Below are 139,606 nucleotides of genomic sequence, written 5' to 3' on the forward strand. Positions count from 1 at the left end.
TCGTTCCTCTTGTTTTCTCTGATCTGCTGACCCAGACTGTCCAGCTCCAGCTGGTGGACCTGCAGGTACGACCTGACAACAACAACAAAAAACCCCATCATTGTTACTTCTTCATTTTAAGACTCAAAAGCAGTCGTATCCTGTGTATCCACCTGGCAGTCATCCACTGGAATCAATGCAAACAGAGCCTGAGATGTGTTTACTCACTGTAAGCCTCTGCGTAAGGCAGCGTACACTTCATCCAGCCGCTCAGGCTGGGGGGTTTTAGTGGGTGGCAGTTTGGTGGAGCCTGTGAACATCCTGCTTCCTTACAAGGCACGTTTCTCTTGGATCAAACAGTGCTGAGGAAGGGAGAGTCAGGGAGAGATAGAACATGGGATCATTTCTGATAAGGCCTTTGTGATTAGTTCAGTTCATTCAAAATGGGCATCAAGGAAACTGGCAGAGAGACAGAAAGAGTTGTGCTCACCTGCTGAGTAGAGAGAGATAGTCACTACTGTAGCATGCCTGGAGAGTTGAGTGTAGCGCTGTGGCTTTAACAACCCGAAGGACATGTCCTGTAATTATACAAAAAGGAGACATTAGAGACAAAAATGTCCTTCTTCACTTCATACCTCACTGTACCTGACAGGATTTTTGCTCCTACTCTGCTTTGTGATTATGAAGCAGTCTGATAATTACAGAAGTCACTGGAGAAAAAAATGGCAGGGGGGAAAAAAAGAGGATAGAAACCACTCTTTCACTTCCTCGGTGTGGCCACATTGTTCTGCTGAAAGTCTGAGACGGCGAACGACATCATGCAGCAACCACAGTGGCCACCACTGACAACAGTGGGGAGCACAGTCTGCTTTTGGTTCTCTTCCCCTTCCCCTTCCTTCCCTACTTCTCCTCCCCCCTTCACATCCAACACCAGAGTACAGGAAGTCTCATGGCTGACTCCACACAGGAAATTCTACACAGACGCTTGGCCCAAGAATATAAAACCATCCGTCCACAGTGTGCGAGGGTGTAAAAATTGACCCTTTTTGTACTCCAAGCAATGCAACGAAACGTGCCGACTGGCGTGACGCCACACTCAAGAGAAACTATAGGAAGAGAGGGTCGTGCCTGAGCTGATCTAGTCACAAAAGAGATTACAGACTTAAACCACACTAAATCTGCCAAGCAGGAGCCAAACCCATATTAACACATGGGATGTGTGAATGAGCCGGCACAGGACAGAGCAAGTAGTGACATCTGCTCTCCATTGTCTTACACTAAACTCAAAACCAGGACAGAAATGTGCCTCGTTATAACAGAAGGGGATCAAATGTTTCCACCTGTTGGAGTCGCAGAGATGGAAAACACACAGATTAAGGTTTTATATGATCAAAGCCTTATTAGGAACAACACTTCTGACATGAGAATAAGCTGTATACACCCTGCTGTCTTTCTCCTGCCACACAGTGAGGACGTGGGCTCGAAGCGGAGGGGGTTGCACCAGGCTGGGGGTCCAGTTAAACCGCTAATCTTAGCTGCACACTGGGAGGATTAACTAGAGTTGGTCAGGGTCGGAACATGGCAAAAGAAAGGTGCCATACCAGAGGGCCTTTACGGATAAAACACCCTCACCCCCGGCCACCTTTCGGCCAAACGCGGCCCAGTAACAAGACTCGGACCTGCACCTTGAGGGACGGCTATGAAAGTGCAAAGTCATCATGATGATTCACACAAATACAGGGATCTCACACATGCCCACCAAGCCATAAATAGTCACACCTGAAGCCCATGCAAGTCTTCGGTGATATTGATAAATTAAGAGTGCCAGTCACCCCAGTTTCCTCTCTGCCTGATGAGCTTTTATCCCTTTCCTTACATTGGAGATCATTAGCTGGATTAATCCTCCCCACAGAGCAGCGGGAACAAAGAGGACACTGTTTTCAATCACCTCACAAGACTGGAGTTTTGTTTAAAAAAAGCCTTTCACACACACACACACACACACACACACACACACACACACACACACACTGAATGCACAAGCACATATAACCATGTTCAGGCAGCAGTTTGGGCCCTACGACAATCATTTACTATGTTAACTTAACAGGGCTAAAACTAACAGTTTCTTTTAATATAGGCTTCTTTTTAATAATTGTACAATGTAATAAAAAGATTGTTTAGTCTATAGATTGTGTAAAAATAGTTTATAAAAATCCCCATTTAAATAGATAAAGAAGAGGGTATTCAACCTCAAATAAAAGCAGCAAATCCTCAAGAAACTGTAATTACTGAATCCTTGATATAAATAACCTTAAACCATTAATCAATTATCAGAATAGTTGGTGGTTAATTTTCTGCTAATGGACTAATTGATTGAATATTTCAACACTAAAACTATATAATTGTTGTATAAAACAAAAATACAGTGTACCCCGGCCAAAAATGGGTATAATCTTTAATCTGCCTAGTGGAAAAGAAAATGGTGTATGTGCATTTTAGAGATGAATCATAATCATCACTGGAAGTGACACACGTCCAGATCACTTCATTCATTAATCGACTAATCATTTCTGCACATAAGACTGTTAATGTATCTCATAACTCGGTTTCAGGGAGTGTTATAAACAACCTACGCAGCTCCCACCCCATTAGACCAGTGTTCATCCACACTTGTGGGTTCAAGTGTGTGCTGGGAGGAGGAAGAGGAGGAGGATGATGAGGGGGTAATGGTGTTACAATACAATGCAACCACCTCTATTCCAGATTACTGGATTAGCCTAACCCGGCGGCAGCAGGCCACTGAGTCGGATAAACACGCTCACACATCACGGCCGTGCTCTTTGCTTCAAGCAGCAGCGATGGATGGAGTTTAACAGCGAAACTTAGGACGCGGTGTTGCGCCAGATTTGGTATTCCGAACATATCCCAACCCCAGCCCCCGGAGCTCATCACAGGCCACGAAAAAAGTCCACTCCCGTCCCCACCAGGACCCCCTCCCAACCCCAACTCCCCAACCACTACCCTGAAAGTGTCGCTCCACCAACTCATAATTAACACCAAAAACAGTTGAGGGGGGGAGGGAGAGAAAAAGGGGGTGAATTAACTCAATCCCTGCCAGCTGGCGGATATAATTTCGACAACATCACAGGAAAGCAACTTCACGTCGGACGGACTCATGCCCATGTAGAGAAACATTTTAACGGGCTTTCTTGTTGTGACCTTGGCGATAAAACAGCAGCCCCTACCTCTGTTTTAATGTCCGACAAGCCGGAGGGTATGACCGGAGTCTCATTTCCAACGCGATGCTCCACGCAGTTAGCAGAGGTTTACAGTTATTCTGGGCGCTGTCCCTCTCCTTGATTTCGCAGTTTTTTGTGTCCACAATCGAGCTAGCGGCAGTGAACACGACGGACTTCCGGTGAGAGGTTTTCATTATAAAAGCTCCCAACCAAGCTGATGATGGATGTGGAAGCACACATATGCATCGACAACGACAAAATACATGAAGTAAAAGTATTTCAGTTACTCAAAAAAATATGTTGTCAAAACGTGGAAATGAATCTAGGGAAGCATGCGGACAGAAAGTTGGAATGGTCCGAGTACTGACCCCTGGGGTGCACCTCAAATTAAAAGGAATCACAACAAAGCACAAAGAGGTTTTTAGTTAGTCAAGTAAAGTATCATTTTTAATAATATAACTCAAAACAAAAATTATAATAATAATTAATAATATAACTCATACAACTCAAATCACAAGTTTTTCTCCGAGGGCTATATCATTTATGGAAATACTACACTCTCTATTAGACCCTTAATTTGGATGAGAGAAAAGACTTTCATGCGAAAAAAAGGAGTAAAAAGAATCTCTGCAAGTGTGACAGTAAAGGGTATCCTTTTCCAGGACAGTCAGAACAGGTGTCATGCATACAGAGTCCCCAACATATATATATATATATATATATATATATATATATATATATATCACATCACACTATGGAGAAACAGTGTAATAATAATAATGAAGCAAAAGGATATAAAATGACACAAGTATTACAAAATGACACTTATGGAAAACAGGATTTTCTAATGATCCATCACAAAATAGACATAAATTTAAACTCTATGTGTAGTGATTCCAGATGGGGAAGAGCTGCACACTTCCACACTCCCATCAAGGCTATACACCTAAAGATAACTTATGTGGTGTATGTACATATTTCTGTAATATTATCATCATAGCTGTGACAAGAATGTGTTTATTTCTACCCTACTTAAGCTGTTTCCCCATATTAAGCTTGTAAATACTCTGGCAATTCATGGGAAACAGCCATATCTCAGTTTTATGTGTGGGGGACAGTGTGACAATTTTCCGACTTTAATTCTCATAAATGTTCACAACAAGCCGTATAAAAACAACACATATCACACAATCTTGGCTATAAGCTATCTAAAACAGTCTTTCTTGGACAGATTACCTATACTCGCTGTGCATTAGAAAACCTATGACTAAGCAACCTTACAGGCAGCAATGTTACAGACTCTGTAGGAGAAAACACAGTTTTGAGCGTTACACTTTGCTGTACATTTATTTTGAAATATCGCTGCTCCAACCGGAAACCATGTTTCGGCTAGTTGCTGTGGCAACAAGGATGTCCCTCAGTCTGTCACTGTTTTCTCCGTTGCTGCCTGTGCTTCGCTGGCGACGCCACGGTGAATCCGACGGTGGGAAAAAACGGACATGATGTTTCCGAAGGAGAGGAAGGAGAAAAAAGTAACCAACGTCTCCCACAACCACAGCAGTGAAAGGTGTAGGTTCAATTTATGGCAGTTTGAGTTGAATCCATCAGGTGCAGCGGCGTCGCAGCCGTTTGTCCACATTTGCCGGAGGAGGAGGGAGGAGGAGGAGGGAGGAGGACAGCATGTGGCGCTTTCTCTTCTTCATCCTCCAGATTTAACTCAAAACAGGACGTTGCATCTGGCAACACCGAGAGTGTCGCTGTCAGTCCAACAGATTAACTACAGTGAACTAACGGTCATTAACGGTCTATAACTGCCCACCGCCGGTTGAGACTACACTGCTCGTTTTATAGTAACGTTATTTATCCGACACAGAAGTTATATGGGAATACCTTTATCGACTAACACTTGTATCAGTTTAGTGTTGGTAAAGTCCTCCTTCCACTATCATTTGTTAGAGTTAACTTTACTAATATTACCGAACTTTTTAAAGTTTTGAAGTCAGCGGTCCATTTTAAAGCCGCGCACATCACCGACGTTAAGTCAGCTAACAAGTAGCTTTAGCACCGACTCATAACAATGGTTTCCAATCCCAACCTTTTCCCTCAAGGGACCCCTTTTACATCATTTAGTAGTGAACTGACGACCCCTGCTTAAGTTACATTTACTTTATTTCACATTATATTCAAAGCTGTACAGTTATACAATAATAGTGAACCCAGTAACTGTAAGAAGTTTGTGTAAAAGCAGTGATTAGGATGAATTTAACATTAAAGCAGATTGTTTCCTGTACAGGGAACTTTTTTATAAATTTCTGTCTGTATTATGTATTCTTTTGACCATTTTAATAATCATACATACTTAATAGGCTTCTTTTTTTTTTTTTTTTTTTTTACAAATTCAGTGTTTTCTTGTCCCTCACATTTTTTGTTCTTTCAGACAATTTACATTTCTTCACAGAAGTGAACCAAATGCTGAGATATAGTCCTACTGTGTGTATTTTTTATGTTTTCTAGCACGCAGTAAAATCAAGAAGGCCTTATGACCCACTGTGAAGCTTTGGCGACCCCAACTGGCAACTATTACATGACTAGGAGTTTCCCAAACCTCAGAAACCACTAGACTCAAAATGCCAGGATAAACAGAAAACACATGGAGCCAGCTACTTCACAGTGTTAACGCCTGATGATGGAGATCTTACCTTACAGAGAAAACACTGGAAATCCACATACATCTAGCCACGTGTAATGTGAGGATTCTCTGTAATGCCGATACCTTGTGTATAGTGTCATCCAAAGCAAATAATTAGGGCTGCTACAAGTGTGAAGCTGCTGTCTCTACTGCCTGATAGCCGATGCAAAGGGTTTTTTAAATCAACAAGCAACTTGTTCAACTAAATATGTCTTTAATAATGATTTGAGGCAGATAACCCATCTTCTCTCTACCCATTGAAGCACAGTGCAGCTGTTTTATTGCTGAGAACAGAAACAATAGAACAAGTATACTGGGATACCAGTGAGGGCATTTTTAATTGGCGTCAACATGCTCTCCTCACATGATGCAAATTCATGTGACATGTCACGTGAAAAGAAGTTGGTCAGTATTTTTACATCATACTGTTCATCATATTTTTACATTTCCTGTTGGTATCAGTCAAATTTGAGATAATTAATTTTTGAATGCAGAAAGTGTCAGTGGAGGTAGTTCGGCCTAGTTTGTACTTTGCATAAGAGTCTGATAAAGCTGGACTCTGACTCATGGACTTGAGGTGAAAGGTTTAATTTGTGAGTTTAGTCAAATCCCAGTTAAAGATCAATGAAAATAAATGGCTGAAAAAGTCATTCAAATAACACATACCTGAAGAATATCAGTGTGAAAAACAGTAGTTGAGACATCCAGTACAATGGTAGACAAGCCCAGCAGTGACATACAAATGAGTGAAGATCTTGATATCAAGTCGTCCATTTAATAAAATATATTTGCAAGCAAAATACACGGACATTTCTGTGTTAGCACTCAGGTGTTTCTCAGCTAAGTTTGATTACAATGATTCAAGTCATCATCTCTTTTGCTGCAACTGTACCACTAACACATGTTAACTTCTCAGCCAAACCTGACAGATTTTAAATATCCATGATTTAGATTATTACAGCTGCAGAAACCTAAAAAGTCAATCTCAATGTCTACTTTTTTTTTTATTGGTTGTACAGTCATACATCCGGTCTCGTCTGCCACATAGTTATTAAAATATAATTCAAGCTGCTACGTAGCATTGCATTGCCAATGGTACAAAAAGGAAAACATTAACCCAAAGTGGAATGGCTACACAAGGGAGCAAAACAACGTTCTTTCCTTGAACTCATCAGTGACAATGTTTAGTACATAAGCATTATCTATGGGGTGTTACAGTAGCAAGAAAGAAGCATAAGATAAGCAGTCTATTAATCTTTTTCAAAACTATTATAGGCTTAAAAAGGGATTCACTAACCACAGAAAAAGAAACCAAAAAATAAAAATATTCAAAATATTTCATTTTTCTTATCTTGAAGTGGCTGTGATTAATGGCAGTATCATCTTCCCTTAAAGTTGCCCCTTAGTTTCTGATGTGACCTTTAACTTGAGCCTAGCAGTTTTCTGTCCAGACTGAGAGGCACATGAAGCTCTTCAGTGAGGATATTGAACATTGATTGGAATAATGGCCACAAAAAACACAAACAAACCACATAATGAGTCCACTACTATCTACGTACAACTTTAACCCAATGACACACAGGTGTATAACAAGAAGTTAAACATAAAAACAAAAGGCTTAAGAAAAAGAGATCAAAAACGTTCGCCCACATGTCGTAAAATTACATACAGTCTTGATTTACGGAAGAGGTGCCCTATGATGTTATAAACATTTAGTGGACTATTTTCCAGAAGAGATTTTGTTGTGTAGATAATGTAATGATGCTGTTTTCTACCATATAAACAGAGCTACTGAACACTACAGGCAACAATGAAAAGGCTAAAGATGCTCCGGTCAATTACAGCCACCCCAACTCCAAAGTACTGAAATATGCATTTTTTTTGGTAGGCAAATTCTTATTAAAAATTGTTTTCACTCATCCAAGTCTTTATCAATACAGGATTAAAAAGCAAATCTTAAATTACAACAGTGATGTTTCTGTTTAGGATTTAAGTGTTTGTAATCCTAAACTCCAAGAATTAAAATGAAGGTGTGATTGCGTGTGTTTACAGGTTCAGCCCTCACATCCATCACCGGTCCATCATGCTGAGGATCATCTCAGGGGTCAGATCCCCGTTAGGCGGGGCCTCCTGTGCCGTCCCCTCTTCCTGGGACAACTCCTCCATCTGAATGGTCGACGTCCCTCCACCGACCACCACCTCCTCTGTTCCATCATCGTTGCCGTCCTCCTGGTCATCTTGTTCGGCTCCAACTTCCTTCTTCACAATTATGTCATCCACCTCTCCGGTCAACTCGTCCTCCACACGGATGATAGCAGCCGCTGCTAAGAGAGTTTCAGGTCAGATTCTGGTGCCATCAGACTGAAATATGCTTTTCACACAGTTAAAACCATTTTTAAAAAGGACTTGACGTTTTAGCTATGTAGTTGTGATCAGTTTAGCAATCCATTAGAGCTATTGAGTCTACTGACCCAGAAAGAGCCAAAAGATTTGTAGTCTGTCACTTACTGTCTGGTTTGCTCTTTGGAGGGCGTCCACGTTTCCTCTTGACTGGCGGCTCCACAGGGGCTGGGATAGGGATGACTGGTGGGGCCTGTTCTACCTCAATCTCACTTAACTCCTCTTCCTCCCCTGCCTCGTCCAGTTCAGCCTCTGCACATAAAGTAGGGACATAAAGCAGATATTGACACAGGCATATTTGCTGACAATCTGACTCAATATAATAACCACCACTACAATATGTACAATGTATATGACACACATAATGTAGATACTGTATTCTACAATACAAAATGTGTTCAACTACCAAGTGACAATTAAATTCTACAGGAAAAACTGATGAAAAAAATAAAGTACAGTGAATCTAGGTTTCAATCCCATACCGATTAAAATGAGCAGCATGTTATTTTTCAGTGTTGCTAGTTAAATGTCTGTCTGACTGCTGAATTGCTAAGAGGTTTGGTTTTATGTGCTAACCTCTAATGATCCTGTACAATCTTCAGTAACCATACTGAATTATGTCGTATGGGCTGTAAGGATTCCTGTAGACCAAGTCAATATCCTGCTGAACATATTGAGGCTGATTTGGAGCTGGAGCTAATAAATGCTGCTTTTACTAAAACTAATGAAAACACAGAAAAGAGAAGCCGTAGGAGGAGATGGTGTTTATGACTACGGAACCGATTGAGGCAGATGGAGGGAATTTTCTGTGCTTGTCTAACTCTGAGAAACACGGATGAGTATGCCTCCAAATGGACCAATCACAGTCTGTCACCTTGACCTGGTTACATTTTTACAGAAGTGCATATGGTACTATGGCATACTTACAGCGTACAGTGAACACAAAAGTATAAATTGTCCTTTAGAAGCTATTAGAACAAATTGGTTTCAACCCAAACTTTTTACAGATGGTTAAATGATAAATGGGCTCTTTTGACCCATTTTGATCAAATTGTATATTGTGGTGTCAAACAGATTTGAGTAAACACAGACATAAAGCGTATGTGCACAATACCTGTGTCCTCATCATCATTTCTGGCCTGCATCTTCCTCTTCCTGCCCCGGCGGCCCTTTTTGGGTGTGGGAGTTCCATTTTCTTCGTCATCCACAACTTCACCCGTGCAGTTATCGGTATGACGCAGCATAGTGTTCTGTGGAGCGCAGACATATTACAAACCAAGTTAATAACCATGTCTGGACAGACTAACATAAGCAGTGAAGACTGCAACCACTGTTACAGATGCAAAGTCATAAAAAATGATGTGTGTGGTAAAACTCAGTCCTACCCTGCGGGTGAAGGTCTTGTTACACTTGCTGCAGACAAAGGCAGTGGGGACAAAGTTGGGATCATGGTAGCGCTTGAAGTGCATGTCCAGAAGCTGCTTCTGCCGGAATGTTTTCTCACACTGGCTGCAGGCGAACGGCTTCTCCCCAGTGTGTGTACGCTTGTGCATTATCATGTGGCGTTCCTAGGTCAGACAAAAATATACAATTTAGCATGAAAATAAATAAATGAACACCACACGCATTCTTCATATTCCTCTGACACACACCTGTCTGCAGCAGTAGTCACACTGTTCACACTTGAAACGCTTCTCATTTTTGTGGGTCTTCTGGTGTTGGATCAGAGCATATCGCTCGTGAAACACAGCATCACAGTAACGACATTTCTTTCCCTTCTCAATAAACGAGTGCTGCTTCCTCAAGTGAACACCTGGAATAGAAAACAACAAAGACATGAACATCAGCTTGATAAATCAGATTTGGCCTAATGTATGGATAAAGATTTAAAAAACTGCCAAAGCCTTCCAATTCAATACATACAGATTATTCACTCTCTTTAATGATCATGTTTACATATAAAAATATACCAATAGCAGGGAATAGCAAGTGTACACAACGTTTACATGATGTGATGACACATGATTTCTCTTACAATCATCTACATGGACATACTTCAGGGTCTTGGGCTCTACACACCCACATTAAAACCAGCCTTCACAGCTCTTGTATCATAAAAAGGCTTCTTCTGCTCCCTCTGATCACTTTAATGACAAATTAAAAGTGGCAATAACCCAACTTACCAAGGTCACTCTTCCGTGCAATGACAGTATCACAGTGTGGGCAGTGGAACTTTGCCACGTTCTCTGTGTGTTTCTGCAGAATATGCATCTTCATGGTGCCGCTCTGTGTGAAACGGGCATGGCAGATGTAGCACTCGTACGGCTTTTCACCTGCATCAAAAAAGGAGGAGAGAATTTATCAAGGTACTGTTCTAAAAATTAGGGTTAACCATCTTTCGGCCAATAGATGATGCAAGTATGTTACCTGAATGTGTCCTCATGTGTCTCTTCAGCTTGTACGTGTCTCTGCTAGCATAGCTGCACAGACTGCACTGGAAGGGACGCTCCCCTGTATGAGACCGGATGTGTCTTTTCAGCTTGCTAACCTAGAAAAAGACAGACAGAGGCATTAAAATAAGAACATACCCCAAAGTGTGTATAGGGAGAATTACAGATTGTGAGATTTGATTACTTACCTCGACACTGCAGTAGTCGCACATGGAGCACTTGAAGGGCTTCTCGTGTGTGTGTTTGTAGCGACGGTGACGCACCAACTCACCACTGGTCACAAACGCCATGTCACAATCTGTGCATTTATGCGGCCGAGTGCCTAAAGAAATGGAAGGAAGTGACAATGGAGGATCACCACAGAGGTATAATATTCTGTGTCATATTACAAACTATACCAAAATGGTTTAAAATCATTAAGTATGAATTCTGCATTACCTGTGTGTGTATTGAGATGGTTTCTCAGCAGTGTGACTGTTCTAAAGGCCCGACCACACAAGTGACATTTATGTGGTCTCTCATCTGTGTGGCTCTTCATGTGTCGGTCCAGGTTGGAGCGCCTTGGGCAGGTGTAGCTACACAGCTCACACTGGAAAGTCTTCTTTACACCTAGACACAAAAAGGGGACATATGTATTCATTTAAAATCGCCTTTTAGGATTGTAAAGAGGAACTTCACATGGCCAAAAATGTGTCCCCTTCACCATCATGTCTAGGAGGCAGGAAAAAAGTCTAACCTTTTTTCTTGATCTTGGTGGGCTTTGGTGGCTTCATGTTGCCCACAACCTTCTCAGCATTAACCTCCGACAGCAGCCCCTCCTGTTGTTCTTCTTCAAAGTCGTACACAGAAACATCCATGTCACGATCGCCCTCCCCGTAGCGCAGGCGGCTCTTCTTTCCTCCTTTCTTTCCTTTGCGCAAAGCGGTGATGGGCTGGTAGTCTGGGTCCTTGGACCATTCTGGGTCTTCTTGCTGAGACACAGGGGGCTCCATGTCTGGTTCCTCTTCTTCCTCTGCCCTCGTCCCTTGTAGCTCTTCGTGGGCTGCCTGGAGCTCCTCCTGCTCTACAGTCTCTACCTCACCATTGGCGCCCACTTTTACCACCTAAAAAGAAAACATTACAAATCATCCTATTGTGATCAGACTCTTCTTGACAAAAGGAGCTAACAGAGTATGCCAAGTGGAGGACATGACTAAAAAAAGCCCAGAGTCGTTACTCACCTGAAAGCCTTCGGGTAAGGGAAGAGTGTGACAGATAACCGGCTCTGCATCCTTGTTAGCTGATGACGCATCAACATAGGTGGCCTGAAGCCCCTCTACAGTTGCTGTTGTGACAGGTACCTGCACCAGCTGAAGTTGACCAAGACCTAATGCAGCTCCTGTCTGCTCCTCCATATTCACCACCTACATGGAGGGAGAGGAAAAAAAAAACTTTTTCAACTTGATCTTAAAGTGAGAAAATGTTTTTTTTTTTTCCCTTTTCTTCAACACAGCCATTTTACTTCAAACATTTGCTCAACCCGTGTTTTAAACAAACCTGGAGTGTGATGATTTGACCCTCATCTCCACCAGTAACTGTCACTGTGCCACCACCCTCCAACACCTCCGTCTTCATTTGCAGCAGAGTCGGGTCGAGAGCGTCCATCACCATCATCTCCATGTTACCAGTCACCTCCCCCTGTTGGGCAATGGGTGCCCCTTGCATCAAGGCCTCTCCGCCTTCTGGCAGGAGCTTTCCATCAGCTGCAGTGGTCTCTATGGAAACAACCTCGCCCTCCATGGCGACAGGTCAACCAACGTCCTTAATAGAAAAGACATTTATCAAAAACTGAGAAGAACACACGTGGGGGAAAATTCAGTTTTAAGAACAAAAATACACAGCTGAAAATGTGTGTATGTATTAATTTTATTCACCGCCTCAAGATCACTTGCCAGGACATTTTTGCTTAACTCAATTATATATGAACTCATTTCTGAACCAGCTCTTGAAAATGTTTCACGCTGTGACAACATTTGGGTACAAATGTATCAATGATTCTAAACTGTCGATAGGCCTTAGCCTTTGTTTTACTGTAAACATGTTTATGGTGGACCTGCATGGGGCGTTTTCTTGCCCACGTTAAAAGTGGGGTATGGTAAACCAATGAATTATTAATCTTACAAACTCCCCTTGTTTGTCCTCACATGCCCCCTGTAGCATCAAGTCATTATTTGCTGTGTTTTTGAGACATCCTATGTTGAAACAGCTGCCACCCCAATACAACAGGGGTCAAGACAATTACCAAACTACCAAAAATGCTCAACACAAACATACATCTCCACAGACAATGTGGACTGCCTGCTGCAGGGGATGATCCTGATTAACCAGGAAATTGAGTAGTTGGGTTTTTAAAATGTAATGAGCTCAACAAATTAGACTGCACTTCCTTTCACCCCTGATGGGATGGTAGTAGTCCTATCCACTGTAGGTGTTTCTAAAATCCCAGAAAGGCCCAGGGTGTTTTTGTCATTTTGAGTGATTAGTTTTGCATTTATTGACCTAATCAACTATTTTTGCATCCCTTACAATTAGTGTGGATCTAATAAACCCTCCAACTACAAGTCCTTACAGTATGAATGATCAAATCTTTAATTTACCTGTCCGTATACGTAGTAGCATAAAAAGTTCAAACAAGTGATTGCTGGTTGCAGTAGTAGAAAACTGGGTCAAACTTTATTGTACTTTTTAATGTTATATTCAAGCCAAACAGATAATGTCGCTCCACCACAGCATTTATCTATAATATCTATGTCCCGCGATGCACCAACAGGAGTACAATTAGCCTGGTTTACAGTGAGTTTTATATAAAATATCTCGGTACACATCAGAGAAAGCCAGGGTAGCGCTGAGTACGAGTCAGATAAAGTAGTACCTGGAGATTAGTGTGTGAACAGTGTGCTGTGAAGAAGCAACCCGTGTGAGTTTATCATACATTATACCACTATAGTATATCCTGAAAGTGAGGGAAACTTTTGCAAAGTGGCCGTGAAGGGCTTCCTGTGCTGACTAGATATTGATGAGTTGCCTGTGTTTGCCATTTTTAGCTTTCACAATCAGTCGATCAATCAATAATATCGTCCGTCGGTCGACAGTTTTAAGAACACCTAATCTATAACATGTTGTTTGTAGTTCACAGTCTAGCAGTGCAATATTACACACGGTTAAAACGAAAACAAACTACTTAAAACATCCAACTCGTGTTAGTTAACTCGGGAGGCGCGAGTACGTCTGAAAACAGGAAACAAAGGGCACGATAAGATGGACGACAGGCCTGAACTAACTTAAAACAGAAATACTCAGAAATACCGCCATCCCTCTGCAAATACCACAAAATATCAGCCACATAGCACCAAAACGCTCAACTGTGACCGGTAGTTAGAGTTTATAGACGGATTTAGTGCATTTTGGACAACGATAGAGGGAGACAAACACCCCCCGCCAGCCGCCTGCCCGGTAAGCCCTACCGTGACACCTAGAGGCCGACGACGGCTCCTACAAAAACGTTTCCGTGTTTGGAGGCAAAGTAACAGCTTCACTTACTCCCGACTGCTTCTCTCCCTCGTTATATTCACTTGGATGCTCTGTGTCTGTGGTCGCTCCCTTCAATCCCGCTGTGGCCGTCCGTACGTGTTGAGCGCCGGACTAATAATTTTCTCCCGCTTTGGAAGAGTGGGCCTTACACAAAATGGCGGCCCTCAAGAGCTAACGCGCCTGCGCAACCCGAGCTCCCAGGGGAGTAAAGGGGAGTGGTCGAGCCGCGGCTGGGGGTGATGGGCGCCAGATTTGAATTCAGGCGTGGGCGTGGCGTCCTCAATCATGTCGAGGGTGATCGATAGAACTGAGTGATTATTGATTAGGTTTCTGATGAGAGGTGCAGATTACTTTGGCCCGAGATTGACTTCCGGTCCTCCAACCAGTTCTAGCCATTGTTGAAAAGAGGCTACAAGGAACATTTTGTGACTCAAAGTAGTTGATAAAAGCAGTCACAAGAGGGCAGTATGGGTGTTGTAGGTGTAGGGCGGGCCTCACTACACACAGATAGTCGTGATTGCATCAATTGTGTCACTGTGTAGATTGAAGGTGAGATTTTTATATCCAAATAATCAACTGTATTAGTGATGTTGGGTTGCCAAACTGCAGAAAACTGGAGTATAATCTGTCCAAACAGCCACATTAGACTTCTGGACACTTTTTTATGACACTTCCTGGTCCCAGATTTACTGTTTGGTAACATTGTTAAACATGTTTAATTAGGAAAAAGCTACACAAAACTGAAACAATGTGGGACACAGGTTTGTTTGTTTGTTTATTTGTTTGTTTATTAAGATCCCAATTAGCTTCTGTATAACATTCGCTATTCTTCCTGGGGTCCACACAGTTTACATGGTGACAATACTCATCACAATACACTGACATGACACATCGTAACGCACATATACTGTAGATAAAACAATAACAATTAAAGCACTGTACAGGCAAACAAAACAAAAAGACTGGCTCTGAATGAATTTATCATATATTAACAAAAATGTCCTCATGATCTAAAAGATAAGTATCAACATTTCACCAGATTGACCATGAACCACCACTGGTTCAAGTCTGGTTGGGCACTTTTGTTGCACATCATTCCCCTATCTTACAGTTTTATTTAACCTTTTGTCATCTTATCGGTCAACAAAAACACAATTCACTGGGATACATGAGCATCTTTACAAGCATAGGCAAGATTTAATTAACATAAAAGACAAGCTTCATAAAACCAGTGTGATCGAACTTGAGAATTACATTCATAACCATAAACATTTTTGCTTTTGGTATCAATAACCTACTGTGGATATATTCTTCTCCACCCTAGTGCTAAATTAGCTGATGTCATGTTACTCCACATGGAAAACCTGGGTTGTGTTCATAAGTGGAAAGTTTTGTAGGTTGTTATGTTGTGTTGAGAGTTAACCGCTCATAACAACCTCCTAACAGTCCTAACAGCGTTTCCTTGAAATATGTAAATACTACATAAAGAACTGAAAATAAAGTGCTTCGAACCATCAGCTTTCCTGGTTTGAATATCAAATATTTAACCAGGAAACACAATTCCCATAAACTTTGCAACAAAAGCCCTCAGAGAAAAGATACATAGAAATTGGTGCTTGGTTTGCCGGTGCCTGTGACTTATTTTTCAGTTTCTGAGCAGGTCATATGGTTCATTATCAAGGTCTCTGACAACCCTCTCAAGGCTATTTAGGACAGTCTCCTCTAGTATTGGTGAGACACGTTGCTTGGAAATTTATAGGAATACCAGGGTGTGTATTTGTACACTCAAAGAATATCAAAGAATCTACCAGCCCAGCCTGTCACTTTCAGCATTTCAGAGCATCTTTTCCGCATATAAAATAAATTATTAATTTATTACATAACCAATAGAACATTTTGTTCATTTCAGCTATTTCCATTGCAGTATATTCATATATATGCACTTGTCAAAGGCTGGGATGCATGGATGAAACAAATGTGAGCGTGGTCACTTTATTCCTCTCTCTCTCTCTGCCTCTTCTTATTTTATCATCATCTTTTTCTCATGGTTCTCCTCTCAGAGGGGAGGGGGGGGGAGCAGAGAAAGGCGAGGTTCTGTTGTCAAATCTGTCAGTCTCGCCAGCCTGGCCCCTCCTACCTCAGTGGAGGCATTACATACTGCTGGTGCTCGTGCTCTTAGCAACGGTGCCTCAGCAACAGAGCCACGGCAACAGAGCTCCACGGCAACAGCGTGCCGTGTCTCCCCAATGGAGCTGCCATTGGGCGGACCAGCGCTCAGGCACTACACCCAGAGCAGACCGAGACCTCACCGACAAAAACTGAACTATCGTCCCAACAGACCGCAGGTACTGTGAAGGAGGATCAGAGAGGTTTTGTAAAAATGGAGTGTGAGGGAAAAGGTGGTGTGTGTGTGTGTGTGTGTGTGTGTGAGGAGAGAAAATGGAAGGGAGGGAGAGAGGAGAGATGTAATAGGGTACAGAGGGGAGAGGCAGGGGGAAGGGAAGGACAGAGGGGGAGTGCTGTAAAAGATGCCTGGTCCCTGCTTGAATAAGGCAGTCCCATTGTACTGGTCACCGGCTGTTTGGAGAAGCCACACTTGGTATTAGACTGAATGTCTTCTCTTGCTCTCTCTTTTAAAAAAAAGCTTGTGGCATTTGTATTTTTTCCACAGGATTGTATCAACATCTAGTGATCATCTCCATTTTCCACTGAGCTGATCATGTTGTCACAGAGCTATTAGGCTGTAGGCATATAGTCACTCCCTTGGAGCCAATGGCCAGGGAGACAAAATTCACGAAATTCCCCTGACAGCAGATCATGTAACGGTGACTTCTGCTAAATTTGTGTTCTGCAGTCAACCTCCTGGCTTTTATTGCTACTTGTGGGCACAGATGTTAATATGATCAGGATGATGCAACGCTGTACAGCTGCAATTTCGATATCACATTACCTACATTGGCAAAATGAGTTATCCTGCTTTCATTCTGCATGTTAAATCCAGTGACGCCCCCCCATTGTACGTTACTGAGCAACTGACTCCCAGGAGACTGGTTTGTAGCATGACTGGATGAGAGATTCAAACCAAAATATACCTATAGAGGCAGAAGAAACACTAGTGCCAGAGTGTGTGGGTTTTTCCGAGGTGAGGCTTATGTAATGTAAAGTTACGTGTGATTCAAGTTTCTCTTCAACATCAGTTTGTTTGATCTTTGGTGTAAAATGTTTGTGCTTTCTGTGCATGTGTTTGGTAATTAGGAGACAATAATTGAAAGTGACAATGAAGTACTTGAGCTCATGGGGAGGGTGGATGAAGGAGTTGAAGAGTTCTTTACTAAGAGAGTACTTCCTACTGATACACTGTGAGTATCACCCGCTGCCAAATAAGCAACTTTATAGTTCCTTAATATTTGGATCTAGATCCTGACACACTGCTTTGATAAACTTATACTAAAGACACACTGTATTGATTTGATATATGATCCCTCATATAGAAAAAAGCAAGATGAGGAATCTATCACAGTGCACGAAGTGGCTCCTGCCAGCGCTGTCCCTTGTCCACCCCCGACAAAAACACTCAGGAGGAAGCTCGGTGATTTCTTTACTCTCAAAAAGAGACGAGGCCTGAAGTCAGAACCGAGCCAAGAGGGACGTCCCAAAAAGGCCTCTATCGCTGATTTCATCCGCCCGCTCAGGGAGGTCGCCAGAGCCGAGAAAGAAAAGGAAAAGGACCGAGTGAAGGAACATGACAAGGAAAATGAAAAGGAGAAAGCGAAGGAACATCCCAGCGCTCTTACTGGAGAGTCAGCTGTTCAGGAGACACCTGTTTCTGGTGCTCCGCCACTGAGGGGAGAAGCGGTGCCTCCCCGCCGAGCTCTCAGAGAGGGGAAGTCCCAGTCTCTCATTTTGCTGTCTGGATCAGCAGCAGGGACTACTAATGCCAGAAACACTGCAAAGGTCAGTGCTGGTAGAGTTTAATTCATACATACATTTAGATATCAGTAGATACGTTTTGAAGAGCCCTCATTAATCTGCTGTTCCTGATTTCAGAAGCAATTCGAAGGCCAACATAGCTTTGAACAGAAACTCCATCTCATGCTCCAACGCATTGGAGTTTCCAAAGCCCAGCCAGGAGAGACCCAGGTATGTGAATGTGGATGTCTGGTGAATTTAGTTACTGTAGGAGTCTTCACATGTGTTTAAATACCTGTTTTATTCTTGTAGAATCAGGAGGGAGAGATGAAAAAAGCAGAATCTGAAGGTATGTCCTTTTATCTATTTGATGTTTGATATGATCAAACTCTCTCTGCTCTAGCTTAGTGTTAATGAAGCAAAATTAATCTTTGAAGTTCAGGAATTTGTATCAGAAGAAGAGGCTTTTTGACATGGATCATTTTCTCCATTATAAGGATTTAATAGCTCTTTGGGCTGATAAGACTGTTCTCTATCCATTATAGGGACATAATAGTGAATTAATTCCTCTGGTAAAATAAGATGTAAATGATCTTTGTGCCTCAGGTACTATCATTGACAGTAAACCTGAGCCACCACCTACTTTCACAAAACCTCGAACGATGTCTGCGTCATCAGGTAAAACACACACACACACACATTCACTCTCTCATGTCCAGTATCACAGGCTAAATCATTTGCATCATTTTATTTTTCTTTTCATAGACACAAGGCATCAAATTCGCCCAAGTGTGTCAGCACATGAGTCAGCTGGGAAACCTGCTTTGCTTCCAAAGCCAGTTCTCAAGCCGGGTCCACCCCCGACAACATCTGGCCGCAACACACCTGAGAACGAGCTAGCCCAAATACAGGAAGGGGAGACAAACACGCCCACTAAATCGAGTCCAACTGCAGCTCCATCTACCCCGGCTGCTCCTGCCCTCACTGACACCACCACCCCTTCTGTACCAACAATCTCAAACTCAGTCCCTGACTCAACCGATTTTACAATTTCCCCTTCAAGTACTGTACTGCCCTCTGACACAGATATATGCACTGACTCTGTTAACCCCGCTGCAGCAGCTACAACACCCACGAATGTTACAGAGCTCGACAACACACCTTCTATCAGCGAAACTAACGCCACTACCACTGAACAACCCACCACTACCTTTCTGACAACCCTTACGAGCACCACTACACCCACAGAGCCCCCCGCCACTGTCTCAGTTACTTCCACTTCCATTACTCCAAGCCTCTCTGTCACTTCCAGCTCAACGATAACTACGCCTTCCATTACCATCTCAGAAACCGTTGCTGCTCCCAGCAATGAAAGCCCGGTTTCCACAACATCAACAAATCTGTCAACTTCATCGACTCTCCCAGAGCCGAATGGCATTCTCTCAGTTGATGCTGCTCCTGCTGCAGGTGGTGATGCAGCTATTTCTCTCACCACCGCAGCTTCTTTACCCTCCACCAGCGTATCAGATATGTCTACTACCACCAATTCAGTTACTGAAGCTAGTGATGATTCCACTTCAGTTACCTCTGCCAGTTCTCTAACCTTAGTTTCATCAGTCACTAAAACAACATCTCCACCCCCTGATGCCCCTGACGCCCCCATTACCTCTTCCTCCTCTCCGGCCTCTTCTGCCCTTCCTCCCACCAGCTCCACCTCTTCCACCACCACCGCCACTACAAGCCCAACATCCACCGACTGCATGGACTCTACTTCCATCATTACTCACTCAGCCATCCCTAGCCCTGCTGATATCTCTGTTCCCTCCACTTCTTCCAGTGAGACAAACCCTACAGACACCACTACCACCACCACCAGTTTAAACCGTGCAGACACCACTTCCACCCCCAGTTCAGCAAACGCAGCTGCAATTAGCTCCCCTCTCCCGACTGACTCAGACCCCCCCGACACTAACAATATCAGCACTACCCTCACACCAACTAGCTCTGGCCTCCCTGTTACCGATAACTCAAGTGCTGCTTCTCACCATTTGACCAGTCCAGCGCCCTACAATGATAGTCCAGGCCAAGATAACGATGTACAGACACCTCCCGAAGAAAGATCCAGCATAGAGCTTGCAGAGAAGAGCGCAGGTAAGTTTTAAGTAGTATGGAGTATGTAATGTGTGCTTGCATGAAGGCAAGTATTTGTAATTACTGTGATTTTCTTCTCTCAACAGCAGACGAGGAGCTTGATACGGTTCAAAAGAGCAAGCAGGCTGAGACAGATGAGAGCAAGAAAGTCATCGATGTCGGGAATGAGAGCGAGAATGAAAAGGGGAAACCAGCTCTGGTCAGCAGCGACTTGATGAGGAAAGAAGTGCAGGAGGAAAGTGTGAAACCTGAAGAAGACGCAGTGAAAACAGAAGGGGGAGTGGCTGAACCTGCATCAGGGAAAGAGGGTGAGCTGTATAGCGATGAGGGGGTGACAAGTCAAAAACCAGAAGAAACCAAGTCAGAGGGTGTGAAGTAATTCAAAAATCAACAAATTCATAAACACGGGACCAACTACTGTGACGGGGTAGGAGAGGCCACAGTAAAGGGTAAAGGGGGGCAGATGATCCATGGCACTTCCTACAGGGACCACCACATTAAAGCAGCACACCACAAAGGGTGGGCCACTGGACCAAAGAACTGAGATCCCCTTGGTGTGATGTAATCAACAAATCCAGCAGTGTCTTTGTCCTTTTTTAACTTATGTTTGAATTTTTGCATTGCACGTATGATTATGTACCATAAGACAACTACTGTGGTAAAATACACCATGTTTACAATAGATGGATAAGAGACATAGTTATGACTATTAAATGGAATATTGAATTGAATGAGTCATTCCTGCTGTTTGTGTGTGAATACATTATTTCTAACACATTTATGCTTTTTGACAAGAGAATCGTAACTCAAGGGACACTTACTAGTTGTTCCTAAAGTGTATGGGCTCTTCAGTTGCCATGGATATGCAGTTGTTATCACAGGGGCTCTTATATCATTGTCTCTGGCCTTTAGTGTCACATTTAGTCCATTGAGTCCATCTGCAGAGGAAGACTGTGAGATGTTTTTGAAAGACCTGGAGAAAAGTCAGCTAATAGTTGACCTTGAGACGATAAATGAGAGTTGGTATTTTTCATTTGTTTTTTTAAAATTTAGTTTTATTTCTTTAGTTTCCAGAGTTCGATCCTTTCAGTTTAGTTTTTTTTTAATTTCAAAATGTTTAGTTTTTATTAGTTTCAGTAATAAGTAGTGGTTTATTATTATTATTATTATTATTATTATTATATGTGGGGTATTTGTGAGGGGCAAGATTTAAGATTTTCAGAATAAGTATAATAATACAGACATTGACTCACAGTCATGTAGACGTCCCTCAATAAACATTCTCCAATGACTCCTCATTCTTGTGTTTGTGTTGACAAATTTGACCAAATTAAAAGACTACAACTAAAGACATTTTCTATATATTTTTATTTTATTTTTGTATGTACACAATATTGTTTCAGTTAGTTTTACTTTTATTTCTGTTGACTAAAATGTTTATAACACCTATTATGTTTTTAGTTTAGTTTTAGTTAGCTATAAAACCTTGATTCTTCCTTTATACCTCACAAAATAGGGCATCAGTCCTTCCTTAGAGGCAGACAGATCTTATAATATAGATAGATAGATAGACAGATAGAGAGAGATAGATAGATAGATAGATAGATAGATAGATAGATAGATAGATAGATAGATAGATAGATAGATAGATAGATACTTTATTTATCCAGAGGGAAATTCAAGTATCCAGTAGCATAATAGCACATTACATACATTAAACATACATTCAAATTAAAAATAAAATTGACTTATAACACAGTAGCCCCAGTAAACAGTGTAAAACAGTAAGCAGTGCAAATGGAGGTAGACTAAGAGTTGTTGTACAGTCTTATGGCCAGTCTGTTGGTGGAACTGGATTGAGAAAGCAGTCCGCCACTAAACACACACCCACACACACACACACACACACACACACACACACACACACACACACACACACACACACACACACACACACACACACTATAGGATAGTTTACAGTATCAGGTCTGGTTGATAAAAAAAAACAACAACCTTCATTTCCATGTACCACAGATAAACAGCAATAATTGTCTGTGTACAACAACATACAGTAAGAAGTACACCACTGCTGTTCATCCTCCACACCACCAGGGCTCGCTGTCGGGAATCTCGCCCAGAAAACCACCCTCACCCGGAAGAGAAGGCCCAAAGGAAACGACGGTAGAAAGAAATTGTTGTGGACTATCCACATAATTACTTTAGCAATTTATATAACCCAACTACCAGCTGAGGTAGATTTTTTGCAGGAGGATTTTAGCCTCGTCGTGCACACGGTAGAGATGTCGGTCGTGCCTCCCAGTCGCTCGTCTGCCGGCTGGCCGCGCGGTGGTGCCGTTCAGTTTGGGAACAAATACATGAGCGGGCCCGCTAAACCGCTCACTCTGGAGAGGACCATCAACCTGTGAGTTCACACCACGCTGCTGGTATCTGTGTCAAAAAATGTTCCGGTTAGTTAACGTACACCGACAATCAAATTTCCAAAAACTTTGTAGCTAACGTTGAGCTGAGTTAACATGTTGTGTTTGCTGCCTGCTGGATACTGATCTTATTATTATTATTATTATTATTATTATTGTGTGTGTGTGTAACAGTGTGTTTGACACAATGCCTCCACGTCTCTGCTGCTGTGGCCATGTTTTAGGCTTCAATGTGTTTGTGGTAGTTTTGAAGTAGGAGAGGGTTGTTTGATAGAAATATCATGTTGTTTATGTAAAGCTTGTAGTCAGTAAGACGCTTTCTTTGTTTTATTAACACTCACATTGTTTAAGAAAATTGTGTTGTTGGATTTTAGTTCCGGCTGCAACTAACCATTGTTCAAGTGTGGAGCTGAAACGGGTTGATCGACGGAAAAACTGTCCACTATTTTCATTGTTTATTCGTTTTTAAGCTAAAATGCCAACATTTTACTGGTTTCAGCTTCTCAAAGGAGAATATATCCGATTTCCTTTGTCCTCTGTAATGTTAAACTAATTATATTTGGCCTTTTCACTGTTGGCCGGACAAAACGAGCAAGTTTAGCTCAGGAAGTTGTGATATGCGTTTTTTATTGTTTGTATTATATTGCACTGATTAATCGAGTAAATAATGAACAGTTAATTTTTCTCTTGATTTTGAAACTTGCAGTGCAGCATTTAGATGTGCACTCAATTGATCTTCAGTAATTTTGATAATCAATTATTAATTAATAAATAAGTCATTAATTTTAGTCTCAAATGTGAGGATTTGCTTGTTTTCTCTTGTTTTTGTTGGACAACAGAAGCATTTTGAAGAAGTCACTTTGGGCTCTGGAAAAATCTATTTTAGATTAGATTCAACTTTATTGTCATTGCACATTTTATTCCATATTATAGGTTTTCTAAACAATAAGTTAATCCAAAGAAAAACAATAGATGGTTTAATCAATTTCATTTTCTGTTGCAGTCTTATAATTCTACTGATAATTACCACATCTTTAGTTTCTATAGCATGTAAGTATGTATTTAACAGTGTTTCATGTGCGTATTTTTACTTCAGATATCCTCTTACCAACTATACATTTGGCACCAAGGAGCCTCTGTATGAGAAGGACAGCTCAGTGGCCGCCCGCTTTCAGCGGATGCGGGAAGAGTTTGATAAGATGGGAATGCGGAGGACCGTGGAGGGCGTTCTAATTGTCCATGAACACAGGCTACCTCATGTGTTACTTCTGCAGCTGGGCACCACTTTCTTCAAACTGTAAGTAGTTAAAGCTCCGAGGGTATAAACGGTATAAACCAGTCCAACCTGTATGGACCTCAGAGGGTCCTGTATGAACAGTCGGCTGAATCCTTGCATCTCTCCTGCAGGCCTGGGGGGGAGTTGAGTCCTGGAGAAGATGAGGTGGAGGGCCTGAAACGCCTGATGACCGAGGTAGCTACGTCACAGCACAGTATAAGCTCCTTGGTGCTATGGTGATTGTGGACTTTATATGTATGTTAACTTTTATTTGGACTTTAGATCCTCGGACGGCAGGACGGCGTGAAGCAGGACTGGGTGATTGACGACTGTATCGGCAACTGGTGGCGCCCCAACTTTGAGCCTCCACAGGTTAGTTCACAAAGACCAGCGGGATAATAAGAGGGTCTGAAGATTGAATTAACTAAAGGAACATTTCTACTGGATATTTTTGTTCAGATATCTTATTTGAGATAAATATGGAAATTTTTTCCACAGTCTCTGGTTTGAAATATGTCCACAAACACACAAATAGTCAGTTTCTTTCTTTTGGTTATAATTTCCAAGATACTTTCACTTTGCTAACCTAACAACATTACTAATGCAGGGAAATGACTCACTGCTTGTCAATGGGAGGATGTTTATCCAGATTGAAACATGCACTCTGGATCCCAGGATGAAGTCTCTGTAGTCAATTAGTCATAATGTCGTTTATATCTGTGCATACTAATGTGAACTGATTCTAAGTCATTTGTTTTGCAGTATCCATATATTCCAGCTCACATCACCAAACCTAAGGAGCATAAGAAGCTATTCCTGGTTCAGTTGCAGGAAAAAGGTCAGCATATTGCAACTTGTGACATTATTGTATTTTAGCATTGAAGTTTAATAGAGAACAAATGGTAGACAGAGGTATAAATCCTGTTGAAAGAAGAGGAGGAGGAGTAACATTGCTTCTGGTTTTGAAACCTGTAATTCATGTCTCCACAGCGCTGTTTGCTGTCCCCAAAAACTATAAACTGGTGGCAGCACCGTTGTTTGAACTATATGACAACGCTCCTGGATATGGACCAATAATTTCCAGTCTACCACAACTATTGAGCAGGTATTGTCTTTCTCTATCTTTCATGTTTGTAATGTTACAAGCCAGTGATCAGCACCAGTTAACACAGTGAAAGCACTCAGTTGTTGGCATGTCTAAGCTTCAGCTGTGGGCTGCAGGGTCGCACAAAGAGTACAAAGACTACTGCTCGGGTTTGAAGAGCCGTTTTAGATATCCATCCTGTTGAAGTGTTTGACCAAAACACTGACGCAAATTCAGTACCTAAACCTGCACCACAGCCTGGTTATGCAAGCCAGGAACAAGGATGCATATGTGTGAATACTACAGTAGTTTGCAGATAAAGATTGAAGACAGAACTGGACTTAAATAAAAAAGAAAAAAACTCTGATATAAACCACCAATATGCAAGTCAGTGTTCAAGAGTTTTATTCAAGTTACGTTGCACCAGACGTGCAATCAGGTGTGCAGAGATTTTTTAAGTTAAGACTTTATTTATAGCAAAGAAATACATATACAAACATTCCTTTCTCATAAAAGTCAAAGTCAATATTTGGAATAGTTTAAATCTGGTATTGTTTACTTGCTTGCAGTCTTTTTCTTGCCTACCTTTTTTGGCACCAGCTGTAGATTAAATTGTCCACTAGTGTCTAGTTTACCATTTTAAAAGAACATTTAAAGTGTTTTTACATTTTAAAATTAAACTGGAAAAGACAAAAATTGCAACTGCATTGCTGTGAAACTTGTAAACTGAATTTGTAATAATGACTGTTTTTCTTTTATAGGTTCAACTTCATTTATAACTAACTTGAATGACCAGAAGTACATCTGGCTGTCTCTGTGAGTGCAGCCCCGTCTGAGTGAAGATGAGAGACAATGTGGGGGGAAAAAATACGTCTCATCTTCAGATCAACTTTCACAAAACAAAAATCTTGTCATGTCGTGTATATTGACAGTTCCACAGGGGTGTTTATACTGTTAGAAGAAAATGAAAATGTCATGTGTCTTTTTTTTAATCTTGAGAAACTGCTAGTTTTTGTAGTATACAAGTCTGTATTCCAGCGTGATAAGAATCTGGTTTTATGTCCTCTCAAAGGAGGCCAATGTTTGATTAAACAAAATACATCATTGAGTTTCCTGTGTTTTAACCTGTAACAATGCTGTGTGTTTTGTTTTTTTCTTTTTAATAAAGCAGTCCTTTTGAGTATGTTTTTATAAAATACAAAGAGCAAAGTGAGTGGCTGACTGATACTTATTAAGTTGTAGAGAGAAAACTCTTTGGGAAGTGATTTTAAATGTTTATTTGGCTTTTCTTCAGTTTACTGATGATTTAATTCAACACCGAGATACACCAATGTTTGGAACAGAAAGTACCAATGTTAAATGCTTCAGTTTTATAAGGTCACTGTTTTTATTTCTTGTTGTACATTTGGTAAAAGAAACCTAGAAGTTGCAGGCTGACATATTGCCTTAATCCGATCCAAACAAGGTGATCAAATATCCATCAAGTGAATGTGAAAACCAGAATATTTCAGCATGAATCAGTACTGGAGCTGATGAGGCTGAAATCTTAATAGATAATAGACTTGTTGTACAGCCAGCACTCAGGTGTTGGACAGAAGAATTGGTCTCACACAGTGAATGACTGACTGACTTTGCCCTGAAGCCTTACCTCATAAGCTTCATCAGTCTCTTGGTTATGTGTAGATTAAGGTTAGACGTGTGCTGTGTCGCGATCACATAGTAAGTACCTAATCAAAGACACTTGACCAACAACATACTTCAATTGTTACATCTATCATAGTGACAGGACAGAAGATTGATGGTCTCTTGCTACAACCATGTCACAACATCATTTTTCAGAAACATGCTGTTATAGGTGTTATCCATTCTCATTAAAGCTGCAGTAGGTCACTTTTATAAAAAAAAATAGCTTATTGTTGCTCTGATTGGTTGTTTTTATTTGTGCCAATAGAAGCACTACAATGAGCCAGAGGAGACTTAGTGTTATACTGACAATATGAAGTGAAAGTCTCAGCAAATATGACAAAAAGTTCATAAAAAAACACCTACTGGAGGAATTATATCTTTTATATCTTATATTTTATGACTTGGTTGCCTCAAAAACCAAGAAAATACATATGTAACGTCCCATTCCTCTTAAAGAGGGTTTTCTTCAAAATACTAAATTAAATGTACCCGTCCAGTCCAATCCAATCCTAAACCTTTAATTTCAACCCAGGAAGGAAGTTTCCGATGCTGCCTGACAGTCTCCACTCAGGGTAAAGTTATTAGACCCCTTCAGAGGACGTCATTTACCCGCGACACACGGGCCATTTCACACCAACTCACGTTACTAAAGTGAATAAAGCTCTTTATAAAACTGCACCTTCGTCCGGTTTCACCCCGGATCGTTTGTACAATGGCGTCAAAACGACGACCGGACGAGAGCAGAGTCACAGAGAAGAAGAGGAAGAAGAAGAATTGTGTAGAAACAGCTGAACTTACTTCAGTTGTAGAAGACGAGCAGCTGAAGAGAGCTGTGAGGGAGGCATGGAGCCAGAGGACTCACTACAGCCAGGGTTAGTGGACAGCACACACACACACACACACACACTCACACACTGATCCGTCACAGAGCAGGTCTGTAGGAACCAGCTCCAGGGTTTGTAAAACAGCATAATAATAATAATAATAATAATAACACATAAAAGGAAATATGAGACACATCACTGATTTCTTCTTGAAGAAGTAGAAAACCCGACTGATTATTATCTTATATCTATTAGTTTATTGATTATTGACAGCTTAGTGAGAGGATGTGTAAGAATGAAGGTTTCTACTCTATTAATCTGCCAATCTACAGTATAGATAGTTATTGATAGTAATTGAACAGTTAAATCTTATCAGACAGAGATTGTATGTGTATCACATTATAGAGTAACATCTATTAATAGTGACAGTTGTTCAGTCACTATTTTATCTATACAGTCCTCTCTTACAATGTGTGTAATTTTATATCACAATATTTATATCATGATGTAGTGATTCTTGTGAAAAATCAATTATGAATCTGTTTATGGACTTTCTGTTGTTTGGACCATTATTGTAATAAAGTTGTTGATTTGCAGCATCATGTACGATTATCTAACAGATTATCCTCTGATGGTTGACATTTTATATCCTCTCTCAGTAGAAATTGTCATATTGCCCAACCACTGGATATGAGTCGAACATATTATTATTATTATTATTGTTATTACATTTGAACCAGCCACTCTTGTTCATCAGGTCCAAATAATATTTCACGTTTGTTGTTCGGAGCTTGTTTCAGTTTTGTGGCTGTAGCAGCCCTGAAACTCTGGTGCTTGGTTTGTTCCGCAGAGCCTTTGCACAAGCTCTTTGTCAATATCTCATGCAGACACACAATCTTTTGCTGTTCGTGTGCAGGGGATCTGGAGCTGGACTGCCACCCTTTCCCTCACTGCATCATCAGGAACTTCCTCGGCAGCGAGACCTTCGTGGAGAACCTGCAGAGAGAGCTGCTGGGGCTCAACTTCCACGAGAAGTCCAACGATCTGTACAAATTTAAACAGGTTGTCTGATCAGACTGATCTTCTCACAGATTTATCCCAGTGGGTTTGTGCTGTTGTCTTGTTATTATCTTACTTTGTTATTGTTCCTATACAGTCAGATGACCTGAAGAAGAGAACGGAGCAACATATTGCAGGACTGAGGTAGAAAGCTAGCTTGTGTTCTTGTGTTTATGTGCTGAGTATACCAGACCCAATACACGTCGGTGTGAGTGTCTTTTGCAGCCGAGTTATTGAATAAAATAGGACAGATGTAGAGAGAGGTGAAGTGTGGATAATAGCCGGTGTTCTGACAATCTGAGCTGCTCACCCAGCATGAGTTACAAGTGGAATTAAAGTACTGTGAAGTGAGTTATCTCATTCTGTCCGGTGGGTAAAAAGTACGGATAAAAATCACATTACATTAATTTGGTAGACTCAATCCATCAATCTACACACACACAGTTTTACACACTCATCTGGAGCAAGTTGCTGACTTAAGAGCCAGTACTGAACCTCCAAAAACATAAACATAGAATATGTTATATTCGCGGCTATGGGGTCTCACTCATCAAAACAATTATAAAAGACAAAGTTAGACCTTTTGGAGTAGCGTGGGACCAGTGGAGTGAGATTCTCTGATAACTTAAGAATATTGTTGAAAACATTTAGAATAATGTTAGTACACAATTTAACAAAATAATATAACATAGTTGTAGTGTTTAATGCTGAAATGTTACATATTATAGCTTTAAAGCACATTTTTATTTTCTGGTAATCCTTTGTGATCAATATTTATTACCTGACAGAATGACCTTTTCTTTCTCTAAAGCCAGGTTATTCATTGTGATTTTGTTGCTCCTTTTTTTCACCTGACAAAATGAAATGCACAGATTTTAAGCACATTTGATGGTCCATTTTGAGATACAGTATTCTTACCTTTAAACCACTTTAACCTTACTGGTATCTCATCATGAGAGAAAAACTCAAAGACAGGACAACTACTATTTTTTAGTCACTGCTGATCTCAGCGCTATAAATCCAGCGATGGCATTCTGTGCTACTTGTGACGTCTAAGCTTAGTTTTCCCATCTAAAACCTTCTAAAGTTGCCACACACAGCATATTCTAAAAATATTCAACAAAGACACACTTAGACACATAGATTAATCAGTATTTATCCTCAACGTCTGCATTGTTAAGTTGGTTAAAATAAATGTTTTACGTCAGCAGTATGGAAATGGCAAGGCTTGAAATGCAGACGTGTCCCCAGTGGTAGTGAGACATTTTGGGGTTTAGTTATCAGCTCCACCAGGTGGAGCCAGAGATTATAGCTGCCTCCTAATTAGCATGTTTCCTTCATTTAGTGCTGTTGACTCTGAAAGGTAGCCTTAACATTTGGCACAGTGGGACTGTACAGCACTGGCTGTACTGGAAAATGGATCCAGCTGCAGTTAATCACCTGTGAGCAGAAGGTGAAAGTGGAAACTGTTTCTTATTCAGTCTGGTACTCACTGGTACACTGTGAGTCATTACAGCAGTGTAAATGTTGGGGCTTTCAAACAAATGACCTGAAACAATACTGTTACTGTAGAATTATTGAGCAGGGAGAGCTGCCAGACACTGCCAAGAGGTTCAGTGTTTGAACCAAGTCCAATAAAAATTCTGATGTCGATGTATAAAACCAGACCAAAACGAGCTTGATGTCAAATCTGAATCCAAGACGACACCTTTGAGACTCATACATTACCCAGATAGCAAAATAATGCACAAACCTTCTGCTTTATTTAGAAATAATGGACATTTTTTTGCAATTATGGAAAGCAGTATTTACAGTAACAAACATATAATTTCTTCTAAATACGTTTGTGATTATGCTGTGCTACACCTACTGAAGAAATACAGCCCAGGAGAATAAATACCATAATTAGATGCACCATACCGGCCTCCTCTTGTGATCATCTATTATTTATGTTGCAACAAAATGTCATGGTAGGTTTGAGCAGTCGAAACAATCTGTCTGCATGGTGAGGCTTATACAAGGTTAAAGGTCTAGCATTATTGTCATTGTCAGTAGTGAATGAAATGCATTTCACATTAATGTCGCTGTTTTCAGGGCAGCACTGTTTGGGCGTTTCCGTTCCTGGCTCGGGGGAGTGTTGGGAGTTGAACTGGAGCCCACAGTGGATATTTCTTGTGCCAGATATGAATACACAGGTAAGCTTTGTTTTAACGTCTTACAGGAAGTACTGTTATATTTTTAGGCTCTTTTGATCAGATATGCGATGACTACTCTGCTGTACATTTTTCCTTTTTTTAAATATATGTACTGTTCTCTCTTCTGTCTAGATGTTCTCTTGTGTCATGATGATGAATTGGAGGGGAGGCGCGTTGCTTTCATCCTGTATCTCGTGCCTCCCTGGCAAAGCAGCGATGGAGGAACCCTCGATCTTTACACAACTGACAGTGAGTATCCCAGTTTGTGTGTGTGTACTTCTCTTCGTTTAAACAACAGAAATCTTATATAATCTTTGTCTTTGTCATCAGGTAATTTCCAACCGCAGAGCATAGTGAAGTCACTCGTACCTTCTTTGAACACCCTTGTCCTCTTTGAAGTTTCTCCAGTCTCCTTTCACCAAGTAAGATGAACCGCTCCGGCCTTTTCATCGATGTTGTACCTGTGATTTCATATCGATAACATGTGTTATGTCCAGGTGTCCGAGGTTTTGACGGAGGACAAGTGTCGTCTGTCTCTGAGTGGCTGGTTTCACGGGCCGTCTCTGGAGCGTCCTCCTCGCCACACAGAGGCCCCCGTCCAACGGAGCCCACACTTACCAAGAGACGTGAGTTTGTTCAAACATGTACAAAAGGTTTTTCTAAGCATCACTAATTGACATGTTTATTTAATCTACAAAAACCAAAAGGAAAGAAACAACATATTTCTGGTTCACATGGTGGTATTGATCTTCTCATTAACTTTCAGCAAGTGCATTTCCAAAAATGTCAAACAATGGACAGCCTACGTTCCTGCTGATATGTGGTTGTTGTGTTTACCACAGGAAACGTTGCTTCTGGAGTGGGTCAATCCAGTCTACCTGGACATATCCTATCAAGAGCAGATCCAGGAGGAGTTTGAGGACAGCTCTGAAATTCAGCTCAAAGATTTTCTCAAGGTAACTTCTTTCCTCATTTTCTTCTTCCTGGCACGTTTCCACTGGTTCCTGTTGGCTGACTGTGTGTCTGTCCTCAGGAGGAGAAGTTCAGGGAGGTGAGTGAAGCCCTGCGACTCGCTCAGATTCAGTGGACAAAGAGGGGTCCGCCCAATAAGAGGTAGGACAGGTTTCACAGATCATTTAACACAAGAGTGATGTTATGTTTATATTTGCTGGAGATAATGTGATTACCTCCACTGTATTTTTGTGACTCAGGTGCTATGAAGTGGCTTCTCTGGACACTCTGCCTCAGTGTGTGAGTGCATGTTGGGAGCTCCTTCGTTCAGAGGCCTTCTTCCTGCTTCTCTCCAACTTCACCGGCCTTCGATTGCACTACCTGTGTCCTGCTGATGAGGATGATGAAGAGAAAGATGAAGAGAAGGAGGAGAAAAAGGAGCAAGAGGACGTAGTAGACGGAGAAGCCACGGGATCTTCAACCGAATCACAATCAGTGAATACAAGCAGAGAGAAAGGTGTTTGTCAGGTTCTTCAGTCTGCACAGCTGTGTGTGTGTGTGTGTGTGTGTGTGTGTGTGTGTGTGTGATTGACCTTTGTTTGTTTGTTTGTTTGTTGTTTAGAGCTGAGCACACCTGTATGTTGTGGTGAACTGCGTCGATGGTCTCATGGCTGCTACACTCTGTTGCATGATGGAGAAGCAGCGCGGGCAGAATATGCTCTGGACCTTGTTTTGCCTTTTTGCAGCCCTGGTGAGTCCACGCACACACACACACACACACACACACACACACACACACACACACACACACACACACACACACACACACACACAGTATGAACATCAATCAATATTGTGAATGTTTCAACACTTGAATTGTCTTTCATAGACTGGCAGTCAGATTTTGGAGGCTTCACGTGTTATGTTGCTAATGAGGAGGACGAGGAGGTGAGAGTTGATTACAGTATGAAGTGTAATTGTACATGTGTGAGCGATCAATCATTGATCATCATCATTACTGCTTTGGTTTCCTCGTCATCACAGCTGCTGACGGTGTATCCAGAGGACAATTCCCTCGCCCTCGTGTACAGAGACAAAGAAACTCTCAAATTTGTCAAACATGTCAACCACAAGAGCTCTTCGGATTCTACTAATAATTCTACCAGCAGAGCGTTGTATGACTTCTCTTTTGTGTACTATGAATAAATATACAGTATCTGTATGTATATATATCGGTTGTGTGGGTTTCTTGACATCTTTGGTTCATCTTCCAGTGTTGTGCACAGAGACATCGACATGGATCAGTGGTGTACACATTCATAGATGCTGACCTAAACTAGTTGGGGTTCTGTGTTTTGCTAACGGACACTTTGAATATGAACAGAAGGAACTAGGGATTGAACCACCAACCCTTTGGTTGTTAGACATTGTTACATTAGAAAGCTCCCTTTTTGTGCGTGTTCATTTCATGAAAATTACAAATTGTACAACTGGCTGTGTCATTTTTATTGAAGCCCTAAGTTTGTGATAAGACAGGAGAAAAGACAGGATGAGACCCCATCCCAGAATCCATTTTATTGAATATCTATTTATAATCAATTCTTCCAACAAATACAGGATACATTCATTATTCCAACATATTTTTAGAAGAGAAACCCCTCCATGGCAGCTTATTTGTAATTCTCTAAAGTTTGAAGAATGCATGCAGAAATGTAGCTACTATAACTGATCATTATTTATATTATTGATTAGTCTTTTACTCAGTTATATGTAGAAGAGTAAAAAATGTCGATCACTCAAGGTAAATTGCTTGTTTTGTCTGTCCTACAGTGCAGAACTCAGTGATATTTTACTTTATAATGATATAAAATGGAGGATAAATGAATGGTTCTGACCATCTGGAACCGCCAAAGGTTGTATCGATCGACTAATTGATCAATTGACTTCTCAATTTTCTTGTACACGGTCTGTCCATGCCTTATCTAGCAGTACATAAAACATAATGTTAGTAGACAGGATACTAACCTGCTTTGCCTTTTGGTGGGTTTTTGAGCAACTTTAACATCTGTTAACACGAACAGAAACCATTTATATAACCACAGTAACAGTACAGAAACACAGGGCTTGTAGGTCTCTCGCAGGAAATGAGAAATAATCGATGCAGGGGTTGACATTGACAGCTTAATGTCGCCATTATAGTACAACTGATTTAGTCCATTCCTGTTATAATGCGTGCTTTGGTCACTTCACCCAGACAGTTTGTCGCCAACAAACACTTCCTTGATTATTTTAACTCCCACCAGCTTCACCTCCCTTCATCGTAAGGAGTCATAACAGGGAAATGTTCATTTTAAAAGGTATGTAACTCATGCGTATGCCCTACATATGGATTCCTACATTTAAAAAAAAAAAAACACTTCCTTCCTGTCATATTTTTTTCCCCAGGCGGCGTGTTGATTTCCACCAATCAGAGCGCTCTTCGAGTTCTGCTCAGCCAATGGGAGGCCAGGAAGTTATTACCGTGTCAGTGGGTGTGATCCCGCAGGAGGAAGCGTCACCGAACAATATCACAAAGTTTTAAGGTAAGTTTGTACCGACTTTAACCAAGGATTACTTTACAGGGAATCAAAACAATGATGAGTTAGACACCGTGTCTTGCTGCTGCGGTGTTTCTTAGCTGTCCAGTAAACACTAAAGCAGTCTGTTTTGTCGCACCGGGGCCGAAGTTTTACGGCAGTTGTGTCTACTCTACGTGAGGTTCACTAACACGAACTTTATGTCTTTATGTTAGTCCTATAAAGCTGGTATCTATACAGCGGGCGGTTCCTGTCGCCGGCTGGTCGACTCACACTGTAAAGCTGCTGTAAAACACTGGTTCACACCTGTGGCAGGTAACTAACGTTATAGCTATCTTCATGTGGTCTAACCGAAAACCCCCCTGTACCTGTACGTCTGGGTCGCCTAGCAACCACTTCTTCTGCCAGGCCAGCGGATTAAAGTTTAAAAACCAAACATGTATCACAATTAAAATCAGAGGTGGAAGACAATATCAATCTCAATATATCACCCTGGTTATAGTATCTAAGATATCGCAATGTACACAGCCGTGATTAAAATAATGTGCAATTATAGTACTGTATTTTGTTCTCTGCTGTGTTACCATAAAAACTTCTGATCTCCAGAAATACTGCAAAATCTGTTTCAGTAATAATTGTATTGGTTTTTGGAAAGGTCGCTAGACACAGTGTCCTAATGCCAAAGTATGAGTCGTTTTACAAAAGCTGTTGTCCTTTAAAGTATAAGTTCACTTGTTTTCTGTATGTATAAAATCATTAATATTCACTGTAATTGTTCCTCTCGTTGGGTACTCATTCTTAGAGCTGCATGATGTGGTAAAAAACATTATATTGTGATTATTCTCACAGATATTTAAGTATGATTTATAATTAGTTGGAAATGATTGATGATGTGACATTGTTTGGGTTGCTGTACCAAACAGTAGGGCAACAAAAAACCTCACTACAGTACTTCTAGTTTACCGTACACATTTACCTTTATCAAATAAAATCAATTAATTGTGCGGCCCTACTCAGTCTATGTAAAAAAAAATCAGTCTAAAGTTAAACTAAAGCCAATAAGAGGCATCTGCAAATAAATTTTTGCAAAAACTTCCAACAAATGTTTGTAATTTTACATTTTTGTTGATAATTTTTCAGTTGGTTGATTAATTGATAAATTATTTCAGCACGCTACAATCACTAATACAAGTAATTTAGGCTCCTTATTATAATTCGTTGTCACTTCCCTTGTCCGTGAGTTGGTCAAATAACACTGTGATGCTTTCAATGGCCTTGAGGCAGATGTTTCTTGTAAGGAATGATAACACCAACCCACTCTTTATATGTAACCTGTGAACCTATCCTTTAAGGCCGTACACACCCATGGTGCTCCTACACAGGTGTTTTCAATAATTCTGCCTGATTAGACTCAGGACTGAGGGCATGTACTGTACAGACCATGCTTGACTGACCCGTCCCTCACAGGGTACAACAAACTTGCACCACTATCACTGCAGTACATGGAGTTTGCTGATGTCCTGTATTACCCAGAATAGCTTCATCCAACTAATCTGGCTCCCATGTTAATGACTGGCAAACGTTCACATTTACAGGACATCTCAAGACATTCACGTGATTACAGAGTTGGTATTGTGAGAGTTACATTACTGCGCACTGACAGTATAGCACTATATTCATTTAATGTATGTTTTAGTTACACTGAACGTTGGACGTGAAGCATCCGTGTTTGTTTGGTTTTCAGACAGTTTATATTATATACATTGGAGTTATATAATGAGCACGGCATGAGCTGAGATCTAATTACTCAGCATAACTGGTAATACCTGTGTGGGTGTGCAGTGCTTTTATATTTAGTACACGTACGGACAAGAAGTGTGTTAATTAAAAAAATGACATGTTTGACCTGTTTTGTTTCTTTGAGGTTTACTGTAAACACAACATATTTTGTTTCCCCCCCAAGATACGTCTGTATTTACCTTTCTCTAGATTGAATAGATATCATACGAAGGACAATACAAACAATTTTGATGACAGATGAATAATTTAGGTCGTTTATCAAGCAAAAGGGTTTTTGGGTTTTAGACTGGTGGTCGGACAAAACTGAATCGAAATTATGATGAAATTTTCAGACTAAAAGATAAAAAAAAAATCATCAACCGATTAATTGACACTCAAAACAATCACTAGTGGGAGCCTTACAATGTGTTACGTTTAGTGGCACATGGGTTTCAGGCCGTCATCTACGGGTCTGTTTAGTTTACATGTTGAGCTATAAAGCACTAAAGACAACAGAACAAAACAGACAGAAACTTTCCGTTACCAATTTGTGGAACCACATCGTGTGAATCAAATATTTCTTTCACCTAAATGCCAGATGAACTGTCCAGGGAATACTAGAGGTTGCCTTTTGGCAGCAAAAGCTAAATGATATATTTTAAGCTCCTGATGATCACTTAATCCTCGTACAGCTGGTACAACAAATCTCACAGTGTACTTCCAGAGTACCAGTAGATAGGATAGCATATAATTACATACAGGCTAAGTTGTGGAGATTCCTGTAGACCCACTAGCCAAGCATACTGTGTATTAGTGCAACATGAGGACATGCATATAATCCAGCTCAGAGGATGCTCTCTCTATGCAGAGCGCTCTGCATCCTCTGCATGGAGACAACACCAAGAGTGAGTTAGGGCTTCAGTGATTCATTCAGAGAACAGGAGTTAGGGGCTGGACTGGGGGAGGGGAGGACTGAGATTAAACATGTTTTTATGTAATGAGGGTTTCAAAAGGAGGTTGGGGTAAAAAAGGGTAGAGTGGAGTGAGGACACACAAACCAGGGCTGTCACTGGTCCAGGCAGTTAAATTAGAGAGGCAATTATTTGTTATGCTCAAGTGATTTTAAATTGTATTACCTGCCTCAGATGAAGGAAAGGTATATCAAACATTTCATTAAGTTTAGAGTCTGGTGAACAATTCAAAACAGTGTTTGTGTAACTGAGACAACATCAACACACATGCCTTTTTAAAATATTGTAGGGCTGCAGTGAAATGATGGGGGAATAAAATCAGTTTAACAGATCTAAATGTCTTGAAATAGATGGTTTGGTTCAACCAACAGACCAAAGATATTTTATTTACAATGATAGAAAACAGCAAATCCTCACATTTAAGAAGCCAAACCATTGAATATTTGGCAATTTTGATTGAAAACGACGAGTGTTTCCCATCCTATGTATGTTGTATGTATGCCCCATAGAAACCACTCTACCTGGGTCTGACACGTTAAACTACTTAAAGATCAACCGTAGTTGAATGGCATAATAACATTTACTACGTATTTGTGTTGTATTTGTCACACAACTGTATAAGTATTTAATGTAATTATTAATATAGTGAATTGCTACATCCCTAATCCTTTGGCAGTGTTGCTCTATGTGGGTTTTAATATTATTTAGGTCTCATGATATCATCATCTGAAATGGATGTAGTATTATGTAATAATGGCCTTTGTCAAAAAGCCTTTTCATTTATTTTACAGAGGTACACAAAAAGCAGTCACTTATATTAAGTCAGTTCTATTGATTAATCCCACTTTACAGAGGAGAAGTGCAGTTGGACTGTGCACCAGTCGCACAGATGTTACGAATATACACAGAGAAAAATAAATTAAATTTTCAGTCCACTCAGCGGTTCACTGACTGCTGGAAACAATCAAATAGAAACAAAAAAGAGACAAGGCTGAAGAAGCCAACTCCAGATATTCAAATACACACTGTGAATGATAATCCACAGACATCAATGTTTTGCCGATCTGACCTTTGAATGGAGGAACCCTTAAATCCCTGGTAGATTTAGGCTATTAGGGCATTTTATGGAGTGGAAAGCATCCTGATTTCTCTTTTAAGGCAACGAAATCTAGAAGATGTTTTTCTTTCAGTGTTTTTATGTTTTATGTTATGAAATAAAACATACCCAAAGAAAATGGAGCTATGATTCTCCCAGAATATTTTACAGCAACACAGAAACGCATCACTCTATCATTTCTTTATAAGTTTCTTTGTAGGCTCTGCACATCAGACCTTTTGATGTTGTCTGCTCATCAGTGAAACCATGTGCTGTATGTCTCATATATTTTTTTAGAGAATGGCAGACAAAACTCTGGATCGTGGGCCATGGACAGGATGTGCGGTCATGTTTCTGCAGTCGCTCTCGCCTGGTGTGAACCTGCTCTCTCTCTACAAAGACCAGCAGGAAGGAAAGTTCATTGTTTTCAAAGTCATCAAACTGACTCTCATAGGTGAGCGCTCTAGTTGGAATCTATAAGTCATGTGTGATTAAGATAAAAGACACATCTATCAAGACACTTATTTATTTTAATTCCTTATTTCCTTTTTTTATCTTATATTCTTGACTTCCCGTTTATTAATGAGTATTTTCCATGATCAGATTCTGCCGGAGGTCTGGGTGGTTATGAGATACTTAAGGTCCACGATGCCGATCCCTTTCTGGGGGTGGAGGTGAAGTTTGTGGACGTGGAAGCATGTCGGCAGTTCCTCGAGAGCTACAGCTCTGGAGCCGTGCGTCAGTCCCTCTCCCAACACGCCTGCCGGCTTCTTACTCTTCCCCAAGAGCTCACGGTGGAAACCCAACTCAAGGCCAGCACACACATCCTGGATCTCTATCTGGAGAAGCTGGAACTTTGCCTACAGCACATCCACCGGTCACAGGTATTATAGAAGTCTTTCCTGTGGCGATTTCAGGTGGAGCTTCAGCATTTAAAATTTTAAATAGTTGGTACTTGGGTGATTTCTTCACCCTAACCAATCTCTAGTGAGTGAGTGACAGTTAACCTTTTCAATTTGATCAAAGAAATAAGTTCATTGAGGAGTTGTTATCTCTCTCAGTCGATTTATTACGACCTGTGCAGCTGCATTAAGCTCTTTGCCAAGCAAGCAGTTTAAAAACCAATACCAGTTGTGAAAATAATATTTAGCATTAATATCCCAGTACCACAAAAATATATTTCAACAGAAATACTTTTATTGCTTTATTATTCCAGTTTGTTTGGCTGAATATTTTCCCTTCTTAACACAACACCAGTCACACAGCTCATACTGGCAAAATTAATAAAATAATTAATAGATGGTGATGCGACATCCCCAGAAAGATCTTAAAAACAAACAAAAAAAGTGTAACACTTTGCATCCTCTTTGTAAAGTGTAACTGGCAACTGAAGTTGCATTTTAATGACATCTGACACAGTATTATATTATTTACTGTTGGTTTAGAATGTTTTTTTGTATACTAACTATAATAACATAGTAGTTTATAGTACATATTGTAACAATTAATATGTAGTATGTAAGTAAGATCCAGAGTCAGTGTGTGAAATGATGAACAAAGTGCTCAGAAGGAGAATAACAGAGGAGGGAAGGAGCAGTATAACCACATAAAAACCGAAGTCCTGTGGGAGGCAGATGTACCCTCACACATTAAACAGTAATTATTGTTGCTCTCGGTGGGCGAGTTCATGTTCATTTTATTCAATTTAGGCAATCTTTGTCATTTTATGTCAGCCGGAGCGCCTCCGCGATGAGGAGATTGATGATCTGGAGCAGAAGCTGCAGACTCAGGCTCTCGGTCCTGCCCCACAGTCGACTACCATCACACAGGAGGAGTCTACTGTCCCCAGCAACTGCTTCAGGTTTCAGAACAGAGTGTTTGGTGAGTCCAGATGACCAATTCTACTTAAGTTGTGTGTCCTTTTCCAGATTTGGTGGCAGACTTATGGCCAAAAGAGGTCACAATGGAGATGAAAATAGCATTTATATTATATAGAGAGACTTATTTTCAGATTATTTCTGAATATATTCAGTTGTATTAGATTGGTGGTGAGAGCTTACCATAAGATTTTTAATTGATTTGCAATCTTCCAGGCAGCCATTCATTTCAGTTCAACCATGTGTTAAAGTGAAGTTGAGATAAGTAACTTGCTTGTATCAGCCTGCATTTATTTTTTACAATTGTGTCATTGCTGTATAGTTGTACTAGAGGTTGTATTGTTTTGAACGCTCTTTCTTGTTGGTGTATGTGAGCCCTGTTTAGAAGCCTCTGTATCTTAGATTTGTTGGTTTGCAGTCAAAAAACTACTTTTTTTTTAATGCGAAAAGCTGCCAGATTGATGTTATCTTTTTCACAATATCCAACTTTGCTGTTAGTGTTGGATTTTAACATGTGAATTCAGTACGGTTTGTCTGCTGTCTCTAATCCAACCTTTTATAAATTGATAGTCAGTCTATGGGGAGAGATTAGTGCTAGCAGATAATGTATTTGGATTGCACTGATTTAAATTTGTCAACCTCATATTGAACTGTTAAATAAACATTAACTGATGAGGCCCAACAATGTCTTGAAAGTTAATTTGATTTTCTAATTGAGTTAATTTAAGATTTGATTTCAGTTAATCTAAATTTAGATTCAGGCACACTGTATCTGGGTAATGGGGGACTACTGTTCCCAGAGTGCTTCCTCCAAACAGCCCAAGCTGCTCTGGTTTCAGGTTCAATCTGAAGTATGAAATCTAGTAGGTAAACCAAATTTGATATAAAGAAATTAATTTACCAATTGGACTATAATCTCTGTAAATGTATTCATTCAGTTTATACATGTCAAGTTCAAATCTATGCAATTTAAAATTAATTTTTAGGTGGCACTAATCTCTTTTAATATCAGACGCTCCATTGGTCACCTTACGTGTAAACTCTCTAGAGTCGAATGTAGCTGCTAGTATATAATAGCAACTGTCAGTAAAACCTGCTGATTTTACTTAAAGCAATTGCTTTAAGTGTCAAGCTATGATCAAGGACAGCTTTATTATCCCTACAGGGCAGTTTGTTGTGCAGCCAGCAGCATATGCACAACCTACATTTTCCAGTTGCTCAGTGTCAAGCAGGTGTTCACTTCACTTCAGAGCGATGCTGAAACAAAACAGAGCTGCCCAATAATTGAAATACTCAAGCTCACATTAACTTTCTCTCCTGAGAATTTTAAATTGATGTTGGTGCTTGTGGTGGGACAAGGGGAATTGGGAAAATATGCCACCAGTGATATTTACCGAAAGATTTAAGCAGATTTTTAAACAGCAAAGAGCAGACAAACACTTTGGTCATTATGTCTTTATTAAAAACACCACAACACCTGAGTGTTCAGTATTTATTCACACACATTAACAGCCAACCTGCACTAATCAATAATTTTGTACCAACGATAAATTAAATGACTACAGATAATGTGAAAAGTGCCGACTGTAGTGACAACCCCGACAGAGAATCATCACCCAGCTCTACATGTTTCATCTCTTCGCAGCATTTCAGCACGTTTCAGCTCATTGTTTTGGTCTTATGTCCCACAGATTTACTGTTTTAGTTCATTTCCACTGTTCTCATCAGCGTTGTTTTCAGCAATCCACTGTACCTTACCTCCCCAGCACCAAAACGGCAAACAGACAAAGCTAACAACTAGCTAGCATTTAGCAGCTAAAGAGCAAGATATTTCCCTCAGGAGTTGTTGGGGACCAAAACACCGCTAAAAGAAGAGTGAATGTTGGACTCAGGTGGAGTCTGGGTGTCTCAGGTGTCTGCTGGGTGTGTAAATAGCAACTGTTGCTAACATGTTCTCCATAACAACTTTATATGTGATAACATGTAAATGCTGTGTTTACAGCTTGTATCACTGTCCCCAAGTGGCCAAAGAAATTAATCAGTGCTGCTTTAATGCTTTAAAGGCCTAACGTAAAAACAATCCTGTTGATGTCCTGTAAGGTCACGGTGCACGACAAGTTGAAGTTATTCTGGGAAATGTTTACTGTTTACACATATATGTTTATAATAAAAGGTTTATGTAATCACCATTAAGTACACTTTACATTGTTTTTTTCCCCCTCATTCTTTATCCTTTGGCCCGTCAGAGGACCGAATGCTGACACAGGCAGATGTTCAGAGCTTTTCCAACGGAGTGGGCCGTCAGTGGAAGCATGTAGGGAGGGCCCTGGGGAAGAGCTGCCGGGCGCTGAAGGGTCCGGCCATAGACAACCTGGCCTACGAGTACGAGAGAGAAGGGCTGTATGAGCAAGCCTATCAGCTGCTCAGCCGCTTCATCCAGGCGGAGGGGAGAGCAGCCAAGCTGAGCCGGCTGGTCAAAGCACTGGAGGACTGCAAACTCACCAGCCTGGCTGAAAATATTCTGGACATACAGCCACGAGAGTAACTCTGTGTGCTTCTGTTCTGCATACGAGTCGTGAAAACTGAGGGGGACAGGTCCTCTCTACTTGAGGAGCAGTTGACTTTGTCCTGCCTGCTTTTATATACAGTATGTTTGTCCCTGATTGACGATCAAAATCATTCCTCTGTGTGAGTCTGTGTGTGTGTGTGTGTGTGTGTGTGTGTGTGTGTGTGTGTGTGTGTGCGTGAGTGTGTTTTTTTCTGACAGGTTGTGTGAACACATGCTAGCATGTGTGTGTGAATTGATTCATATCATATTTGCTTTTCAATTATTAGTGTTATTGATTGTTTTCATTTAGATGGAATTATCTGTCTTCACTGTTTTAAAAAAGTATGCTGTTTTGGGTTTGATGCACTGTTTAAACTGTTTCCATCATGTACCTCTTTTATTTCTGCTTTATAAGTCAATTTGCAGATGGAACCTGTTGTTGTTGCTAATGAGTGCACAACTGACGGTTTTTGATTTTTTTTTTATTCTATAAAATGGGTTCATACAAATTAAATTGTTGTAAAAAAAAAAATAGAAGTCCTCATGTTTTGTTTGATGCATTAGTGTAATTAAAACTGAAAACATAATTTTGTCAAAATTCCCTCAGGTATAATTTAGTGTTAATCCTCCCTCCCTCCCTCCCTACCATCACTGGCTGTCACTCACACACACACACACACACGTGCACATGCTCATATGATTAAACAGTGCTGATTACTGATGTTGTAGCTGAATGTGTATGTGCCTGCATGTGTCACGTTGTGGGAGCTTCGGGGCAGAGAGGTGGAGATTGCAGCTGAGACGTGTGCAGAGGTTTTATCTCAGCTTGGCTGTCAAAGAGGACATTTACTGATGGATGGACTCTCTTCAGGTTGAGCTCCTCTGCTGGTTTTCATTCAGGGTCCACTATAAAAGCCCCAACCCCCCTTTTTTACTCCACTTGACCATCCATCCAGATGTGATGTGTGGATTAGAAGCTTTTATCACACACATTTATTACTGCTATATGGTTTGGCCACATCCCCCAACGTTGACATACACAGTTTTATAAGTTATTATGATAAACACACATACATCCCTCTTTATGTCTGCCGTAGCCAGGCCCAGAACTATCACTGAAGAGGTTATGCCGTCTAATATCTCTGTAACTTGTTTATGACATAAAGAGGAGTTAGACACAAATACATGCACATGTTGGGTTTTTAAAGCTCATATTATTGAAGACTAAGACATATTGTGATTTTTAAAGAATTATTGTAGAGTTGGCCCATAATTTGTTGGTGGGTGGGGTTTTGCTGGGTGAATTTGGTGTGACCTCTGTGTCCTGTCTATGGCCCTGGCTGTAACTGTCTTGGATTACACATTTGTTTATAATCTGCACACGTGGAGAGTGATTAAGTACATTTATTTAAGTACTGCACTCCAGTGTTTCCATTTTCTCCTACTTTACTTGTCTATTTTACTACATTTCAGAAGGAAATATTGTACTTTTTACTCATTTACATTTATTTGACTGCTATAGTTCCTAGTTACTTTGCAGATTATAAGATTTTACACATAAAACATTTTTATAAAATATGATAACACTGGTACAGATTAAACTGCTCAGCAGTAAACAATTAAATTACTCTAACTGGGGCCAGTCTGCTGCACTTATAATACTTATACTTAATGTAATACTACTTATTGCGCTTGTAACACTTTTGTACTTATATTTCAATAAGATTTTGAATGCAGGACTTTTATTTGTACATTTTTGAGGCACTTATACTTTGGTATTTCCATTTTATTCCACTTTATCCTTTTACTCCACTACATGAATTTAACATCTAAAGTTAATTGTTTCTTTTCAGAACCTATGATGAGCTTATAAAACACAAATGTTGGCAGGTAATCTACCCAACAGTGAGTAGCCTACTTTTACTTTTGATACCTCCAGTACATTTGGACCTACTGCTCATACAGTTTTACTGAAGTTCCATTTTGAATGCTGGACCTTAACTTGTAATGGTGTTTATTAACACAGTAGCTTTTACTTAAGAATACCTCGCTGTTTTTTATTTGTTAAATAGACTCTTCCACAGCTGATTATATATTTTTTGTAGGCTAATTTAAAAACCGAAACCATGCATGTTCTCTTCGTCTACCACCGTGCCTCCTGTGTGTTTCAGGCCTATTTGTTGAAACCCTTGTAGATAAAAATAATACCGGTGGTGTTGCGGTGTTTTAATTTTCCCAACAACAGCACAATTTCCACTAATACCAAGAGACAAGAGGCCAACATTTGCCATTTAAACGGCTCTTTCATGTGAATAATCTTTTTCATAGGACGTGATTAAAGCTGCTCTGACGTAAGCGAGATTGTCCGCGTTAGGTGAGTCTCGCGCAGCCAGCCCTGCTTCCCTCCTCTTCCTCCTCTCGCGCCCCTCCTGCCTGCCTTAGTGAAAAGATACGATGAAATCGCTCGCGCTCGCTGTCATCATCACCACCAGCGCCGCCCTGTAGAGAGAGAGAGCGCGCGCGAGAGAGAGAGATAGAGAGAGCTCGAGGCCCCCCCTCTCCACCTAACAACAACCCCAACCCCGCAGGCTCGAGCACAACGACCCCACCCCCCAATCCCCTCTGAGAGAGGAGACGGAGCGAGAGAGGCGCATACAGAGTCACGGAGAAAAGACCGTTTCGGGATCCCGGCTCTGTTCTGCCCTCAATCCGGGCCTAATGCTGTAGCAGACCGCGCGGGAGGAGAGCTCGAGCGAGAGACAACGCACTGATTGAGAGTCGGTGAGAGGGGACAGGGCGGACCGGAGAGACGACGGGATTGCTCATTCGCCTGGAAACATGGGATGTACACTGAGCGCCGAGGAGCGCGCAGCTCTGGACCGGAGCAAGGCCATCGAGAAAAACCTGAAAGAGGACGGGATGACCGCCGCCAAGGACGTCAAACTGCTTCTGCTCGGTAAGAGAAGAGCCTCTCCGGCCGCGGGGCTGCTGCGCCTCGGCGCGGCACGGCTCGGTTTGCTTGTGGTTAAGGGAACTGCATGGGGCGGAGGTGCTCTCCGTGGTACTGATTTCACTGCCGGCTCTCACTCTGCCCTCCGTTCTTTACAGGCGGCGGAGAGTCCGGCAAAAGCACCATCGTCAAACAGATGAAGTAAGTGTCTCTTTTTTGTCTCGTTTTAACCCTCCTCGGCACAGCCAGAGCAAAAGGCCCGAGATTGCGCCTCCCCTATCTGTGCTAAGGCAGGTTGAGCCGCCATGTTTCGAGAGGCCGTAGCCCCGGAGGAGTGCCGGTGACTCGAGCACCTCCTGCAGACCGACAGTGAGGCTGCCGAGGCCGCACCGGTGCGTCCCAGGGTGCTGTTCACTGCCCGGGTGCTGAAATGTAGTTAACGAGGGTTGTACTTGACTACAGGGAGTGTGCGACTGGGGATATGTGGGTGTTGTTCTCTGTGCGTGTGCGCGCGCGTGTGCGGGTGTGTGTGCGCGCCCGCGCGGGCGTGTGTGTGTGTGTGTGAATTACATTGAGGTCACTACAGCTCCATTAGTGAATACCTCTGCTTTTAATCTTAATGGCTTTAAGTGCCCGATATCGCCGGGAGTACTTTGCCTATAAAGCGGATTTACGCAGAAATATGGCTTCTAAAACCGCATCTAAACCGTCCCCTGTCTAAGCTAAATCACTCTTTGATGTTTTAAATCACTGTTGTTGTTTTCTCTAACCCTCTTAGTTAAGTTTCTAGATGTTTCAGTCCGGAAAAAGGCACAGTCCATTGTATATTTTGTCTTGTGAAAACATCTCTACCAGTTTTTGTGGGTAGCACTCTCTCTCTCTCTCTCTCTCTCTCTCTCTCTCTCTCTCTCTCTCTGCCTCCGTCCTGCTCAGCGCATCCCGGCCTGCAATGCACTGACTGCACCCTCCCTCCCTCCCTTCCTTCCCTCTCTCTCCCTCCCTGCCTCCCTGCCCTGCTTCCTCTTCTTCCCTTCACCTCATTACCCTCCCTGTGGTTTTCTGCCTGTCCACAACTCGCTGCTCTGCCCTGAACACAAGACACTGGGGCCAAATAGTGTTTACAAACACTTTTCAGGGTTTGTTTTAGCCGGGGCAGGCAGGCAGCAGCCGGATGGGTTTTACTACACACACTGTGGGTCATAAAGTTTAGGTATCAGAGGGTACATTTAGCACGCACTGCTGTGATTTAGTCCACTTGAACATCATCACATGCTGTGCAGGTTAGTAAAATGATTTGAGAGTGTCTTTTATATTGTGTGATCCAGGGCCTGGCTGTGGTAGTTTCATGTTGACAATGAGAATCAAACTACAGCTGGAGTTTCAAGTGTGTGTGTGTGTGTGTGTGTGTGTGTGAGAGAGAGAGAGAGAGAGAAATCAAAAAACCTTTAAATGGTCAGAAAATGTAACCAATAATAAGTCCTATAAATAAGATGATGCACACAATGAAGTAGATTTGGATTATATGAATGAAACCTCATTAATGTGTAACATAAACTTAAGATCTTTAATCTGTTTTTGGTCAGTTAAGTTCTCATCAATCGCACACACTGTATATGGACCTCAAACAATTTTCCCCTATTTTTAAAGCAAAGGTGTCCAAAATGTATTAGTTCAGACTTAATTAAATGTGAATATTTACTGATGTTCTTTGTTCTCTGTGATATTATCTGCAGATTAATCAATAATGAAGGTAATTGTTATTTGCAGCCTAACCTGTATATTCATTTAAAACACCTCCCTGAGAAAATGCTTATCAGAGGTGGTAAAACACCAACATCCTGACACATCTCACACATGAACAGTATTATCTCAATTATTTTAGAGGTGAAAGGATTCATTCATCCAGTAGATTATTGACAGAAAATTGATCGGCAACTGATGATTGAATAATCACTTTAGTCATTTCTATTAGCAAAAATGTCAAACATTTGCTTCTTTAATGTGAGGATTGTGTTTGTTTCTTTGTCTTATATTTAATGATAGTAAATGTAATATCTGTTGGACCATCGACATATATAAATGTTTTATATGTTGATCAAACAAAACAAGACGTAGGAAGACGTCACTTTGTGCTATGGAGAATTAAAACATGTATTTGTCAGTATTTTCTGATTATTTGTAGATGATTAATCAGTAAATTCAATAATAATAAAAGAAATGATGTTAGTTGCACCTATAAATTATTTATTGGCCTTTGCTATGTGAAACTGCCCCTCTGTTCTTTTCCCCTAAAGGTTAATATTTTATTTCATAAAACTGTTTCTTTGGAGGTGGTCGCTCCGTTATAAAACATCTTTTCACAATGTGCACTGATGAGATGAATGTAGGTTAAAAACCATCATCCCTTATTAATTCTCCTCATCACACATCAATCATTGATCACAAAGGAGGCGAAGAAGCGGCAGAAATTTAAATGTGGACTGCAGGTCAGATTCAGGAAGTTATGAGTGGTATTTTATAGGTTCAGTGTATGTGAGGTCAGGGCGGATAATTTAATGTTGACCAGATTATGAGGAGTTTAACAGTGTCGTACTAAATGTAACAGTAGAGTCCTGTGTAGTGTGATTGATTAGTGCTCTGATTCCACTCCATTGCCCATTATAAATTATGAATGGCTTAGATATCACATTACTGACCAATTACAGATCACAGACTGAGAATGTGATCAATGCCCATCCCCATTATACACCGACACACTTAAAGACGCATTGTAGGCAGAGATGGTAGGAAGGAGGAAGAGAGGAATATAAGAATATAAGCCACACATACACAGTAGACCTTTTATTGTGAAAAGACATTGTGATTTCTTCTGTTTGGTCTATGCTTGTGTCTAATATCTGTGTGCGCATGCAGGATTATCCATGAAGATGGCTTTTCTGGGGATGACGTGAAGCAGTATAAGCCTGTGGTCTACAGCAACACCATCCAGAGCTTGGCAGCCATCCTCCGAGCCATGGACTCCCTGGGCATCGAGTTTGGAGACAAGGATAGAAAAGTTGGTCTTATATATCACCTACAGACTGCGGAGAAACTGATACACGCTTGAAATATATGGGGGTGAAACGTGACAGAGCCAAAGCAGGACTGGGTTGGACAGAAGAATTTAACAATGATCAGAAGATGCTCAGATCAAACTGTCACTTTAATCAAACATTTTAATTGCTTTATAGTGTTAATTGAAAGAAAACGACGGTGTACAGTTTGTAATAGTTAAAAATATCCATTACAACAGGTGATAAACCACAAATATACTGATATAATTGTGTCCCTCTTTCCCTGATCTTATGAACTATGTTGTGTCCAGGCGGATGCTAAGCTGGTTTGCGATGTGGTCAGTCGTATGGAGGACACAGAGCCGTACTCTGCAGAGCTTCTTACCGCTATGAAGCGTGTATGGTCCGATGCCGGGACTCAGGAGTGCTTCAGCCGTGCCCGAGAATACCAACTCAACGACTCTGCTCAATAGTGAGTGGAGCTAAAAAGGACTTTAAATCAAGGAATCAAGATAATTTATTTATCAAGGTTGTGTAACAAAATCGTCTAATTCCACATTCTCTTGTCATCAGCTACCTGGACAGTCTAGACCGGATTGGGGCAGCAGATTATCAGCCCACAGAGCAGGACATCCTGAGAACCCGAGTGAAGACCACTGGCATTGTCGAAACCCACTTCACCTTCAAAAACCTTCATTTCAGGTAGTGTACGTGGAGCCGCTGCAGCGTCAGAGCTCACGAGCCCCTGTGTTGAGATTATGTTTCAGGGATTAAATCTTTGTGTCTGAACTGACTTCTTGCACACTTTTGTCCAGGCTGTTTGATGTGGGAGGTCAGAGGTCAGAGAGGAAGAAGTGGATCCACTGCTTTGAAGATGTGACAGCCATTATCTTCTGCGTTGCTCTGAGCGGATACGACCAGGTGCTCCATGAAGATGAAACAACTGTAAGTGTGACTCAGTTAATTCAGTCCAACTCCCTCTGGTGCACAACTCACAGTGGGGCTTTCACTGTTGCTAAAAGCCAATATCCTGGTGGCCAAGTGGTTGAGACACGTATGATACAACTGCAACATCAGCTGTTCAAGTCTGGCCGAGTTCCTCTGTTGAATTGATATCCTCACATTGGGCCTTTGTCCCTCTTTAATTCACATCTGCGCCTCTACTGCTACCTACTATTAAAGGCAAAATGCCAAAAAAAACTTCTTAATGGTCTTTATCTGGATAGCCACAGTCTGACAGTGCCAACAGATATAAATTCACTTTCAAACATAATCTATACAACAACCTCTATCCAATGAAGGAAAACTTCATGTAACAGCTAAAAAGGGGGAGAGAAGCAATCACAAGGGATCCCTCTTCCAGGACAGACAGTGAAACTACCACTGTGACTTCTAATAAACTGATTGTTACAGTACTTTAAGCCGGTTTCCTGGGTTAACATTAATCTTTTAAATGTTTATTTGTTATGTTCCTCTTTGTTTAGATAAGATAACTCAATATTTAGTTACAGTTACACATTCAGCAAGTGGTCAAACTATAAATTATTATTATAATAACTTTAAATTACTGTAAACCAGACACTCTCCTCACTGTAACACTAACCACACATTGATGCTTCCTGCAGAACCGCATGCATGAGTCGCTCATGCTCTTTGACTCCATCTGTAACAACAAGTTCTTCATCGACACCTCCATCATCCTCTTCCTCAACAAGAAGGATCTGTTTGCTGAGAAGATCAAGAAGTCCCCGCTGACGATCTGTTTTCCAGAATACACAGGTGAGTCCCTCACTTTCACCTTCGCAGCAGAGCTGCTTCACGAGCAAAGCCGATGAACGTTGGTCCCTTATGCTGTCTTTCTGTTTCCTCCTCTTGTCACCAGGTGCTAATACTTACGACGATGCTACTGCATATATTCAGGTTCAGTTTGAGAGTAAGAACCGCTCTCCCAATAAAGAGATCTACTGTCACCTGACCTGTGCCACAGACACGGGAAACATCCAGGTAGTGTTTGATGCCGTCACTGACATCATTATTGCAAACAACCTTAGAGGGTGTGGCTTATACTGAGGCCTGGCCAAGCACAGAGGTTGTCATGGAGAGTATGAGGTGTTAATAATGATAATTTTGATGATACTTAAACACATAAATATGTAATTCTACACGTCCAAATGGACCCAAAGAGCTGCCGTCAGACACCACACTGGATTTATTGCCATGATTTGTTCCCTTCCTCTTATTTTGATTTCTGTATACAACCCCAGTTTTGTCTTATAAAAATGTGTTTTTGAGCTGAATGTTTCATGTTTTGTTGATGACCGTGTCAACAACTGGTAAGGTCAGAAGCGGCAGTACCAGGGGTATATTCAGCCGGAGCCTTGTTTTGCAAAGCCCAGAAATGCAACGCGAGGAGTGTGCAATGTCATTTTTAACCACAGCGTGGAATATTGTCCCATCTTTTATGTGACATTTTTATGTGCGAGTCTCGAGGCATTTGTATCTGTACTGAATATAGCCTGTTGTGCTCCGTTTGAAGAGCTGCTGTGTGTATGAAGGTGGAGATGATGATGTTGTTGGGGAGGTGCTGTACTCGTGGCTGAGGGTCATGGTTGGGAAGGAGGCTATTTTAACTTTCAGACGGGACAAAGCTCCCCTCTCCTTCAGACCCACACATGACTGAGTAGCCTGCAGGTCTGTTCCACTCTCTGTTTTCTCTTTTGCTTTTTAATACATAATGAAAGAGAGGATTCTTCTGTTCAGAGTGGCTGCCCATTGCCATTGGCCTCTTGTACCGTGAGGAAATGCCTATCAGCCAATGATATCTAAAAAAACAACGTCATATCGGTGCCAACCATCTGACGACAGATAGGGGATTAGGATCAGAAATCATAGATCATGTTCATACTATCAACTAATATTATTTAAGTAACATATATAACATTTTATTATCATCGAACGATTTATTTATTTAAGCCTCATGCCCTACATGCCTCCTCCTACCTCCTGAAATCCCGTGCCACATATTTATTTCCTGACATGAAAAAACTGGGGGAACACCGATACCTGTCTACGGTTCAGAGGGTAGAAAGCAGCCCTCCAATGACATCTTGTTCTCTGTGTGGTGCTTTACCCTTCGATGTGAATCTGTGTAGAAATAGAAGACTGCACGAGGAGAACAATATAATTTGAGGCAGCCTCTGTCTGGGGAGTCGGGGGTTTTTCGAACCCTCTTCGCCCCTGATCAGTAAACAGGGAACCATTATCCCCCTCCCCCCTCCTCCACCCCCCCCATCTGTCACATTTCTCTTTTCACAGAGAAAAGGTACAGCTCTCCATTTTCACCTGTGCACCCAGAAATTCATCTTCCCATCCCTGTATACTCTTATCTATCACATATCAGTCCCCATATCCTATCTCCATTTTCACCTTAAAAGCACCGTACTGTATATATATTATGATTATACCAGATTTTTTTTTACTGTGAATGTTTTTGTGCTGCACCCCATCCTATTTGGTAGTTTATTGGTTGCTCTCATGTGGAATGTTTGTGCTGAGCCAATCGAATGTTGTGTTTACATTAAAGCCACACTTTTCCTAACTATTCCTGCATTCGTGGTCTGAGTCTGATTACACTGAAGAAGGTTGGATAACAAACTGCACCATCGCTGCGCTGTCCTCTCAGCAAAAGTTTAAACACACACTGACCTGCTTTAATCTGTGCAGAGAATTAAGGTTAGACCAGGAAATTAGGCTGAACATTATGAGAATGGACCACTTTTAATGCTTCATTGCCTGGTGAACACAGCTTTGTATTTAGTGTCAGAAATATGTATAAAAGATTGGGAACAGGTCTCGCATGGCAATAGGGCAGCACTTCGTGAAATGTGGCGGATGGCAGGGATCAGAGGCGTTGCGCAGCGGCTCTCAATTTATTAGGTTAAAAGTGTTCCATCATCACAGACAAGGAGCTATTCATATATTGAATGACTAGGCTGGATCAGCTGTCTGACCTGCTTCTGTCAGTTTAATGGGTACGATGTTCATTACTGCTCTGTTTCACTGACAGCCGCAGAGCTCTGCTCCTCAGTCCCAGTGTGCCCTCGTTTCTCAGAGCCAGTTACAGGTTAAAAGATTGGAACTCCCAGAGTGACACGGTTACACTTTTTAATTACACACAAGGCAATATTCTCATATTTTTACAGATCACTCATATCAAATAACCACAAACCTCTAAAAGCTGAGACTCTGATACAGACTCACATCAGCCAGGTGTGGAGCAGAAGGCTGAAAACCAGACTCCAGAATAAGCAACGAGTATTTTTTGTTTCAGACAGAGAGAAAGAAATCCCCAACCATTTGCCCGTGCCCTCCCTGCATCCATTTACAGACACATGGATTAAACCTGGATTGTGCAGAGCTCTTTAGTGAAAAGCATCACAAGGTGGGTACTGCATGGCAATCGGTGATAATCAGCACACTTGGTTCCTGAATTACAGTCGCAGCCTCTTGATATCTTCACTTCTGAAGTCGATACGTAGTGCTAGAACCTGACGCACCTCCGCCGGGGTCAGCCGCCATGTCAGGGGCCCCGAGTTTGGGCCCCAGTAATCCAAGATCTCAGTTACCTGCAGCACAAAAAAGGTACATGTGAGCCTGTGTAAACCAGGAAAAGGTATTCAGATCCTTTACTTAATTCCTTTAAAGCTTATAGCTATTTCAGTTTATAATTGTTTATCCTGTCATTTCTCTCTGCTCATCTGTATTATTGTTTTGTAGTCTACAGTAAATATAAATTAGAAATGTCCAAACTGTGTCAGGTAATGTTTATATTAATTATGTAAAATTAGCAATATCATACAGTGAAAGTATTTATTTTAGTAAAATGTAGTTTAAAGTATCTAAAGTAATCATAATGCAGGAACTTACCGCTGTGGGTGTTTTATATAAACTATTATTATTGGCGCATTAATGTATAATCATCATTTTACTGTAGTCATTTTGTTTTTGGGGCAGTTTTCAACAAATTAAAATGAGGACCTTGTGATTTCATGGTTATCATCTATAGTCCCAAAAGCCACTGCCCCATTTTACTGATGTAGTTGGTCAAGGTGGAGTTAATTTAACTTGTTTATATCTTGTCCCTAGTTATTTTATGCACACAAATGTATCATATTTTATAAAATCATAATTTTTTTGTTTAAAAAATCTTAATCTGTGAAGCTGTTAGATCACATATTTCCTACTAAAATGTAGTGAAGTAGATGTCTAAGGTAGCATTAAATGGAAATACTCAAGTAATTAAAAAATTAAATGAATAATAATAATAATGATAATAATAATAATTTTAAAAAATAGCTTTTATATACTGTATATTCTGTGTATGTGTGTATAAAATGATCTAAATTACCCGCTCCAGGTTGAGGATGGTGGCCATTTGTGTGAGACGAGCAAACTTATCCCTGATGGTCCAGGTGGTCACAGTGGTGAGGTACGCCACAAGAGACCGAAGCTCTTTATCGAACTGCAGCCCTCCGAGCTACGACACAAAAATATCAGATACAGTGGATGTGATGTACAAAGTAAAAGCGTTCATTTAGAGGCTTCTTGTAAACACACTGCTCAAAATAGTAAGATGCTGTCGTGCAAAGAGGAAGCACCCTCTCCTGCAGGCCTTTCTGGACCCATTAATAAATCATTGCTTAAGGCTTTACACCACATGTGTGTCAGTGATGTGTTATGACGTGATGCGCAGGGTGCTCGACACCACCTTGTGGCAGAGCCCTGGCTCCTCACCCTGCTGAATGAGCATTTGAGGACGGTCTTCTCCATTTCAATCGATATCAAACTGGTCATCAGGCTGGTCAGCGTGTCGTAGATAACGGGAGAGAGGGCTGTCTGGTGAGGAGGCAGAGAGACATTTTAAAAAAAAAAAATAGGAAGGAGGAATTCATACATATTTGGAGTCAGAGCTGAAATGTTGCGCAGACAAGATACCTTGAACTCTGCCATGAGCTGCTCCAAGTTAACGATGAGCTGCTGCACCCAGGGATCATTAGCTTCATAATCATTAAACTCCTCCTGTGGGGAACACCAGCAGTTACAGCCACATGTTTCATGACCTCCAAATTTATTTCTGTTCACTACTCTGATACAATTACCTCCTCTATGTTGTGTGAAATGGACAGGAAGCTGCTGATCCACGGTTTGACCTGAGGCTTTATGGCTGTTGTGTTTAACTCAGTCAGACCCTCCTGTGAAATAAAATCACGTCAGAGTATGAAGCTTTAAACCACAGCTGGGTCTAATTTTCACACATTTACAAGACCTTGGATACATGATACAACCCGCCCTCTCTCTCCCCCCCTGCCCCCTCTCTCTCTCTCTCTCTCTCTCTCTCTCTCTCTCTCTCTCTCTCTCACCCCAACCAGCCGAGGCAGACGGCCGCCCATCTACAGCTGATGTCTGCTCGAGGTTTCTGCCTCTTAAAAGGAAGTATTTCCTTGCCACTGTCGCTTGCTTACTATGGGAACTGTTGGAGTACAGTCTAGACCTGCTCTATTTTATCCTGAGGTAACTGTTGTTATGATCTGGTGCTATACAAATAAAATTAAACTGAATAAAATACATATCTCGTATTGCCTTGCTATATAAATTGTAGCAGGAGGTTTTCATTCTTCCTCTTTAAGATGATGAGACACCAGTGATTCGAGCAGCTAACTTCTTCAGATTGCATTTATTTAGGAAAAATATTATAATCCTTTAAAAACGCAGAATTATTCCCTGCACCTACTGCAAATTCTCAACTCTCAGGCACTGATCAATGTGTGTGTGTGTGTGTGTGTGTGTGTGTGTGTGTGTGTGTCTGTCTCCAACCTGTAAGAGATCCTTGAACTTGGCGGATGTGTTGACGAGGTCGGACAAACAGCTTTCAATCTTGGCTTGATCGCCGGAGCCAGCGCCCTGATTAAACAACTTGGAGCAGTCATTCTGTGAAGGGACACAAACAAAAGTACATTTCACAGCAATGAGGTAAATTATCAATGAGAGTATGATTTCGAAGAGATGAGCACGGGTGTGACACTTACCTCAAGGTTCCTCTTTAAAGTTGTGATATTCTCACTGCACACCTCTACGTTATTCAGAGTCACCTGAGACAAAAAGAAAAGAGCGTAAATGAAGGATCTTTACTGCCGATATGCTTCAGTCCTATTCTGTCAAGGTCCAACCGGTTGTTATAAACCCATTAAGTGTTTCTTGATTTCAGTTTACCTTTTGACAAACAGTTTAAAAGGATTTTGAAGTAGTGCTCACTTCAGCTAAGAGCCATTTTAAAAATTAAAGCACTACTTACCTCAGTTAAATTAGAACTTATTCATGCATTTGATTCCTCACTTATCAATGCTGCTCGTTTTTAAACAAGCATTAAACAAAAGACTTTATCAGTCTGGCCAACAATTTTGAAGATACTCAGAGTGAGGAGGGGATGTGTGTGTACGTGTGTGTGTTAGTCTATTACCAGAAATGCAGCCTTGGCGTGTTCAGCGCTCTCGATGCCCAGTGTGTTGAACTTGCCCTGCTGTAAGCTGCTCTGCATCAGACTGACCGCACTGCTGACTCCACGCTGGATGTCCTGAAGCGTCGTAGCCGGGAAGCCCTGCCGCAGCTTGTTATACAACACCTCCCTGACCGATGAAGAGAGACAAGGCAGGAAGGGGCACATACATACATGCATGAGACGTGAAAACATGTTCAATAAAAAAAAAAGATATATATAAAAGTATTGAATATGTCAACTGGAAAGTGAACGAGTGAGAACCTGAAGTCAGACTCCAGCACAGAGTTAGCATGGTTGATCATGGCACAGAGGCAGTCGATGCTGGAGCTGGATAAAGCTCTACTGATGCACTTCTTCACAATGTAGAAACAGTCGTCAACCATGCTGGAGGTCAGCTGACCCTTTTCATATGTATCCATAGTAACAGCCTGAGGAGGAGTTTATTATAATTATTATTGTTTATTTAAAGTGAATACAATGTGTTCTGATGAGTGAACATGGAAGTAACAGTGGAAAACAACTACCTGAAAAACATCTAAACTTATTTAATAGAAACATATATTTGCATTAAGCCTCTAAAACATCATAGCATTTGTGTTTTTCTCATCAAATTTAATTTTACTGTAAAAGATTTGTGATAAATAACCAACTAAAATCTCCAATATGCATAGACTCTTGACAGAGACACAGATCATTAATGATTGATGTGCCATGAGGGAAAATTCCTATAGTAAAGCCAATCTGTACTGCACAGTGCACAGTAATAGTACTGTAGTACTGTGTGTACATTCTGCTGCATAAAACCTTAAAAAGGTCACAGCTGCATACATTAAGTATGTGTCATAAATAAATAAAATGCAAATAAGTAACCCTGCAGCGCATTCTTGTTGTCACATCTGAATCTGAAGAATACATTTGTGATCAAATAACCCATAATTGATGTGCGACAGACTCCTGGTGCTTAAGGTTTGATACTGTACTCTAAAGTACGGTATACATATATATATATATATATATATACTGTAATACTGTACTTTAGAGTACAGTATATATATATATATATATATTGCCTGCTGACAGTTCAGTCAGGGATTCACCTCCATTTTGCTCGCAAATGTAGCCTCAAGCAGAGATGAGAGGCAAGCTACAGACATTTCAGTAAGCTCACATCTTTCTAACCCAGATTTTATTATTTATTTTTAGATTTGTAGTCTTCAGCTGCAACTGACACTGACTCAACTGACTTCACTTGAGACACAGCTCCCACTGGAGTCACAAAATGTGTTATACTGATGCAGTATTTCTCCCCAATACCTGTAAACGGTGTAATGTGTCAAACTGTTCCCCTCTTAGTCAAATATAAAACTACTGTATGAATCAAATGTACCTTGTTGACAGACTCTCTCATGTAGTACTCTTCCATTGGAATATAGTAGCCAATCAGCTCCTGCATCGTCCTGCTCAGCAAGCAGTGTTTCAGAAGCTTCTCCACATTCTGCTGATGCTCTGTTCAAAAATTGAAGAAAGAAAAATCATTAATATTTTAGACAGATAGATTTTTAGCTCCACGTCTCAAAGAAGGCATCTGTGTGTGCATCACCACATGTTACGTCATATAAACCTACCCTGGGTCACGCTCTGAGCATCCCCAACTTCAAAGTCGGCCAGCATGCGACGGCGTAGAAAGCGCAGGTAGAGCTCCGCCCTTGCGTTCATCAGGGTAACTTCTGTCAGTACAGGGTCCAGCTCCCTGTTTACGGAAGACAGATGTTTTAGGCAAAAACAATACAAACAAAAGGAGGAGCAGGATGTTGCTGAGAGAAATACCTGGGCTCGATCGTCTCCCCCGGGACGCTCTTCATCATGCTACTCTGGACAATCTGAAACTACAGGAGGGGAATGAGTTCACAGTGTATACAGGTATGCAGTAAAAACGATCACATCATGAAGCTCAGACGTCATGTACACCTTGTTGTGGTATCCTCTTTGCTGGATGAACTTGTCCACTATTTTCTGCGCCTGTTGGTCGCATTCCTGCTGCAGGTGAGTTATGAGCGTGTATAGGTGGCCCGGACCGTAATACGTCTCTACAATAGGCTGATGAGTCTCAACGACGCGAGCAATACCTGTAAACACACACCAAGACATTAGTGGAGGCCACTCCGAGCAAACAATGGAACACGTACGCAGGCAGAGTATCGGGCCTGTTTTCTCACCTTCCAGCAGCAGCGTCAGAGTGTCTGCAAACACCAGCGGGGCTCTCTTCTCGCCCAGGTCTCCTCCTGTAGCCAAGACCAGATTCTCCTCAGCTTTGGAAGCAAGCTGTGTGTGAAAGAGGCAGAAAAAAACAAAACGTAACACATTTGTGAATATTTCTAACCAAAGACATCCATAATGATAATCTCACATCAGATCAACTCACAGTGCCTTCTCTTTTTGTTTGAGGCCGTTGTCATTTAACTATATATTATTATACCAAATACAGTGAGTGCAACATCAGGATAAGAATCAGGAATTTAATAGTTTTTAATAGAATTTACAAGCAACGAACAATAAGGAGTGCAAATGTTTTACTAACATAAATATAAAGTCTGTACCTCCAAGGCTGCACAATTCCCTAAATCCGTTATTTCAACAGGAAAGCTGCCTCTAGATCCTGAATCTTACACATTGTGGCATTCAATTAAGTATTTTATTCAAGTGCAGCACAGAAAATAACAATAATGTTGTTAAAATGTAAAAAAAAAAATCAGTTAAAAGAAATCTCTGGATCTGCACCATAAACACACTGACTGCTAGTTCATGCCCTATCTTTCCACTCAAAGTTCATTTACATTTTTGAGATATACTCAGGCACAAAAACACACAAACAGGGACCGAAACTGACCTGACTGCAGAGATATTGACCGAAACGGGCGAGGCCCTGCTGGTGGAGGCCCAACAGAGGGAAGATCTTGAAAAACCTTTCTACTTGTGCGAGGTCGACTGCGGCTACAGCTTCATCCAGTTTCTCAGCAACGATGACCTTCAGTTTCTGCTCTGCCTCCTGCAGCATTACCAGACTGGCATCCACAGCACTGCCTGTGTAGATATGAGGCATTGACAGTGTTACAGCACAAGCTTAGACGTGTAAAGTATGTATGTTGCAGCTGATTTATACTACTACCACGAGTGCAGGTAGAAAAATAAAAAAAATCTTTTGGATGAACTACAACCCTAAGAAATTAAATGTCAAAATCATGCAAAAACACACAAAACAATCAAATAAGACAATAGCAATAACTTATTTGCTGCAGTGTAAGACTGCATACTGAGCAATGCACTATGACAGAGAACTGGAGGGGTCGTACTTTCTTCTCCCTGCCTGCTCAGCTCAATAACCGACTGGTCCAGAGAGAGGTAGCGATGGATGTGGGCAGCAGCCTGTTCATAATCTTCGTTACGTAGAGCTGTCTGCACACCGTCTGTGCAGAACTTCAGATCCAGGATATCGTCAGCGCGTTGGATGACGTTATACAGCCGTGTCTACAAAGGTAAAATAAGATATATACTACGAGATCAGTGTATGTGATCCAGTTCAACATTTGTGTAATAAATACAACCTATTAAGGTTTTTTTTCAACATGCATATGACTACAATATGAACAAATGAAACCCAAAGTCAACTCTCTTCTATGAATGAAAAGGTTAATAAAACTGTGGTTTATGATAGATGTAATAAGCGTGTGCATTTACCTTCGCCAGGTCCAGCTGTCTGACTTTGCGGCTGACGTTTTCAGCCAGGCTACAGGTAAATGTGATCATGCCTGACAGCTGACTGGCGTCTCCTCCGATCAGCTGTAGATTGGGCCTATAGAGCACAAATACAGTTTTAAGAACACAGACTTGTGGTTGGAGCTCAAATAAATGAGGATCTTCAGGTGCTTTTGAAACTACACTAATCCTGAACCCACGTTCTTTGCTCCTGGATCATCAGTGTGAAAATACAATTGTTAATACTATCTCTGGCAGACTGTATGATGTCCATTCTATAAGCAACAATATTTTTATGTTGTGGATAAATGATGAACTGGCATAAGATAGTCAGTGTTTTAGTGTGTAGTAAGTGTAAGTGTTTTACTCTTGAATACTTGACCTGCCTGCTTCACTCTTCAAAGGGACAGTTCATGAAGAGATGGAGTCTATATCTGCACAGCAGTAGTTTTAACATTTGACTTATTATGGACCCCTTTATCATATTTTTTTAATATCTTTTTATGAATAAAAAGGATTTATTTGTTGTACTGCTGTTCTTTTTTTTTTTTTTTTACATTATATGTCATTACAGTGGGAGCAATAATTATTTGATCCCTTGATGATTTTGTAGGTTTGCCCACTTACAAAGAATGGAACTGTGTATAATTTTAATCATAGGTAAATTTAACATTGAGAGACAGAATATAAAAATAAAAAAAATCCAGAATAACAACATCGTACAAATTTTATATATTTATTATCATATTTTCTCATGAAATAAGTATTTGATCCATAGAACAATAGGACTTAATACTTGGTGGAGAAACCTTTGTTGGCAAGCACAGAGGTCAGACGTTTGTTGTAGTTTTCCACCAGGTTTGCACAGATCTTGGGAGGGATTTCGGTCCACTCCTCTTTGCAGATTCTCTCCAAATCCTTGGCATCCTCGATTGGCAACTCGAAGCTTCAGCTCCCTCCACAGACTTTCTTTGGGATTTAGGTCTGGAGACTGGCTAGGCCACTCCAGGACCTTAATATGCTTCTTTTAGAGCCACTCCTTTGTTGCCTTGGCCGTATGTTTTGGAGGCCCAGACCGAGGGAGTGTTTCTTCCATTTTCTAATAATTGCTCCAACAGTTGTTAACTTCTCACCAAGCTGCTTGCTTATTTTCTTGTAGCCCAGCCCAGCCTTGTGCAGGCCTACAATTTTGTCCCTGATGTCCTTAGACAGCTCCTTTGTCTTGCCCATGGTGGAAACGTTGGAATGTGATTGATTGTGTGGACAGGTGTCTTTTATACAGCTACATAACGATGTTACGACACAGGTGTTTTGGGTAATAAGTTGAGATTAGGAGTGCTTCCCAATGGAAAACTAACTGGTCTGTGGGAGCCAGAATTATTGCTGGTTGGTAGGGGATCAAATACATATTTCATGCAAAAATATGATAATAAATTTATAAAATTCTCATGATGTTGTTATTCTGGATTTTTTTTGTTTTTATATTCTGTCTCTCAATGTTAAATTTACCTATGATTAAAACTATACACAGTTCCATTCTTTGTAAGTGGGCAAACCTACAAAATCAGCAAGGGATCAAATAATTATTGCTCCCACTGTATGTATTATTCATGCTTGTTAGAGTAACAGATTAATCTATACAAACCGTACCCCATCCTCTGCAGTGCCAACATCTTTGTGTGAATGGTCCCCTCCTGCCCCACCAGTCTGTCCAGCTCAGTCTCCACTTCTTTCTGCAGAGGAGAAAACCAAACATCTAATGAGCAACAAGAATATCACTTTTATTTTGGTGTCAGCATCTTATACACAATACACACATACTATATTTTCACATTTTCACAGAAGAAACCAAATATATTAGATGTCTGATTAAGGAAATAGTAGAAGATGTGGTGTGTAAGTAGTTTTAAGAGAGTCAATAACCTAATTCCATTAACATTAACCATTATATAAGTACACGTCTTTGTAAATTCTGGCTTTTAGAGCCATAGTTTGTTACTTGCTCTATTTATTAAGCTTTTTCTGATGATCACTGACGATGGGTCCAGGTTGAGCTACGGTGTATCAAGAATTTCAGGATTACTTGTTTGTTGTGACTTAAAACATCATAAAGATTAGTAATGGTCATTTACTTTGCACAAATGGCCCATAAGTTGTCAAATTTCTTAATTTGTTTGATCAGTTGTTCTCCTGATACCAACAGTGTGAGCATCTCCCCACATATACTTGTCAATCAGTCAGCCATATCTTTTAAAAGTCTCCAAACAAATATTGTTAATGCTACAGAGCTGAGAGATGATATGTAAACATGAGATGCATGGTCCCTGGTGGCTGCAGGACACCTTCAGGATACTCCATTAAATACCAACTAGCTGTCACTATGCATGTAAAATCCCTTTAATCAGAACCAATTCTGCGACCTTAAATTACAAACACTTGATGATGTGTTATTTAGATGTTTGTTGAACCCTGGACACTCAGATACTAATGTTACCCCCTGTCTTACGGGTTGCCTAGAAGCTAGCAAACACCAGCTCTAGTCTAACTTAAAAGGACGAACCTTCAGTTGAATCATTTATTGTTAATTTGGCCATAATCGATCAGACTGCAGCTCTCTCCCGAGGTAGTGTTTTGGGGCAGCGGCGTCCCGGAAGTGTACGTGGATGACGACAGTGAGAGCCAATGGCAAACTACCGGTCGTTTATACGAACCTCCTGCACGGAGAGCTGCTGGTAAACCCTCTCCAGGTCCTCCAGCTCCGTCAGGGCCGAGATGGTCTCCATACTCACTGAGGACACTGAGCCAGAGTCGCATCTCTTCACCGCCACGGCTCCGCTGTCAGCCATCTTCCGACAGACGCAGGAGACCACGTCACCACGCTGCGGCTGCTCCCTGGGTTCAGTCTGTCAGGCGGCGACCTGTTGGCAGGATCAGGTGGACTACACATGGACTACAGGGAGAACTTGCCGTCTCCTGGTCTTAAAATTGGGTGGACGTTACACCTAACACGACTGCAGCATTGTACCTGACCATTTGTAACATAAACCGGCGGTAGCGCAGACGCACAACCTGAGAAGGCACACTCTGGGTTTCAAAACACTTTAATCGTACGCATGCGCTTTCTGGACCCTCTAATCCTGGGATGGAAACAGAAGTCTTTCATAGGCACTAGATAGGAGTGAACTTATTTTAAAGAGTAAATTCAACCAAACCACAAAACGCTACAAAAACCTTACTGCTAGTGGTGATCCAGTAAATCAACCAGTGATTTGTATTCTCTGGCACAATATCCCAATTAATGATCATATATCTGACCTCACCATCACATCGGAAGCTTTTACCAATTTAAGAAAAGTCCAACAACTACCTTGCTATAAATTATGAACTCCCTGATTAGGGTCTTGAAACGTTAGTGATTTATTCATTTAATAAAGAAGAGTATGTCAAGGTATCTTACACATAAATGTTTTAATGTATTACCTGCTATGTTAAGTGAGGTTATACAAATTCTCTCTTATAGTGAATTTTCAAGTCTCTACATGTATTCTTATTCTTTCTTTATTGCAACCTGCAAGCCCTTATTTTTTGTGTCATTGTAAATAAGAGTTCTCCCTCAATCAGTTTCTGCAGATTTAAATAAAATGACCATGAAAAAGAGACTCAATTCAAGTCTCAGGGTAAATTAAATTTCATAACAGAATCACACCACTTGGTAGTGACAACATGATGTATTGTGGTAGAAAAAAACAAAAGGACAAACATTTAAATTTCAAATTAGTTCGGCTGATCATTTCAAGCCCTTGTAGTAATTAAAATAGAATAGAAAAAAATCTACGTTCACGTCTAACATGTTGTAGCTACAAGGTAGATGCTCTGGTGTTTATCCATCTCTATTCGAACATTTGAATAAGACAAACATATGACAGTTATTTATGCAGCTAATCCTCTTCTTCAGGACGTGAAGAACAAGAAGCAACACACACACATACACACACACACACACACAATCTCTGCCTACTATATATACATATCAAAATAGCTTTTTGTAGCTATGAGTGGAAGCAGGGTGGAGACGGAGAGGTTTGTCCGGCATCACATTTCTATTCATTTAACTCCAGAGTGATGTCGGGTATCACACCATGACCAGAATGGGCAGAAGAAATGTTAAAATGCCATAAAGCAGAGCAACACGGCTATATCAGGAACAAAATCAAATATCCACTGATTTTTTGCAAAATATATTTTACTAAAAGGGAGTTTACACTTTTAAATCCTCATGTCTTAGAATTAGTCCCAAAGCATTTAAAGCAACATGAATCAGGAGGCTTCCTCTCTGGAAATCAAGAGTTCTTCTCTTTCCTGCTGAAGCTCTTCCCATTTCTTCTGCAGCTCTTCCTTTTCCATCTCCAGCTCTTCTTTCTGTCTACTCAAGTCTTTGGCTTCCTCCAGCTGTGCTTTCCTCAATGACTCAATCTGCTCCCTCTCTGCAGCCGCCTCCCTGGCATTCACTGCACGCAGCTTCTCAAGCAGCTCCCTCTGATACTCCAGAGCCCGAGCCTCCTCCCTCTGTGCTCTCCTCAGAGCTTCTATCAGCTCCAGCTCCCTCCTAAACACACCCTTTTCTCCATCAGACGCTCTTGAAACTTTCAGCACACCTTTAAGAACGAGGGAGGAAAAGACCACATATTTAGTCTCATACAGTGACACCAAAGTGCTTTCTTTAAATTAGAGAGAAGATCAAGTGACAGCAGAAGTACTTGGTAGGTTGAGTACCTAAGTACTTAAATAATGTTTTATTTACAGGCAGAATTATATAACCTTATTTTAACTGTATGATGAAACTCCAGCCATGGTGATGCAAACATTGCTGATATTCTAAAACCAATGTTTATTTGATAAAACCAGGGCTGGGTATCTAACGCCAATACTTTTTGATACTAACAGAAATTAGTATTGAAAACTGTAAGTACTTAAAGCTGGCATCAATCCTCTGGTCAGATTCATAATCATGCCTACTTCTTTTGATAATTGATTTAAATCAAAATTCTGCATATTTGTTTTACTTCAGCAAGATTACAAACAGTAACAACAAGTGGTCCACAGAAACATTACCTGGAAAAGGTATCTCCTCTGTCACCTCAACAGTCTCTGGTGGTGTCGATGTGTCACCATTAACATTTGAGCCCTGTGATGAGCGGGATCGTGGTGGGTTCTTTCCATTGGCCACCAGCTGAGAGAACACCCCTGGGTGTCTCTTTGACATGTGCCGATGTAGGTTACTGGTGCTGCCGCCTTCAAAGCACTTTATCTTCTTCATGCAAATGCGGCAACGAACAGCAGCCAAACTGTCCAGGCGCTCATAGTGCCTCCAAATCAAGCTCCGTCTGTTCTGTCTGGATCTCACAGGGCGGTCATCACTCTCCTCTTCATGCATTATTTTATCTGCTGGACCTTCTTGTGCAGCTTCCACAATGCCATTTATACTAGAAGTCACGTCATCTTCATACCCGGTGGTGAGGGTTTCAGACGTCTCATCCTCCAGCGCCACTTCCACTAAATAAGAGGAAGACAAAAGGTGTAATTATGGCAGTAAATAACTGATGAATTGGTCAGTGTTTAACTTATCAGAAAGATGTTAAATAATTCATTAATAAAACACAAATCACATGTTCTCAGAGCCTGATGTGACACTTTCAGATAGTTTGATGTTTTCAGACTATTCACCTGAGCAGTTTATGATGATGAATATGTTATTGATTGTTATAACCTAACCTATCCTGTGGTATCATGGTTGACTCTGGAGATAAAATGCAAAAAACACATAATTCGGTTATATCTGAAAGTAAAATGGCAGCCACGGGGCGTTTAAACGATGCTCATGTGTACCAGGTTCACTGTAACTAATATGTCTCAGTAGCAGCAGTAATGATGTCTGGGTTGGTTAATTACTCTGTTTTATTACTATGACAAGTCAAATAAATATCTGCAGTGAAAACAGGTGCATATGATTTAGTATCCATACCGGAGCAGAACTGTTCACTGTCCGCCTCCATGTCTTGGGCACCGTTATCGATGGAGGAAGTTTCAGGTAAACGACCCTTGATTTTTTTGACGAACTCGGCGGGGTGTTTGACACGAAGATGTCTCAGCATGTTCGTGGTGGTGCCCTTGTTACCCTGACCATGTCTGACCAGACCCCGGCAGAGCAGACACTGCACCGACTCTGCGTCCACGGTGTTAAAAAAGCCCCAGGCTACGCTTCTTTTACGGACCATGTTGTTTTTATCGGTCGGAGCCACAGTAGTTTTATTATTAGCTTTATCACGGGATACTCATACTCTGCCTGCTAGCTACCACTGACATACTCTACCCTTAACTTACAATACTCGCTATTGTTTTTTTATTTTATTTATTTTTTAATATTTCTTTCTTATTTTTTAAACTATTGGGTTTTTAGTTTGGCTGGTAGCAATTAGCATCATTAGCGTTAGATGTTAGCATATACAGTCAATGGATGTTAGCTGTGTTTACGTTGTTGTTCTTCTTCTTCTCTGGTTTAATAAAGGACCGAAGACCAGCGGGTATAGGGGCACACCGCCACCTACCGGCGTGTGTAACATCAGGACTGGGTTGTATTCTCGGTTTTCTCTTTAGTAAATGGTGTAAACTCGACACTAGATACCTTTAGTAATTAGTAGTTAGTTTGTAACTAAACCAGCTACTTAAACCGGTTGCACCACGACCACTTTGGGACATAATTTAGCCAGTTTTGGACATAAAGTCATAACTAAGACAAGCGGCCAATCAACGATCGAGATACTGTTCTATCGCCATGGCAACAGTGCGCATTAGTTTCATGGCTGGCACGTCGTAGTAAATTAACTTAGATCGATACTAGGATATAACGTTAATCAATTAGGTCTCTACTTGATTGTGTCGCAAAATGGCTACAATTAATTAAAAAAATAATGCTGTGTGGCAGAACAGCTGCTGTTTTACCATCAGTGAGTGTAATTGTGTGACATTCTGATTTACACTACCTTAGGGTAGGCTGGGACATGTGTGACTGTTGTCACTTAAGAGGTTGTAACTTATCTGCAACCAGTTTTATTTATTATAAGCAGTATATGCATAAATTACAATTACTTAAGGTTACACAATAGTAGAGGAAAAATAAAATTATATAGATAGATACTATATAAATTAACAAAATCAATCTAATCCTGTGAGTGAGCGGTGCAGCATTACCTAACCTTTCAGGTGTTTATATTCTTTAACCCATATCATATCAGGGGCAGACTAACAGCTGTTTAACTTCCTTCAACCATAACTTATAACACAATCACCTTTGAGTGGTGATCTATAAACTGAAGTCCAACCAAAGACACTGAATTAATACAACTGTATTTATTAAAGGAATTGTCTGTCAGGCAGATTAACAGAACAGCTTCCCAACATAAATGCAACACATTGTGCTCAAAAAGCCATATTGTCAATTAAAACAACACTTTAAATATTACAGCTTTAAACAGAAATTCACAGACAGGCTGAAAAAACACAAACACTGAACAGAAAAAAAAAACAATGGAAAACTTTCTCCACACCAAGACATAAATAAATACAAAAAGTCTTACTTATACAGACAAATGTTAAATTCTTTTTGCAGTGAGTTGGCTGGTACAAATATCACACTGCATATTAAATATGTGGCATTTTATCAGTTATCAGTGCAAAAAAAACCATCTGTTAACAAGAAGGTGAAAACTCAGTTGGAATGTATTTTAATAGTAGCGGGTTATGGAGCTTCCTGCAAGCAAATGTGATGAGTTTTATAAAGACACTTAATGTAAACTTGATGTATTGTTTTTGTAAAGCACTGTTGGGATAGCGTGAGGTAAGCATGTAATGTGTATGTATCCTTATCTGCAGATCCTGCGTGGGTCTAAGAAGGGAACAGACCAAATCAAACCAGTAAACTGCTTCGGTCTTAAACGCCTCCTGTCTTTGCATTAGGAGCATTATTTAAGATATTAAGCAGTAATGAGATGCAGTGAGTGACTACAACAACCGTAAACTGTTTAACACTTCTTTCTCTTGGTCTGAGCTTTTTAGAGGCACACATTTATACTATCACACAATCCAGTGGTTCTACTCAATGAAAAGATCAGTAAAGTTTCAGGATGATGGTGGCCCTCTACTAATTTTAAATGCATAGATTGCATGAAAAAAAATCTTATAAAAAACATAAAATTACTTCAATGGTTAGCACATGTAAACAAACCTTTTACACACATTTTAAACTCATTTAGTTGTCAAATACCCTCAGGCTTTGTATCTAAAACTTTATTAGTTTAACAATAAAAGGTCACTAATCTGTAATTTCTAGGACACAAGCCTGTTCCTGCTAATGTAAGACTTAATGTGATACTCCACCTAAAATCAACCCTTTCAGCATCTCCCTGTGCTTCACAGGTGGCTGTTAAAAATGGGTAATTTCCTTCTTCACAGTCAGTTACAAAAGGTTATATTCATTACTATTGGTGACACGTTTTCACAGAGGTAAACAGGTACCAAACATCCTTCTGAAGTCTAATCCATTACACCTCTGTCCTATATGTCCATAAGCCAATGTTTACCCAATATATTACTATTCACTCTCTTTGAAGCTTATTGAAGTTGTGTATTTATTTGGTAGTAGTATATTTGATGATGATGAACATACAATTTTCCCCACTTTAAAATGTGTCACCACTGAAATTCATACATGAATTCTAGCTCACCACAGTGGCTGTCTGTGAAGAAGGAAGCTTCCCTTTTCTAGCCTACAGTGTAAAAGTGATACTCAAACAAAAGAGTGAAGATAAGCAGAAGTATCACCTTGACATTTGGGGACTTTGAGGGGCGTTGTTACAAATTAGACTTTATTACTCTATTTTCTACATAGCTTATTTTACTCAATCCCTGGTATCTTATGTTTGTCATAGCATGCCGTAACATAAAAACCTACAAGCCCCTCTTGCAATTTCTTCCACTTTTTAAATGTATGCTTATTATTACACATTCGAACACTTAAAGACTAAAACTAAACTCTGCACAGCTCCATTATTTTCAATCTGAAACAGAGATCGGGCTCCAATGAACCATCGTTTCTGTCAGTCACCACACTGAAAGTCAAAGTATTTTGTTAGTCAAATCATCCTCATGCTTTGTCTGAGGCAAACACTTTCTTTCAGATTAAGGTGCTATTGGGGTTGGGTATAAATTAACATCAACATCTTAATGTTATGAACAACAGAGATTACATTTTTTCTCAGTTAGACTGTACACTTACAGTGATAAGTGATCATTTACGATACAGTAAAAAAACAAAAAAACAACTTGTGATTCTCAACAATTCAAGACCCAAAACTAGAAGAAAGTATTATGCTTATGCACTTTGTTTTGATAGTGCTGATACCTTGTCAACAATTTATTGATCTATCACCTTTTCTGGCCTGAATCTTCAAAAAAAACAAAAACATTAAAAGAAGAAATATTTGAAAATGCTCTGGCATACCTCAAGAAGAGCTGTGCTCTTGTTCAATCACAAAGATGATTGATCTAGCTCTGATTATCAGTAAAATACAACAACCTGTATTTGTCTTAAAATACAGAAAATGTATCCAGATAAGCTTCTACAGGTGAGAATAAAGGCAATGGTCAGACATCCATTGAAAACAAGTTTTTTGACTTTGCCAATATTTGACGTGGGTGTGGTGACGTATATCAACCTTATTTGCAAACTTGCAGTGTTGACTTCAAGCTTCAGTGAGAATAAGTACTGTGTCTTCTTTTTGGCATGGTATAGGTAATAAACGTGTCAATGGGACAAAGGTAGATTTTGACCAACTTAAACTTAATATAGAGCTACTATAATGTTTTCTGTTGAGAATCAGAATAATGGAGCTGTGGTTAACAAGTTCAGTGTACAAACATCCACAACACAGTAATGTTTCCTTAACCAAAATATTCTCCTCAAAATGTGAAAAAGCAAAAAGTAGTCATAGTGATGTAAACTGCCTCCGCAGCAGATTTAAAAGGAAACACATTCAGAGCCCAGTTTCGTCAGACACATGTAGTAGTTGCACTGGGTGTATAAATATATTTAGTTCTTATTTCTCTGCAGGGCCTCACACAGGTTGTGGTTCGGATCAGGCTCTTGACTCATGATCTCAACACACTCCCATTCTCCACTACAGCTGGACCGTTTCACTGCCTCGACCACTGTCTGCACATACAGACCATCCTCAAATGTTGGTGCCATGGCAACCGGTCCTCGTGCCCACGACCTGCGCTCCTCGTGAGCCTGAAAAGACTGTCTCAGTGCCTTCACCATGGAGCTCAGCCCCTGCAGGTGAGGCAGGGGCATTTCTTTCACCTCTGGTCCCACCCACCCACTGTCGCCTAGCAACAGCTCCTCACCTTTACTCCCATTGCGCTGACCATACAGTTCTGTCCCTCTGGCAACTAGTCTCCCAGTGGATCCAACTATCATTACCTCATGCACAAATGACCCTGGCATGTTGAAATTCAGGGTCACAGTGCAGCACACGCCACCAGAGCTCGACCCAGTTCCCCCCATCAACATTTGGAAGAAACAAAAGTCGTCACTGGTGACACGGCGGATGCCTCGGATCAAGCCATTTTGTTGTACAAAGGTCCGCAGCAAGCCATGAACACGATGGGCTCGTGCACCGGTTAGGTAACTTAAAAGGTCAATGATGGCAGAGCCAACAGTGTGCAGACCGCCTCCTCCCATCAGCTCCTCACATGTCCAGCCGTACGACTGATCCAGGAGGCTGGGGCCATAAACTCGAACATCGCACACCTGCATTTCGCCAACATATCCCTCCACCAGCAGCTGCCGCATTGCAACAAAAGCTGGCAGGAAGCGCAGGGTGTTACCCATAATGCTGAGCAGCTGGGGGTAGTATCTGGCTGCAGTCACCATCTTAAATGAATCCACAGCTGTTGCAGCTTTCTCACACACAACATTCTTACCTATACCTGCAGAGACAGAGAGAGAGAGAGGGAGGGAAAGATGGGGGTTATTTTATTTAGATAAAACTGATCAATAATTTTGAGGTGAACAATGAAAACTGGAATTTTAAATTTTAAAGATACAATCTCTTCTATGATGTTTGCCTGTCTTGTATTGCAACAACAAAAAAAGGTTCAACAATTGATTTCCTTTGAATTAATCATTTATGTTGCTGGTGAAGGTGGTGAGCATCGTGTTCACTCACTATGGTTCTTAATTTGCATTTAATTATGAAACAAGGTTTTACACAGTTTATATTTTGCATACTATTTCCATTTGTATCAATGAGGGTAGACAACATTTTAGAAACAGCTCTCAGAATAGAGCAATAGAAATCAGCAGCCTAATCTATTAAATGCCTCTAAAACGCATGAAAAAATTTATTTTATATATTTGTTGTATTCCAGGATGTGTAGGAAACCTGGACTGTATTTGCTTTAGCTAGTGTGTGTATTAAATATGACATGAAGGTGTAGGGTGGTCTCTCAGTGCTCAGGCCCACCGTGGAGTTGATTGCCTTAGATGGCATTACTGCCCAGCTCCGAGAGTTTGGTATGAATAAACAAAAAGTGAACTTTCTCCACATGTGATAACGCAGAGAGTGTACATAGTTTTTATATATGGAGATGGACGGCCTTCAATACCCCTTGGAAGTAGCCCAGTGGATAAGTCCTTTGGTGGGGACACACTCAGGAAGTTACAACTAAAACAGGAAGCTGAGGTCAACACTCAGGAATTCCATCAGATACAGTAAGTTAACTTAATAGATCTGCTCTCCTCTGATAACGGCAATCTGTTAATTGTGTTTGCTTCGGTGTGTTTCTAACAGATGTGAGATGTGGGGAATTTCAAGATTTTTGTTTTGGGTTTTCCCCTCTCAAATTAGTACGTTCCTTGTGGCCATGGCTATGATCACCGTTAATCACATATCAAGCATAAACCCTGAGAAATATGTTACCAAAGAATGCAGCCATTTTCAGTATATGCATCATTTGGGGAGTACTGTCATTACAGGCCCAAACATTTCAAATATGTTCCAGAGCCGATCCGCCACTCCCAACTGGGTCAGTCCACATTAGCAATTTGTGACTCAGATGCAAATAAAGTGAAAACTGGACTGCGAGACCTGAACCTGGTGTTTAGGAAGAAAACTGATCTTATTTGAGAGTTATCATTCAAATAAATTTGTTATGTAAAATAAAAGAATATATTTTTACAGTAATGCTGTATGTTTTATGGCTTGGGATGAAGTGACTGCATGTATGTAGGCTCTGCTTACCCAGTGCTTTGACAGCAATCTGCCTCGTCATTGAGGGTGGAATATAGATGCAGACGAGGTCAACATCTTGGTGCAGCAGGACGTCATCAGATCGGCTGGTGTGAAATGGGATGCCAAGCTCCTTTGCCAAGCAGCACGCTTCCTCTTCACTTCGCCCCCAGAGTGCATGGACCTCAAAGCCTTCAGCTTTCAACAATGGGACCAGCACTCGGGCTGTGCTCCCCGTGCCAAAAACACCGACTCCTGGCAACATGGCAGTGCCACTCACTGCGACCTTACGTATTAACCATGGCCAGCCTCACAAACATCCCAACAGCCTACGATTCACTTGTCTGTCACGGTCTTTACAGCTCTGGAAATACAGAAGAGCTTATTGTACCTGTAAAAATAAAAGAAGAGTAATGAAGCCAGGTGGCATGGACAAAATGTTAGGCTATTTCCATGAAATACTTAAACGTAACGTGTGCAATAATGACCATGCATTGTTCATTCAGCAAAAGCAGTTAAACAAGTTCAGAAAATCACTTTACTGTAATCAGGATTTAAGACCAGACATTAAGGCATTTAATTTACCAAAATGTTACAATAACCAAAACCAGAGACACCAACTTGTCTCATAGCACAATATCTACATTATCCATTTATCTCCCAGCTCTACTGACTGTACCAACAAACAGGACTAACATGTCCAGTGGAGGTCTAGACTAGTTTTTCTTATCAGCAGTCTGTGACAGCTACTTGCATTGTGTCCTGCTACATAGTTAACATGCCATTCCTCAGATGTTCCACACCCACCAAAAGTCAACGTCATCTCTACCTCTGAAGCAAGTGTAATTCATGTCTGTGTGTTGTTCGACCGTATCCAGGTTAAACAATCAGTTTGTGGCATTTATGTACAAAAACCTGCCCACAAAACAGCTGAATTTATCAACAATTTATCTAATCACAATAGATAGCATTCATCCTTGACTTGGTTAGTAAGTTAAATATGAAATGGTGTGTGGCTCAACTCCCCTGAGGCCCTTCCCACACTACATTTACCTAATCTAACTATCAGGACCTGCAACTGTTGTGTGGATTTAAGTCATCCATGTAATTCTTAGACCACAGTTTGCTTGTGTGTTGGGAGCACCGGCCCACAGTATTATTTATTTTAGAGAATGAGGGTGGGATGAGCTCTAATGAGGTTATGAATAATGTGTATGTATCTGACGTTCACATTAGCGTTGTAGTGGCTGACACTGTAGAGCCACAGCCTGTGCACCTGCATTACCTATGTAACCTAAAAATACTCTCTTTTTCCACCCTGCTTCCCTTCAGGGCTCAGACACCGTGAGCCAAACAAACATACATGTACTCACAGCAGTTGAATATCTCTCTCTCTCTCACACACACACACACACACACACACACACACACACACACACACACACACACAGTGTAAAGCAACCTAGCCGTGCTGTGTTGCTGTCGGATGGTCAGATAACAAAGCCATGCCACACCAAAGTGTCGCTGTCGCGATCAATGGTGGTTGAACATTAGCCATCATTGTTACGAAACCATAAAGTAACGTTAGCGGGAAGTGGCCACTGCTTCAACTAATATATGCTGGTTAGCTTAAGGTTCACACTGCAAACTAAGCTAACTAATAGTGATATTGTTAGCTAGCACGTTCAGCTAGCCGGGCCAGACAGCCGCAAAGCGAACTCATCAATCCCCCATTAACGTAACGTTAGGTACTTAACAGTAGTTTATAGTTAGAGTTAACTAATCTAACGAGCTTTTAAACGTGACATAAAACAACCCGTAAGGAAATGTAACTTTACGTACCTACTGAATCTACCAGGACAACATCGACAGCGGTTGTAGGTGCTCCGCCGGGCGCTGCCCAGTTGCTAATGGTAACTTCAGTAGCAACGGAGGGAGTGAGCGGAGCGCCGGAGATACTACAGGCTGGAGAGTGGTCGCCAACGGAGGACTGAGATACTACAGGCTGGAGAGTGGTCACCAACGGAGGACTGAGACACTACAGGCTGGAGAGTGGTCACCAACGGAGGACTGAGACACTACAGGCTGGAGAGTGGTCACCAACGGAGGACTGAGATACTACAGGCTGGAGAGTGGTCGCCAACGGAGGACTGAGATACTACAGGCTGGAGAGTGGTCGCCAACGGAGGACTGAGATACTACAGGCTGGAGAGTGGTCGCCAACGGAGGACTGAGATACTACAGGCTGGAGAGTGGTCGCCAACGGAGGACTGAGATACTACAGGCTGGAGAGTGGTCGCCAACGGAGGACTGAGATACTACAGGCTGGAGAGTGGTCGCCAACGGAGGACTGAGATACTACAGGCTGGAGAGTGGTCGCCAACGGAGGACTGAGATACTACAGGCTGGAGAGTGGTCGCCAACGGAGGACTGAGATACTACAGGCTGGAGAGTGGTCGCCAACGGAGGACTGAGACACTACAGGCTGGAGAGTGGTCACCAACGGAGGACTGAGACACTACAGGCTGGAGAGTGGTCACCAACGGAGGACTGAGACACTACAGGCTGGAGAGTGGTCACCAACGGAGGACTGAGACACTACAGGCTGGAGAGTGGTCACCAACGGAGGACTGAGACACTACAGGCTGGAGAGTGGTCACCAACGGAGGATCCAATAAGGGATACTTTGGTCCTCTAGATGTTCTTCGGCTCCACGCAACGTAGACTTATAACACACGTGAAGTAAATTATTCTGCAGATAAAATAAGGTGACATGATATGACTTGTGTACGTTAACTAATATAGGTGTGCCCCTGGAGCAGGTGCGGTCTCTGGTCGGTCAGCGGGTTTCCCATGATTCAGTGCGCTATAGTGATGGGAATTCCGGCTCTTTTTAGAGAACCGGTTCCTTTGGCTCGGCTCACTAAAAAGAGTCGGCTCTTTCGGCTCCCAAGTGGCTCCTCAGATTTTTCGTTGCTTAAATTAATTTATTACCAAATTATGTGTAAAATGAATATCTAATGCAAATACATGCATTATATCAAAATGTTTTGTGTTTTTGTGTGAATGTGTATGAATGTTAGTTTCTGTTCGATGGACTTTGCCATCACTGTGTGAATGTTTGTGAAAGGGTGAATGTGGCATGTAGTGTAAAAGCGCTTTGAGTGGTCAGAAGACTAGAAAGGCGCTATACAAGTACAGGTCCATTTACCAATTCAATTCAATTTTATTTGTATAGTGCCAATTCATAACAGAAGTTATCTCATGACACTTTTCAAATAGAGCAGGTCTAGACCGAACTCCTTATAAGATTTACAGAGACCCAACAGTACCACCACGAGCAAATATATACTTAATATACTCAACATGGAACAGAGTGCTACAAAAATAAATTATAAAATACGAAAACAAAGACCCATGTCAATTAGACAAAAATCTGCTCGATATGAAATGTTTAACTTGCACAGTCTACACTCTGCCTGTGAACTGTCTATCACATTAAAATGTGTCCAAACTTTACTACATTTTCTGTCACTCATTTTCCTCACCTTCCAGTGTGTAGTCTCTGTTTATGTAGCGCCTAGTTCTCTCTCTCTCTCACAGGTCTCCCTCCCACCTGTTTGTGTGCTCACTGTGCCTGTGTGTCTGTAACCCCTCCCTCCCCCCTCCTGCTCAGTGTAGATACACAGACGCCACCACACATCTTGACCAATCACGCAGCTTTAACAGAAAAAACAGGGAAAAAAACGGGAAAAAAATCTGGATCGCTCTCGTCGTTCACTTCAAAGAGCCGGCTCTTTGAGCTGGATCGTTCGCGACCGACCCATCACTAGTGCGCTAGCCTGTACACTGCACAGATCTACTTCGAAAAATGTAAACAGTTTTTTTTAGTTTAGGGTATTTCTAGAAGTTATTTTTTTATAATATTGGCAACAACTGCTGAGGTTAAACAGGCTTATCAGTCTGGTTTATATTTAGGATTAGCCGACAGTAATGCCCCTTATATAAAGTACCTGTTTTCCGAAGACTATTTGAAAATATATATATATATTAGTTATATAAAGCAGGAAGAGGGTAAGGATTGTGTGTGTCTGATGCATGTGGAGATGTCAAAGGGATAAAGCTTTCAGGAAGGCTTCAAGCTCCACATCTGCAGATAAGCTAGAGAAAGTGAACTTGTTCTTCAGAGGATCTATTGAATGATGATTGTGTATCACTTAAAACATCAACAATTATATATCTAGTTAAATGTATAGTGTATCTGAAATCTACTTTAGTAAAATGCATTTATTATGTGCATCATATGGAAAAAACACTCAAATGTTAATGAGGTTTGCTCTTATTTTTTTATTGTGTTGACATTGTTGTCAATTTTGCTTGACAATATTGATTTTAATAAAAGTCTTTTGAATTGTCTTCTGATCAGAAATATAAAAAAGAGACCGAGTTCATTCAGTCAGAGTAAAGTAATAACTCTGCTATAGAGCTGTTATGTTTTCTACAGATCTAAACATGCCAATTAAATGGTAATTGTCTTATATCTTACAGTCCAAAGCCTAACAAATATAATTGCATGGTTTTGAAATTCAACACAGTAATAAAAGAGCTGGGTAATGTTATTTTTTCATATATATTTTTTTTATTTGTACAGTTATCAATTTCTAAGATTATTGAAGTAATTTATATCTGTTATGTTTGAAATAAGGGAACAAACAACTCAGAGGTAACTACATTGTAAGTACGATATTCATTAGAAAACTACATTTTTCAGAAACTTAAAAAACCTAAATTGTAAGGTGTAATAATCACAAAAACTGGAAAATCATTGCAAAAATGATTGACTTGTGTGCAGGACACACTATCAGGAGGAATCAGGGTCTTTAATGGAAGTCAGACTGAACAGCACCAACTTTTTTGCTCTCCATTGCCTGGCCTCATTATACTTTAACGAACATTGTTTCCCTACAAAGGCCAACCAGCCACAAACCTACAGTGCTCAGTTGCATATTTTACCCAAATGTGTCTGACAGGTGGCGTAATGGTTGAATGAGGATGTTAGGAAAGATGACAAGAGTGAGGAACCAACAAACCAGTACATCCTCCATGGGGAGATTTGGGGCTGTTACCTCCCTGTGGTTTCCACAGACTCAGATACATGGCTGTGCAATGTAATGTTTTAGATCTGACAAAACAGGAAGGAAACCAGTTCAAATTACTGGTCTGGATTCAAATTAAACAAAAGTTCTGTCACCTGGAATATGGACACATACTATTTCATCCTCCATGAATAATTGATACCTGCTGCTTTGCTTTGCTACCAGTACCTGTATGCTGGAGGAGAAGGTTTAATCAGTCTTTAATTGAATCTATGTATACAGTATCCGAGATTAAAAATACACTGTTCTGTATCAAAAGTAATAGATTCCTTGTGGAGGCTAATAGTGTAAATATTGGGCCCATGTCAGCAAAATTGGTAATACTCTTAATTTGAACAATAAATCATTAAATCTTTAATTGCACTTTTGAGGGTGGACATTGAATATTTCTAACTTGGGTTTAGATGTGTTCAGTATCTTTATTAAGACATTATGGATTTAAAGACCCTACACACACAGGACTTATTACTTCATAGAGTTTGTCAGGTAAATCACTAGCTATACCTAAATTGCATCTGAAGCTTTAATCGGCTGGGGTAATTGGAAACCCCTGTGTGAGTGTGTGTAGAGCCTAAAATAAACCAGTTTTATTAATAATATCAGAATGAATGTAAACAGATAAATATAAAACATTTCCTTTAGAAACAGGTGATTCATTTGTATCTATTAGATGCCCCCCACTGTTTTCTGTTATGCCTGTATTATAAACATTTGATCATGTAAACAGCACAGTGGACTACGGAGGCGGTCGACGGTGCAGTACCACACTCTGACCAGCGGGGGGCGCTAGTCTAGTAACGGACTCGTACAGGAAGCGCAAGGAATTCTGGGACTTTTAGTTCACAGCGGAGGACGTCTCGCTTGATAACACTGCGAAGAACAAAACAAGACATTTACCACCAGAAAATAAAATATCAGTGTCGGATTGAGCACAAGCAGGAGCTCCGTGTGCGTTGAGTCCGGATACCGTCGGTGGTTTTCGGTCGTCGCACTGAAGAAGAGCGGCTCACTTTTGGTGAAAAATAAACAGGAAGTTGTTAGCGTTGTGGGACGTGTAGTTCCGCTTGCAGGCCACTGAGCTTTATAACAACGCATAGAATAAAGAAACAACAATAAAATAACCCGAACTTAATCCGAAGACCGTGCTTTTGGCCTCTGCGCGGGAGTAAACATGCCCGGGTTCACCTGCTGTGTCCCCGGCTGCTACAACAACTCGCACCGGGACCGGGACCTGCGCTTCTACACATTTCCCAAAGACACCACGCTGAGGGAGCTGTGGCTGAGGAACATCTCCCGGGCCGGGGTCAGCGGCTGCTTCAGCACCTTCCAGCCCACCACAGGACACAGAGTCTGCAGCGTGCATTTCGCCGGCGGGAGGAAGACCTACAGCATCCGAGTCCCGTCGCTGTTCCCGCTGCGGGGGGTGAACGAGCGCAGGAGTCGGCGGGGCAGAGGCAGGAAAGTGTCCGCGGCGGTTCCTGCCCCCGCCGCCGCAGCCACCTCCGGGATCGTGCTGGGAGTGTTGGGCAGCGCGGCCGAAGGAGCCGAGGGCAACGCCGGTGGAGAGGCGAGCGACGACAGCATCACCGTGGTCCAGATAGGCCAGAACGGGGAGTACCTGGGTACGGCGCGGCTGCCCGCTCAGTCGGAGGGGACTTGTTACACCGCGCCGATCGTCAGCGCAGACGAGCTGACCGCCGACGACTCCTCGGTCGAAACCGCGTCCACCGTGCACCAGCCGCCCGTGCAGTACGTCAGTGTGACCAGCAGCCCGCTGGACCACTCGTACTCGCTGACCACCGGCACCACGTCCGCGGAGCTGCTGCGGAAACTGAACGAGCAGCGGGACATCATCGCGCTGATGGAGGTGAAGATGAAGGAGATGAAGGCGACCATACGCCAGCTCCGTGTGGCCGAGGCCAAGCTGCAGGAGGAGGTGCGGGAGCGGGACCGGCTGCTGTACGGGAACTCGGTGGCTTTTAACGTCCGGAAGAAAGTCTGATGGGTGAACCGGAGAGAGACTCATAGTAGAGAGGACACCGCGGTGTTTGAAGACAGCAGATCCAGCCCTATTTTGTATAAAACTACGAGCGATGACAATTTATTTTCAACAAGTATAAACTGACTTTTCGTAGGCCAGATGTAAAAATAGTTGGCTGGCTAGTTTATGTAGCTTATATTAATAACCTCATTGCTAATTACCTAGAAACATGCACAGTCTGCTATTGGCCTGCAGCCCAAACCCCCCAAACAACAAGGCCAATAATACACATGTTATTATTCATTCAGAAACAGAGACTCATAGTTTGCACAGACTTGCAAGTTAGGCTGGCTTTACACACCTAAAACCAGACTGATGGGCAGACACATGAGGAAGATGCTCTTAACTGCCTCGTTGCATTGAACGTTTTTCTCTTTAAGATGTTTTTATTTCCTGCAGCTTAAATTAGGAGGTTTGTTGGAACAGAACAAGTTGTCCAATATACACTAAACACTATTCTTGGCACACTTATGGTGGTAGTCAATTAAATAAAACTCTGCCATGACTTTATCTGAGTTGCCTTTAAGGGTACCTTCAGTTTCCTTTTTATCTTTTGTTGCTGAAGACATTTTGTGCAACAAAAACAGACTTTTCTTTGTCAGAAATTCCTTAAAAACTTGAAGGGGGCACTCAAAAGGTGTGATCTTATTAAAGGATGTTTCTTGAAGTATGCATTAAGTTACATGTGTTTTATTAGGAAGTCACAAGAGAAATTGCAAAGGAAAAAAACATTTTACTTTATGCAACTGGAAGATGTCCGTCTGCCCCCGAGGTTGTTCTGTGAAACCGCACCTGCTTGTTGTTCTCAGTGCGATTCATGAATGAATTTTATGTGCCTATTTATGGTCAGATGATTTCAGACGTTCAGTGGCTGCATCTCTCTGTCCTGTTCAATACATTTCTGATTTCTGACAGCTATGCTCTGCGCTCATTTTGAAGTAAATTTAATTTTGAAATAGTGCTGATTCATGCTGAATGATTTCTCCGCTCATGAAACCTGATTTTGTCCAGTGTCACAGTAACAAAGTAGAAACAGACTGTTTATTTTTTAATTGTTTTTAACCGTCAAGTTGAGGGTTTTCAGCTCAACCCATCTGCGTCTGAATCATCTGTCAGGAGCTCTTGTTTGGACTTATTTTTTAGGAAAGAAGAGAGAAAAGTGACGAGCTCTATTGTCAAGTACCAGGAGTATTATTATTTTTTAGCTGTGTTGAGTTGTGAAAAAGTAATAAAATTTGTATTATATAAACCTTCACTCCTGAAGACTTGTCATGGCACTGAAACATGAACTCCGATATCCACACTGCGGCCCTGTTGCACACACCTCCAGGGTGACCTGGTGCTTAGGAGAGGGTCCCGATCAATATGTTGCCTTATTAAGATCATTGGTGTGATGTAAAGTGTGTAAATGTTACTAAACAAGCACTGATGTTCCTGTACATGTTTCAGTGAGGATTTATTACAATATCAGATTAACTAATGAATCGTTTAGGCCATACGATAATGAAAAGTGTCCATTACAAGATACCAGAGGATAAAAAAAAAAAGTGTCTTTGGATGAATTATTTTTAGTTAACAGTTAATAAATTAGAAAGCCAGGAGGTCATTTGTTATTTTTTACTTTATAAATCACATTTAAGACAGTTTCTTAAAGTGAATTTATTCTGTATTGATCATTTCAGCATTATAGTTTCAGTACAGTGTGGTATACATGATTGGTATTTACTTGCCCTTTTCACAGGCTGATAGCAGATCAGATTCACAGCAGAAACAACAAGTGGGTAAAATGTTTTTTTTTATTTAGGCACAACAGATGTTGCAGCATGATTTCCTCCTCTAGATGGCAGTGGGATAAAAGCTTGAAGAGAGGAGGTTTAGCTCCTGTCTATATGGCCTAATTTGCTTTATCTGCCTCTCTGTTGGTTGGCAGCTATGATGGTCATTTGCTTAATTGTTCCTTGTATTAAAAGCACTGAAATGTCGAACCTCTCGATGTGAATGTAAAGCTGTAATGCACTTACTCAACCCATCATCGTTTTAACTGTGTAACACCTTATTGTGATAATGTTGTTACATGAAACAGAGAAAGAGGGAGAGACGGATGAATGGATGGACAGAGAGTATTGGAGAGAGTGAGGATCCAGATCCTAATCTCATCTGGATTTATTTTTTTTTACTCCCAACAGTGTTGCATAATGCCTTAATCCAGAGCTGTCGATCAAACTTACACAACTCTATCTGCCTCTTTCTATGGCTGCTGCCGTTCACCGCGACTGTCTTTATATTCAGGCCAAACAATAGCTTCTCCTGTCAGATTGTCTCGTTCTGTGGGAGGAATATGTAACAGGTTAAGGTAAAACAATGTAACATGTGATCCTTAAATCCAGTATTTGACATCAGAACAGGTTCATAGATAAAGTAAAGAGAGCAAAAGAATAATATCTGTGCCATTATAAAACATCTCATTAGGGTTTATTATTTGTGGTATAACACAATAGGCTGGAAAAATAACAATAAACGGACAGTTTTGGTTTTATATTGAAAATATTAAACAAGGAACATTTATCTAAATATGCAACATGCTTCATGTGCTTTCTGTAATTGTCCACCTAAAGCTTTTAGTGAGTGTTTATCTCACACTGACTGAATATAGAGCAGTAATGGGAATCCATGCGCCTCAGACAGCAGCCTGCAGACGACTCCGATGCTCTGCTGCGGTCACTGTGGTCTTTGTCACAGTAAAACCCTCATAGATTCTGCATGGAAGCTTTTTTGAGCCATGTCGACAAGTCCTGATTGCTATGTTACACAATAAAATTAGTGAAACTCTCAGGTCACTTTAGAGTTGGTTCTTACTTACTTTTTGAGTAGATATTTACTAAATCTAAATCTACATTTTGCCAGTTGCTGTATTATTTTTAAGTTCTTGCACAGCTCTTTAGGCAACAAAACTTTACCCTCTTTTGTTAATTGAAAAAAAGTTCATGATATAAAAAAAAGTTATAATTTTACATATTAAGGAAAAATAATTTAAGATATTGAACCAAAACATTTCCAACAATAGTCAGCCCTAGGGAGCACAGATAATGTACCTACATAAAATATCCACATTTTCATCTCTTTTACTTGAATGAATCGTGTTTATTATTATTATTATATAAGGATAAATAAAGAATATTTCTGTAGATGAAACCTCTTTTTTGAGCAGAAAAACTGCAAATTCCAAGAAGACAACTGGGGAAAGTCATACATGTGGCCTACAGGATTTGGGATTCAAAAAAGAAAATTAAAGGTCCAGTGTGCAACATGAGGATCTACGGACAGAAATATAATATTATATTCATATATTTGTTTTCATTAGTGTATAATCATCTGAATATAGCCGCCCAGAAGGGACAAAGCAAACACTGACTCTAAATGGAAGATGAAGCAAGCGAGTACAACTACATGGCTAGATGCCCCCAAATCTACACACTGACCCTTTAACTGGAAAACTCAAGGGTCAGAACAGGTTCACTTTAAACTACTTATGTAATGAAAACACCAGGTAAGACAACACCTGGCCAGCTCCTATCTAGAGTGTTGGTTTGTCCCTTCTGGGATACTGTAGAAACATGGGATCAACATAGAGGAGTCACAAATGCCCCTCTGGTTCTCATCCCTCAAAATGAATCTGGATGCCATATTTGATTGATGAGCATCTCATTTCCAGACCACGTGCAATAATTTGCTGCAGTAACAGCGTCCACTCTTCTTTGAAGTCTTCCTTTAAGATTTTGGCACCTGCGGGCTGCAGGGATTTCCTCCCATTCAGCCACGAGAACATCAGCGCTGTTGGCTACTGCGGCTCACAGTCGATGTTCCAGTTCAACTCAAAGGTGGTGAAAAGGGTTGAGGTCAAGCTCTCTGCAGATCAGTCAAGTTATTTCACATCAAACTGGGAAAATCATTTCTTTACAGAGCTCGCTTTGATTAATTAGAAAAGGGCCTCCCCCAAACATTTAACACAAAGTTAGACACACACTCTTATCTCAAAATATGATGATTTCTAATCATATGCAGCATTAAGATTTATCTTGTTTGGAACTAAGGGCCTAAACTATGAAAGCCCTCAACAGTACAGTGGAGTATGAAGCCAGGGGTGTAACACCCGGCATCCTAAGCATACGTTCGCAACAACATAGTAACAAGTAACAAGTAACAAGTAACAAGTAAAATCCTGAAAGCTCAAACATCGCTGAAAATCTGTGGAATTACATCGTTTTTCACAGATGCCTTACATCCAGTTTGATCAATCTGCCCACATCTGGAAGGTGATAATGTGCAAACAGCCTCTATCTGCTGAGCTAATACAGATGTTTTCAGAAAGTAGCTCCCATGATGTATTGATTCCGAGCCGCAGCTTCAGCCACAAACAGATTATTCTGCAGTTAATGGTTGTTTTAAGCTGGAGATTAACAATGGGTTACCATTTCCCCGGTGTCAGTATGTACATATGAATCAGGACATACTCATGCACAGAGTGTGAGCCATCTGGGGAGGGGGCGTAGCAGGGGATTTGGAGGCTCAGCGGAAGAAGAAGAGGAAGAGGAAGAGGAACGGGGATATAAGACAGTTGCTGAATTAAAGAAAGTTGTAAATAAGGTGGATGTTTTACAATCACTCAATTTGTGGCTGTCCATCCTTTAGTTAAGAGTGTTTAACACATCACAGCGCTCTTCAATAACACCTTTTGACCCTCATGTAGATGATTCTCACGTGGGTTGCTGCTATTCTCAGAGGACGCTCTGCGTCAACGTTGGACTCCCAGGTGAGCTGGATTCTCTTATCCTCTCTGGGACGTCATCCATCTGTCCACATAGAAAATAGAAAATCCTCCTGACACTTCTGCTCATGTTCCCTTCGACTATCATTTGTGACAAGCCCCTTGTTCAATAGTAAAATCATGTTTTTGCAGCATGTAAATGTGTATGAACAAGGCAGAGATGGTGCCTGAGGGTGCTGATCACCGTTATACTATATAGAATTTATTTGTATTTTCAAATAAATGTTCTAAATACTAAAGACCGGAAATGAGAACGCTCTAATCCAGTGTGCTGTGCCGTGATGCTGTCATTGGTCTGCTGCTTCCAAGCCCTCTATGGTTGCGCGCACACACACACACACACACACACACACACACACACACACACACACAGAGCATCCTCTTACTCTCTGTGATGCATCGGTCCCTTTCACTGTTAATCCAGCCGGGATGTGCCTCTGTGCATTGGTGTACTTTTGCAATCTGATGAATTCCCAACGGACGTCAGGACACATCACATTTTAAAGCATCAACTTTATACTCTCTGGATTTACAGTCAGTGGGAGCTTCACATCAGAGCCTCTGATTCAGAGGTGGGACAAAAGTCCCAACCAGGAATGGCTACGATGCTGCTGCCCATCGCTCTCTGCCTCAGTAAGGACCTTTCTTTAATTGTTGTCTGAGTGTGTTGTTTGAGTGTGTGTATTTAAGTCTTCTGGAAAAAGTTTTTAAGTGCTGAGTTTGCTCTTGCTTGTCCCATTTTGTACTCTCTCACTGGTTGTGCAGTTTGTGTCTGTTGTTTGTTTCTGATCTGTCAGAGGTTCAGGTTGAATTTCAACAGGTTTGTCAGAATGATGTAGTTCAAATGGCTGTTGAGGGTATTTCATATCGCCTGTTCTGAAATTCTGAAAAGGAAAGGTTTTACAAATGCACTTACCTTAATGAAATGCTTACTGTCCCCTCATGTTCTGATTGTCTCTCTCTCCTCCTGTGTGTGTGTGTGTGTGTGTGTGTGTGTGTGTGCATTTTGTGTACAACATCATGTTGGCATGAATTCTACTATCTATTGTGTTTGAGGTATACTTCGAGTTTTGGGATTTACTCTGCACAGACACAACATTTTTAGGAAACACTTTATGACGATGAAATTAACATACATGTACATTTTCTAAAGAGAAACACAAAATGGTCTGCGGACAGTAAAATCATGAATCATCATTCAGGAATAAATAAAGGAATAAAACACCAACAAGTCTTTACAACAGCAGCCTTTAATAATGTGCATTCATACATACACAATAATAAACTTGTCATGCAGGACAACCAGGGCAGCAAAAGCTGAATCACAGCTGGACTTTGGCATGACAGTCTCTCTCTGGGGCATAGATGGGACCCGGATCTTAGTAAACCTTAGAAAAAATTTGGGAAAATCACTTCTAAAAGTTAAAGATAAATACAGTAGATAAAATAAATGGCCGACTGATATGTTAAATTATTACAGTAATGAATATTTAGTGAGTAGATGGTTTTAAAGATGAATGATTGACTCTTGGTGCGGTTGGTGCTACTGGTTGTAAAACGTTGAATGTGGCTGAAAGACTGTGGACGCCCTTGTCCCCTTTAAGTCCGGGGGCTGTTGTTCATATTTTGAACTTGCTACAGTATACTGTGATATATTTCAAAATAGCATTCTTCCAACTATGTGGCAACAGTCTGGGGAAGGCAAAGAGAATGTAAAGTAAGCACAAGACAAACTGAAAGCTAGATGTGCACACTGTAGCCTACTGATAGCTCCAAATAAATGCCTGATTTCTGTAAATAGATTGGGCCTGAGATTCAACCCCTCATCCTCATCCAACACCTGTAGGATGAACTGGGACCAGGTCTTATCACCCAACATCAGTGTTGGACCTCGTTGGTGCTCTTGTGGCCGAAACGTCCCTGCAGTCAGGATACAAAATCCGGGACTAAAATCTGTGATTTTGGTGTCACATATGAGTTCATGTGGTGAACTATTGACCGTGTAACAGTTTACCCATAGCTGCTGACGACCAGAGATGTCTTCAAGGCACAACAACAAACTGGATTCGTCTCATGCACAGGAAGACAACACACCTCCACGCCCTTGTATGCTGCTCCGGTCAAATTCTACTTTCACCAGAAGTCCTTTGCTCCAAATCAGTGTTTAAATATACCAGTCAAACTCAAACCAATCTCAGAAGGATGTGTTATGTATGAGCTGATCAAAGCTCTCAAACAGCTGATAGCTTTGTAGTCCTACATTGAATTTGGCTTCGAGGATGTATAATCCCTCCAGATGAATGGACTACAACATATTTCTGTATTTGTTTGATCCGTCTAAGCACCGGATGGATCATGTCTCTGTAAACATAAACAATGTGTTTCACTCCACAAGATGAAATCGATTTGATGTCGCTCTCTCTCTTTCATCCCCAATGTCCCCAAATAGACATTCATTTATTTACACCAGTTTTGATAAAAATTATCTGAATGTAGTGTTCAGACTTTTCTCCTGTCGTTTCCTCTCCACCAGGTTTGATCCCCGTGTGTTTCGGAGCTGCGATTCCAGTTTCATGTGGGTCCATCTACAAGAGTTTTGCTCAGTGTTTACTCACACTTGGAGACAGTTTGGTGGAAACACAAAAAGACCAAAACACGCAGGACATTGACGCAATCTGCAGGTGTGTGTGTGTGTGTGTGTGTGTCAGTGTGTCTGCCCATCACCGTGGTAACCATCCAGTAACACCTCGTCTGTCTTGATACAGCTGGTCCCAAATTGTTAAAGTTATAATCCTTAAAGCTGCTCTTATGAATAGTTGTATTAGCCCTGCTGGCGGCTCTAGGGATGTTGGGCGACCACTTTGGTCCCGACTGCCATAAATTAAAACTATAAACTATTGGATGGATTTACTCGGTTTTCAGAGGATGAATCCTTCTCATTTTGGTGACACCCTGACTTTTGCTTTAGTGACTTCTAGTAAAATAATTTCTTTTGACTAAACACCTGTAAAGTTAATGACATACCCATCAGCTTCAGCTGTATTTTAGCATGCTAACACACTGATGGTGAATGTAAACATTATATATATATATATATAATATTATTCACAACAGATGTAATGTGTGCTCATAGAGAGAGAGTTACGACCCAACTCTTCCTCTCAGACGTACAGGACAGTCTCATTACTCACTGTTTTTGGTTTATGGCCCACAACTTTATTTGGTTCAGACTCTTGTGTCTCATCAGTGTTGTTTGCAGATGCAACAGGCAGAACATATATTCTCTCTCACTACTTAAAAAAACATGATGCAATGAACAATGCTCTTCTTCTGTTTCAGTAATATCTTGAGTAGCTGCAGCTTGTTTACTGCCTCCGAATGTGACTCTGGGACCAGTATTATTAAAACTTATCTTCTGTTATCACCAGTACACGGGTGTTGTCAAAAAAACTAGGGCTTAAAAGTTAAAGATTATATGTTTAAAGAGTAATTGAACACCAGGATGTAAAGCATTGTTTGTTTCTGTTGGGCTTGAAGTTTAAAGTGTTTTTTTGAAGTGTGCTTTGTTGCACCCGTAAACACACCCAACTGTGATGTAATGGTGTCCTGCAGTACTCCTGTACATCACTGCAGAAACATGAAGGGTTAAACCACAAGATGTCAGCAATAACCAGATTTTTAGGAGTGTTAATTACTCTGCTCAGGTGTATTCACTGTATTAGTTTACTTTCTTACCTTCCTGGTGAATGATGCAGCCGTTACATTTCTATGTACACTTAACGCTGATGTCTCGGTTCCTTGAAGGTCCTGGAACGCGTTCCACGTTTGTGCCAACTCAGCTCTGGCCGGCTGTCCCGGAGAAGCAGCAGCTGTCTGGGAGTCTCTAAGACAAGAGTCCAGGAAGACACAGTTTTCTGGAAACCTGTATGACATGTGTGCCAGCCGCACCACCCTCCCGCCCAGCTCTGTGCCTGCACCCCAGAGCCCTCCCACCTCCGACCAGACCAACCAGGAAACACTGAAAGGGCAAACATACAAGCACAGCCCCACCCTTACCACACTGTTGTTCCCTTTATGCAGCACCCTGCTACTTCTGCTCAGGAGTTAGTTAACCCGCTAAGTCTTTTAATCAGAGTAATGACAGCTGGCCGTCAGAGTCCGGCCCCCCTTACGATCCAATCACACGAGGGTAAACACTCTTCAAGTCAGGCTCATCACAATACATATCGATCCTAAAATAAGGATTTCAACAACTGGATCAAAACATCTGGTTCAGTGTTTCTTATGTGGATGAGCTGGTGCATTTATTTATGCATTAAACTAAATTGGATTGTACAACAATTTCAAGTGTTTAATTTGTGATTAAATTCACATCATGTATTATTACACGGTCATACTTTTACAGACTGGAGTTAATGAAGGGACAGAAGAATAAGACCCTACAGTTATAAGCTAATATTTGTTGTAAACACTTTATTTTGTATCTCTACTGCAGTAACACCACGTGATTTCTAGGACAAAAGAGGTTTTAGGGGACGTTTTAACGCCAGGTGTTCAGATCTGCTAGTGATCCAATCAGGTGCGATTCAGAGGAGAGTGTTATTACAGGCTTTCACAACAGTGTGTTTGTGCTGTAAGTTTAATTCATCACCCTGTTCGACAGGTTTTATGTCAGAAAATTAGATTTCTGTATGAAAGCATTCTCTCTTTTTTTTTTGTGCATGATGTTGCATTTTATCACTTGTTTTAAAACATTTAACGTCCGTAGTAGTTTTCTAAGCAGTTATATGATGCTTTTTCTATTCTGAACTACTATTTACAGTAAAATTTGACTTTAATCCATTGAATGACTTTATGCATCCTCTGTGTGGGACACATTGGACACATAGCACAAAAAACCAACAACACAAAATTACAGAGTACTAAAAAGTATAAAAGGATAAAGTGTAAAGTCAGTAGTGGGAAGTTTCCCACGTTTGATCCTTATAACATTAACAATTGCTGTGATTTTATTTATTGTTGTATAACTTTTCTTTGATATTGAGCGAGCTCTGATATGCAACTACACACTGTGTTTTATTCACTGGATTTCACGTTAACAACGCATTTACTGTAATATCTTTTGATTTTTGGTTATTTGAATTATTATTTTTTCACAGCAGTATGGAGTGGCACTTTTTAACCCAACAAAAACTTAAATTAAAGGTATATTGACATACACAATGCAGAGTTATTCTCCCTAAATTGCTACCATTACTTTTCTTGAAGTCATGGGCTTTTGTGTCGACTGTGTGTGTGTGTGTGTGTGTGTGTGTGTGTGTGTGTAATGTTAATGCTCTTAAGCTGTTTCATAACAGCAGAATCATGAGTAGATTAATCTCATGTGTCTTTGTAGCAGGTTGCACCTCGAAACCCTTGACAACAGTCTTAGTGCCCTCGAAGCAAGAAGGATAAATAAGTGAGTGATGGTTGGTTGGTTGTTTGGCGTGTTGTCAGAGGTGAAAGGTTAATGAATGCAGCACGTTGAATTTAACATCCTGCTTTATATTTTTCTTTAAGATTCATGCGTTACGCTGATTAAATGTCAGGTCCCCATCGTGCAGCATCAGTAACTGCTGCTGTTTCAGGTACCAAATCACATTTTGATCTGAAATCAACCAGACTGCGAGTCAAAAAGTCTCTTGTCTACTTTTTTACTTAAAATGCTCCATGTTTAAAAGCCAGATTATAACCCTGATTTGGCCATTTGGACTGATTTTCAACACTGTGGACAGTCTGCACAGAACATGGCAGGTCACCACATACAGAGAAGGTTAGCTTCAAATCTGACTGAACCTCAGATTATGTTGACCAGGACTGATTTTACGTGTGAAATATGAACACATTTGAAGGTGTTACTGTAGTATAATATAAAAGCAGTGTGCCCTTGTACTACTGTAAACATCTGCAAACATCAACTGTGTGTATTTTCATTCAGAAAGTACTTTTAAATTGTTTTTACAGTAGGTTCTTAAAATAATCCGATAATTAAAGAGAACAAACTAATGAAGATAAGTCAACTACTATTAGCCAGATGCCAGTCTGACTATCAGGCAAAATAATTATATATAAAAAATAAAATAAAGTAAATTACAAAAGTGTTGTTTTCATAAATGATTTCTGCATTAAAAAAAGCTAATTGTAAAAACTCCACATATGTTTTTTAAATCCTTTTTTTTTGATGGTCCATCACTTCAAAGTCCTTTTGTTATAATGTATAATGGTGATTTCTTTACTAAAACAGGACAACACGCCTAGAGGATAAACTAAGTCTTTGAACTGTCCCTAGAACACCTTGCTGTTCCTGCTCACTCTAATCTCTATTTGTCCAAATCTGCAACAGCACTATGAAATCTTTTTAAAGTGCCCCAAAGCCCTCGTATTCTGTGCCCAGCTGTTGAAATGTTTAAGATACAGCAAAAGAAAGATTCCTTGTGCCAGCTCAAAGTCAGTGAGATGCAGAACAACATTCATGGGATTTTGACCAATGCTCTATAACAGATGGTGTGTACCATAAAACATGGCTGGGATTATGACTTTTATAGTGGATTGTACTATCCCATCCATATGACCAGGATTTTAGTTTATCACATAGACAAAAGCTACAACCCTGTAAGCTGTACTGCACATCATATATGATTCTGTCAATACATGAAATAAACATAAAATAAATAAATTAAGAGTAATCAATTGTCTAATCCAATCTCTCTGATGACTTGCAGCTGGTCAGCTGGTCAGCTGCAAGTCCAGTAACTTTCTGTTAAAGCTTCTATTTGTTGTTGTCCTCATCTGAATCAAGGGTCTAAGGACAGAGGGTGTCTATGTTATGATTGAAAACCAAATGTTCACTGACTGAACTAACTGTTTCTACTTTTGATCTGTTGTTGATTGTTGAAATGCTTTCTACAGATAAATGATAGTCGGAAATAGAAGAGATACTGTACATTATATCAGTGACCGCACACCCAATATAAATACTATGGAAGAACTAAAACACACTGGTCTCACTCAAGTGGCAACCTCTGTGGCAAATGAAGCAAACACAAAGAAACAAAAACTGCAGTTCCTCGGACGGCCACTTGAGGCTGGCTCCAGAAGTGAGTCGATTTCTATAAAACCCCTTTTTACAATACCAAAATTCACAGCAGAAATAAACATTTTACAAAAAATTGTCTTTTCTAATTTCTGTACGCGGGGGTGAATTTTTATTTATTTATTTATTTATTTATTTTAAAGTTATACATGATTCAGGGCACAACTGCTTGTTACAAGTGAAATGCGGCTGTTTCAGTAACCATGTTTCATTCAGCTGGCGTCGGCTCCATGTATTTGCCCTTTTTTGGATTAGCCAGGAGCCGGCAGTGTCAGGACGGAGAGAGCTGGCCACGCTGAGCTTCACAGTGGCTTTTTTAGAAACCTATGGGTAATGTCACAGAGACTACGTCCATTTGTAATTATAAAGTCTGTGGTCTCTCTCAAGCTGAAATACCAACCTGGCAAAGTGGCCAACTGGGGCCCAGAAATGGCGACGCACCGGGGCTAGGGGGTGCAGTCACCAGCCATTCTGTTCCCAATCCGACCCCTGGTTATGTGTTCGTGCCTTGTGTGTGTGTGTGCCTTTGAGTTGTGTGTGTGTAGGTTGGGTGCCACATGCTATTATTGAAAAAAGGAGAACTTACTTATAAAATAACTCATGTTAAAAGTCATGAAAATGTATGATTGTCTTAGCACCCCGGGTAGACTATTAGTGGCCCAGCAGCAGATTTTTACCCAGGAGACCCCCAGTTTAATCCAGCCATGCTGTCATTAATTTATATAATGTTTTTAACATGTTTATTAATTCATTTATGGAATATGTGTAGGCCTACCATCTTATCTCAGACCCAGGCCTGCTATAAATATCAGAGACAGACTGACCTAAAAAAGAGAAAGAAAAAAAAAGAGAGAGGGGGAACACAAGCAAACATACTCACTGTAGTGACAAATGTGTCACCTCAGAGTGAAATGTTTAATAGTCAAAATGTCCAATTAGACCATGTGAGGCGTGGGTGTGGGCTATATATTAGGGTACCACTCACCAGGTTTACTTCTAAAGACACTCAGAAGAATGAACAGACCATCTGGACTACTTTGGAGAAGTTAGTTGCGTTGTGAAAACCCCTTTAGTAGAAGCGTCTCTCTCTCTCCCGGTGCTGTGAGTCTCGGAGCTGGTCCAGGATCATGGAGGAACTGGCCCGAGAGAGCATCAGCCTGCTGGCCCGGTCCGCGTCCCATGCGGACCCGCCGCGGCTCGGCTCGTTCGGCGCGGTGTTCATCATGCTGAAGTCCGCGCTGGGAGCCGGACTGCTCAACTTCCCCTGGGCTTTCCAGAAGGCGGGGGGAGTGAACACCGCCATCAGTGTGGAGCTGGTGAGGAAATCAAACACCTGCAAGTCTTACTCACTGCTGCTGTTTGTTTATGAAATGTGTTGAAGGATTGTTGTGCATATAAAATGCCCTGCAGGGATATATTCTTAATATTTTAATGGAACAGTTCATGAGGTTTTATTGACCTTTATGTTTAAATATGTTGCTGTTCAGAGGCTTTTTGGGGGGGGTCAGTTTGACAGTATGTATGTATAGACTCACCACCCCTCTGTCTGTCTCTCCCGGGTGTGAAAGAGGCACATCTTTTTCACAGGTGAGCTCTAATGAAGCTTCCAGTTTAGGTGAGAACCTGAACTTTCAATGCACTGCATCTTCTGACTGCCACAAAAAAATGTGTGTGACTGAGTGTGTGTGTGTGTGTGTACTATGTGTGTGTATGGATGGGCTTTCCCGAAAATGGACCCAGTGGCCCAAGAGGTCAGAGATGGAGCCTCTGAAAGTTTAATCACATATTTCTGCTCTGACAGGATACAGTTACATTCTGATTAAAACAAATAAGGGAGCCGACATTAAAATAAACAGAATAACCTTTTTGCTCTCTGGAAATATAACTTGCAATTTGAAATTTTGCTCTCTGGAAATATAACTTGCAATAGGCCCACAAGTTTCTTTTGTCCTTCTGCTGTGACAGGAGACTTTAGAAAGAATTAGTCAGTTAATCGATTAGTTGATTGTCAGAAAATTAATCATGAACTTTTCTGATGATTGACTAAAGGTTTAAATAGTCTTTTAAAAACAAAAATGTCAAACATTTCCTGGTTGTAGCTATGAAAATGATTATAATTGCTTTGTGTTTTAGACTGTTGGTTAGACAAAACAGGCAAGGAGGAAGAGGAGGAGGAGGAGGAAAATTGTGATGCATATTTTCTGTTACTGTTGTTGTTTTGATAAATTATGAAGCAAAGTGTTAATCGATTAATCCAGAAAATAATCCGCAGATTAATGAAAAAAATCTTTTGTAGCCCTAGAAATTTTTTTTATACAGCCTCTCTTTTTGAGAGATGCAGATGCATATTTGAACTAATACAGTTTACCTATAAAATATCCTAAAAGACATTAAGTTGTATGTTTCTGGTCATGAGGAGCGAGAGGATGAGGGGCCTTTTAGGTGCCTGTGCCCCGGGGGCTCTCTCTTACAATCCATGGTGTGTGTGTGTGTGTGTAAATTAAGGTTTAGTTGAAGTTCCCCTCTTGGCGTCCCTGCAGGTTTCTCTGGTTTTCCTCATCAGTGGGTTGGTGATCCTCGGCTACGCCTCTTCAGTCAGCAGACAGACGACCTATCAGGACGTGGTGAGCGAGGTGTGTGGACGAACTGTCGGTCAACTCTGTGAAGTCTGTTTCTGCTTCAACCTCTTCATGATATGTGTCGCCTTCCTGGTGGTGGTGCAGGACCAGCTGGAGAAATGTGAGTGATCAATTAACTTATTTTACATTGTATTGTACAATGATTGTGGCCCATCCAAGACCTCGGTGCTTTAGATCAGTGGTTCTCAACCTGGGGTCCAGGAACCCCCAGGGGTCCTTGAGGTTGTTTCAGTTTCACTATTATTTCATTGACTAGAAGTTAAAACACTGATTCTGATCTGTTCACATGTTTCACACTCTTCACAGTAAGTCTGTATAGTATAGACACGAATAACAAAATCTTTTAATGTCTGAGAACACATCTTATCAAATACAGGTCCATGCCTGATGTGATTCTTTACTTTAGAATGAGCTGTTTTGACGTTGAACCACCATGTTTTTACAGTAGCTCTGAAGGGACAAACACTGGCTGTAGATTGGGCCTTTTGTGGTCTTCTATACACTTCACAGCCTTATTCCCAGTTGTTAAATACAGACGTGAGTGGTGTTCAGTTAGATGCCACACAACCTTTAAACCGTTGTACTGATGAGTCCAGAATTAACCTAAAGGACTCGAAAAGCCTTAAAAGGCTTTTTACAAGTATTAAAAAGTCCTACATTTAATTATAAAAGTCTTACACATTTTCTTTTGCCTTTGGTTGGCTATGATGTTAATCATAGAATATTTTTATACTTGATTTGAGCTGTTGAAATACTTGTGGACTAAAATGTGATTCTTTCATCAGTGTATATACATAGATACATACATACAGCCTGTTCAATTCCTCTTTATGGAGTTTAATATTTTCATTTAATAATGTGTCAATTTTAGTTAACTTAACTCATTTAACTTAAATTAATAATTTTTTAATTGGTTAATCTCTCCATCCATTTTATGCTGCTACATGTCGCATTAGTTTGATTAATAATATCATTAGTAATTACTGTACCGGATGTGATATAATATCTGGGCCATATCGTCCCTGCTGGTTTTCCATCATACTTTGGATGACAGTGAGGTATTGAAGGTATTAAATTGAATTCTATGTTGTATTAAAAACATCTTTATAAAATAATATAATAATAACTCACCAATAATTCACTAATCTATATAATTGATCTATGAACTTACATGTTAGTGAAACATATTCTGTAATCTGACAGGTTCCCGTAATAAATAGACTTTATAGTTGGTTGTTGATTGTCATGAGTTTGTGATCAATTTAGCAGCCATTTCCTATATCAAAAAAATAATCTCTTTCAGACCACAAATCATCTGCACTTTAATTTTCATCCTAGCGAGTATCAGAGTAAACAGACATTTTTTCGTTTTGTCCATCTGAAAACCTTCAAATCCCTTTAATGTTTTTGCTCTGTTCCAATTTTAAACAAAGCATCTGACTGGATTTACAAACACACTCCCCCAACCCCCCTAAAAATATCAATTTGATCAGAAATTCTTCGCAGAGCACCGTGCAGATGAAGCACTTAGTGAGATCTCTGAGGACGAAATAGCTTTAAACATATTCTCAGGAATGTTTTAATCATTCTTCATGTGCATCCACCAACATCAAAGCATTTATTATATTTAAAAATCATATACCGCGTTGTTTAACAGACTCTTTTATAAATCTAGACTTATAAGATTCAGTGAGTCTTGTTCTGTATTGTTGTATCCTGATAAACAGCGTTCATTTTGACTGGTTCTTCCTCAGTGTGTATTTCTTTATATGAGACGGTGACTGGATCCAGTGAAGGAGAGATGCCGTATCACTGGTACACCGACCAGCGGTTTGCCCTCTTCATCATGTGCCTTTTCATCATCCTACCCCTCTCCATCCCAAAAGAAATTGGCATCCAGAAATACACAAGGTATGCAGCACTCATCTGTAGTCAGAATGACATCCAGCTTTAATGTGATTTAACTGTTTTCTCCTCGTGTCAGTGTGTTGGGGACTCTGGCTGCTACATATCTGTGTGTGGCGGTGATTGTCAAATATTACCTGATGGACAGCCACCCTGCTATAATAACTCCAGAGCACAGCCAAGGGTCAGTAGTACCGTTTTTAATGGATGCATGTGTGTGTTTATCATTGGTTTCTCCCTTTATACAGCCATTGTTGTGTGTGCATCAGTTAATGTTTGTGTGTCTTCTGTGTTTTTCAGTTTGAGTTCGTGGGCTTCAATGTTCAGTGTCGTGCCGACTATCTGCTTTGGCTTCCAGGTATCAACTTTAGACCAACATGAGGAAATTATTTTAATTTTAACTGTATAAAGTGCTTTTGTCTGAAGGTCTTTACTCACCTCCCAGTATTTATGGTGTAATATGTCCAATAAATGCAAAGGCTTAACTTAGAAATGCAAAGCAAAACTCACAAACACAATGCAAAAGCAAGAAAAACAAACGTAATCAAAAAAAACCTCAAACTGTAATTTGCAAGTTAAAAACAACCCAAGTACACAACACGAAGGCAACATTAGTGGAAGTCAGGGGCGGATCTAGAGGGGTGCGAAATGTCTGGCCACTCCAGTTTGGTGTCAAATGGTTATTAATTTATATGTATTTTTATTTATATATTTAAATATAATCTTAAAGGTAATTTAATTATCTTTTTTGGCCACATTTCAAACTAAGTGATTCAATTAAAAAAGACATGTATTTGGAAAAATGTCTGAAGATTTAGAAATAAAACAATTTATTGATTTCTAATATCACCTTTAAATATTATTGTTCAGTGTTTTACTAATGTGCTGCAATAATGTAATGCCCCCCCCGTTTACATACACATGTTCATGGCATATACAGCCATAGCAGATGAATGCAATTCATATTTGGGCAACAGTCAAGCTATAAATGCATCCCCTAGATATTCATGTATTATTAAGGTATGTTAAGTTAATTATTGATACTCTCAAACTATAAAAAAAACTTCCATGACTCTGGATAACAAAGTATGAAATACAGAAGAAAAACAAAAAAGTAATTCCCCACAAACTGCTCTCTGCGTCTGTGTGTGTGTGTGTGTGTGTGTGTGTGTGTGTGTGTGTGTGTGTGTGTGTGTGTGTGTGTGTGTGTTGCAGTGCCATGAAGCCTGTATAGCAATCTATAGCAGCATGGAGAACCAGAAGCTCTCCCACTGGGTGATCATCTCTGTGCTCTCCATGTTTTTCTGTTTACTCATCTACACTCTAACAGGTGAGTTCACGTCTTAAGACCTCAGTGCATCATGTGCTCACCTGAAAGCCACAACACACCCCCTCTCTCCCTCTCCAGGTGTGTACGGCTTCATGACGTTCGGACGAGCAGTCGCCTCAGATATTTTGATGTCATATCCAGGAGACGATGTGGTCATGATCATTTCCAGACTACTTTTTGGAATATCAATTATCACCATCTATCCTATTATTCTTCTCCTGGGGAGGTAAGTGACAGCAGAGCTTGGTTTGTTTTGTGTGAGTTTATGTTTTAACCTCTAACGTGTTGTCTCTCTCTCTCTCTCTCTCTCTCTCTCTGTGTGTGTGTGTGTGTGTGTGTGTGTTGAACAGATCTGTCATCCTGAACTTGGTGCTGCGCATTCAAAGACGTCGTCGAGGAGTCGTCACTAGTTCGTTTGAGAGTCGCTGCAGAGTCGTTCTCACTGTGATCTGGATCACCATCACTCTCCTCATTGCCATGTACGTCCCCGACATGGGTGAAGTCATCAGTGTCATCGGAGGAATCAGCGCCTTCTTCATCTTTATTTTTCCTGGTATGTAAACAACAACAAAAAAATATGTGTATGTATCTGTTTTATATTTGTTCACGGTTGATAGATAGATATGAGTTGGACTAACCTGCATGGATGCTGCTACATAAATAAAGTTTATAGTTATATAAAGCCCTGACTCACTAAGGTTACCCTGGCTATGTGGTGTGTGTGTGTGTGTGTGTGTGTGTGTGTGTGTGTGTGTGTTGTGTGTGTGTGTGTGTGTGTGTGTGTGTGTGTGTGTGTGTGTGTGTGTGTGTGTGTGTTTTACAGGTCTTTGCTTAGTGTTCACAATGCAAACTGAATCTGTGACTCCAAGAGTCAGGTGAGTACAGACTTTTGTAAATTCCTTTCCTTATCTTCTAATAAACTTTCTGATAAAACTATGTCAGTGATATGAATTAAAGGGAAAACAGGGACAGAGTTCAAGTGGTACACGTTCAGTTAATTAATTCAAATTGTTATTGTGACCAAAAGATTCTTTCACTTTACAACAGGTCAGCTAAACATGCAATTTGTTTTTAGACAAACATTAATGAATAGATACTTTTTTCTTTCAAGGAAATTCATATTTTCTTTATAATTAGTACCAGTTGACTTTAAAATAACAAACCGATATAGTGAAACTGATTAAAGTGAGTTAAATCAAGTTAACAGAGAGGGGGGTTACATAAAGACCTGCTGATGGTCGTACAGACATGGTAATGAGGTCACATCCTGCAGAGTAGCGATTACAAAAATCCACAAAGTCCTTTTAGAGTCTGGATTGCATTATCACATAAGAAGGAAAGAAAATGGAAGAGAGAAGGACTTTGAAGAAACAAATAAATGCATCAATGTGTTAATTCCAAGAGTAGATTCGATCCAACATGAGGATGTTTAAATAAAGGGAATTATGATGAGTGATATTAATTACTGTTTAGCAGATGATTCATATTGTTGCCTGTTAACTTGATGTTGTCTTTGTCTTCATGTCTCTGATTTTCTTCTCTACAGGGTGGTTTTAACCATTTGGGGAGTCATAACTATTGTAGTTGGAACCTTCATCTTTGGACAGAGCACAACCATCGCTGTCATGGAGCTTTTCCAAAAATTTTGAAATTTCACTCTGTGATCTCGACTCTTGCTGTGACTTCTGAGAGTTTGATGTAATTCACCTCTTTTGCACAACTGAAAGTTTGTAAAGGTGGTTTTAGCTGTATATATGAACCTCATCAAGGTCCTCCATGACCTGGATATAAAACTATTTACTATGTGTAACAATAGTTTAGTTTGGGTACTTGGATTTTAATGGATTGTTAATGGATAATTATATAATGGCAAAGAGAAAAATGTCTAAAAGTATTGTTAAGTATGTGCAGAAAATATTGTTTGAATATATTTATCTGTTTTATTATTTAATTTAGTTTACTGACAATATATTAAATGAGAAATCACAAAGTATTCCTTCTTTGAGTCTTCATTTGTACTTGCAGACACTGCCAGGGGGCAGTGTTGCACTGCTGAAGCATTATTTATTTATCTATGTAGTCATATGAGTGTAACTGCATGTTGGCAACACAAATAAGAGAAACACTGTTCTAAATGTTGTTATTTAGGTCCCAGAGATCATTTTTACAGTAGTGTGCTATGTTTAAATCACCTGAGCAAGACAGAATTAAATTTTAAGGCAACCATGCATTGTGTGCCCTTGAAACACATGTTTACATCTACCAGATGACAATGTAAGTGACTGACATTACATTTTTTCTTTAAAGTACAGTATTCTTATCTTTCCTCTGCATTTTCCCATTCTCACTCTCCACTGACCTCCACATAGCCTGAATCATTTGAGTGATATAAATCTGCAGCTTTCATTGAGCACAGATTGATGGCCGAGGTATGCTCAATATCACAGTTTATATTTTATTGACGTCAAGCTTAAAGGAGTTATGGCACAATGCCTGTGAGCGTGCACATGCTCACAAACGTGTATGAGTATGAGTGAGTAATGATTTACACTAAATCCAGAAAATGGGTGCTGGTGGGGTTTTCTTAAAAGGAACATCAGCCTAACTTCCACACACACACACACACACACACACACACACACACACACACACACACACACACACACTAGAACAAGACCTTCATTCAAAAATAGACCATTTAAACATGCAGGGGCTTCTTATCGACGCTTCAGTTATGTAATGGGTTTATTTCATCTCGTGCAGCGTGAATGTCCTTAAGGGAAAACCTCAAAATGTTATACTCTACTTCTGTTCAGCCCATGGGATTATATTTCAACCTGCTGGCCAAATGACTAAATCCACTAAATGGAGGAAAAAATCCTTGAAAATCACACAAACCACAAACTCTGTCTTCCATCCTACAGCTGCTCTCACTCTTGGTAATATGCCGTTATTCCAAAACCCCAATAGTCGGAAAAATGTCCCATTGGGCTGAAAGCCCATTTGTCCAACAGCCTGTTATAAGCAAACCCTTTGCTCCAAAGACCTGTTGTTCTGAAAACTTCATCTCTTCACCAAACTGCAACCGTTTCTGTTTATTATTGTTACTATGACCACAAAGGTCACCTGACTTTGTCCTTTCCTGCACGTCCAAATACACTAAAATATTAAGAGCAACAAGGGAGAGTGTGTATTTTCAGACAAACATGTTTTTGGTCCATTGGGACTATTGGGGGTTTCAGAATAAAGGGCTGTCACAACAATCGGCACTCCCATTGTTAACTAGCCCACAGATTTGTAAAAGTAAGTCAGCAGTCCTGGAAAATGCAACCAGTGTACAGCCACCAAGAGTATGACTGTCTGTTTAACCCATTTATGACTTTTCGGCATTAAAAAATGACAGAAAGGTCAACCTGTACTTAGGCACAGCAGTGATTTGATCTAAATGCCAACATGCTGATGTTTAGCAGGTAATGTAAACCATCTTAGTTAAACGTGTTAGCATGCTAATATTAGCTAAATAGCACTAAACACAAGGTACAGCTGAGGCGGATGGGAATGTCAGTAGCTCTGCAGGTATTTGGTCATAAACTAAAGAATAGATTAAAACATATTGAGATCTTGATGATGGCGATAAAGAAAAAGTAATTTAGTTATTAGAATTCATCCTGCAGGAAACATTACAATCCATCCAGTAGCTGGAGGGAAAGTCAGAGGACCATCTTTAGGATTCATCATCTGGGCACTAGGAATGTCTGTACAGAATTTCATGGTGATATTTCTGTGCCAAAGTGGTGGATCGACCGACCAACACTGCCACACCCGGAGCTGTGCCACTAGCATGGCTAAAAACCATCCATTATTCTCTGCATTACATTATCTTTTCATTTTCCTCGACCTCTGAAAAAAATAATTTCCAGTCCTCATTATTATGCTGTCCCCTGTAGCTACTTTGTTATTGAAAGATTACATGTAATGTAGGCTTCTTGCAGTCCTAATTAATGAAATGGCGATTTGTGGCAACGTGCCTCTTAAATGTTAATTGTTCCTGATAAGAGTGTCAGCATAAGTCCTGAATTAAAAAGGATGGCAGCACGTTATTTCTGTTACTCTCTCTCTCTCTCTCTCTCTCTCTCTCTCTCTCTCTCTCTCTGTGTGTGTGTGTGTGTGTGTGTGTCACACTGATTGAAATCTGCATACCTTTTATGTTCAGAATGGGAAGGAAACTGCTTTGCTCCTGTTTAATTTGCAGATAACTGTTCTAGTCTTTCTCCATACCAAATAAGAAGTGTGGATGTTACTGTAGTATGTGCGTCTAACAATGTACTATATCGTATGACACGCCCGTGTGCATGTATGTGTATGACCTTGTTTTCTATGCATCAAGGTTATGACCAGCAGGCTGAGATCATCATGAGGGAGATAACATGCGTCCATCACTTTGCCGCTCAGGCCTTTATTGAAGTGGTGACAGCAGATCTTTGACCTACGGGCCGAATTCAGCAGGATAATCGTTGCAGTGGCAATGAGCTTAGGTGAAGGAGAGGCCGCTGTCACCTTGTGTGAGTGCAGCAGATCAGATAACATTAAGTCCTCTTTGTGATACCAAAGGAGCACTAATGTTTATCCTGGCTACTGTACGTAGACAAAATGTTAAATGCTGACAAAAATCTTTTTTATAGTTTATCTACTTTAAATGATCAGTGTATTGATTGATCTCTGGTCATATTCAATAGATTAGCAGAATTGAATGTAACAGAAGTCTAGTTCGGGTGAAAGTGGAATTGGCATATTTTTGTTAAATGTATGTAAAAAAAATAAAAACATATTTCCTCAAACCAGAAAGGGAAATTCATACAAACAAACAAACAAACTGTACTGAGATCAGTTGAAACACAAGAGGAGGATTGTCAGATCTATAAAGTCTGAGAAACTAATTACATTTAGTACAGTAGTTAGATATGGTGTATGTACACATACACAAAGAAACATGAGTCAGAGGTAATCCTGTCATTGCATTCACACATGAGACTATGAATAACAGCGAAGAATAGAAAAAAGCAGTGAGACTGTGAGGCTTTAGTTTAATTCAAAAGTCTTTCAGTTTGAGAGTATGACTAATTGATTTCATGTTCAGATTTTGTAACGCTTTCCTTCGAAACTGTACCCTCACGTTTCTGCTCAAACTGTACGCTTGCACTCAGATATATTGCTGCTTACACGGATTAGCTCCAGCCCTTCTCCTCACACTCAGGCTGCTTCTGTGAGCTCATGTCTGAGATTCTCCTCTGCGCTTCATTTTTTTGTGCAATAGCACTGTAAAAATCCCTTAACCCCCCAGATTATTTATTTACATGTTGAACTTTACAAACAACAAATGCTGGATGTGTAAATACCACAAAAACACGTTAGTAGCTGCTCGTTTCGGAGCTCTTGTGCCCCCTAGTAGCTGATCGACTGAACACTCGAGACTCAAACCCTTAAAGGGCCAGTGTGCAGGATTTTGTGGCATCTAGTGATGATTGCAGACAACTAAATACTACTCAAACACTATGGTTGTTTTTAAAGTAAATAATGTTTATATTATTCAAGTTAAGTTTAAGTGACCTTTTACGATAATGTGAGGAACGATGGTCACGATAGCAAAGATGGAAAGAGGGTGACATTGTGATATCAGCTGTAGAGGTGGTGACACACTGGCTCTGGACACTACAGGTCATGTCCCGTGTTCTTGTTGTACTGTTTATATATTTAGTGGTGTTACAGCTTCAGGAGTCCAAACATCCAGCTGGCTCCAGTTTATTCCACTAAAAAAAGAGTTTTTTCAGCATACAGGACACTTTAACAGGATAGTTTGTTAGTGAGCGAGCTAAATGCTGGAGGGAGCTCGTGAGTGGCTGCCCTTTAGGAATAATATACCACACAGAGTATGGATGCAGTCGGTCTCTGTTCCCATTTACAGAGCACATTTCATTTTTGTCAAAGTCACACATGACCTTTAAAACGCCAATCTGTTTAGTATCAATTGTGATATATATACAGTATGCTGTTGACGTCTGTAAACTCAGAGCCTGTTTTTTATATATATGACTCTACATGCCTTCAATTGGATCTATTAATAGATTTAATTCCATTAAAAACACATTTTAACCAATTTACTGTAATAATGATGGTCGATTCAGAGATGTACTAAGATTCTTTCAATATTGATGTTTCACAGAAAGGTTTTTTTTAATTAAGTTTTGACTAAAATGGTTAATTACGTCTTCGTCTCAACATGTTTAGGAACGTTATTTCTTTCTCATTAACTTCCCATCAAAATGATCTCTAGCTGATAAAGACATGCATAAAGAAACAATTCATTACACTCATTACTGAATTGTATAATGAAGTAATGTCAAATCTATGTTGCATTGCTTGTAAGACCTGATATTGTAAAACTGAAACTTCTATCATTTGTGTTTTTAGGTTTCATAACTCTCACCAGCATTCCCAAACTAAAGCAATTCCTTCTCCCCAAACCTCTTCAAACACCTACTCGAATGGACTGCATTTCTCCACCTGTCACAGTTTGAGAAGCTCCATTTGGACGTCACTGCAGGAACATTAAGACACAAGTAGAAAGAAAGCGCGACAGTGTACACATTAATATTACAAGAGGTGTCACTGTTATAGCAGTAAATCCAACGACAAAATGTTTACACCAACCACTTCTGAAAATCCTAATTGCACCTGGATATCCCAAAGGCCCATTATTTATGAATGAGACTCCCTCTGAGAGTGTCCTGTTTTGTGACATATTTCTTATTATAGCTTGAATTATCTTTGCATGAGCAGCATAAGTGAAGTATAACGGGAGGGAATAAAATTGAATGCAGAGATACAAAGCGTGTGTAAACTGCATTCAAACGTGGTATTAAAACACAATATTTCAAAAGTCGGTTTCCATCAGCTCACACTCTAAAGAGCTATAATAATTATATAACATGATGACACAGATCAGTTCACTATGGATAATCTGGCTGGAAAGATGCACACACAATCAAATTCAGTAGAACAGAGCATCATACAGTTCAGTGCATTCATCCATAAACTATACATTGCAGCATTGTATGTGCATGTTGAAACAGAATAGTCTACAGAGTCATAATACATGTGAATAAATACACGAAAACAGTGACTGAACGAGTAAAGCAGCAAAGAACATTTTCTGGGGACAAATTAACATTCTGTTTTATATTTTAAAAGACAACAAGCCAATAAATAGTATTGATTATTCGTGTTATTTGTGTTGTATGCATAATAAAACTCCCCTCTTCAAATTCTCACACGAAATCAGCTCAGGTATTCCATCAAAGTTACATTCTTACAATTAATGATATTAATGTTTACCAAATATGTATTTCTAAATGCAAAATAAAATGTCATTTTAAAACTAATCCACACATCCACTTCTACAAGATCATGGTTGATGTCCGCCATGTTGTCTGCAGCCAGGTCCTTCTAAACATCTGACTATCTGTCTCCTTTAAGTCCTACAGAGCTTAATACAATTTCAGCCTCCATTTCTGACAATGCAAATGTTGTTTTATGTATGTGTATATTATGACTCTAAATTATAAATCAATGTGAAATGAATAACAATAATAATGAGATTATAAATGAAGATTATAAATATGAACGATAAATAGCTAATTTCCACTGTTATTTATATGTAATTTGTTTCATTTTAACTTGAAATAATAAAATAAAAAACTCAAGTAATACTCCTTTAAAAGAGGCCCCGCCCTCTCCCTCGTACGCATGCGCAGTGTTGCTCCCAGTCACGTGAAAGCGCGGTTCCGGTCCCTGACAGCAGCTACAGTCCGGTGAGTTTCTGTTCGGTGTTTTGAGGATGTTTGTGTGTCTCTGGTCGACAGACAGGTCTTCAGACGGCACACTGGGACAGAGACTTGTCTCTGAGAGCCTCCCGGCAGCACAGCGGCTCAGAAAACTCCCTGTTTGCGGGTTTTAGGAGACAAACTGGGCCATTAGCGCTGCGCTGCAGGAAGAGTCCCAGTCAGCTTCAGCTGAGGATAAACTTATGTGTTGAACAACATTTATCATTTCACTGTCTATATAGACTAAACATGCTGCTTCATTAAGGCTGCTGTAAAGTTTCTCTCTTCGCACAATTCATTGAAATATTATTAAAGTGCTATATCCAAATCACAGAAGCTGCAAGTGTTTGATAAAAGTGAGTCCAAACATCATTATTATGAGACGCTGTAGTTCTTCAGAGACACCCTGGCCTACACATCTTGTTCTCCACATGTAAGAAAACCTGTTTGTTTGGTACACACCCGACAAATCTCACATGATCGTGATATTAATAGTTTCTTTTATCCAGTGAAAATTAAAATTGTGACGCAAGAGTTCCCACCAATCGTGAATCAGTCACAATATAATGTTTGTACCATATCATGCAGCCCTCTTTGCAGATGAAGATTATTAATACAAAACACAAATTAACTAATAAATGATAATGTATTATTGTGGATTGATCTAATATATAATATAGATGGAACTTCACTCCACTTTTACCAGCTGCAACATTACTTACATATTAACCATTGACAGTATGACACTAACCCATCACTGGTTATAATCAAAGAGATTTTACAGAAATTAATGTGAAATGGGCCGTTCTGCAAGAGTATTTTTACTTTTGGTACTTACAGTATTTTTACATTCTGATATTGCTGCTTTTACTTCAGTACACAGTCTTCCTGATTCCTCCACCGCTGCTCAGGCGAGGCAATAACCCAGTGGGTGATAATTCAATACTCTGAATCATTTACTGTTCTTCTAGATCACAATGAAATTGTCAACAAGGTGTTAATTTTTTTTTATCTGAAATATACAAAAATCTTGTGACTGAGTGGGATAAACACTAGACACTCATTGTACCTAGAGCCCAAAGTTTCATCTTCTAATAGTTAAATTTGTCCAAAAAAGGTTTCAGCTTATTATGAAATAAGATTGAAGCTCGAATCTGAAACTCTCATGAATCATAGTCGTAAGCATTGCTTCATCTGCTGTGTTTATAAACGTTTCAGGTAATGTGACCATAAACTAGCAAGAGCTTTATGTTGTTTTCTCCTCACAAGAGACAAAAAAGTATTTGGCAAATTACTTAAAACCATTAATTGATTATTTCAATTTTTAATGAGTTTTCTGTCGCCAATTGTTCTGGTACCTATTTTAACTCACAGATTTTACTGTAGCTTTCAAGCCTGTGACATGTTCATTTGTTCATATGCACATCTAAGATGATAAATTCAGACCTAATTAATTGTTAATCAATGTATAACTTATCTCCAGTCTCTTTATCACTTTGCTAAATTTCTTTTTTTCTTCTACTTTATGTTAACAGCGGCTGAACCGTTCTCTCACACACACACACACACACACACACACACACACACACACACACACGCACAAACAGAACACAAGCAGTGCTTAACAGGATGATTTATGAGGAATAATTGATGAATGTGCTGCCATTAGCTTTATTCCATATATTGCCATACGTCACTGAGTCACTGCAGACTAATCAAGAAATGACCCAGAAATACGTTCTACTTCCCAGTGTTGTCATCTAAATCATGTACACATGAGCAGAGGATTAGCACTGGGGTTAATTTGATTCTGACTGTAAATTATTTTTTATGTCATGAATTAGAAATTGTTCAATAATCACATGAATAAAACGTATTTTTAGCGCACCATGGTGGCCTGGTAAAGGGTCGCACCATCACAGAGTGACCTGGATGTAGTTTTTGAAGACTATGCTCCTGTGCAGGCTAATTAATCTAAATATTACCGAAAGTGCAATATGGCAAAGTGCAATATACAAATCGCAGAGGCTGCATTTTTTTTGATAAAGGTAAAATGTGTGACAAAACAGCGTTATGTTGAAGAACTGTAGTGCTGCAGAGATGCCCTGGTCTACAAATCTTGTTCAGTTTGGTACAGACCCCAAAAACGTTCACACCATCACACGTTTTATTTCAGTGGAAATTTAATTTGTGATGTAAATATCTATCTATTCCTACTCCTGCGTCAGCCATACTGTGGTAAACAAACACAACACTGCAGTCTTGTGAAGCCACGTATCTCCAAATGTGGTCATTTTGTCTAAATTGGACCCTCATGTAGTCGTCCTATGAAAATGTTAAGATACGCCAGTGATCAGTGAATTGAAGTTTTATTAGAAGAGACTGTGCGTTGTAGTAGTGATGTAGGAAATCTCTCAGTGGGTAGCACTCTGGCTTGGTGAGGGAGTCGCCAGTATTTACAGCCTGCCCTGTTGCCCGAGGGCGCCGCATCAAAATGAGTTAACATTAGTAATTCAACACCACTCATGCATGTAGAGAAAAATGAGTGGTTGCAGAGCTCGGCCTTGTTTAATTCACTGTGAAAATGTACTGTTAGCAGATTTGTTTTCTTAAGACTGACTCTATCTGGGCCTATGTAAGCAAGTCACATAACCACTGAACAGTCTGGTGGATTACATAAAAACAGAAAGGGGACAATGCAGATGTGTTTTTTTAATCAGAGCACTTCTAACTCCTTGTGTTGCTCTACTACAACAGGTGTAGAGGATGAGCTCAGGAAATGGGGCCAGGAGGAAATCCAGGAAGCTGCAGCATTTCAACAACATGGTGTCATTTGACCCTGAAACACAGACTCAGATTCAAGGTCTCTTTAGTAAAGTCAGAACCTATGTGAAACCATCCAATGGGGAGTGGTGCATCCCCGACCCAAACGTTGCTCTCAGAGACTCTGCGGAGGAGAACTGCCGCCTGCAGGACCTGAAAGTGTCGCTGAATGACGTAAAGAACCAGCTTAGCGACAAGAACGTCCAGGTCTGGCATCAGCACACCAACTCCACCAATCGAGCCGGGAAGGTGATCAATGCCGTACGTTCTGCTGCCAACGCGGAGATCTGCACTCAGGCCTGGTGCAAGTTCTTTGAGATCCTGGGAACCTTCAGTCTTCTTCCACTGGAGGCTCTTCAGAATGGAGAGCTGAACACGGTCCACCTGTGTGAAGCTCCAGGGGCCTTTATAACAGCTTTGAACCACTACATGAAAACCAGCGAGTCCACACGCTACTGTGACTGGACCTGGGCCGCCAACACTCTCAACCCGTACCATGAGGCTAACGGAGGGAGCACCACGATTGCAGACGATCGGTTAATTGCGAACACGCTGCCCTGGTGGTTCTTTGGCTCAGATAACACAGGCAACGTCATGATCCAGAAGCATTTGCTGGAGCTGCAGGCGTTTGTGGCTAACATGCGTAGAGTTGATCTGGTGACGGCAGATGGTAGTTTTGACTGTCAGGAGAATCCGGACGAGCAGGAGGCGTTGGTGGCGTCCCTGCATTACTGCGAGGTCACAGCTGCGCTGCTGCTCCTGAGCCCCAGTGGCTCCTTTGTGCTGAAAATGTTCACGCTGTATGAACACTCCTCCATCTGCTTACTCTACCTGCTGAACTGCTGCTTCCACTCCGTCAACGTCTTTAAACCTGCCACCAGCAAGGCCGGCAACTCTGAGGTCTATGTTGTGTGTCTGAACTATGACGGCAAGGAAACTGTGAGGCCTCTGCTCTCAAAACTGATCCGTAACTACGGACCACATCTGGCTGACCGAGAAGCCCTTTTCCCAAACTCGCTTGTCCCAGAGTCCTTTCAAAAACAGCATGAAGAGGTGTGCTCATACTTCCACACGCTGCAGGTGGAGACGATCAAAGAAAACCTGCGACTGTTTGAAGGAATGAGCACAGAGCAGAGGCAGCATCTCGACTACATCAGGGACTGCACGGCTCAGGAATACCTGCAGCGCTTCCAGGTAGGATGTCTGTAGACCATGAAGCTTTAATTAAGCCAGTCATCAGATAACGTTTGTCACACTGTTTAAAGTTATTCTAGATTGAGTGAAATGTTGCATTTTTTTGTAGGTTTGTTGAGTTTGACAAATGGAGAGACTAAACATTAGTAGAAGCTGCAGATAACAAATGTTTGTGTTCATCTAAAATCCAACATTGGTTTCAGAAAAAAAAAATTGATCTTGATAAAGTTTCTCTGTCATAGGTGAGTTTCCTTCCCCGGAGCCGATGGATCTCTCGTAACACGGTAAGTCCTGCCTGTTGCAGTGTCTCAGCGGGCCGACCTCTGGGACAGAAGAAGCAAACAGGCTCCTTCAATGAGCGGAGGGAATTGCAGACCCTGAGCTGGAGGGAGCGCATCAACAGGGGTTGCTATGCCACCTGGATACAGAGACACTGCACTGAGACCAGTGGGACTGGCTGCATATTGGAAGGACCCCTGTCCGGGTGTCAAGTGGATTCATGGTATGTTATCGAAGGGGCTGCACTGCCTGCAGTCAGAAACTCTCCGTTCTGTGAAGGAGGATTGTTAAACCACTTGAATGAAGCCCTGACAGACACAGCGGTAGACTTGACTCACACACCTCCCTGCAAGTCTTGCCACGCGGTTTGCACGGCCTCCATCTTGTCTGATGTTGCAGGTTTTTGCCAGTTCACTACCGACAGCGATGGGATCAAAAAGAAGAGGCAGTGTCTGGTGTTTGGCAGCAGCTCAGTGTGGGGTGCCTGTGAAAGCCATCTTGGGGATTTAGTCATAACATTTTCTGCAGAGCCTTCATTTCCTCAAAGAGGCTCCATCACGCTGCACGACGGGGAGCCTCTGTACCAGCAGCAGCTCTTAGGTTGTGTTTTCTTGTCCCTGCAGACCCTGAACTCTGGGGATGCCCTGCTACTGCCTGTGTTTTCTGCCCTCACCCGTGTCACAGCAGCTGTTGTGCTCTGCCTGCATGTGTGTTTTCACTCAGTCACGTTCAGGTGTCCACCCCCTTCAGGCGTTGTCGGTACAGTGCTCGTGTGCGTTGGCTTCTGTCCTGAAGCTGCCGCACGAATACTCCCTGTTCTTACTCAAGTCCATAACTGTATGGGTCACTTAAGAGGAGAGGAGGACTCGGGTAAACATCTGCCATCTGGGAGTGAGAGACAGGTGCTGCAGTTTGTTCCTATGGAGGAAATGCTCACTGGAGGACTGACTGAGTTCCTGTGGACCATGAACTCTGAAATCATCCAACAGAAGCTGCACTTGCTCATGCAATCATAGTGCAGTTTAGTGAGCTGTGACTCTGGGGTACGCACTATGGCTTCAGAGGCTGCGTCATTATGTTCCAGTCTGTTTTATTGTTGCTGAGTCAGCAGACTGTTCAACCACACGAGCTGGTCACTGAATCATCTGCTGACATTAAAAGACTACTCCACTGATTTAACACTGCACTCATAACAACGTCGGACTCACAACAAACAATTAGAAAGAAGATATCATCTTTTTTTGCCCATTATTATTCCTTGTCAAATCTGGTGCCTGCATTACCCACAATGCAAATCGACCACTGACAGTTCAATCTGCATTTCAGATGTGTTATGCTAGCACTGGCTAATGTAGCCTCGAGATGCTAGCCTCAAGCAGACATAGGGAGTGGGCTATAGGGGTCTTACTTACTTACGTACTTACTGACTCAACAACCACAGATTTATTTTCATTTCTGAACTCGAGGCAGTTTATAATATTTCATGCTGCTCCCTCTGGACACATGAAAGCCTTTTATACAACTGTTTCATATATGCAGTAGTACTCTTAGTCCTGTAAACAGAATCTGATGATGATGATGATGATGATGATATTATAGAGATGGTGTTCTAATGACTGCTGTATTTTAACTTTATGCTGCCTTTTATTTATGAAGGATCCTGCAGTTGGTATAATGATGTATTGGAGTATCTAAGGGACGCTTCTGGGACTTACTGTAATGATGTAGAAATTAAAATACTTTTACACTTTTATTTCCCGTCACTTTATTGTGTCACCTTTCATGACCGTGGTGTCACCGCCCCCCTCATATTTCAGCCAATCACATGTCCCCTGCCTCTTAATCATCATTCATTCATTTATCTTTTTTTAAAAATCTTTTCTATTTTAATATCAAACATTTTGGGTTTCAATAGCTGAGCAGGACATTTGACATTTTAAACTTGCTCTCAAACTGTGTAATTGTGACAGTTTCTATAGTACATATACGCTCATAAATATCTGATAAGCTAAAATCAGCCAATAATATCCACCATGCCGGTGTATCAGCTCGGCTTTCATACAGATGTGCAGCCTTTTGTGTTAGGATAAGATAAGATTCTCTTCACCAGTTAGCTCTCACAAACATCTTTGTTGTTCTTTCCATTTCAACAGAAAATAAGTGTTCTGCGTACAGAAGAATTTGACAACCTGCAGGCGAGAACAACATTGATGATGCAAACTTTCAGTGCATGAAAATGCAAATTACTTTCAGTACTTGATCAGCAGAACTCATCCGTGACTAAATTCACTGAGGGTTTTAGGGAGGCAGAATAAACAACAGTCCCACCCTGAGCACCAAACCTCCTGTCAGTCACAGATGGTTTGTGTTGAAATCCACATAGAGACCCTGGAGTTTACCCTGAAGTGCCTGTTGTGTTTTACAACACATTATTTCATCCCAGGATGTTAGAGAGGGATCTTTTTGTCTTTTTGCCATCATGCAGCCTATAGCCAACTTACTGTTACACAATACATTTCTTTCTTTTGTGTCCAGGGAGAAATGCCTTCTATCCACATATGAAAGGACAGCTTGTGTGCACTAAAATACAGCTTGAGCTGTTCAACGAGGGAGCTATTAAGGAAAGAAACATACACATTAGCTTCAATGAAGATATACGATGTGTTTGTAGTTTTTTATTTTTTATTTCTATTCATAATGTCAATATAATGTGACGGTGGAGTTTATTTTCTTACAAAAAGAATAAAATGTGCACTGACAAAGGAGAGACTTAAGTTTTCTGTTCCCTGAAACAGCTGAAACGTCACTACGTCTTCTAACCCCGTGGAAACAAGGAAATCAGACACTGAAAGTTCAGACAATGTTTCAGAAATAAAACTACAAGTCTGCCACTTGCTAGCAGTCCAAAACAACACTAAGAGATGGATGAAAACTGGAATGACAGCGATGCTATTCTTAGATCCTCAGCAGATGCACTTTTCATGCAGATGCACTGAAGACTTTTATTGATCTGATCTGATGTGGTGGAGCACAAATCTTCTGATCTGAAGGTGCCACCAGTGGAAAGATTTATCTTCTGTACAGACGATACAGGACATTTCAGACTACACTCTAATTACTCTAAACCAGTGAAATATAAGTTATTTACCAGAATTAAACTTATGGACAAAACCGCTCACTTTAAAATAGGACAATTACCCAGAGAGGATCAGAGGTGCAGGGAGATGATTGTGCATCTCTGTGTGATTGTGTTACTCATCATCCACTAGAGCTTTCAGACATGATGAACTTTGAGTGTGTTGAGACTTTATATGCGCATTTATATACATATATTCAAGTGTGAGATTTTAGATGCATAATAAGATTCAAGTATTTTTATTGTGACTGTAGTGAGAAATATGCAGCCTGTATGGTGGGACTGCAGATATACAGCGCGCTGGCACAGCCTGATGTTTGCTAATGTACTTTTATATATGGTGGTAATCATTCAGGTTGACTCTGAATTGAACCTCTACTCGAGTGCTCAAAAGGATTATGGCACACGAAATGGTTAGATTGTATCCTGTGTATCTGTGGATGTCGGATAACTGTCTTATTGTGTAATATTGGTTGTGCGATGGATATGTGTGGTAGATTTTGTGATTGGTACAGTGCCTGCAGACAGAGTGGAGTTTCATTATCCAGGATTCCTCAGCGTCACTGAACAAGGAAAAGAAGCTGGAGTTTGTGGAGCCATCGCAGAACCTCCTGCAGCAAGCCTGATATAGCTTAATATTTTGGATCAAGCCCTCAAAAACACCCTTATCACACAAAACCAAAGGTCACGTCTACAGTTTTCATTTGTCATTTTAATACCTTCAGAGTTTCTGCTTTTGTGATATTGTGGATTACAGTTGAAAACTGGATCACAGAGCAAATCAGCAAGTCATCTTTCACTAATCTCTCTGACTGTTTGTCTGACTGCAGTGACACCACCGCCCACAAAAAACAATTTAAATCAAACAGATTCATACAAATGAATAATTTAGGAGATTTTTCTCCAGTTCTCTACATACAGAAACAGGAAGAGAAATAAATAAATATTGTGATTGTCTCTTTGAACATTGGTCAAAAATGGTCAAGTTTGGTAAAAAAAAAAAAAAAAAGAAGTGTGTGTGTGATTGTGTCAAGTGATTGGGTTGTATTGTGTACCAGAAATTTAATCTTTCCTCAGTGCAATATTCTTCTGTCATCACCTCCAAATACTGCAAGCACACACACACACACACACACACACACACACACACACACACACACACACACATCCGCAAACCAATATTTGTATCTGCAGTTGATGCCGACTACAGTCCAATCTGTGTAGATGAAGTGATCAGATGGTGAACTTGTGAACTGTGTTCTGAACTCACTTTGAAATTATTAATGGTGGAAACAAAAACAGCTTTCTGAAGTTAATTCAATTGTTTAATGAGAAGATTTCTGATCTAGAACGCTGCTCAATCATTGTAGATGTCTCTGCACAGTAAGTAAAACTACAATGAAAATGTGTTCATACGACTGTATGTGGAGATGAAATGTTATTAGATCAGTCTGTATCCACTGATACACAATATCAGAGACCTTGATAAAGATGTTCAGATGGTAAATATGGTGAAAGGAAAGCCAGAGAATATGGACAGAAATTAACTGTCAGTATGAATGTGACAAAATACATTAAACTACTGGTGATGAGCAGCAGTGTTTTTGGCTGATTATGAATGTTGATTCTGTGAGTGAGTTTTTGTTTTCACATCACTGCAGAGTGGAGACTGGCCACTTACTCGGCTGTCTACAGAGAAAAGATGTTGACAGATCAGGTGAAGTGAAACTCTCATTATACAACAAAAATAAGGCGTCAGGAATAAACTTGTGGGGAGGAGAGTTGTGTTCCCCGCAGAGGATGCAGGATGTGTTCAGCTCAGTCAGTCATTTGTCTCTATGTGATCTCATTTGAAGAGAAGTTGTCTTGTCTCTTAGATGAGAAAGTATTAACATTCATCAAAACAGTCTCAGCATAACAAAATTACTGTTAAACTCTTTGTTTTATTCTGTTAATTGTTTCCTTGATCCTGTCAGGGTTATAAGCGTAATGATTGATATGGCAAGGTGTTTAGCACAGCTTTGCAAGGCTCGCCCTGTACTGACTATTAATCTCTTTGTTCCTCCAGGATTCTAATCAAGCTTTTGTTTTCAGGTCTCAAGCAAATCATTGTTTCAGGCTGTCAAGTAACTCCAGCCGAGACCAAGTCAAGTTTCAAGTCATCAGTTTCAAAGCAAAGCCTTCTGAGCCCAACCGAACACTTACTGATAGTGATGAAGCTCAGCTATTATTTGCAGTATTAGAGGAAATGTGGAATAGAGGGCCATAGATAAGGAAACTAGAACTGTAAAGATGTAATCCAGCCAAACTGTTGACTTGAAATCAAATCAAAAAAGATAAAAACGTTCCTGCTTCTAAACTGTGACTGCTTCAGATAATGTTTGAAATGCTAAATACACACTGCACTGTATTTATATTAATCATCCAGACCTTACTGAATAAGCAGTGGAAATTAATCAGACTTTTGAGTCACAGTTTTAGCAAATCATTGTTTCAGACTGTCAAGTAACTCCAGCCGAGACCAAGTCAAGTCCTCAGTTTTAAAGGTCCAGTGTGTAACATTTAGGAGGATCTATTGGCAGATATTTAATATAATATTGGTAGGTATGTTTTCATTAGTGTATAATCACCTGAAAATAAGAATTGTTGTGTTTTTGTTACCTTAGAATGAGACTTTTTATCTGGTTTTCTAAAGCAAGAATGGACAAACCAAACACTAGCTCTAGCTCTAGATAGGGCCTTTTGTGTTTTTCACTATAGTTTTGCAGCCACCATAGTTTCTCCTACACTCTTGGAAGGCGAGCTGTATTCAGATTGGTTGCAATCTGCAACTTCACCACTAGATGCCACTAAATCCTACACACTGGTCCCTTAATCAATGAATAAATCTTTAAAGGAATCGTTGGACATTTTGAGAAATACACTTATACACTTATTTGCATTTTAGTAAGATAAATATAAAGTTACAGTCAAGAGCTGGTTCACTAGCTTGTGTAAACTGGGAACAGGGGAAACAGCTAGCCTGGCTCTGTACCGGCTCCTCTAAGACTCAGTCTTTAAAACGTCATATCTTGTTTATTCAACGCGTACAAACGTGTAAAAACAGTGATATGCCAGTTTTATGTGATTATATCTAGGCCCATAACAACTTCCTGGAGAGGTGCTGGTAAGTGTAAGTGTAAGTTTTTACCCTTGGAAAGAGCCAGGCTCGCTGTTTCCCCATTTCCAGTCTTTATGCTAAGCTAAGCTAACTGTCTACTGGCTCCAATTACATATTTAATGGACTGACTTTGGAGTGACTCTTCTCAGCTATTGCTTTAAGTTCTGGGGTGAAAACTAAACTGTTCTCAGCAACTGACAAAGTTAATTAGGTTTTGTCGGGTCACACCTGTCTGTTTCCATCTAACTTTATCACTTTCATAAATATGTTTCCCTTCATGTTGTCTGGTCAGTTGATGACTCTGTTACAAAGCAGATGCTCCCCCAGATGCTGCATCACCTGAGTCCTCTTCCTGGTTTTAGACATGCCAGCGCAATGGCTTTACGGATGGTAATATCGGTCTGTCGGTCCACCACACACCCACCAGATTTTAACAAAATTATGTACAGACATTTAAGGTCCACAGAGGATGTACAGTAGTTTGGTGATTCCTGACCTCTAGCACCACAGTGAAGGCGAAACCTGTATCGAACATGATGATTTATCATCAAGTTCAAATGATAATTTATTTTATTAGCCTCAGTTGTAATCGGTGTTCAGTGCTAATTGCTAACATGATAGTGTGTGATTGTGCTTTAAACTAAATCTCTCATGAGCCACTAACATGGCTGTAGCCTCCTTTTATTAAACACTTACTATTAAATATCTTAAACTTATTATACCCAGAGCCAATGCAGTAAACAGTGCCACATAGAATAAACCAGTTTATACATGATGTTTTCTGGAGTTGTATGGGCCTAATAGCACAACAGAAATGTACATATAAAAGACTCGGAGAACTTTGAAATAGTGTAGTGTGAATCTTTATACAGGATGAATGCTTAGGATGACAGTAATGTTTCAGCTTCAACTCGACGAGGAACAGAGTAGAGATAAACACACCACTAAGCAATCACAGAGAACATCTGCTCTCTGTCACAGCGACACCGCAGCGATGCAAACGAGTCGCTCTCTCTCCTCCTGCAGCTGTTGTCTGACAGCAAACCCTCTTTGTCCCTCTCACAGACGAAAGATGGATCATCTAAAAAACAGAGAGAAGACGCATCAATCTCCGAATTAGAAAAAGATATGTGAGCCATGTCACATCTGCCACGGTAGACACAAACAATACTTTTACAGTATAAACAGGGATATGACCAAATATGAAAAAACAGGTTTTAATTGGTGTTAAGAGCCCCAGAGAGCGGCTGGTGAAGTTACTGTCATGGCTGAGCGCTTTTATATTTTACTGCCCAAAGCAAAGCCTTCTGAGCACAACCGAACACTTACTGATAGTGATGAAGCTCAGCTATTTTCTGCAGTATCAGAGGAAATGTGGAATAGAGGGCCACAGATAAGGAAAATAGAACTGTAAAGATTTAATCCAGTCAAACTGTTGACTTGAAATCAAATCAAAAAAGATAAAAACGTTCCTGCTTCTAAACTGTGACTGCTTCAGATAATGTTTGAAGTGCTAAATACACACTGCACTGTATTTATATTAATCCTCCAGACCTTACTGAATAAGCTGTGGAAATTCTGTGGGAATAATTAATTAATTAATCAGACTTTTGAGTCTGGTTTTAGTGTTAAATGAGGTTTTACATACTGCTTAGGTGTCTGTAGGGAAAAATTAAAAACTCATCGGAGGAGAAAAGAGGGATTTGGGGTCACAAATCTTTCATCGTGGCAGGTGTTTTCCACTCATAAACAACAGCAACCAATTAACCTCTGACACCCGGCCAGAATTGGAGTGTCAATCCTTGTCGATTCTTGGAAATATTGCAGTTTAGTTCCTGTTCTAATGGCTGGTTTTATGGATTGAGTATGTAAATCATGTTGGATAGTCTCAGATTTATTGCAAAAGCACAATGGTCTTTGGGTTTGTCTTCTTAAAATGCTAATCAGTTTAACTCTCTTCTCTGGTGCTCCTGTTTTTTTTTCTTTTAAACAACCGTCTGTGCTGAGAGGAGTCAGCAGAAAATGCAGGTCATGAACTGGGACACGCAACCTCTGTCATTCATGTGCTTTATGTGTGAACAGTTGTCTTTACACTTCAGGTCAGTCAGCTTTCTAAATGTGAGAGTCTAAAGCATTTTCTGAATAGTAGTAGTTGATAGTTGATTATTGTTTATTTTATTTAATATTTCTGGCAGTATTATTTCTGTATGGCACACTGGACAAGGAGCTAAATGGCCAAATTACCACATTAGTCAATCATTACATGGCACCTCAATATGAATCATCTGACTTTAAAAGGTTGCTGACAGTGACATTTTAACCTACCAGATTTAAATTAGCTCCAAAACTAATGTTTTTATACATTTTTGAATATATATTCTTAATTAATGGAGACCATGTCACAGATCCTGCCCATGTAAAAATAAAATGGAATAACTAATGGACTAATGTAATGTACGACATGATCAATAAATAACCATCACTAAATGAAAATATCTAAAACATTACATCATTCACAACACAGTTACATCCTCTGTATTCACCGCTGGCAATAAAGACATATTGAACATCCTGCAGCCAACAACACATCAGTTCTTGGTGTAAAGTAATTCAGTGCTGCAGTTTGAATGGATGCTCAGTGATCTATTTTGCACTGAGGAACCTGAATCTTGTATCAATTCAGACAGTATAATATTGTTTAAAGTCACTGGAGGGATGGATCATTTTAATTCCATTACCAACGTGACATTACAGTTTCTCATATTGTGCTACAATCCTGTACTTTAGTATACCTTCAAGAACTCCTTGAAATAAAAAGCTCTTTTAGTTGAAAATGCATCGGATGATGAGACTTTCACTGTGGGTTCTGTGGGTGACTGTATCCCAACAAACCAAATGTGGTACAAAGAGCAGGTTTGTGTGGGACAATGTTACCAATTCTTTTTATGTCTATCTAACTTAAAAAATAAAGATTTCTTTTCTGCCCCTTAGGTTGTAACATCTCTAATCTTTGCTCTCTGGTTGATTCACTAGCACACACACACACACACACACACACACACACACACACACACACACACACACACACACACACACACACACACACACACGCATGTGAAGACTCAAATATATTTAATTTAAATGCAACTTTCCCAGCTCCCACACTAAGTAAATACATATAAAAGGAAGCTAAAGTTTCACAGTTCATATGATTTTATGTGATAGTCTGCAGTGGTTTCCCAGTTATTTTTGGTGCCGCTGCATTTCCTTTTATTTATGATACTTTCTACCATATTCAACTTAAATATGCATAACTTGTGATGACAGCCTTCCTTTCTTCACATCTACTAAATAAAAAACCTGATTTTAGAAAAGCGTCCTGCAGTGATGTGAAACATAAAAACTAGAGCCAATCAAAATGTGGGACATTGTCTCAATATGTGGGAATGAGACAAGAGATAAAAAGTGGGACGCCTTGTCACCCTATTGCAAAGAGCTGACCTGAGTGACTGTAATACTTGCATAGGAAGGAATGCAAATACTGTATAATTAAAGCAACATGATGCAAATACATGAAGTAGTGTTTATTTGTGACACAGACGAATGTCTCATACTGAGTTAACTTGAAGTTGATACTGAGAGATCTTGTGTATCAATATTTGAAAGATACTTCAAAAAGTTAAATTGAATAATGCAAATGTGTTTCTGTACAATCTGTATATATTTTATTACTGTAACATAAACAATACATTGCAATGCACATTAAATCATACAAAACTTACTTACACAGAACTTTTATTTTTTGTTGATTCGGGCGTCCCCAGTGGACAAAAACCTTGTTTCATTGATTTCAAGAGGAAGTCGATTAAACAACCAGTCTTTATGTAGGTCATATAGAGTCTTGAGAAATGTTTCAACAAGGTCTGAAACGTCACCTTTCAGATACATTTTCTGCTGAGTTTGCGTATCTCTCTGTAAGGATGTGGGGCGTTTAAAAAAAAAAAATCAGAAAAGTCTAAAATGTTAATCTGTTACGGCTAAAACCCGCCTGGCCTCCATTCAGAGCCAACAGCTTGCGCTTTGAACTCATTGTGTCATTTTCTGTCCAAAATAAAAACATGACGGAGCCAAAGCTTTAAATGTGCAGCTGCCAGAACAGTAACTGTGTGAAGCTGCTGAGTGTTTGTTGGGTCACACATGTTTTCCAACAGTTTGGTAGCTAGATTATGTCCCATATGGCCCGCATTGGTTTTAGTTTAATTTGATTAATTTGTTTCAACACTTGTAATCACAGGGACTGATTTCACCGACTCACTGACTGTTATTTCTCCCCTACGGTATGTTTGAACAATCACAACGGATGTCACATAGTTTAGCTCTCTGCAAGTGTTGTTTACTGTACATTGGTGTCTCTCTCACTCGTCTCTCACTCTTTGCTTGAAGGCACATCAATAGATCTCTGTTCACCTGCTCAATAAAAGGGATTGCCTGGACAGAGGTGGGGGGCCAGGGGGCACAAATCAGGCCTCAGGGACACTTGTTGGCATTCAATATGTGCACACACACTTCACACCCATCCGAGGATATGTTTGCTCAGCTCTGTATACTGCACTTTTATATGTGCATGTGGGAGTGCTGGTTGCGCTTCAGTGCATTTGTTTATGGAGGCCTGTCAACTCTCAATGATTCATCACAGTGCAGAGCCCTGTGCTTATAGACAATTTTTTTCCTCCGTGCGTGTGATCCATGTTTGTCTGCACAGATTCATATTTCTCCTCCCAAAAAACACAGATGATGGAGAGTGATGCATGCAGGTCAAGGCGGGACCTGAGCCTTTACTCTGTGTTTGTGTGTTGGGCCAAACACATGCTTTATGATACCCTGGAAACGCCCATCCACATTATTTGATGCATTCAAACACACTCTCAGATTGTAATGGTTACAAGGGCTCTGTACTGCAACAGCTGCTATACCTTTGATTTAATTAAAAGAGAAATGTCACCAAGAGATATAATTATGTACAGAGTCCAGTGTGTTGCCAGGAGGTTTCACTATCTCTGGTGGCCTGTTCTGTAACATCTTTAACCCTCCTGATCAGTGTGTGAACTACACCATGGCTATAGCGGGAGCTCACTTTCTCTACTGTCGCGGGTGGGGGGAGATAAGTAAGTTGACTACAAAACAGAAATTAATAAATTAATAATGACCGGAACTAGGAACGTTTATTTTATGTATATTTTCTAATCTGAAGTTAATAATATTGTGCTGTCATGCCTCAATAGTGTTTGCAAGAATAGCAGTATTTTTAATAAAGCGCGTTAGTGATGAATCAACCTCATGCGTAAGTGATACTATCAATAGTAGCCCAAGTTAACGCATAATCTGTGACACCGAAGATAAGTAGTTTGCACCCTGCTCCTGTTTTTTGAGAATGTGCACAAAAGAGTAATTAATCCTAGAGATGACCAGCACATGGATGAAGCTTTTTCCAAGAAAATAATCAATATAAATGTATGGTCCATACCCTGGTACCCTGGTGGCCTCCTGGGGCATGTTCACAAACTGGTGTTGGTGGGTTATGATTGGGAAGGACCACGGCACTACAATATTTCATACATTAGATGTTTAGTAAAAATTGAGGAGGTTTTTATGTTATGGATAGATGATTTGATGTGGATGTGGAGGGGAGACCATGGAAGAAGATGTTATCTGTTATGTTGCCCTGGGAGGACGTGCTGGAGGCCTAGCAGAGGGAGACAGTGTAGGGGTTCTGTCTCAGGCATGTTTTCACGCGAGCTGCTTACAGCCCCCCGGACAATACCCAGAATGAGATGTGGTAGATATGTATGTTTGAATAGGAAGGGATGAGGGGAGAAGGGAAGAGAGAACAAAGGGATGTGGGTAGGGATGAGGTGAATGGATGAAGGGAAGGAAAAGGGTTGGTTGAGAAAACTGAGGCAGGAAAGGGGTTGACCAGGTATAAGTAGCTTGCCAGGTGATAAGAGGTGAAATTAGTGGTTGAGACATTGACAGGCCCTGCTCCTGAATCGAAGTTAACAAATCTACAAATCATCTTCATTTTATCATAAAAAGCTACACAGCTGGAAAAAAAATGTCCCAGCTACATTAGCGTTCATTGTCCCACAACACTGTTCAGATGTTTACCACCATGCATTCATTCTTTATTTTCATCACCATGCTTTATACACAACACTGCTGAATCTATACTAATACCCGAGAGGGACAGCTGTGCAACCTAGCACTGGAAGGCGGAAGTACAGGAGCTGAAAGGGGACTCATAGTAACATATGTAGGTAACAGAGATGTTAAAATATGTGTGTGCAAAAGTTTCTTCAACTGAAACAACCCCTTTTTGGATTCTAAACCTAAACTATTCATTTCCATCATATTTTTTAAGTTTCTGCCTTACAGCCTCACTGTCAGGTTCACTGTTGCATCATGAGGACAAATAATCACTTCTTGTCTCAGGTGACATTATTACTTGTGTTGGGGTTGTTTATGCATTTGAGAAATGTGCTCTCTGGAGGTCCGGTATCTTAATTGTTCCCGATGGAGGGTAGAGGACAACCCGTCCTGCTTGCATACAGGGAGATGCCATTCTCCTCCAAACTGTTCAGCAAACTCAAAAATACAATTTTATCATGTGGCTGTCGAGCTTAACACTGTGAGATGCTCTGTGTCGATATTTGGGTCCCATTGTGTGAGTTCAGCTCCTATCTCAGGAGGGGAACTCCAGTGTGATTTGCTGAGCTGCTATTCCTATATGTGCGTTTCTACATATTTGTTTGTACAAATGACATGCAGTAAATGATTATGCAGTTTTTTCTCATTGTAAGGTGTTTATCTGTTGCAGTGTTCTGCAGAGAAATAATCACAATACAATCTGCCAAATAGACTGAAAATTGGATTCTGCTTTATCTGTTTTCAGCCGTTGGCAACCAATAGTTTCTAATCTCTGATGATCACTCTATGGTCCACATTGTGCAGCTGATACAAATGTCTGATTACTGCAATGAGGCACCCTGTCACTCTAATTTACACAAATCATACACTCCCACTCTGACTTCTGCTCAACCGTATTAACGCCGCAGCAAATGTCTCTGGCAGTCAAAACCCAGAAAGCCCAATTTAATCTACATGCACACTTCCACACAAATAATCCCACTCTGTGATATTCATTCCTACCAACAACATGCACATTTGGTATTTATTGTTCCTCTGAGCGTGTGATTATGCAGTTTGAGATGTGTGTCGTCTCACTGGCATCACATCGGTGAGGAGGACTGTGCTGTAATTTATTGTGCTCCGCTGATATCTGATTGGCTGCATGATGAGAAGCTGCAGGAGGGAAAGGCTTGTTGGAGGAAAGTAAAGTGAAGAGAAAGTTCAGGTTTGGAGTTCACATTGACTTGCCTATCCTCAACGGCTGTGCAGCTAATGATGACAGGTGGGTGAGACAATCAGTGTTACTGCATTGTAGTGGGATTAACTGACACAGTACGGTGTTTGGTAGAAAACAACATCATGGTCATGGCTGATCTCTCAGCTGCTCTGCATCACCCTGAAGTTATGAGTTATCTGCTGGATTTTTATCAATTATTGTCGGACATTTTGATAATTAACCTGCTACTTAGCCTCAGATTTTAATATGTATCAAATGTAAGGTCCTGCTTGTTTATCAAGAACATTTCAGGGGGGTACATGTTCCCTTCAACATTAGGAACATGAGCATTTGTCCCACCCAATAAAACCATGACAGTAGCAGAGGGCGTTTGTTGTGACGAAGCACTAGAACGCAACTCATAGACTCAACAATGCCTGTGGTAAAGTAGGCGGCAATGGTTGTAAAAAAACAGGAAGAAGAAGAAGCAGCTATGCACGGTTGATAACAATGGAGGAGCCAGAAGGGAAAAGGGGGAGGAAAAAAAACATTTCCACCATAAACTGATGCAGAAAGATTCACCAGAATGTAGGAACTGAATTGTTTGATTCTCAGAATTTCCTGGGTCAGGACCCTCATACACACCTCCCCACAATGCTGAAATGAAACCTATGCCCTTAACCAGACTTCTGCTCAGGTTGAAGGTGTGGCCAACTAATGCTTGGACATCTGTGAGGGCACCAGATTCATTGACCAATTAGAATGATAAAGGTGTAATTTGTCCCAAGAGAGTCAATATTCAAGGAGGAGGGAGCAAGTTTAACGATGCATCCTCAGTGTTTAATGCTGTTACCATCACCTCAACCACTCTGACCTCTCTTTTCCATAAACTCAGATTTTTTCCTTCCTACAATGTCGGCCGTAGGTGGGTCGAGTGCTGTTGGTTGATCAGATATCAGCACAGAGAGCTTCAACCCTGACTGCATGCTGGAGGTTCCTCAGTGCACGCAAACATCAGCGAGGGGCTCATCAGGCAGGTCCTGTCCTGCCACACACACACACACACACACACACACACACACACACACACACACACACACACACACAGATGAGTGTGTCCTAGGGTACAGTAGTTAATGTTAAAGCCCCCCTCCACTCACAGATATGTTTTGATTGTTTTGATTTTTGTGCTACACTGTGTGATGTATGTGCAGGTTGACACTAGAAGGATGTTTTCACATTCATCTACTGAAAGTAGAAAGTTTATCTAATTGAAAATCAAATTCTAAGGGTCTAAGAGCATGATTAGTGACATCACAAATAGTTTGGAATTAAATTCTGGTCCAGTATGAAACTTATACTAGTGTGATGTAGAAACTTGAAGCCACCAGTGCACATACACTGAGAATGGACTTTACAGTGAAGTAGGAGACATCTTGTGTCCATCAGGAAAACCTTAGAAAGGGAAAATTCACACATCCTGGACTTTTTAATGAGGTAGAAGGAGTAGATGCCTTTTCAAGGATTTTAATGTAGAAATTAACATATAAACATATCAGATCATTATATAATATATAATATATAATAGATATCAAGCACACTTCACTCACACTAGGGTAGAAAACAAAACCACACAATCACACAGTCACACAGCAGGAGTTATGACAGTGTATTTGTCGTAATACACGTATGGAGAGTATTTTAATGTTTGAGAGATTCATTCTGTGAGATATATATTTCTGACATTGTTAAATATTTCAGTATATTGGACTTTGCATCGTCAGTGTCTCCTCATGTTAATCAGAAACTGAAGAAACTGACTCTTTCACGAGCGTGAGGTTACATTTGGGCCAGGAAGGCAGTTGTATAGCTGCATTTGATGAACGCACAGCAAACGTCTCATTATATAAACCTCATAAAGCACAGCACCATAAAAATGAAACACTAAGAACTAAAACAAAACCTTTGGCTATTTTTGCTTTATGTTTGTTTTTCAAAAGGTTCAAATTGGTGTTGAGTTCTTTAAAAAAGTTACTTTGTTTGGATTAATGTCAATGTCTGTGAGAAAAGGAATAAGAAGCTCATCCTCGGAGGCTGTATTACAGCACGACAAAACGGCTTCAGTTTTTAGAGACACTGATAACACAAGGCTTTAGTCATTACAAAACGGATGGCGGAATATAAAACTATGACTTTAATATTTACACAAGGAAGATTTATTTTTATTTAAAACTCCCAAATATGCACTTATACACACTATGCTTTCTTCAATGGATCATCATTGACTAAGTAAATGACTTAACTATCAATGTTTGATTCAAATTCACACTTGATTTGTTTTTAGTTTAGAGAGGTACAATACAAGACAAAAGAAGAGTAATGAAACCTTAAGTAAGACGCTAAAAATGAAGTCTGGTTTATATTTTGTACTACCTTGTAATTTACAAGTGCTTTCATCATTTCAAGTGTTAATTGTAAAACTAATGAATGGTGTTTAAAGAGGAATTGGAGAAGCAGGACAGATGTGGTGAAACAGTAGCCGACATGAGAGGTAATAATCATCCATAACAAAAAACCATTAACCCCCAGTTTTAACCTGCAGTCACCAACGTATCTGTCTTTATTTAAATGAGAATATTCTGTTTCATTTGCCGGTCTGCACTCTAACTACAGCTTATTATTTTAAAATAATCAGTTCTTTTTATGTATAAACTCAAGCAGGATTTGTGCACTTGATCCTGCATAATTCAGCATAACACCAGAGATGGTACATTGTTGTTGCATTTCAGAAAATTAAATCAAAGTGAGCTGAAAAGCCTCTTAAACACCTGGCTGCCTGCAACATTTCCTCATCCCACTTTCCCTTTCCATGTTAATAATCAACATTAAGCCACGTTTAACTAATCTAAATTTCATAGTATATGTTTAATACAGCATTAACGGGATTGCAAAATTATCCATAATCTGCAAATGTGCAATGACTGGCATGCAAAGCTAATATCAGAGACTTCCTATCAGCTGTCTGTTTTATATTTTGTGTATGTGTGTGCACCTGAATATGTGTGTGCAGCACGTGTATGTATTATATGTAGGTCTGTGAATGCATGTTCATATCCTCATGACACTTTTCCATTTGAAAGGTGATCAGAGGTCCATTAACATCTTTGTCCCTTATCCAATATTGTCATTCTCATATCCCACAATGCTCCATTATTCATCCCATCAATTCACCTCCAACACTTCCAACTCAGAGCTCTGCAATCAAATCCTCTAAGTTTTGTAATTATTATTCATGCAGTTAGGCTTTACGATGGGAGTTTCTATAAATATCTCCCCTCTGTCTATTTTCCCTCCCCCCTTTCTGTCTTTTCCACATACACATACAGGAGTTGTACATATGCACTTATCCCACACAAACTTACACACACACACACACACACACACACACACACACACACACACACACACACACACACACACACACATACACACACACAAATGATCTACTCTCTCCAACTCTGTTTTCTTCCGTTTCTCTCTGATCAGCAGCACAAAGCTCTGCGGGGAGGAGATAAAGAGTCTTCTTCTCCTTCTTCTTCTTCTGCATCCTCTCCATCTGAGCCCCCTTCCCCCACCACAGCACCCATCCTTCACACCAGCCTATGGGGACCAAACTGTAGAGAGGGGGACGCACCACAGTAGGAGGGGAAGATGGGAAAAAGATGGCTCATCCTGCAGAATGAACAAAGGCGTGTTGGTGATTTAGTAGCCATGCAACAGCCACTCTGCTGCTGCTGCTGCTGCTGCTGCTGCTTGGATTCACGCCAAGTAAGGGTTCGATTGGCCAAGGAGACTGAGTGCCCCTCCGACCTCCGCAGGCCGGGAAGAATGATGGGGGAAAGGTTGAGGGAGGAGGTGAAAGTAAAAGCCAAGAGTGGAGGGAGTGTGTAAGTGACATCTGAAAGGTAAAATCAAAAACTCAGCAGACAGTGAGAGAAGATTAATTTGTGGCCCTTAGAGACACACATCACTGCACATTTTTATTGTTTTGAGTTCCTCCTCCTGAGGTGTTGTGGCCCCTGGGATGGGATATTTAATTTATTCAAGCTTTATTTGATAAGTCACTGTGCAGAGAGCTATAATATTGGAAGAGACAGGGATGACATAGATCCTACAAGATCCACCAGAGCCAGCGGGGCGCCCCGCTAAAGGATAAATAGTTTGATGTGATTCTCTCCTCATGGGAGAAGCATGATTAGATGATGTATAATGATTCTGCTATCAAACCAGCAGCCTGGACAGCAGTTAATGGTAACTCATATGCAAAGCCCAGGAGAGCCTTCCTCCTCCTCTTCCTCCTCCTGTAATTGGTCTCCTGCTGCAGCTGCCTGCAGGGTCTCTCTTCACGCTGAAGGCGCCCCCGTGTGGCGGGCAGGAGAAGCGCGCACGCCGCGGGGGGTTTAAAAGCCACAACTGAGGAGGAGCTGCCCACAGTACCAAGGAGGTCTACACCGGGAAAAGTTTACCTCAAACTATCACTACCGACTAAGAGGAGGGAGAAACAGCAGAGATGGCAACTCAAGCACAGCAGCCGCCCCACCTGCACCTGGCTGAGCTCACCGCAGCGCAGTTCATCGACATCTGGAAACATTTTGACGCAGACGGTCAGTGCGCGCAAGTGTCTACCAATCTGAGGAATGTGGAATTAATTGAGAGTTCAATTAGGATTTATTAGAAGCTAAAAGATGTAGGACTGAGAGAGAAAGGTGTGTCTTTTTTATGTACAGTTTTGTTTCCTGTGAAAGTTAAATTCCTTTTCTGTTTTTCTGTCTTTTAAAAATAATTCAGTGAAGTGCTACTTTAAAAGTCAGCAACATGGAAATATTACATTGATATCCTACTAAAGAAAAGTAGTATATATTCGCTCGAGGTAATTTGGCATGAATACAACATATATAGGAAATATTTTTTGATTTACTTGATTTTATCGTGTGTCCTTGGTAAATATAAACCAAACGCTATTTTATGTTATCATCATATCATCGTTTAATATAATTGATCTTGTGACTTACTGCATTTGCTGTGATTGAAATGTGTCAAAGGATCTATGGTGAAAAAAAAACCATGAAAGAAATTAAATAAGAAGTTATAGAGGAGGCTGGAAAAGGGGGAGACGAGAGAGAAAACAGATGAGAGAGAGAGAGAGAGAGAGAGAGAGAGAGGATGGGGGGAGGGATAAAGGGATGCAGAGGGGGAGGACCAGAGAGAGAGAGAGATAGAGAGAGAGGGAGAGAGCAGAGGCTGGAGGAGTGAAAAGGTGAGAGAGGGGATGAGTGAAGGGTGTTTTTTTACTGGAGTTTATTGGGAGGAGCTTCTGAAGCTGAGAGCTTACTGGGAATGAACTGGAGGAATGGACAGGGTGTGTGTGTGTGTTTGTCTGTGTGTGTGTGTGTGTGTGTGTGTGTAGGTGCGCGCATGTGTGTGTGTGTGTGTGTGTGTGTGGGTGTGTGTCTGTCTGTGTCTGTGTGTGTGTGTGTGTGTAGGTGCGCGTGTGTGTGTGTGTGGGTGTGTGTATGTGACGACATATTCAGACCCTTCACAACTCGCAATAACACACACACACACACATACACACACACATTTTTAAATGATAATATATAAAACTCTTAATATAAAACATAAGTACAAGTACTCATTATGAATGTAGAATGGTGGCTGTGATTGTTATTATTAGTATTATTATTATTACTACTGATGTATTAACATATATATTTAATGTTCTAGATGGTTGAAATGGAGCTGAATCAAATAATTATTTATTCAGTTTTCTAGTTAAATCAATATAATTTAGAGCTTAAGCAATTAGTCGATTTATCAGTTAGTTGATCAACTATTTTGTTAATCAATTAATTGTTTAAGTCATTTTTTAAAGTAAAAAAGCCAAAATTCTGTACTCCAGTTTCACAGATGTTAAACTGAATATTTTATGGTTTTTAACTGTAGTCAGATGGACAACACAAGCAATTTAAATATTTGACTTAAAAAATATATTTTCTAAAATCTTGATTAATTGATAACATAATCAACAGATTAATCGATAGTGAAAATCTTTAGTTGAAGCCCTAATAACAATGCATCGTATCCTATAACTGATCAGTCTTAAACTCTCTAATCTTAGTGTAGAAAAGTTAAAAGTATATAAATTGAAGTCTGAAATAATGAAATTCTCAAGTAAAATAAAAGTAATGTAACTGTACATTAGTTACATTACATCACTGTACTCAGACTGGCAGCAGTTATACGCTCGTCTGGACTCATAAAACTGTTATATTGACTACAGTTTCAGTCTCAGGTCTGAAAGTAGTCGAGTTATAGGTTGTTAAATGTTTCCAGCAGCCGAACTGCAGAAGAGCAATGTCTGTGTTTTATGAAGGTTTAGTGATTCTCATGTTGCACATTGAAGGATTATTTTCTGAAGCCACTCAGAAAAAGCTCTGAGCTCTGTCGTTAAACCCTTTGGAAACTCTGTCTGATAAACTCATTGTCCTTCTGAGAATCAATGTCAGTTTGTTTTAACTATAAGAGTGTGAAAATAAAGTAAAACCAATACTTGAATTTTTCATTTATTCTTTTACACAAACTAAATATATACTGAGGACATGTGTCTAAGTGAGTGCATACGTGGACCAACTTGTCAGCTTATTTCAATGTTCTTATTTGAGTGTTTGCAGATACAACATCCCTTGACAACTGCAATCTTTCACTAATGTTATTTAAAAAGTTTTGTGCCTGTAACATGTAAACTTTAATAGTTGAGGTAAGAGATCAGAAGATTGTCACTGGCACTGATAAACAATGTCGTCCTGCCGATAGGTGCCAGATCAGAAAACACTCATATAGGTAATTTTTAGAGGAAATGAAAAGTTATAAGCTATTTGGTCATTTAATTTGACAACATTATTGACTATTCAGTTACCGTCTAAAAGACCACAAATTTCCCATTTTAAAACAGCAGCTGTATCTTACAGATAGTGTAAATGGACAACTGATCAATGGCTGATTGATCCAGCTCTGCTCAGGCCTGGATGACTGCAGTGATCCAGTGGAGGATTTCAGGGGTTGTTCATTTCAAAGGCACCAGACTTATGGTGATGAGGGTGAAGATACTATAGCTAATTACTTTCCCATCTAGAATCATGGACTGAATTGCATAAGAGACATAAATGTGCCCAGAAGAAAAATACCTGAACCTCCCTTTCAAAGGGCCAACGTGTAGGATTTATTGGCATCTCGTGGTGTAGTTGCAGACTGCAACTCCCTTGCTTCACCCTGCCCTTCCAAGCGTGAAGAGCAACTATGGTGGCCATGAAACCTATAGTCAGTGTTTGGTTTGTCTGTTCTGGGCTACTAGAAACATGGTGGTGGTGGAAGGCTTCTGTAGATAAAAACGTCTCATTTTAAGGTAACGAAAACAAATTCCTATATTCAGGTGATGATACTAATGAAAACATACTTATGAATATTATATTCCATTTCTGCCAATAGATCCTCCTAAATATTACACACTGGACCTTTAAGTTTGATAAAACATTGACTTAATTCAGTGTCATCTAAACTGTGATTAGCCGACACGTCTGACTGGAGAAACGTGTATCTTACCTCAGGAATAGTCTCACTTACAGATATTCTGTTCACTCACTGTAAAACCATCCATTTTGGGAGACAACGGGTTGTTTTTTTGACCAAAGCTTCTGCACAGCAGTCCCTGAGTGGACCGGAGAACCTTCTGGCTGCTGGGAAAACTAGGACAAATACAAGAAGTGAGAATTTGAAGGAAGGATTTCCAGCTGCAGTGTAGTCTTCAAACTCACCAGGGCTTTTCTTTATAATCAGAGTCCCCTGTGTTTTTGGCATGATCCTTTTTAAGATACAACAGTCTCCTCCACCCTCCCTCTACCCTGACAGCAACAACTGAATTAGGCACTATCACAACATAAAAAAACACACATCTAAAGCAAAACAAAACACAAAAAGGGAGAAAAGATGATATTTCTGGATGTTGGTTCATGTGGATAGTCGAGAGTGGGTTACACTTAGGAGTTAGTGGAGGAGCTCAGACAAATAAATGGGTCCCAGATAAAATGAAAGTTCCTTGCCTTGCTTTGACGTGTATATCTAATGTTTTAAAGATGCAAACGACTCCTTAAATATCTCATCCAGAGTTTTTTTTTAGTACAAGAATCAACCGTTATGATGATTAATAATGGTGGAAAAGACCAGGGAGAGCGATGAATGTGGAACGGTCAATGATATTTTTAATGCTTTAGAAAAAGAGTAAATTGAATTCCAGAAAGTGAATAATGGGGGCAAAAGATGTGCGTCAATGTAGCTGGAGCCTGCTTCCATCACATAGAGGGTCGATGTCAGGTTTAATTAGAGACAGCTTGACCTTGGTCCAGTATATTCAATGGATGAGCTTAAGTTGGATAAGACTATGACAGGAGCAGATGGAGGAGGAGTGGATTCTGTCATCATTCATCCTGAACCTCTTGGTCTAAGTCGTACTCTTGAGATGGCGTGAAGCTTGTGATAAGATGGGAAGCAACCCCCTTTGTTGTGGACGCTGGGCTCCAGTGTTATAATAAGTTTTTTCCGTTGTTTTCAGTCATTATGAGTTGCAGCTGGATCGTTTTTGGAGGTGTAATTGAGCAATCAGCAGTTGAGCTGTGCTTGAAAATGTTTTGGGAGGTAGAGGGCTGCATCTGCTCAGTATGCAGTGTGCAGTGGTGCGCTTCATGTGGCAGCTGAGATTTGTATTGCAGCTAAACTCTGGCAGTGAGCCCCAGTGAACTGAGAACACAGTCCCTTATGTGGGCTTTATTACAAGTCACAGGGTTTGAACAAGCTCCAAGAGTCCAAGCTGGACCTGTCATTTGTCAGGTGGCGATATTAGCCAACAACTGAAGGTTTCTGTTCTGTGGTTAGAAATCTAGGGTATCTCCAACTGGTTAACAAGATAGCAAGATTTGTTGCTCAACAATATCTTTTCTCACTTTCGCATTTCCACGTCCTTGAAGAACAACAAGATCACTACAGCAGAGAACAGGGATTTGACTACAGAGCTACTCACCACTCGCTGACACTGCTATAGACTCTAAGTTCTGTATGCTCCCCTCGTTGCATACTTTAGTGCACCATTTCACTTGATCACAAAGGCACAGATATATTATTATCTAAGTAACTCCATAAGAGCCTGAATTGAGAACTAAGAACTGACTGGCTTTTCTTCTAGCGGAGCCATGAGGTGGACATTTATGGATCTGAGTGAAATATCGTAACGACTATTGGATGTATTGACATGACATTTTGTGCACACATTCATGTCTCCCTCAGGATAATTTGTAACAGCTTTGGCGATCCCCATATTATATCTGGCGCGACCATCAGGTGAAATGTTTAATTTGTCCAATACTTTGATTTATGAACTAATGAACAAAACTAATGATATTCCTTTAAACTGTACTTGGTTTTCTTTATCAAACCTTAAATGTTGTAAGAATTGAGATTGTAGCTCCTAACAGGCGGCTTTTGGCGTGTGGGTGTTATAATGTAAAGTAATATAGTAATATCATTTTTACTTTTATTTAACTGGTTGGTTGACCATCAAAATCAACAATGTCTTCAAGCAAACTGGCTAAAAAAAGTATTTTTTGACTACTTTTGTCTTCCCAGCTTCCCATCAGTTCTATTACAGATCATTTTATTGGAGGAATCTCTTGCTGATTTATCATCTCATATGTTTCCAGTATATAATTTGATTGTTTGGGCTTGGTTTGGTAATGCAGTCGACACTTTGTTTGAGTGCTAGCTGATGATAAGAAATTAGTAGCAGTTTAACTCTGAAAGTGAATCTGAGCCCCAGATGAATGGTTACATTGGGTCGGCTTGCTTTGTTTCCACCACCAAAGCTTTGTGTTCATGCAGTGATTTGTCTAACAGCAGCTCAACCAGAGCACAGATGGTGAGTTGGAGCACCTATAGACTACAGTGTGCAAATGAATCTGGGCAGGGAGACGAGAGGAAGGGGGGAGGTGAGGGAGAAAATGATCAGAATGGAAAGGAGATGAGAGGATAAGAGATTAAGGGATGAAGAGGGGGGCAGGGTGAATCTCTGCATTTTATTCTGTATGTCTATGTTTTACTCTAAAATAAAGATAACTATTTTATTAACGTCTATTTTTATATGATGAAAGGCACAAACCCCCAATCCCTGCTCGGATTTTAGACAGATGGGACTCATTCATATGATTAAAAAGTGACCGCTGAATGTCCTATATGTTACTCTGTGACTCGCAGGGAAACCAGTGGAGTAAATTATTGAATATTGAATCCTCTCCAGTCATGTGGCTGTCTTAAGAAGTACAAATCCAGACACAGGGACAGAATGCCCCAATAAGCATTAATCTGACTGCCCACTTTCACCCTCTTAGGCAAGAAAACACTCATTATACTGCTTACACTCCAGCAGCACTGCACTCGTTTTCTTCTGCTGCAGCACATCGCTGAGTCTCCACAAGCCCTGCCGCTGCTAAATGCTAAATTTGGCATGAGATATATGAATATGAATATAGAGAATATTCTGTAGACATGAGCTTCTTTTTGTGTCTTCAATTCAAATTTTTTCAGTTGTATGTCTTAATCTTATTTCCCAGTGTTGTAGTGCTCCAGGCTGCACTCAAGACCTGAATATTGACCAGCCAGAATTGTGTTTTGACATAAATTCAGGGCTAAACCAACCAAATACTCTGAGAAATACTCAAACTGATTTAAGTGCAAGCTGTAAGCATGCGGCCCTGTAAACTGCTTACTTGGATCTAATCACAGAGGACTTGAGACTGGACGGGCACTCGAGGTTTCCAAAATTTAAAGAACACATAATGACCTCTAATCTTTCAACCACATTTAAGTCTTTCATCAAACTTTTGAACGGTCAACAAAGCTTCAGGCGACTTAAAAACTTCATAACATCGTTTGTGCCAAACTAATTTAGCTCCTCTGGTGCTCCACAGGGAACGGTTACATTGAAGGGAAGGAGCTGGAGAACTTCTTCAAGGAGCTGGAGAACGCGAGACGAGGAGCGGGAGCAGGCGTGGTGAGTGTGCTGACTGCGGCACATTTCTGAATACTTCCATAGTTACATTTAATTAAAGTGACTCGTGTGGTTGACACATGTGAATATGAGCTCATTTTTTATAGTAGATATTAATCACAGTTGCTCTCCTAGAAACTGGGGGTTTCGGTGCCTGAAAATAAGAAGGATAAAGATGTTGAATATATTGTCAATTAATGTTTTGTCGACACATTCAGTAGCAAAACTTGCGACTTGCCACGTACACTAATTAACAAGGTTTCCTCATTATGTTAATAGGAAATGTTTTTCGCATATAAAACCGAGTTCCTATTGCAAATTAACAGCACAATATAAACATAGTTTCTGGGGGACAAGGTTGGCCTAGTTAGCATGTTTTAATGGAGTTTCTCTTACATATAGTATGTTTAAATTAAAGACTGCATTGTCTCTTTGATCTTTGATGTGGTTGCAGGATCCCTCACATGCCGCGTTCAAAGAAAAGATGAAGGAGTTCATGGCCAGCTTTGACAAGAACGCTGATGGGAGAATTGAGATGTCAGAGGTGAGTTAAGACACACACAGCATATCCACAATATTTCCGTCATAACCCACTGTGAACCAATGTAATAAAAACACAATGTAAAATATATACTATTTAAACAAAGCCTATCTTTTAACTGTCTCATTATAATTCATAAAATAGGTGTCTGGAATAATAATCATCCTGTCTTTGTTTCTTCGGCTCTATAGTTGGCGCAGCTTCTGCCCACAGAGGAAAACTTCCTGCTCTGTTTCAGAGAGTTTGTGGGATCCAGTGCTGAGTTCATGGCTGTAAGTTTGTATTCGTGTCCCTCATCTTTAGTTCTCTCATCAAAACTGTTTAAATTTAATGATGGTAAAGACTTTGGATTTGGAGAATCCATAATGCCACTATTACCCTTCTTCTTTCTCTGTTTCTGACGGAAAAAGTTGCTCACTAACTAACTAACTAACTGCTTAACTTAACTGAGCTGTGAAATTTCTCTACAAATGCCTCAAGTCAGCAGAGCCACCACAGCTCGTCCTGTGGGACACATGTTGCTTACCCGCATTTCCCTTTGTTTCCCAGCCATGTTAGGAGGTCTGTTTGGTGCGGAAACAGTCCAAGGGTGTAAATTGTTCATTTAAAGCCTGGATGCTGTGTCTGGAACTCATTGAAACACTTACAAAATATTAGGTATTGTACTGGAAACTGCTCTGTGTTTAAGATTATAGTCAGAGTGAACCATGAAGGTGACATAAATTTCCTTGTTTGACAAAGCTGAACTGAACTCACGGTTCTTAAAACTTAGTGACTCTTTTGCTGATGTTAGTGTGACAATTATTACTACACATAGTGAAAAAAACAGTGAGGCATCAAGCATTTGGTCCACTGCGATTGAAGATGACACACATACTTGGTGTACCCGGGGTTGGGTTGAGGAGGGTTTTCATTGGTAGTGTGATGTTCAAGCTGCTCTGTGTGTTAGAGCTATTCTCAGACAGCCATACATTATGAATGGAGCACAGGGGAAAGACAGTGAGTGCTGGAAGGGTTTAGGTATCCATCTTTGATAAGGGCTTTGACAAATTCTATATTTACACAATGTCAGATGACACCCTGGTACCACTGTCTCTTTTACTGTTTCTTTCTTTCTGTAACTCAGATACAGAAGGTCTGCCAATTATAAAGTCAAGTGTGTATTCTGACTCTTCACTAAGGCACACACGTTTTCTGTCTAACTACATCATCTTCTCCTGCAGGCCTGGCGGAGGTATGACTCTGACCGGAGTGGATACATCGAGTCGAATGAGCTGAAGGTAAAACACAATATGAATAGAAATTAAAGGTAATGAATGAGGAATCATTTAAAGTTGCTCTGACAGCAGTACAACACTCTCAGAGAGATTTGGTAGTTCTGTCATTTAGACCTTTGTTCTGCAGCTGAGCCATGAATATGAACAAAATGCCCTTCCACATGATAATTACTGTCAGAAATGTGTGTAGCTCATTGTTGCACATCTGTCTGTTTCATGAGTTGTGGGTGAATAATAGTGTATGTGTGTGTTTTGTAATTACTGTAAACAAACCAGACCTTGTTTGAGATGATCGTTAGCGTAGTGCTGGTGGTGTAATTGGTGCTAATGTCTCTACTGATGGAGCTACTCTGAACGTGTACGTGTGTATTATGCCTGCTGTCATGTGAAAAACAAAACCTCTGAAAACAAACACCCCACTCACATCCTGGACCTCTGTACGCTAACACCATTTATTTTCATCGTAAGTGCTTATGTGTTAAATCATCTGGTGACTGACTGGGGGAGTTTTTCTGTCTCTTCAGGGTTTCCTGTCAGACCTGCTGAAGAAGGCTAACAAAAACTACGATGACAAGAAGCTCAAAGAGTACACGCAGACTATTGTGAGTATCATAAGGCATAAAATGTGTCTTTAATTCACTCTGCAAACTCAAATTTACAACTGCAAGTCTCAGGATACTTAACCTTTAAATCTTAACATTACACTGATGCTGTACTTATTAGTAATGTAATTTTAAAAAATCTATTCTACTCTAAGATTTAGCATGACATATTTTGGGAGTAATTTCTGCTTAAAGGTCCGGTGTATAAAATTTATTAGGATCTATTGGCAGAAATGGAATATAATATTCATAGGTATGTATTAATTAGTTTATAATCACCTGAAAATAAGAGTCAGTGTGTTTAGAGGGAGCGAGTCCTCTTCCATGGAGTCGGCATGTTGGTCTGCCATGTTTCTACAAGCCATGAATGTACAAACCTAGAACTGACTCTAAATAGGGCCACCATAGTTTCTCTTGCACACTTAGAAGGCTGAGCTGTATTCAAATGGTTGTAATGCTGCAACTTCACTGCTAGATGCCACTAAATCCTACAAACTGATCCTTTAACACAGGATCACATCCACACTCAACAACTACGCCTTCATGCCCATATGTTCTAATTGTAGCACTTTGCTGCCACATTTCTACATAATGTAACTGAAACAACGTCCCTAAAGGCTTGAATTTTAATGCACTGAACAACATTAGTGTCTGGGTTCACCCTGCAGCTCATCTGTTGTGCTGATGCATCAGGCCCCCTGCATCAGTCAGCCATCTGTGGTCTAAACGCACTCAACCGCTGCCATTTATGTATGTTTTAACATGTAATATGTGTGTGTAGCCCTGTATATGCATGTGTTTGAAGACCTTCTGTTTGCTGTGTTTTCTCTGATAAATTCTCTGCTAATTTTCTTTCTGCGCAGCTGAGGATGTTTGATCTGAATGGTGATGGTAAGCTGGGCCTCTCTGAGATGGCGAGGTGAGTGTGTCTCCAGTTCTATTTTTCTGTATGCACATTTATAACCCTTTTTTCATGGATGCTAACTAGATGAAACATTCCTTGTTTTTTTTTTACCTCAGGCTCTTGCCAGTCCAGGAAAATTTCCTGCTGAAGTTTGAGGTAAGATTAGACTCAGGCTTAGAATCACAACCGATATAATACTTGAAGACTGTAACTCTGATATAGAGCAGTCAGACAACACTGGGGATTCAGACTAGTACAATTCAACATGATTGGATTCACTACAAGAGGATTATTTGTCATCAAAGTACTAAATGGACATATGGATCACTGACACGAATGCATGCTTACTTATGTTAAATCCTATATGAATTAAATATTGCAATGTAACATTTATATTAAAACATTCTTGTGTTTGGGAACAGCTTTTATGTTCCAATAAATTAATCTCATAATTAAGTCAATTTATAGTCCTGTGGGGTTTTAAAATAAATCTTAAAATAAATCTTATTGCACAGTTTCATGTATTTTCTTATCTATAAGACATTATTCTTCATTATTATTAATACATTTTTATGCTTCTAAATTCAACATTTGTCGTACAGTGACGAATCTCTCACATGTTTTTTGTCATGTATGTTCCTATACGTACATGCTAGCTTGATAGAGCAGATCAACTGTTCCTTCCTGACCGAGGATTAGTTTGTCTGATCAGGATTAACTCAACTCTAGTCCCAGTTATCATAATCTGCATGGATTAATATCAGTTCTGGATATGGTGAGGCTTTTATCGCTCTCTAGAAATATGCTACAGTTTCTAACAATTTTCACTCATCTCTCTCTCTCTCTCCCTCTCTCTCTCTCTGTCTCTCTCTCTCTGTCTCTCTCTCTCTGTCTCTCTCTGTCTCTCCCACACAGGGCATCAGACTCACTGTGAAAGAATTTGACTCCCTCTTCACTTTCTATGATAAGGTGAAAAGAGCATGTTTGTCTGTGTGCTTGCATGTGTACTGTGTTATGTGTTATGCATAAACAGTAACATTTCCATATTTCCTCATACAGTCTGACTGATAACACACTTCTAATTTATGCACTTGTGACTTTAAATTGATTGTATACTTACACTTAATACCACTTATACTAACAAGTTGCTCTAGGGATATTGACGTCTGCACTACCTCTCCTTTTTTCCTCCTAGCACAACCATCAGGTCAACATGTATCCAGTACTTTGGTTTCTGACCTGCAAAACTAATAGCATTTTCATCAGCTGTACTTTATGTTTTGTGCTAATTAGCAATTTTTAGCACGCTAGCAGGTAAACCAAGATGGTGAACATGGTACACATTCAACACGCTGATGTTAGCACGTAGCTCAAAGCGCCACTGTGCCTACGTAACGCCTCACAGAGCTGCTTGCATGACTTTAGACCCATAGTCTATTTCTTCTGTATAATTCAGACCTCTCGTGTTGTCTCTTTCACCAGGATGGTAATGGGTATATTGACGAGCAGGAGCTGGATGCTTTGCTGAAGGACCTTTGTGACAAGAACAAAATGGTAATGAATAGTTAGCCTATTGATTGATCAGTTCAGGTTACGTGTCTACTTGCCATATATAGAGCCGATAGCTGCCTGATATGCCTCTGCAATGTGCCACCTTGTGCCCACTGATCGTATATATGCCTGTGTCGTTTCTGGCAGGACGTGGACTCAACAGGACTGGTGGGGTACAAGAAGAGCATCATGGCTCTGTCTGACGGAGGGAAACTGTACCGCACTGAGCTGGAGATCGTCCTCTGCCGGGACTCCACACTGTGACCTCCTTG

The 139,606-nt window shown here is 40.5% G+C and overlaps 15 protein-coding genes across 25 annotated transcripts in view; 10 read left to right on the forward strand and 5 right to left on the reverse strand.

Annotated features, from left to right (window-relative positions):
• LOC127351555 (rho family-interacting cell polarization regulator 1) overlaps positions 1-3,391 on the reverse strand; it is an 11,021-nt gene extending 7,630 nt beyond the window's left edge. The window contains exons 1-4 of the mRNA XM_051379206.1: positions 3,228-3,391; positions 470-557; positions 208-341; positions 1-72 (exon numbers count right to left, since the gene is read on the reverse strand). The exon at positions 1-72 is cut by the window's left edge and continues 7 nt beyond it. Coding sequence (XP_051235166.1) covers positions 1-72; positions 208-299 — 164 coding nt within the window. The 5' untranslated portion in view covers positions 300-341; positions 470-557; positions 3,228-3,391. The remainder of the gene's footprint in view (positions 73-207; positions 342-469; positions 558-3,227) is intronic.
• Positions 3,392-6,671: 3,280 nt separating this feature from the next.
• Positions 6,672-14,500, reverse strand: LOC127351391 (transcriptional repressor CTCF). Of its 2 annotated transcripts, none has more exons than XM_051378881.1 (13): positions 14,340-14,500; positions 12,297-12,560; positions 11,981-12,163; positions 11,497-11,863; positions 11,199-11,369; positions 10,949-11,082; positions 10,738-10,858; positions 10,494-10,643; positions 9,963-10,123; positions 9,696-9,878; positions 9,425-9,560; positions 8,419-8,562; positions 6,672-8,231 (listed from the first exon to the last, which is right to left on the reverse strand). In XM_051378881.1, the coding sequence occupies exons 2-13, from the start codon at positions 12,537-12,539 to the stop codon at positions 7,981-7,983; spliced, it is 2,244 nt and encodes a 747-aa protein (XP_051234841.1). In that variant the 5' UTR covers positions 12,540-12,560; positions 14,340-14,500; the 3' UTR covers positions 6,672-7,980. The 2 variants fall into 2 exon arrangements, with proteins under 2 accessions (XP_051234841.1, XP_051234840.1); XM_051378880.1 differs by having other exon boundaries at positions 6,672-8,234.
• Positions 14,501-14,509: 9 nt separating this feature from the next.
• Positions 14,510-21,121, forward strand: LOC127351389 (uncharacterized). 5 transcript variants are annotated; one of them, XM_051378878.1, is made up of 9 exons: positions 16,618-16,675; positions 17,332-17,472; positions 17,586-17,689; positions 17,822-18,284; positions 18,378-18,470; positions 18,552-18,588; positions 18,846-18,917; positions 19,005-20,390; positions 20,477-21,121. In XM_051378878.1, the coding sequence occupies exons 2-9, from the start codon at positions 17,398-17,400 to the stop codon at positions 20,767-20,769; spliced, it is 2,523 nt and encodes an 840-aa protein (XP_051234838.1). In that variant the 5' UTR covers positions 16,618-16,675; positions 17,332-17,397; the 3' UTR covers positions 20,770-21,121. The 5 variants fall into 5 exon arrangements, with proteins under 5 accessions (XP_051234834.1, XP_051234836.1, XP_051234835.1 ...); XM_051378874.1 differs by lacking the exon at positions 17,332-17,472 and having other exon boundaries at positions 14,510-16,675; XM_051378876.1 differs by lacking the exon at positions 17,332-17,472 and having other exon boundaries at positions 14,510-16,675; positions 20,480-21,121.
• Positions 21,122-22,534: 1,413 nt separating this feature from the next.
• Positions 22,535-26,397, forward strand: nudt21 (nudix hydrolase 21). Of its 2 annotated transcripts, none has more exons than XM_051379342.1 (7): positions 22,535-22,812; positions 23,925-24,125; positions 24,236-24,299; positions 24,387-24,476; positions 24,867-24,942; positions 25,095-25,209; positions 25,950-26,397. In XM_051379342.1, the coding sequence occupies exons 1-7, from the start codon at positions 22,691-22,693 to the stop codon at positions 25,969-25,971; spliced, it is 690 nt and encodes a 229-aa protein (XP_051235302.1). In that variant the 5' UTR covers positions 22,535-22,690; the 3' UTR covers positions 25,972-26,397. The 2 variants fall into 2 exon arrangements, with proteins under 2 accessions (XP_051235302.1, XP_051235304.1); XM_051379344.1 differs by having other exon boundaries at positions 22,709-22,858.
• A 1,068-nt stretch (positions 26,398-27,465) lies between these two features.
• ogfod1 (2-oxoglutarate and iron-dependent oxygenase domain containing 1) lies at positions 27,466-33,129 on the forward strand. 2 transcript variants are annotated; one of them, XM_051379338.1, is made up of 13 exons: positions 27,466-27,746; positions 28,615-28,760; positions 28,855-28,901; positions 30,852-30,952; positions 31,085-31,201; positions 31,283-31,374; positions 31,450-31,578; positions 31,795-31,908; positions 31,986-32,065; positions 32,164-32,420; positions 32,526-32,654; positions 32,793-32,851; positions 32,948-33,129. In XM_051379338.1, exons 1-13 carry the CDS (start codon positions 27,587-27,589, stop codon positions 33,107-33,109), a joined length of 1,593 nt encoding a protein of 530 aa, XP_051235298.1. In that variant the 5' UTR covers positions 27,466-27,586; the 3' UTR covers positions 33,110-33,129. The 2 variants fall into 2 exon arrangements, with proteins under 2 accessions (XP_051235298.1, XP_051235299.1); XM_051379339.1 differs by lacking the exons at positions 27,466-27,746; positions 28,615-28,760; positions 28,855-28,901 and adding an exon at positions 28,923-30,762.
• Positions 33,130-34,388: 1,259 nt separating this feature from the next.
• On the forward strand, positions 34,389-43,295 carry tradd (tnfrsf1a-associated via death domain). Of its 2 annotated transcripts, XM_051379341.1 has the most exons (6): positions 34,470-34,485; positions 34,695-34,794; positions 38,623-38,779; positions 38,929-39,209; positions 40,059-40,206; positions 42,449-43,295. In XM_051379341.1, the coding sequence occupies exons 3-6, from the start codon at positions 38,626-38,628 to the stop codon at positions 42,745-42,747; spliced, it is 882 nt and encodes a 293-aa protein (XP_051235301.1). In that variant the 5' UTR covers positions 34,470-34,485; positions 34,695-34,794; positions 38,623-38,625; the 3' UTR covers positions 42,748-43,295. The 2 variants fall into 2 exon arrangements, with proteins under 2 accessions (XP_051235300.1, XP_051235301.1); XM_051379340.1 differs by lacking the exon at positions 34,695-34,794 and having other exon boundaries at positions 34,389-34,485; positions 42,449-43,294.
• A 1,953-nt stretch (positions 43,296-45,248) lies between these two features.
• Positions 45,249-52,354, forward strand: gnao1b (guanine nucleotide binding protein (G protein), alpha activating activity polypeptide O, b). The gene is made up of 8 exons (XM_051378287.1): positions 45,249-45,706; positions 45,859-45,901; positions 48,614-48,755; positions 49,065-49,225; positions 49,327-49,455; positions 49,569-49,698; positions 50,379-50,532; positions 50,636-52,354. Exons 1-8 carry the CDS (start codon positions 45,589-45,591, stop codon positions 50,821-50,823), a joined length of 1,065 nt encoding a protein of 354 aa, XP_051234247.1. The 5' UTR covers positions 45,249-45,588; the 3' UTR covers positions 50,824-52,354.
• Positions 52,355-52,903: 549 nt separating this feature from the next.
• On the reverse strand, positions 52,904-62,941 carry cog4 (component of oligomeric golgi complex 4). Of its 2 annotated transcripts, none has more exons than XM_051378283.1 (19): positions 62,773-62,941; positions 61,712-61,794; positions 60,044-60,158; positions 59,659-59,833; positions 59,196-59,389; positions 58,525-58,630; positions 58,277-58,434; positions 58,136-58,194; positions 57,934-58,058; positions 57,696-57,814; positions 56,570-56,736; positions 56,270-56,435; positions 55,839-55,901; positions 55,627-55,740; positions 54,912-55,004; positions 54,748-54,831; positions 54,547-54,648; positions 54,161-54,289; positions 52,904-53,378 (listed from the first exon to the last, which is right to left on the reverse strand). In XM_051378283.1, the coding sequence occupies exons 1-19, from the start codon at positions 62,905-62,907 to the stop codon at positions 53,244-53,246; spliced, it is 2,322 nt and encodes a 773-aa protein (XP_051234243.1). In that variant the 5' UTR covers positions 62,908-62,941; the 3' UTR covers positions 52,904-53,243. The 2 variants fall into 2 exon arrangements, with proteins under 2 accessions (XP_051234243.1, XP_051234244.1); XM_051378284.1 differs by lacking the exon at positions 62,773-62,941 and adding an exon at positions 62,622-62,761.
• A 529-nt stretch (positions 62,942-63,470) lies between these two features.
• LOC127351103 (uncharacterized) lies at positions 63,471-66,613 on the reverse strand. The gene is made up of 3 exons (XM_051378288.1): positions 66,084-66,613; positions 65,174-65,614; positions 63,471-64,716 (listed from the first exon to the last, which is right to left on the reverse strand). The coding sequence occupies exons 1-3, from the start codon at positions 66,334-66,336 to the stop codon at positions 64,379-64,381; spliced, it is 1,032 nt and encodes a 343-aa protein (XP_051234248.1). The 5' UTR covers positions 66,337-66,613; the 3' UTR covers positions 63,471-64,378.
• Positions 66,614-67,453: 840 nt separating this feature from the next.
• Positions 67,454-75,347, reverse strand: gfod2 (glucose-fructose oxidoreductase domain containing 2). 2 transcript variants are annotated; one of them, XM_051378286.1, is made up of 3 exons: positions 74,255-75,347; positions 72,421-72,799; positions 67,454-71,107 (listed from the first exon to the last, which is right to left on the reverse strand). In XM_051378286.1, exons 2-3 carry the CDS (start codon positions 72,671-72,673, stop codon positions 70,206-70,208), a joined length of 1,155 nt encoding a protein of 384 aa, XP_051234246.1. In that variant the 5' UTR covers positions 72,674-72,799; positions 74,255-75,347; the 3' UTR covers positions 67,454-70,205. The 2 variants fall into 2 exon arrangements, with proteins under 2 accessions (XP_051234246.1, XP_051234245.1); XM_051378285.1 differs by having other exon boundaries at positions 74,251-75,347.
• A 3,033-nt stretch (positions 75,348-78,380) lies between these two features.
• Positions 78,381-81,590, forward strand: thap11 (THAP domain containing 11). Its single transcript, XM_051378289.1, has one exon. It carries the CDS (start codon positions 78,736-78,738, stop codon positions 79,564-79,566), a length of 831 nt encoding a protein of 276 aa, XP_051234249.1. The 5' UTR covers positions 78,381-78,735; the 3' UTR covers positions 79,567-81,590.
• Positions 81,591-82,275: 685 nt separating this feature from the next.
• nrn1lb (neuritin 1-like b) lies at positions 82,276-89,653 on the forward strand. Its single transcript, XM_051378978.1, has 4 exons — positions 82,276-82,343; positions 84,855-85,063; positions 86,964-87,111; positions 88,235-89,653. The coding sequence occupies exons 1-4, from the start codon at positions 82,276-82,278 to the stop codon at positions 88,536-88,538; spliced, it is 729 nt and encodes a 242-aa protein (XP_051234938.1). The 3' UTR covers positions 88,539-89,653.
• An 88-nt stretch (positions 89,654-89,741) lies between these two features.
• On the forward strand, positions 89,742-99,429 carry slc38a8b (solute carrier family 38 member 8b). The gene is made up of 10 exons (XM_051380325.1): positions 89,742-92,878; positions 94,103-94,301; positions 95,956-96,112; positions 96,186-96,290; positions 96,407-96,464; positions 97,322-97,436; positions 97,515-97,662; positions 97,787-97,989; positions 98,260-98,311; positions 98,983-99,429. Exons 1-10 carry the CDS (start codon positions 92,690-92,692, stop codon positions 99,083-99,085), a joined length of 1,329 nt encoding a protein of 442 aa, XP_051236285.1. The 5' UTR covers positions 89,742-92,689; the 3' UTR covers positions 99,086-99,429.
• Positions 99,430-105,252: 5,823 nt separating this feature from the next.
• cmtr2 (cap methyltransferase 2) lies at positions 105,253-111,365 on the forward strand. The gene is made up of 3 exons (XM_051379929.1): positions 105,253-105,304; positions 108,074-109,333; positions 109,576-111,365. Exons 2-3 carry the CDS (start codon positions 108,083-108,085, stop codon positions 110,626-110,628), a joined length of 2,304 nt encoding a protein of 767 aa, XP_051235889.1. The 5' UTR covers positions 105,253-105,304; positions 108,074-108,082; the 3' UTR covers positions 110,629-111,365.
• A 16,425-nt stretch (positions 111,366-127,790) lies between these two features.
• LOC127351931 (calretinin-like) overlaps positions 127,791-139,606 on the forward strand; it is a 12,314-nt gene continuing 498 nt past the window's right edge. The window contains exons 1-11 of the mRNA XM_051379940.1: positions 127,791-127,974; positions 134,380-134,462; positions 134,914-135,003; positions 135,192-135,272; positions 136,224-136,280; positions 136,802-136,879; positions 137,743-137,798; positions 137,900-137,939; positions 138,699-138,752; positions 139,266-139,337; positions 139,482-139,606. The exon at positions 139,482-139,606 is cut by the window's right edge and continues 498 nt beyond it. Of these exons, the coding sequence (XP_051235900.1) occupies positions 127,881-127,974; positions 134,380-134,462; positions 134,914-135,003; positions 135,192-135,272; positions 136,224-136,280; positions 136,802-136,879; positions 137,743-137,798; positions 137,900-137,939; positions 138,699-138,752; positions 139,266-139,337; positions 139,482-139,598 (822 nt within the window). The 5' untranslated portion in view covers positions 127,791-127,880 and the 3' untranslated portion in view covers positions 139,599-139,606. The remainder of the gene's footprint in view (positions 127,975-134,379; positions 134,463-134,913; positions 135,004-135,191; positions 135,273-136,223; positions 136,281-136,801; positions 136,880-137,742; positions 137,799-137,899; positions 137,940-138,698; positions 138,753-139,265; positions 139,338-139,481) is intronic.

Source organism: Dicentrarchus labrax, unplaced genomic scaffold, assembly GCF_905237075.1.
Source record: "Dicentrarchus labrax unplaced genomic scaffold, dlabrax2021, whole genome shotgun sequence".
Lineage (NCBI taxonomy): Eukaryota > Metazoa > Chordata > Actinopteri > Moronidae > Dicentrarchus > Dicentrarchus labrax.

Coding starts and splice junctions, on each gene's coding strand:
- LOC127351391 (XM_051378880.1), bottom strand. CDS start 12,539: ATGGAGGGCGAGGTTGTTTCCATAGAGACCACTGCAGCTGATGGAAAG. Junction 12,164..12,296: donor GTCAAATCATCACACTCCAG/GTTTGTTTAAAA, acceptor CCCTCCATGTAG/GTGGTGAATATGGAGGAGCA. Junction 9,879..9,962: donor GTGACTACTGCTGCAGACAG/GTGTGTGTCAGA, acceptor TGTCTGACCTAG/GAACGCCACATGATAATGCA.
- LOC127351389 (XM_051378874.1), top strand. CDS start 16,577: ATGGAGCTGCCATTGGGCGGACCAGCGCTCAGGCACTACACCCAGAGC. Junction 17,690..17,821: donor GTACTTCCTACTGATACACT/GTGAGTATCACC, acceptor TCCCTCATATAG/AAAAAAGCAAGATGAGGAAT. Junction 18,471..18,551: donor CCCAGCCAGGAGAGACCCAG/GTATGTGAATGT, acceptor TTATTCTTGTAG/AATCAGGAGGGAGAGATGAA.
- nudt21 (XM_051379342.1), top strand. CDS start 22,691: ATGTCGGTCGTGCCTCCCAGTCGCTCGTCTGCCGGCTGGCCGCGCGGT. Junction 24,300..24,386: donor TGAAACGCCTGATGACCGAG/GTAGCTACGTCA, acceptor TTTGGACTTTAG/ATCCTCGGACGGCAGGACGG. Junction 25,210..25,949: donor CTACCACAACTATTGAGCAG/GTATTGTCTTTC, acceptor TTTCTTTTATAG/GTTCAACTTCATTTATAACT.
- ogfod1 (XM_051379338.1), top strand. CDS start 27,587: ATGGCGTCAAAACGACGACCGGACGAGAGCAGAGTCACAGAGAAGAAG. Junction 31,909..31,985: donor AGCTCAAAGATTTTCTCAAG/GTAACTTCTTTC, acceptor GTCTGTCCTCAG/GAGGAGAAGTTCAGGGAGGT. Junction 32,066..32,163: donor AGGGGTCCGCCCAATAAGAG/GTAGGACAGGTT, acceptor TTTGTGACTCAG/GTGCTATGAAGTGGCTTCTC.
- tradd (XM_051379340.1), top strand. CDS start 38,626: ATGGCAGACAAAACTCTGGATCGTGGGCCATGGACAGGATGTGCGGTC. Junction 38,780..38,928: donor CATCAAACTGACTCTCATAG/GTGAGCGCTCTA, acceptor TTCCATGATCAG/ATTCTGCCGGAGGTCTGGGT. Junction 40,207..42,448: donor GTTTCAGAACAGAGTGTTTG/GTGAGTCCAGAT, acceptor TTGGCCCGTCAG/AGGACCGAATGCTGACACAG.
- gnao1b (XM_051378287.1), top strand. CDS start 45,589: ATGGGATGTACACTGAGCGCCGAGGAGCGCGCAGCTCTGGACCGGAGC. Junction 45,707..45,858: donor CGTCAAACTGCTTCTGCTCG/GTAAGAGAAGAG, acceptor CGTTCTTTACAG/GCGGCGGAGAGTCCGGCAAA. Junction 45,902..48,613: donor ACCATCGTCAAACAGATGAA/GTAAGTGTCTCT, acceptor GTGCGCATGCAG/GATTATCCATGAAGATGGCT.
- cog4 (XM_051378283.1), bottom strand. CDS start 62,907: ATGGCTGACAGCGGAGCCGTGGCGGTGAAGAGATGCGACTCTGGCTCA. Junction 60,159..61,711: donor TTGGCACTGCAGAGGATGGG/GTACGGTTTGTA, acceptor TGTGCTCTATAG/GCCCAATCTACAGCTGATCG. Junction 54,832..54,911: donor TTTCACACAACATAGAGGAG/GTAATTGTATCA, acceptor TGTTCCCCACAG/GAGGAGTTTAATGATTATGA.
- LOC127351103 (XM_051378288.1), bottom strand. CDS start 66,336: ATGGTCCGTAAAAGAAGCGTAGCCTGGGGCTTTTTTAACACCGTGGAC. Junction 65,615..66,083: donor CAGTGAACAGTTCTGCTCCG/GTATGGATACTA, acceptor CCTCTTATTTAG/TGGAAGTGGCGCTGGAGGAT. Junction 64,717..65,173: donor AGAGGAGATACCTTTTCCAG/GTAATGTTTCTG, acceptor TCGTTCTTAAAG/GTGTGCTGAAAGTTTCAAGA.
- gfod2 (XM_051378286.1), bottom strand. CDS start 72,673: ATGTTGCCAGGAGTCGGTGTTTTTGGCACGGGGAGCACAGCCCGAGTG. Junction 71,108..72,420: donor GATTGCTGTCAAAGCACTGG/GTAAGCAGAGCC, acceptor CTGTCTCTGCAG/GTATAGGTAAGAATGTTGTG.
- thap11 (XM_051378289.1), top strand. CDS start 78,736: ATGCCCGGGTTCACCTGCTGTGTCCCCGGCTGCTACAACAACTCGCAC.
- nrn1lb (XM_051378978.1), top strand. CDS start 82,276: ATGCGCCTCAGACAGCAGCCTGCAGACGACTCCGATGCTCTGCTGCGG. Junction 82,344..84,854: donor TCACTGTGGTCTTTGTCACA/GTAAAACCCTCA, acceptor CTGTTAATCCAG/CCGGGATGTGCCTCTGTGCA. Junction 87,112..88,234: donor GACATTGACGCAATCTGCAG/GTGTGTGTGTGT, acceptor GGTTCCTTGAAG/GTCCTGGAACGCGTTCCACG.
- slc38a8b (XM_051380325.1), top strand. CDS start 92,690: ATGGAGGAACTGGCCCGAGAGAGCATCAGCCTGCTGGCCCGGTCCGCG. Junction 96,291..96,406: donor ACTCCAGAGCACAGCCAAGG/GTCAGTAGTACC, acceptor TGTGTTTTTCAG/TTTGAGTTCGTGGGCTTCAA. Junction 98,312..98,982: donor TCTGTGACTCCAAGAGTCAG/GTGAGTACAGAC, acceptor TCTTCTCTACAG/GGTGGTTTTAACCATTTGGG.
- cmtr2 (XM_051379929.1), top strand. CDS start 108,083: ATGAGCTCAGGAAATGGGGCCAGGAGGAAATCCAGGAAGCTGCAGCAT. Junction 109,334..109,575: donor AATACCTGCAGCGCTTCCAG/GTAGGATGTCTG, acceptor TCTCTGTCATAG/GTGAGTTTCCTTCCCCGGAG.